The 112,107-nt window shown below is 60.1% G+C and overlaps 8 protein-coding genes across 15 annotated transcripts; 3 read left to right on the top strand and 5 right to left on the bottom strand.

Annotated features, from left to right (window-relative positions):
* The first annotated feature begins 10,990 nt into the window (after positions 1-10,990).
* On the top strand, positions 10,991-22,988 carry ENTPD2 (ectonucleoside triphosphate diphosphohydrolase 2). Its single transcript, XM_061479638.1, has 9 exons — positions 10,991-11,288; positions 18,290-18,407; positions 18,907-19,057; positions 19,685-19,844; positions 19,945-20,172; positions 20,544-20,810; positions 20,996-21,115; positions 21,368-21,502; positions 22,080-22,988. The coding sequence occupies exons 1-9, from the start codon at positions 11,178-11,180 to the stop codon at positions 22,278-22,280; spliced, it is 1,491 nt and encodes a 496-aa protein (XP_061335622.1). The 5' UTR covers positions 10,991-11,177; the 3' UTR covers positions 22,281-22,988.
* A 1,038-nt stretch (positions 22,989-24,026) lies between these two features.
* TMEM141 (transmembrane protein 141) lies at positions 24,027-25,777 on the bottom strand. 2 transcript variants are annotated; one of them, XM_061479626.1, is made up of 5 exons: positions 25,626-25,777; positions 25,455-25,521; positions 25,270-25,353; positions 24,502-24,627; positions 24,027-24,334 (listed from the first exon to the last, which is right to left on the bottom strand). In XM_061479626.1, exons 1-5 carry the CDS (start codon positions 25,677-25,679, stop codon positions 24,258-24,260), a joined length of 408 nt encoding a protein of 135 aa, XP_061335610.1. In that variant the 5' UTR covers positions 25,680-25,777; the 3' UTR covers positions 24,027-24,257. The 2 variants fall into 2 exon arrangements, with proteins under 2 accessions (XP_061335610.1, XP_061335609.1); XM_061479625.1 differs by having other exon boundaries at positions 24,502-24,633; positions 25,626-25,774.
* On the top strand, positions 25,749-28,106 carry PAXX (PAXX non-homologous end joining factor). The gene is given in 7 exon segments (XM_061479661.1): positions 25,749-25,808; positions 25,811-25,970; positions 26,218-26,511; positions 26,688-26,876; positions 27,051-27,122; positions 27,587-27,680; positions 27,790-28,106. Coding segments are annotated over 7 exon segments (909 nt in total). The 3' UTR covers positions 27,830-28,106.
* An 872-nt stretch (positions 28,107-28,978) lies between these two features.
* CLIC3 (chloride intracellular channel 3) lies at positions 28,979-31,861 on the bottom strand. Its single transcript, XM_061479620.1, has 6 exons — positions 31,733-31,861; positions 30,961-31,070; positions 30,092-30,217; positions 29,850-29,956; positions 29,447-29,622; positions 28,979-29,188 (listed from the first exon to the last, which is right to left on the bottom strand). Exons 1-6 carry the CDS (start codon positions 31,841-31,843, stop codon positions 29,027-29,029), a joined length of 792 nt encoding a protein of 263 aa, XP_061335604.1. The 5' UTR covers positions 31,844-31,861; the 3' UTR covers positions 28,979-29,026.
* Positions 31,862-33,943: 2,082 nt separating this feature from the next.
* On the bottom strand, positions 33,944-64,303 carry ABCA2 (ATP binding cassette subfamily A member 2). 6 transcript variants are annotated; one of them, XM_061479716.1, is made up of 49 exons: positions 64,143-64,303; positions 57,857-57,950; positions 55,518-55,629; positions 54,949-55,115; positions 54,596-54,723; positions 54,258-54,362; positions 53,638-53,814; positions 53,342-53,560; positions 52,454-52,782; positions 52,027-52,186; positions 51,694-51,822; positions 51,241-51,408; positions 50,833-50,929; positions 50,265-50,438; positions 50,080-50,182; positions 49,348-49,462; positions 48,811-49,001; positions 48,503-48,653; positions 48,062-48,266; positions 47,354-47,518; positions 46,883-47,066; positions 46,403-46,615; positions 45,918-46,114; positions 45,651-45,833; positions 45,041-45,225; positions 44,819-44,939; positions 44,265-44,555; positions 43,006-43,218; positions 42,732-42,834; positions 42,066-42,388; positions 41,334-41,547; positions 41,069-41,174; positions 40,628-40,739; positions 40,148-40,208; positions 39,734-39,908; positions 39,531-39,646; positions 39,131-39,278; positions 38,648-38,771; positions 37,750-37,882; positions 37,466-37,583; positions 37,177-37,355; positions 36,729-36,870; positions 36,258-36,392; positions 35,942-36,045; positions 35,628-35,720; positions 35,278-35,380; positions 34,987-35,124; positions 34,552-34,758; positions 33,944-34,345 (listed from the first exon to the last, which is right to left on the bottom strand). In XM_061479716.1, exons 1-49 carry the CDS (start codon positions 64,206-64,208, stop codon positions 34,310-34,312), a joined length of 7,512 nt encoding a protein of 2,503 aa, XP_061335700.1. In that variant the 5' UTR covers positions 64,209-64,303; the 3' UTR covers positions 33,944-34,309. The 6 variants fall into 6 exon arrangements, with proteins under 6 accessions (XP_061335700.1, XP_061335699.1, XP_061335702.1 ...); XM_061479715.1 differs by having other exon boundaries at positions 46,883-47,063; positions 53,638-53,817; XM_061479718.1 differs by having other exon boundaries at positions 44,346-44,555; positions 53,638-53,817.
* Positions 64,304-69,548: 5,245 nt separating this feature from the next.
* On the top strand, positions 69,549-70,922 carry FUT7 (fucosyltransferase 7). Its single transcript, XM_061479631.1, has one exon. The coding sequence runs from the start codon at positions 69,638-69,640 to the stop codon at positions 70,679-70,681; it is 1,044 nt and encodes a 347-aa protein (XP_061335615.1). The 5' UTR covers positions 69,549-69,637; the 3' UTR covers positions 70,682-70,922.
* Positions 70,923-73,797: 2,875 nt separating this feature from the next.
* LOC133283175 (POU domain, class 5, transcription factor 3) lies at positions 73,798-77,759 on the bottom strand. Its single transcript, XM_061479695.1, has 5 exons — positions 77,274-77,759; positions 75,769-75,880; positions 75,311-75,441; positions 74,560-74,724; positions 73,798-74,334 (listed from the first exon to the last, which is right to left on the bottom strand). The coding sequence occupies exons 1-5, from the start codon at positions 77,757-77,759 to the stop codon at positions 74,083-74,085; spliced, it is 1,146 nt and encodes a 381-aa protein (XP_061335679.1). The 3' UTR covers positions 73,798-74,082.
* Positions 77,760-83,361: 5,602 nt separating this feature from the next.
* NPDC1 (neural proliferation, differentiation and control 1) lies at positions 83,362-106,081 on the bottom strand. 2 transcript variants are annotated; one of them, XM_061479637.1, is made up of 9 exons: positions 105,933-106,081; positions 92,819-92,959; positions 86,506-86,613; positions 86,184-86,363; positions 85,997-86,063; positions 85,543-85,627; positions 84,768-84,847; positions 84,561-84,657; positions 83,362-83,565 (listed from the first exon to the last, which is right to left on the bottom strand). In XM_061479637.1, exons 1-9 carry the CDS (start codon positions 106,024-106,026, stop codon positions 83,488-83,490), a joined length of 930 nt encoding a protein of 309 aa, XP_061335621.1. In that variant the 5' UTR covers positions 106,027-106,081; the 3' UTR covers positions 83,362-83,487. The 2 variants fall into 2 exon arrangements, with proteins under 2 accessions (XP_061335621.1, XP_061335619.1); XM_061479635.1 differs by having other exon boundaries at positions 92,819-92,962.
* Positions 106,082-112,107: the final 6,026 nt, after the last annotated feature.

Below are 112,107 nucleotides of genomic sequence, written 5' to 3' on the forward strand. Positions count from 1 at the left end.
AGCGTGTACACGGTCACACCGTGTCCGCGCTCACGCCGTGTCCACGGTCACACCGTGTCCGCGCTCACGCCGTGTCCACGGTCACACCGTGTCTGTGCTCCTCACACCGTGTCCACGGTCACACCGTGTCTGTGCTCACGCCGTGTCCACGGTCACACCGTGTCTGTGCTCACAGCGTGTCCACGGTCACACCGTGTCTGTGCTCACGCCGTGTCCACGGTCACACCGTGTCTGTGCTCACAGCATGTACACGGTCACACCGTGTCTGTGCTCACAGCGTGTCCACGGTCACACCGTGTCTGTGCTCACGCCGTGTCCACGGTCACACCGTGTCTGTGCTCACAGCGTGTCCACGGTCACACCGTGTCTGTGCTCACACCGTGTCCACGGTCACACCGTGTCTGTGCTCCCACCCCACCAAACTGTGCCACCCACCCCACACAGCAAGTCCCTGCCCTCCCACTTGTCTCCTACCTCCCCAGCAAGGCAAAGAGAAAGAATCCCCTTCATGGGCAGCACTAGGGCTCAGTATCCACTCCAGTGACCCCACATCCACCCAGACACTCCACGTCCACCCACAGTCCCCTGTGGGATCTCCCCGGTCATGTGGGCAGTGCTGGTGCTGGGAGGGGAACCAGCACCATGAGGCTGGAGAGGCACCGGATCCTGCAGGAGCCTGGGAAAACCAGGCCCAGTATAAAATTAGCCAGAGCTTTTATTGCTGAGATTTTATTTTTAAATGCAATGGAAAATACATTGCTGGAGGGAAAATTCGAGAGGCCGGAGGCAGCCGGTGGGGTAACAGCGTGCCTCTGTCCCATGGTGAGTGTCCTGCTCAGCCCTAGGTGGGATGCAGGGTGGGACCTGCATGCAGAGTGAAGTCAGTGCGGCAGCAAGGGCTGCAAGGAGCTGATCCTGCTCCCTGGGATGCACACAGGATGGTGCGTGAGGAGCAGATGAGCCCCAGGAAGGGTGAGCCCTGCCTGCAGGCATCACTGTGAGAAACTCTGGTGGGAAGGGACCTTCCTAGCTGAGCAGGATGGGAGCCTCCAACCAGAGAAGATACAACTGGGCATCTGGAAACTGAGCACTGTCCAAGAGGCTGGAGAAGGGAAGAGCCACCGGCTCTTCCAACGCACGACGTGAAGGTGGGAGCCAGATTTAACCCAACCTGAAGTAGGCAGTTCTCCACCCAGGGGTGGCAGGAGCACCTTGTGGAGGGATTGTGCTGATGCTGGGGGTTTGCCTGTGCCCAAAGGGTTTTTTTTGACAAGTCCAGGAAGGAGGGATCTACTAACGAGTGTAAGTACAGGGACATTGGGAAATCACATGTGGCTCAGGAAATGAGCTGAAAACAACTGGAGACAGGGAGAGAGCTCAAGGGGAGTATCACACACTTGCTGTCATCTTTGTCACCTCTGGACACTGCTGGGTGGCAGGAGGGGACAGTGGGGACATCATAACTGTGTTACTGGTGGCTGCTCCCAGGCTTATTTGCTCAGAGGTGTGTGCCAGCCAGGAGTGCAGTGAGCACACGCTCTGGCTGGACCCTGAGATGGTTATTTTTTAAACCAGTGAAACTTGCACCTGTAAAGGGTCTAAGCCTGGTTCCTTGGTGAGCTTCTCACCACGAGCTGCCTGGTGACTCCCAGGGGAATCCAGTTACTCCAGACACTGGAAATGTGGCTCCTCACACAGACTACTGAAGCCGTGGGACCTGGCACCCATCTCCTCCCATTCTGCAGTGAGACAGCCTTGGCAGGGGGATGAGAGGAGCCTGAGCTCCATCTGCAGCATCAGACAGGGCTCAGGATCTCCATGTGGGCCCGTGTGCCTCTGGCTGGCACTGGCCGGGATGTGGCAGCTTGGCCCCAGCTGTGGGAGTCCTGCTGTGGTCCAGCACCCGGTAACCAGAACAGAGCTGAAAGGGCTGAGCTCAGGGCTCGTTTCCAAAGGGAGGCACATGTGCAGTGAGAAAGGAGAGCTGAATCATGCAAGGTACATGCAAGCTTTCCTACATGACAAGGTGGGGGATGGATGCAGTGGCAGCCAGGCAGGCTGCTGGCAGCAGTTTGGCTCTCAAAGCACACCTCAGAGGCTGAGCAGGCTCCTGCTGCAGGAATGTGGAGGTGTGGAGTCCTCCCTGGGTTGCAGGAGGATATCTGTTCCACCATGGACCTCCGTGGGCTGCAGGAGCACAGCTTGCCTCACCATCATCTGGGCGACTCACTACAAGAGAGACATTGAGGTGCTGGAGCGGGGCCAGGGAAGGGCAAAGGAGCTGGTGCAGGGCCCGGAGCCCAAGTGTGATGGGGAAGGGCTGAGGGACCTGGAGGGTTCAGATGGAGAAGGCTCAGGGGGGACCTGATGGCTCCCTACAAGTGCCTGACAGGAGGATGGAGCCAGGAGGGGCTGGGCTCTGCTCCCAAGGAGCAAGGGATGGGACAAGAGGAAACGGCCTCAAGCTGCACCAGGGCAGGTTTAGATGGAGCTGAGGAACAATTCCTGCCCCAGAGGGTGCTCAGGCATTGGAACAGGCTGCCCAGGGCAGGGCTGCAGTCACCGTCCCTGCGAGTGTTCACACAGCGTGGAGACGAGGCCTCAGTGCCATGGGTTAGTGGTGTCCTTGGGAGTGCTGGGGTAAGGGTTGGACTGGATGAGCTTAAAGGGCTTTTCCAACCTGGTTCATTCTGATTCTGTAATTCTATGGTCTGCACCACAGGCCACAAGCGGATCTGTTCTGGTGCCGGGAGCACCTCCTGCCCTCCTCCCTCACTGACCTCGGCATCTGCAGAGCTGCTGCTCCCACATGTTCTGGCTCCTCTCTTCAGCTGCTATGCAGTGGTTTTTACCCTTTCTTAAATATGTTATTATAGAAGAGCCACCAACTTAGCTCTTTGGGCAGTGGTGGGTCCATCTTGGAGATGGTTGGACCTGGCTGGGCCCAACATGGGAGCAGCTTCTGGTGTTTTCTTATAGAAGCCACCCATGCAGCCTCCCACTACCAAAACCTGGCCATGTAAACCCAATGCAGTCTCAAGGACAAGATGTCTCCATGGCAGGAGGACAAGGCTGGAGCAGAGGCACACGCTGGGAGCGGGATGTGGACGCTTGTCCACACCAACTTCTGCCCAGTTCCCATCTGGCTGACACGTACTGGGAAGGATCATTTCTGTTCCAACAGCAGCATCCCACATGCCTGGGCTGGATGTGGCTCTCGTGAGGACTCCCCAGCCTGCACAGCTCCTCTGACACCAGCACGGGGTGTGTTTCTGGAGCTGGACCTGGCCGGCTGCTGGCTGTGGAGTGCTCCTCTGGCAAGTCCCGCAGCCCTGGTCTGCCAAACCTCAGACTCGTGCAAAGTCTCATTTTTCTGCAGTGAGCGTTTAACTTGAGCCCTGCCCCGGGACCTTCGAGCTGGAAAAACTCATTCCAGCGAACAATGTCTTCCCTGAGCAGGGTACTGGCTCCCTGCAGCTCCCAGCAGCAGTGTGAGGAGTGATGGTTGCTCTTCTACCCCGCGAATAGCAAAATTCAGCTGAAGCTGGAAAACTTGCACTTAGTAGTTTCATCCAAGCCACCTGCTGAAGCCTGAGAGCAGGACTGAACCCGGAGGTGGGAAAGCATCCTTCCCATGCCCTTCCCTACCATGGCCCCACCCCAGCGGGCACAGAGTGGCACCTGGAAGTGGCACTGCCAGCTTCCCACAGATGAACCTGCCTGTGTGTTTCTTTTCCTTTTGTCCCTGTTACAAAGCACAGACTTAAAAGGGCAGGGTGGTGGCTCTGAGTGGAGCATTATTAGCTCTGAATGCCTCTGAGATTATCCTAGAGCACAGCTATTCTCCATCTCCTTTCCCCTTACGATGACTCCATCACCTCTGCAACCTGCTTCAGCCTCAGTGACTTGGTGCCACCCCAGGTGTGGGCCCTGCTTGCTCTTGCCCTGCAGCCTGTAACATCTGTGTGGGACCATGTTTCTTCAGACTATGTTGCAAACATTAGTGAAGGAGGGGGGCTGGACCCATCCTGAGGCTGGACCCAGGCTGCCGCTCCCAGAGCTGAGAGAACCAGTGCCGTGGGGTTAGGCAGGGGATGTGCCGCAGTCCCTCATTGCTTCATGCTGAAGCAATCTCCTCTCACATTTCTGAGGTTTGCACTAAGCCAGCTGCCCATCCTGGAGTGGCCTGAAAACCCATGGAGATGTCTCTGTTTTGGGGCAGGAATAGAAAACCTGCAGCACCGGGGTGCATTTGAGGGTGTCCATCTGCAGCTGGAGAGATTCCTGTGCGTACTCAGAGCATCCATCTGCTCACGAGTCGTACTGTTTTGTAGTGAGGAAGAAGAGGAAATGAATGAGGCTTTCAGGGGCTTTTTGAGAGTTTCACAGCACGATTTTCTCAACTTGCAGCTGGTGGCATCCCATGATGAGCTCAGAAGCTCCAGTTCTCCCTGAAAGATAAAACTCCAGTTTTGCAGTTGTGTTCAAAACCTGAAAAGTGAAACTCTGAAAATGTCTGCAGCTCACAAACTCTTCCTTTCCTTCTAAATGTCAGGATTTTGGGTTCTTTGACTCCCATGTTTGAGGTTTGAGTCAACTGAGATAAAAACCTAAAGGGATCTGGGGGAGCTAGGGGTGCACTGGGAATTCAGCAGGCAGGCTCATACGAAAGGCCCCAGAGTGGGCAATGCTGGTGAAAAAGGAGGGTTATATATGGAAAAAAAATGGATTTTAAAAAGTGATGACAGCTGATTCATTCCCTGGCCAGGGTATGGATCAGTTCAACAGGCTGATCTCAGTGAGAGATCATGACAGCTCCATGAAGCTCATCCCTGCTCCCAGGCAGCCCTGGGAAGCACTGGGTTTGCTGGAAGGAGATGAGCCCGGATGCTGGAGAGCTGCTGGGAGGCAGATGCCGAGGAAGTGTCTCCAGGAAAGTTCCCAGTGGTGTTTGCCCAGGGCAGGAGCTGTCAGCAGGCACAGGCAGCAGGGCAGGGCAGCACCAAGGGCTGGGAAGCAAAATGGGAAAAGAAGGGCTCCCGTGGCTGAGTCCTGGCCAAAAGGTAGATCCTGCTCCCCTATCCTTGTGCTCCAGAGTGTCCCTTTGCAGCTATCCCTGTAAACGGGTCCTTGTAAACAGCCAGGTGCATCCCAGGCTGCTGCTGGCACCTCGCGCTGTCCTTGCTGCTGTGGTGGTGGGAGATGGTCTGTCCTGCGTGTACCATCATCTGTTCTGTGTGTGCCATCATCTGTTTGTGTGCCATCATCTGTTCTGCGTGTGCCATCATCATCTGTCCTGTGTGTGCCATCATCTGTCCTGTGTGTGCCATCATCTGTCCTGTGTGTGCCATCATCATCTGTCCTGTGTGCCATCATCTGTTCTGTGTGCCGCCATCATCTGTTCTATGTGCCATCATCATCTGTTCTGTGTGTGCCATCATCTGTTCTGCATGTGCCGCCATCATCTGTCCTGTGTGCCATCATCTGTTCTGTGTGTGCCGCCATCATCTGTCCTGTGTGTGCCATCATCCGTTCTGCGTGTGCCGCCATCATCTGTCCTGTGTGTGCCATCATCCGTTCTGCGTGTGCCGCCATCATCTGTCCTGTGTGCCATCATCTGTTCTGTGTGTGCCGCCATCATCTGTCTTGTGTGTGCCATCATCTGTTCTGCGTGTGCCATCATCATCTGTCCTGTATGTGCCCTCATCATTTGTCCTGTCTGTGCCACCATCTCTCCTGGTGTGCCATCATCTGTCCTGTGTATGCCATCATCATCTGTCCCGTGTGTGCTACCATCATCTGTCCCATGTGTGCTACCATTGTCTGTCCCATGTGTGCTACCATCATCTGTCCCGTGTGTGCTACCATCATCTGTCCTGCCTCCTTCACACTGAGGATGGCCAGTGGGCCCCATGTCGCATGCTCCTCAGCCTGTTACCATGAGCCTGGGGAAACAGCTCATCAGGTGCTGCGCCACAGCTCCATGAGCAGAGCTGACAGCACCGGGAGCCTGGCAGCCCGTGCTGCCCCTGGCTGCGGCGGCTGTCCCACGGCTGGATGCCCCCCGCGTCTGCTCTGTCATGTGAGGGCTCCTGGCAGGGCAGCCGGGAGAACCCAGGGGCGCTTTGCCAGAGAAGCCGCCTATTTCCTGGCTGCTTTGGTGCCTGGACAACAGGGAGCAGATCCCTTGCCATGGGAGCCCCTCCTGGGCTGGCATCACAGAGACGCTGCCCTGGGAAACAGGATAGAGAAAACGGTTTAGAAAGTAAGGGAAGAATGGAGACTTATGCTTGGGTTTGATCTTCCTTCCAGGCAAGCATCCTTGCCAGGAGGAGGATTATAGCCTTGGATACACTAGGGTCTTTCCAGTCTTTGTGTTTGCAGGATGAAAAACTCTGGCCTTGAAGCCAAGTCTCAAGTTCACTGGGGAGCTCCCACCTGCAGGGTGTCAAGGCAAAGCTACTGGCTCAGCAGGACTTGCCCCCAGTCATGCTTCCACTTGCTGCACCCCCTTATTTTTCTCCTCTACCAGTGGAAACACTGGTTGGATTTACAGCCTCACTGCCCACAGGCTCAAACCCAAACCGAAACGCCTTGCATACATGTGCTGTGGGCTTGCTCAGTGCTGGGGCCAGTGTGGGCACTCCCAGCTATTCCCAGCAGGCACTTGCTCCCGGCCAGCCCTGAGCTGGCTCCTGTTTATAGGTAACGCTGGAAATGTGGAGATGTGGTAGGAGCACCCCAAGCAAAAGCATCATTCTGGCTCCAGCTGGACGTCTTTGCTGGGCTGAGGGATGCACCCCCTGTAGGACAGGCTACTGGGAGGTTTCCTGGTACCCTGCATGATTTTGGCAGTGAGACACCTGGGAGAGAATCATCACAAGCTGTTTGGGAAGCCCAGACACCGAAGTCCTTTGATTGGACCTGGAGGTCCCTGAGGAAATGACAGCTCTGGTTTAGCGGGTGGCTGGCCTGCACCCTCCCAGACATCCACCTGATTTCTGAGCCGAGTCTCCAAGGCTGGGTCCATCCAGGTCCTGGGCCCAGTGAGAGCTGCGCAGTTCGTCCAGCTTCACTGGGAGCAGGTCACAGCCCTATCCTTGGGCTGGGCATCCTGTGCTGCTCCCAGGCAGGATTGGGATTGGGATTCCACCTCCCACAGGCCACAGCATGTGGACCTGTGAGCAAACGCAACCCAGCCTGTGGCTGAGGAGAGATCCTCTGCCCTTGTCCCCTGGTTCACACGCTGCTCGTGGGGCAGACAGGAGCTGTGCTCCTGCTGGGGACACCTTCACAGCCTCTCCCCATCCTGGACGTGGTGCTGGCTGCACAGGGACCATGCTGTTCTCTCCCTGCCTGCTGCTCCCTGCCCTAGGTGTCCCTGCAGAGTAACCACAGCCCCGTTGCCCTCCTGTGCTCCCTCAGGTGCTGGTCGGGACCACGCTGGGGCTCCTGTCAGAGCTGAGGTCAGTGTTGTGCTGTAGCAGCTCCTGAGTGCATTGTGGGACTGTCTGCACATTGCTCATGGCTGGCCCACACTGGTGGTTCATCCTAGTCCCAAGATTATTGAATGTTCCTGGATGCATCTCCCCTGCACTTGCTTTTGGATGAGGAGCTTGCAGATGGGAGCAGCAAACCCTGTTGATAATCTCTCATGTTGGACCCCCGCCTGTTGCCCGTCTCCAGGCTCATTTTGTTCTTCCTGTTATTTCCCAACCACACATGGAGCTGCAGTGCTGCTCAGCAGTGTTCCAGATGTGCCGCCCACCCGTTGCTCCCAGATGTGCTTGTCCATGCTTAATGAAGACACTGAGAAGCCATAAGCCCCAGCACCAGCAAACCCCAACATCTCCAGGCACCATCTTGCAGGCCCAGCCAGTGAATTCTTTTACTCCAGTATCTCTACTAATCATTCCTTCAGCTTAGGCCACCCTCACGCAGGTGGCACCTTGTCAGATGCTTTCGTTGGAAGTGGATTGGAAAAACCCCTCCCCTTTGTCCAGGAAGTGGTCATCCCATCCTGAAAGTGGTCATCCCATCCAGAAAGTGGTTATCCCAACCGGGAAGTGGCTATTCTGTCCGGGAAGTGGTTATCCCGCACTGCTGGCTGGGTAACACACTCCTCACCTTCTCATTTTTGTTCCCCACCTGCCACTTTGCCCTCAGTGAATGTTTCATTCTGCCTGAGTCCCACAGCAAGGGGACAGGCTGGTATGGGAATGCCGCCAAGACCCATTTTCCCTGCGGAGCCTGCACCTCTGCTCGGAGCTGGGGGAGGAAAGCCCTGTATCCCTCATGCTGCTGAGCTGCAGTCAGTGTCCACATCAGCTGCATGGGATGTGGAAACACCAAGAGCCTGCAGACACCTCAGGCTTGCTGGTGGCGCATCCTCATCCAGCTTTACCTGGGACTAAGCTCTCAGTGTTTACCCAGGTGTGAGGTGAGCAAAAGGCACCAGCACAGCTGAGAGCTGGGGCTCCTGATGTGGTTTCCCCTTTGCCTGTGACATCCATGCTCTCTGCTGGGTTCCCTTTACCATGCCCCATCTCACAGCTACACCTGGCCCCTCGCTGCCATACCCCCTTAACTGAGGTACCCCAGGCATGGGATGTGAGCATGAAAATTGGCATTGAACGGTGGGGAACTGACTGTGCCTCACAGCAAACCCCAGCCCTGCATCTGGCTGATTAAATGGCTATTTCAGGTTACTGTGTCTGGTCATGCTGAGGGTCTCTGTCCCTCCTCTATCAAAGTAGGCCCCTAACATTTCACCATCTGCCTCTGTCCCTGGGGACACTCAAGGCAGGATGAACAGATGGAAAGCAGCCCTGCAGAGGAGGACTTGGGATACAGGAAGATGTCAGATTGGACAGCAAAGAGCGTACATGGGCATGAGGATTGTGGGATGCTCTCTGGTGGTGGTGCCACCAGTAAATGGCAGCACCTCCTGTAAATGGGTGACAATGAGAAACCTCCCCTTCCTGGGGCTGACTCTGGCTGGGCTCAGGGCAACTGTGTCCAGATGCTCCCTGCCTGAACACGCTGTCATGGGGATCTCTGGCTCTACACGGGTCTGCATGGCTGTCATTCCCTTTGCACGGCTGGGAGCATTTCCATCCCAGTACACTGCAGCTCTCGATGCCTCCCTGTTTGTGCTGGAGGTTGAGTCTCTTAGGACACCAGCAGTCAGGCAGGGCTCCCTCAGACTGTGGCTCAACCCTGCCACTCCATGGGGCCAGACAAAGGGCAGCGAATACAACCCCATGAAGAAAAGGAGGAAGAGCCCCTTTTGCACTGGGAAGGGGTGTAAACCCTCTGCTCCATGCCAACCTGGGAACAGTGTGGCCAAACCTGTGCCAGACCAAGATCCATACCCACATCTCCACTCAAATCCCAGGAAGGTCCCACCACACCAAGTAGCCACCTGCCAGAAAGGGACTTGCTCCAAAGTCTCCACAAGCAAAATGAGGATGAGGAGCAAGGGACCATTCCCACTCCCACAGGGCTCCTCCAGCCCCATCTCTGCTCGTTACTAGTCAGAAAAGAGAATTTTTGTTCCTTTTCAGGCTCTGAAGACCTCTTCTCAATGCTCATCTGGCCTAAGAGAGAAACAGGAGGCTTGGCAAATATTAAAAAAAAGGGATTAACTGCAATCCAGAGAGATCTTTCTGCTTCTGTGTTAATCCCTGGTGCGGTTGCACCTGTGAGGGTTACAGAAGCATGCCTCAGAAGGACTGGATGGGTGAGGATGGGGAGAACAGCCAGGACTAGGCAGGTATTTCCCCCTGGAAACTTGAGAAGCACCTTAAAACCAGCAATAATGCAGGAAGGCAGAGAAGATGATGCTCTGCTAAGCCTCTGAGACAAGACTGTGGTCTTCTGTGGTAGCAGCAGCAGCAACAAAGAGAAATTTTTTCACATAAATAAAATATTCATGTCTTGGAGTTGATTGAAGTTGATGTCTTGCAGTTTTGTATTCCAGAGGTTAAATGCTTCATGAACTGAAGTGAGGAGATAGGCACACCTGCGAACGTCATGAAGAGGTGATGGAGCGATGGGCACCTGCAGGATAAGGGTCACTCGCTCTGCCCGTATTGAGCCATTTTCTTCTCCAGACTCTGCTGCCAGATGCTGCTTTGGGGGACAAAACTGAAGCTGCTCCCCACAGGATCTCCAGCAGCAGCAGGGCCTCCGTGGGACCATGGGCATAGGTTGAGCCCCTCGAGTGCCTCTGCACCCAGATACCCTGGCAATGGGCAGGAAGCCCTGAAGAACCCCCAGTGCTGGCACAACACACGCTGCGTGGGGGCAGCATGAGCAACAGAAAGGGCCGCTTGCTTCAAAGAGAACTAAGTGAGCCCGGGCTGTGAGGAGCTGAAGTGTGACCCTGCATCATGGCTGGGCTGGGAGCTATGTCCTCCTTCAGCTTCCTCTCCTTGGTGATATCTCCTTGTTTATTATTTTGCTCACTGTTTTATCCCACTGTGTAAGCAAGCTCAAAACGGCCTTCTCAGAGCCAGGGGCCCAACGTTCCTTGGCTCGCTACTCCATGTGGAAATGCATTACATTATTCACTTGTGACCATATTAAAAACAATCTCAATATACGCCTGGGCTCCTCAGAACTGTCACAAACTCCTTGTAATGATTAAAAGTGGAAAGATGCTCAGAGTTGCTAATCATGGTAGAGGAGGTTTGGAGTTAATCATGGTAGGCGAGACTAGAGTTTTTCTGTGGCTTGGGGTGCTCTCACCTCCCACCAAACCCATTGCTGAGCCCCAAGGTGGGGGTGATGTCTGGGGGGGGGAATGATGGGGCTGATCATGTCTGATCTCCCATTGTGGAGAAGATGGGACCGACCCCGGCGACAGGAGGGATGGTGTGGGGATGAACGCTGAGGTGACGGCGATGCCCGAGGGGCCGGGGCTGAGTCCCGAGTGAAGGACCATGCCCAGGGGGGTGGATGGGGCTGATCCCGGGGGACGATGCCCGGGGCGGGGTTGCGGGACGGAGACGGCCCCGGTGTCGGGGCAGCCGCGGGACCCGCAGCCCGGTGACCCGCCGGGGGGGGGCCGCGGCGGCGGTGACTCAGCCGGGAGAGGCGGGCGAGGAGGAGGAGGAGCAGCAGCAGCAGCAGGAGCCGCCGCAGCCACCGAGGAGCCGCTCACCTGCCCCGCCATGGCCCGCAGGGTAGCCGCCGTCCTGCTGCTGCTCGCCCTCGGCTGCCTCCTGGGCATCCTCCTTCTCTGCCTCGGGTCCGGGGACACGCGGGGCCCGCCGGGCTTCAAGGTGAGCAGGGCCGGTACGGAGGGGGCACCGGGCATGGGAGAGCGCCGCTCCCGGGGACTGGGGCAGCCGCAGCGGGCACCCGATGTGCGGATGCGCGGCACGGGAGCGGCGCCGGCAGCCAGGGGGGTCCCCAGAGCTGACGGGGGGGAACCCAAGCTGCGGTCGGGGGTCGCGGGGGCACCCGACTGCACATCCCCAGCACCTCAGACCTGCGCCTGCAGAGAGGACTGGGGGTGGCGTGTCGGGATGGGCCCCAGCCCCGAGCAGCCTTGTCGGCATCTGCGGGAAGGGCACCCCACACACCCAGCATCGCCCCTGGGCTCCGGCTGCATCGCCTGAGCCAGCGCTGCCAGATGAGACATGTGCTTCCCTGTGAAAACGAGCTGCTCCGTTTTCTTTCTCATTCTAAACTCCGATGCTGAAAGAAGCTCCCAAGCAATCTCTTGCTGGCCAAGTCCCCCAGTTGACTCCTTTGCAGCCCTTGTTTTAAAATGGTGGTAATTTGTTTCAGTGACAGACCAAGCTATTCCGTGGGAAAAAGGCTCTTGTCCTTAAAAATGGTTCATCAAAAAAACCCTTTTTCTCATCCCAAGCAATTTGCTTGGAAACTTTCAGAGCCAGCCCAAATGCCAGATGTGTTGCCTTCACTCCGGGTTTGTCAGATGTAATGAGGATTAGGTTAGGAAAATGAGCTGGCTGCTGTTGGTATAACCAGCAGTGATGAACTCTTCCCCTGTGCCACCTTTCATGGCCATCCATTGCCATGTGCTGGGGCCTCTTGGACTGGTTTCAAAATGGACTTTGTCTCTTTGGATGTGGGGGAATTAGATCCGTCCTCAGAGCCATATGTGCAGCACTTGGTTCAGCCTGGGAAGCTTTTTTTCCTACTGGTTCCAATCTGGAGCTTCAGCCAAATGCATTTCTAAATGCATTTCTCCTCCCAGTTCCAATCTGGAATGCATTTAGCCAGATGCATTCCCAGATATTTAATTTTTGTGCTTTGTGTTTTTTCTCTCTCTGAATGGACACATCCTCCAGACCACAGGCAGCCCCAGGCACTCAGATGGGTCCTGGCCCAACTCAGGGACCTGGGGGCTTGAACTGTTCCTGGATGTGTCAAGCACATATGAAGTCCGGCTCAGGTCGGCACCAGTGTCCTGCAGTGCCTGTTCCCATGGGCCTGACACCGGGCAGGCACCAAGAGGTTTGCTTTTGCACAAAGCTCAGGGCTGCTCTGGGGATGCAAATCTTTGTCAGCCTAACTCAGTGCAAAATATGTTGATGTGATTTCGAGAAGGTTGGTCCAGCTGTGGGGCACATCATCCCTGCCCGCCTGGGCAAGGCACGCTCCTTGCTGTCTTGGTGTATGTTAACAGCAGCTGCTGGATGACAGCACTGTTCACTGCTCAGCTATGGCTCCAGTCTTCCCTTTCCAGTTCCTTTTGCTTGGAATATAGCCTTATAATACCCTGAATTAGTTATCCTGCTGCCAGAGGGATTGATTCCAGGAGCACAGTGTTCCCCTTCCCTTGTGGGTCTGCAGTGGGGCTTAGGGCACTGCTGCCTGATGGCTGAGAGCTGGTGCCTTCTATTGGCAACCCTTGTTTTTCCTTCTTTTGGCATATCTTTTCACTGGCCATTACAAAATGCACTGGGCTCTTTTCTTGCCAGCTGTCCTGGGGGAGCTGCAGCTCTGTGGCAGGAAAGAAACCACCGTAGACCTGAGGCCCTGTGGGTCTCACCACCCTCAAGGGAACTGGGATGTTGTGGGCAGGGCTGGGCCCTCTCTGCATTGTGGGGCAGCTCAGAGAGCCATGGGGGGGGGGGGGGGGGCTGGAAGCTCAGGCACACCCACAGCCACAAGACATGGACATGCAGCCAGGCTGCAGCAAGGTGGGCAGCTCCCAGCGTCCAGCTCCTTCCTGCCTGGGGTGTAGGGTGCTTCTGGCAGAGCCATGGACTTATCAGGAATCCAGAGCCCTACCTGGGACCTCGCTGCCCTGTAGCCTTTGGGGACACAACCTCCCCTGGCGTCCCCTCTGCAGGGGCTTTGGGAATGAGCAGCCAAGTCTGGGGCTGGGATGAGCAATGCTGTGGTGGGGCAGAGCCCACAGGCCTTGGGCTGACTCAGGGACACTGTCCTGATGTGGGGCCATGCCAGGTCCACCTGTGTCCCCCAGCCCTGCAGCATCACCAGGGCCTGGTCAGAGGTCCTGTTGTTGGGAAAATCTCACATCCCTGGGCCAGCAGGAGGTGCTGGGGTTGGGGACTGTCCTGCCGCCTGGGGCCAGGGCCATGAACACGTTTGAGGACCTGGTAAGCCCCAGAGTGCTGGCAGTTGAGCGTGTGGGGTGGATGAGAGGGATGGCGAGAGCCAGGCACTGGTGCCAGGGCATGTCAGGGCATCCTTGTGTCCCTCCAGCCCTCATCTCTAGCCCACTCCCTGGCAGGTGCAGGACACCTCTGATGAAGAGCTGAGGGCAGTGCTTACACTGCAGATCACCCATGAGATGGACTTTCAGCCTGATTCTCCATCCTGGGACCTGTCTGTGCCCCCCATGTGGCTGAGGGCCCACAGCTTGGCCACGGCTTGTGCGACACAGCTGCTTGTTCTGCAGCGCCTGAAGCCATGGCTCCAGTGTCTGGGCACAATGGCTGAGGCAGAGGCAGGGGCTGGGAAGGGGGCTGGGGCAGGGACAGGGGCTGCTGTGGGTGACTCTCCCCTGATTCCCATGTGGTTGCTGGAGACGTGTGCACTCTTGGGTCTAGAGTAGGAGATGGGACTTCTCGTTCATCCCTAGGGAACCTCCAGGTCTCCCTCAGCCTCTCCATGCCCCATGTGTGCACTTGCCTTCCTCCCCTGCCCACCACCCCCAGCACTGCTGGGGAGGGTGATGGCCTGGGGTGTAGAGCCCTGTGCCCTGGGAGGATGTACAGGGGGGTGCCATGAGGCCACAGTGGCTCCTTTCATGCTATGGTAACCATGGAGTACACCATGGAGCATCCCATGGAGCACGCCATGGAGCATGCCATGGAGCACACCATGGAGCATGCCATGGAGCACACCATGGAGCATGCCATGGAGCACACCATGGAGCACGCCATGGAGCACACCATGAAGCACGCCATGGAGCACACCATGGAGCATGCCATGGAGCACTCCACGGAGCACACCATGAAGCACGCCATGGAGCATGCCATGGAGCACAACATGGAGCACACCATGGAGCACTCCACAGAGCACACCATGAAGCACGCCATGGAGCATGCCATGGAGCACACCATGGAGCATGCCATGGAGCACTCCACGGAGCACACCATGAAGCACGCCATGGAGCATGCCATGGAGCACACCATGGAGCACGCCATGGAGCACACCATGAAGCACGCCATGGAGCACACCATGGAGCACGCCATGGAGCATGCCATGGAGCACACCATGGAGCATGCCATGGAGCACCCCACGGAGCACCCCATGGAGCATGCCATGGAGCACTCCACGGAGCACACCATGAAGCACGCCATGGAGCATGCCATGGAGCACACCATGGAGCATGCCATGGAGCACTCCACGGAGCACACCATGAAGCACGCCATGGAGCATGCCATGGAGCACACCATGGAGCACGCCATGGAGCACACCATGGAGCATGCCATGGAGCACTCCACGGAGCACACCATGAAGCACGCCATGGAGCACACCACGGAGCACGCCATGGAGCACGCCATGGAGCATGCCATGGAGCACACCATGGAGTACACTATGGAGTACACTATGGAGCACACCATGGAGCATGCCATGGAGCACACCATGGAGTACACTATGGAGCACACTATGGAGCACACCATGGAGCACGCCATGGAGCACCCTGTGGAGCACACCATGGAGTACACTATGGAGCACACTATGGAGCACACCATGGAGCACACCATGGAGCACGCCATGGAGAACCCTGTGGAGCGTGCCATGGAGCTGGGGCCAGGCTAATGGCAGTCAGGGGTCTGGAGGACCATCCCGTGCCGAGGCCTGGGGCTGCTGCTCCCCACTCGGCAGCGATGGGGTCTGCCTGTGCAGAGGGTCTGAGAGCAGAGACCCCCACCCTGACCCACAGGTGCTGCTGCGAAAGGCACTGGGATGTGCTGCATGGGTCAGCTGGTGCTGATGCCAGCTCCAGCGCTGTCACTGTCACCCCAATACAACCGGGGAGGGCAGATACAGCCCCATGTGCTCGGCTGCAGGGGCTGAGCAGGCAGCACGGCTGCCCCAAGCACACACACCCACACACATGTCTGCACAGCACACACCACCTATGTGCATGTACACATAGGCACAGGCACACTCGTGCATGCAGACACGTCAGCATGCCTGCATGCTTGTGCAGCTCACCCATGCACCCTGCACACACACCTCCACACTGAAATTTGCACACACGTGTATAACATATGATCACAGAATCCCAGACTGGTTTGGGTTGAAGGGACCTTAAAGCTCCTCCAGCTCCAACCCCTGCCATGGCAGGGACCCCTTCCACTAGAGCAGCTTGCTCCAAGCCCCTGTGTCCAACCTGGCCTTGAACACTGCCAGGGATGGGGCAGCCACAGCTTCTCTGGGCACCCTGTGCCAGCGCCTCAGCACCCTAATGGTGCTGAGCCCTGCAAACCTCACAAGTGCATGACATGAGACATGCACATGCCCTATGTCCATGCACACACACATCTCCACACAGGTGTCTACAGGCATGCACACCCCACGCACACATCCATACATCCATGCACATCCATGCACATACATATCCCCAGCGCTGCTCCTCCTGGGCTGTCCCTGTTCCTGGTGTGTGGCACTGTATTCCAGGCACTGCAGGTCATCCTCACTGCCTCCTGCTCCAGTGTTTCTTAACCCCTGCAACCCTGTATGCATCCCCATCTCCAGTTTTGAGTTTTGTCCCCCTCCAAAGCCTGCAGGTCCTGTCCTCCCCCATCATCTTGGGATTAGACACAGCTCCCTGGATCCTGGCCATGCTCAGCCTCATGTCTGGGGCACCTGTCAATGCTTTCCCTTTGGGGACAGTGTTGTTGTCCTGCTGATGCTCACGTCACTCCAGGTGATGTCCGGGGTGGTGCTGTGCCCATGAGGACACTGAAGACATCTGCATGGTGGCTGCAGGGTTTGTGGGCACACGTGTGGCAGAGGTGGGTGGTGGGGTCTGCTGGGGCTGGACCCTTCCTGGGGATGCCAGCACCCACTTGTGAGCAGTGGGACACTAAAGGGGACATGTGAGGAGGATCATGGGGTGGGAGCTAGTGGGGACATGTGAGTGGGTGTCCCTGGGACAGGCAGCTTCACTGGAGCAGCCTCAGTGTCCTCTAGTACTTGTGCTTGGTGGGTGACGCCCATCTGGGGGTGCAGGGGGGTGCTGTGGTGAGGAGGGCCTGGGGTCACACTCAGGGGGTGCCTGGCCCATGGTCCATGTCCCGCTGGGCAGAGGAGGGGGCTGAGACCCCCCAGAGGCTGCTCAGAGCAACTGACCCCAGCACCAGGCCCAGAAATGGCCCAATCTGGGGGCCCTGCTCCGCTCCCCAGTGCTGTGCTTCAGAGAAGCAGCCGGGGGGGGGGGGGGGGGGGGGCAGCTGTAGACCCCCCTTCCTCCTCTCTGCAGGGTTCAGTCACCAGTAGCTGCTCCCCACACAGCAGTCTGGATTCTCTGCTGGCTAGTGCCTTTGGTCCCAGGATGTGTGGGAAGCCTCTGATGGTTAATAGGGGCTGGAGGAGGCTGCAGGGGTTTCACCCATTGGAAATGGTTCCCTGGGGAAGCTGGGGGTGCTGCTGGTGTGGGGCCTTGGCTTCACACAGGAATGGGAGTTGCCTGTAAGCAGGGACCGCAGGCCTCTGCCCTGACAATTTATTTCTGCTGGCCAAAACCCAAACCTGCAGCCACCTAGGCTCTGTGGGAACATGGATGGGGACAGGGACGGGACCAGAAGCACCCACCAGGCAGGGCCAAGGTGGATCCCAGAGTCTGGGTGAGGCAGGCAGCAGGCAGAGCCTTTGTACAAGCCAGGTCTAAGCCTGAAGTGGTTTCACCCCAGAGCTGCTCAGCTGGATCCCACCTCACCCCCTCCTCCCAGGGCAGCAACCCTGAGCACAGGGGGTGCAGGCGGCACAGGGCAGCCCCTCCCTGGGAGCAGGAACCACGGCTTGGCAGGAGGGAGCTGGTTATTTATAGCCAGAGAATGGCCGAGCCATACAAGGGCAGGAGGGACGAGGTGCCGGGCTGACCATCTTTGGAGAGCTGCATCCCAAGGGGACACTCCCAGGTGTCAGGGACCTGCCCGCACAGCTCAGCATGACTGCCCACGACTGCCCACGACTGCCCACGACTGCCCACGACTGCCCATGACTGCCCACGACTGCCCACGACTGCCCACGACTGCCCACGACTGCCCATGGATGGCCATGGGTGCCAGTGGATGTCTCTGGCAGCCCATGGATGACTGTGGATGCCCATGAATGCCCATGGATGCTCATGGATCCCTGTGGGCTGTCCATGGATGTCTGTGTTAGCCATGGGTGTCTGCGGGTGCCCGTGAATGTCTATGGGCATATGTGGGTGCCCATGGATGCCTGTGGCTGCCCGCTGGCCAGGAGTGATGCTGTGGGGTGTTGGGAGCAGACAGCAGGTGCTCAAGAGGGTGAGGGGGTTCCCATGCCCTGAAAGTCAACGTCCCAGTCCTGTGCCAAGTAGCATCCCAAGATGTCCAGTATCCCTGGCTGGGAAGAGCGCCTGTTCCCAGCCCCATCCTGGTAGGGCCCATGCCTGGTGAGGGCAAGGCCATGCCTGCACTGGGCTGAGCAGTGCTTGCGTTTGCCAGGCAATGCTCCTGAAGATGCTGGCCAGGGCACGGGCTGTGGTGGGACATCGAGCCCCGGTGCCTGCTCCCGGGATGATCTGGAGCACCGCGGGGTGCTGCCTCCAGGCCTGACCCACTGCTTCCCCCTGCAGTATGGCATCGTGCTGGACGCCGGGTCCTCCCACACGGCCATGTTCGTCTACAAGTGGCCTGCAGACAAGGAGAACGACACCGGGGTGGTCAGCGAGCACAGCATGTGCGACGTGGAGGGTAAGGGCTGTGCTGATCCCGGGGCCAGGGGCTGGTGGCAGGCTGTGTCCCATCCCCAGCAGGCAGGGCCCCACGATGCGGCCAATGCTCTGCCATGCCCAGCTGCCTCCCCGTGCATCCACCAGCACAGGGAGGTGCCTTAGGAGTCCAGCCCTGTTCCCCAGACCTCTGCCGTCTCCCCCAAGGCTTGCAGTGCACGCCAGTGGCATACACTGAACTGCCAGGAAACATTTCAGCTCCCTGCCTAGCCCAGTGAGGAGCGAAGGATGGTTTTCCACTCTCCATTTAAGCAACCTTTCCCAGGCTGTCTGCCCCGGGGATGCAGCATGGGCAGGGAGATGCACTACTGGACTCTGGATGGCTCCATACCCACAGAAACCTGGAGCACCTGCCTCTGAAGCAGGCTGTGCCTGGGAGGGCCTCAGCCTGGGAGAGGCAAAGCTGCCCATGGAGCATTTTCCCACTGCCCGCAGGGAGCAATGTTGTTTGTTCTCCACAGGTCCCGGCATCTCCAGCTACAGCTCCAGGCCTCCAGCTGCCGGGACAAGCTTGGTGCAATGCCTGAACCAGGCTCTGAGAGATGTGCCCAAGGAGAAGCACGTGGGCACCCCGCTCTACCTGGGTGCCACAGCCGGCATGCGCCTGCTCCAGTGAGTGCCCTGTGCACATCAGCCTTAAACACTGCCCAGGGGCTCTTCCATGACACCCTGCACCTTCTCACCCAGGGGTGGGAGATGGTGAAGAACAGTTCCGAGGGAACCCCTTTGCTAGACAAAGCTCCTCACGCTCCCAGCTGCCCAGCTGTGTGTCCCTCACAGAGATCTTCCTGCCTCTCAGAGCAGGAGATGCTCTGCAGTGCTCAGCTCAGCCAGCCCCCCTGACTGAAAAGGGCTGTAGTGGGACCAACACTGGGATAACCAATCCAGTCTTTGCAGCTAGCTGGGAGGGAAGGCCCCCTGCACCCTTTGCAGCCTCACGGGATGCAGTGAGAATAACTACTCCCCAAAAAACATGGAGAGGAGGGAGTTGTGCCCCCCTTGCCCAGCCACAGGATCTGGCTCGACAGGAGGGAGGACACCCCATCCCTGTCCCTGCCTCCTCCAGCAGAAAGAAGGGGAATTAGCTGGGGCTTTTGAGGACATCCCCATGGGTACCTGGGTGAGGACCCACCTCCCTCTTGCCCCAGTGCCATGGTGAGGCTGGGACCCAAGGGCTGTGTGGGCAGTGGGGTGTGATCGCAGCACCCAGCCCAGCCCTCCACTCTGCCTGCTCCGCAGCATCTCAAGCCAGCAGGCCTCGGACGCCGTCCTCGGTGCTGTGGCGACCACACTGAAGTCGTACCCCTTTGATTTCCGGGGCTCAAAGATCTTGTCTGGGGAGGAAGAAGGGGTCTTCGGCTGGGTCACCGCAAACTACCTCCTGGAGAACTTCATCAAGGTGGGCAGCGAATCATGGCACCCAGCAGTGGTGGCTGCACTGGCTGGGCAGTCCTGTAGCTCATCACATCCTTATGCCCACTCTTGTATTTCTTGCTCAGCGTGGATGGCTTGGAGAATGGATCCAGCCCCAGAAGAAGACCCTGGGGGCGATGGACTTTGGGGGCGCTTCCACACAGATCACCTTTGAAACCAGGGACACCATTGAAGACCCCAGAAACGAGGTGATGCTGAAGCTGTACGGCCAGACGTACAAAGTGTACACTCACAGTTTCCTCTGCTATGGAAGGGACCAGGTCCTCAAGAGGCTGCTCTCAAAGCTCCTCCAGGTACCAGCATATGCTCAGTCAGGATGCCGTCTGTCATCCACATTGTGCCCTCACCCTGGTGTTTATACAAGGGTGGCCCCTAGCCCTGGGTCTAGGACAGCCCCACAGGGCCGGCTGCACCTCCTTCCCACCCATCTCTAGGTTTTTGCCCACAACCCTCTCCCATGGTCCCAGGGCTTCCTCCCACCTTCTCCATAAGGTGTTGCACCCCTCGGCCAGAGCCAAGACATCCTAAGTCATCTCGAGATGCTTGTGGCAACTGCCAGTTCTGCATCCTGCTGCCCAGTCCCCTCTGCGTCTCCCGGTAGGGAACGGAGGCAGCAGTGCCGGAGCTGTCAGGGCTCATCTCACATATGTTGCTTCTCCGGTAGGCTGAGAGATACCAAGCCACTGTTTCACATCCCTGCTGGCCCACGGGCTACCACAAGAGCCTATCGCTGAGCAGTGTCTATGACAGCCCCTGCACAGAGAAGGAGAAGCCAAGCCTTGCCCTTGACACCACCATCACTGTGGTCGGCACTGGGAATGGGAGCCTCTGTGCTCTGCACGTCAACAAGCTCTTCGACTTCACCTCCTGCTCCTTCTCCCGCTGTTCCTTTGATGGCATTTTCCAGCCAGAGGTTTCAGGAAACTTCATTGTAAGTCCTGGCATGGAATGGGATTGTGGGCCAGGTCTCCCCAGCCTCTCAGCATCATGCAGCAGCAAACCCAAACCCCCAGCCCTGCAAGGGCCGTTGCTGGTGCCTACCACACCACAGTGGCTGTTGGTGGCAAGAAGGTTTGCTCCCAGCCTGTCCCCCAGTTGTCTCCCTTCCTCCATCAGGCCTTCTCTGCCTTCTTCTACACGGTGGACTTCATCCAGACAGTGATGGGGAGGCCTGTGCGCTTGCCCAGTGACCTGAAGGACGCTGCTGAGATGATCTGTGCCACCAACTGGAGCGAGGTGGGCTCCCTTGGCATGGTGGGGTGGAGAGGGCTGCTTCATGTGGGGCATCACCCAGGAACTGAGAGCAGCCCTTCAAGGGAGCTGGGTGTCTTGGCACCCATGGAATAGGGGGATAGGTGATAGGATCAGGAGTGCCTCAGGTGGGTATGTGCAGTGCCTTGGCCAGACAGGTGCTTTAGGCCACAGAAACAAAGCCTGAACCCTCCTGGCTTGACCCTTTTTCTTTCTCCCTCCATGCATCCCATCCAGCTGCTCCAGAAAGCCCCCAAGCTGGAGAAAAGGCTGCCAGATTACTGCGCCGTCACCATGTTTGTTTATTTGCTCACCACCAAAGGCTACAACTTCAACAACCATTCCTTCCCCAACATCGCCTTCCAGAAAAAGGTGGGTAATGCCAGAGGACATCCCCATCCCGTGGTATCTGCTTGGAGTCAGGCCAGAAAGTTCTGCAGGAGAGCCCCACACCAAGAAAGAGCTAAGCAGTGTGAGGGAAGATCTCGGGGAGAGGGACAGGATGGGACTCTCAGGGTCTCGGTGAATCTTTTGGGAGGTGAAAGAAACTGAGCTAAGCTGACCGGGCATGGAGTAAGGTCCTCCAGTCCCTCCCTGGCCCTCTAGACAAAAGCCACTGCAAACAACTCTTTGCTCAGGCTTGCTGGGAAGTTATCTCAGAGCAGAATCCTACCTCTGATGCCTTTCTGAGCCACAGGATGGGCAGTGAAGTCAGGACCAGCCTGAGCAGACCAGATCCTGTTCCCATTGGATAAGCCCAGGATAGTCATTGCTTCATCCTTGGGCTGGCTGGACCTATGGGCGAGCGAGGGCTCAGGGTGCTGAATTCCCCCCCCACACACACCCATCTCCTCCATTGGGCTGACACTGAGGTGGTCCTTGGAAGGTCTCTTGAGGCTTGTGGAGATGGGTTGAGTGGGGTGGTGACCACACCATGCTCTTCCAACAGGCAGGAGATACCTCCATCGGCTGGGCCCTGGGCTACATGCTGAACCTCACCAACATGATCCCAGCAGAGAAGCCCTCTTCCCACAAAAGCATGCTGTACAACTACTGGGTCATCCTCATCCTGCTCTTTGTGGTCACCACCCTGACATCTCTGGTGACCGCTGTCTGCCTGCTCCGGCGCAGCAAGTCTGGCACAATCTAATGGCCTTGTCAGGGAGCCTTGTCTGCAGGGCCCTGCACCGTCCTTCCTGCTGGAGTCTCCATGGCCTGAACACTTGGAATGCAGCAAGTGCTCAGAGATGTCATCTTCCCATGCCTGATGTTGCCTGTCCCAGAAGGAAAGCTGCCCCTTCATGCCCTCCCCTTGCTTTCAAGCTGCAGAAAGGGAGGGACAGAAAAGGACTGCTGGCCTGGCAGGACAACAGCTTAAGGGCTTCCCAGTGCTACTCAGGGACGGACCCCAGAGCAGACTCGGGATTTGGACATTCAGACCTGGGGCATCTTTCTGCCACCAGACCTGGGCTGAACTGGGTCAGCAAGTCACAATAGTAGGATTTATTTTCATGTACATGGCATGGGTGGGGAACATTTACACTAGTCCTTATAGCTGACCTCTCTAGCCTGTCCCTGAAGCACAAACCCTGCCTCCTGGGAGCTCTGGGCATCAGCCAGAGCCCATGCTGTCTTTCTGGATGACACACAAATCCCACTGACCTTTCTGAGGGTCAGATCTTCGCCTAGACTTTCACTGGTCTCAGCACATGGGCTTTGGACAGCGGCTTAGCAACAACCAGACATGGGGAGCAGGCAGCTTCCCAGGTCCCACTTCAGTAACTTCATGGTGCCTTCCCCATTCCTGTGGTTCCTAACCCAGATTCGCCTCTGGCCATAGCCAGAGCCTCCTCCATTCCCAGGCTGACAGGCTCACTGTGGGAGCGGGGCTTTGCTCTGCTTTAGGATTTGATCCCTGCAGAACCCCTCCCCAGGCAGCTGGGAGGACGCGCCTTTATTTCCAATTGAGCAAGAACAGGGACATGCAAACAGGCAGGTCTGGGTTTGTCTGGTTGGGTTTTTTTTTATAATCAGAAATAAATCTTTGTAACCACTCCTATGGCTCCGTGGCTCATGATCAGCAACAGGCCGGTCAAGCCTGGCCGTCCCACAGGGGAAGAGCCACTTACGGGGTCTACACGGACACAGCCACAAGTCAGGCTCTGCCTGGAGGTCTCATTCCTTTGCAGCCTGCCCAGTGCTGAGACACCACCATGGCTTCATATGCTTTACCAGCCTGAAGACAGACTGAGGTGGGCTTGAAACCTCACTCCAGACTTGGGACCAAGAGGAGGTGGAAGAGTTTTAATCAGCCTAGAAGGTCCAAAGACATGAGCAGGCAGCACTCAAGCTGACTGTCCTATGCACTCACTACTGTGCTCACTCCACACAAGGAGAACACACAGGGAACCTCTGCTCCCAGAGACTGGTTCTGGTACCCAGGCAGAGCAGCAGAGCAGCCCGCAATTCTGTTCATGTAGTTGTTGGCAGCTCAGAGCCACCACGTATCCAGCTGCCAGCACAGGCCCAGTCCCGACTTGTCAACCCCATCCGGAGCGATCCTCCAGCCCTCTGTGTCCCTCCACACACCCCGGGAGAGGAGCGGCTTCAACAGAGCTACGGTTTCCTGGCACGACCTCTGCTCCAGGGCTCTGCTCCATCAACACCTTTCCCTGCTCCCGCTGCACTGTGGCTCAGCACACCCGCCCCCTGCAGCCACTTTGCTTTTCGCTCTTCTGGCTGCTCCCCATCTCTGCACAGAGCAAATGTGATTCCAGCTCAGATGTTCTGAGCGCTAAAGCCAAGGTCGCCCCCCCGGGCCCCTCATCTCCCCAGCACAGGGGCTCCCTCCCGTGGCGAGGCCCCGGAACCACCACCAGCCTCCGTCCACAAGCGCTTTCAGCTCTCGACTTTTATTGCATCCCGCACACGTGATGTTCAGAGGCCGCCGGGGAGGCAGGCTCTACCCCGTGGTGCCTCTACCACGCTCTCACTGCACGATCAACTCATCTGAGGTGCGGGAAAGCGCCACAGACCCACCAGGCTCGCAGGCAGCACAGGCACAGCAGGCAGGGAGGGCAAGAAGGGCTGAAGCAGCACACAGGCATGGTGCTCTGGGCTCTACCAGCTACTCCACAACGTCCCCATACTTGTTCTTCCTCACCAGGGGTGCTGCACTCCCTCTGTCCTCTGGACTAGGCAGATCTTCTGCAATAGAAAGAACAAGCTCCCATCCTTCAGCTGCAGAGTGCCACTGGGCACATGGGGATTTTGGCAATGACAGTCACCAGCTTAATTATGAGGCAGGAACAGCAGGGAAGAACCAGGCATGACAAGCCCAGGGAAGGCAGCAGGGAGGGATGTGAACATACCTGCAGGCTGAGACACTCTACCAGCCATGGCGAGCTCTTGTGGGAACTTGCCTGTCTCCAGGTAAATCCAGAAGTCAGAGCATTTCTGTGTCTCAGCTCTGGTTACCACATAGCTGGCGAGGGACCCTGCAGCTGAAGAGACCAAGGTGCTCCTGAGAAAGCTAACAGCAAGGGCATCTGCTAAGAGCAGTGGTGAGAATTGAGCTTGCTCAGCCTGGGGAAGAGAAGGCTCCTGAAGGGGAGACCTGAGAGCAGCTCCAGTGCCTAAAGGGGCTGCAGGAAAGCTGGAGAGGGGCTTGGGACAAGGGCCTGTAGGGACAGGCCAAGGGGAATGGCTTTAACCTGCCAGAGGGGAGACTGAGATGAGCTCTTAGGCAGAAGCTCTTCCCTGTGAGGGTGCTGAGGCGCTGGCACAGGGTGCCCAGAGAAGCTGTGGCTGCCCCATCCCTGGCAGTGCTCAAGGCCAGGTTGGACACAGGGGCTTGGAGCAAGCTGCTCTAGTGGAAGGTGTCCCTGCCCGTGGCAGGGGTTGGAGCTGGAGGAGCTTTAACGTCCTTTCCAAACCAAGCTATTCCATAATCCTATGAAAGCACCTACTGGCATGCACTTACTGGTGCAGCTGCCTGTGGGCCATCCCTGATCCCACAGGGCTCCATGGAGGAGGGATTAGCCAGGGGAGAGAACCCCCCACGCTATGGACAAGCAGCTCCTCTGCCTGCAACACGGCACCGTCCCCGCTGCCACCCGCCCCCGGGGCAGGACACTCACCGCCGGCCAGCAGCAAGCTCCACTGGAGGCTGTACGGCACCTTCCTGGTCACCAGCTTCTGCACCGCGAACACGGCCCCGCTGCCTGCCGAAACCCAGGGCTGGGGCGCTCTTACCGGCCACGGCCCCGCCCGGGCCGCTGCCCCCCGCCGCTGCCCGCAGCTCCTGCGGGAGCTGGGCCCTTACCTGCCAGGAAGGTGCCGATGCCCTTCAGGAAGGCGTGGGACTGGCAGGCCGCGTACTGCTGCAGCGCCTGCGGGGACACGCTCAGCGCGGGGCGCGGACACACGCTCCCCCCTTTCCCCGGCTCCCTCAGCCCCGGCTCCCACTCCCCTCCCCGCCGGCCCCGCAGCGCACCGGGTGCTTGGCCGCCACCTCATCCTCCACCCGCCGCACCCCCAGCGTCACCATGGCCGGGCTGGCGGCTGCGCGGCAGCGAGGGCCCGCACGGGCTCGCCCGCCTCTTCCGGCGAGACAGCCATGGCGGAGCCGGCGGGGCCCTTCCACCGGTTGCAGGCCGGGTCGTGCCGGTACCTGTGCTACTGCGGGCCCGGCGGCAGCGTCTAGTGAGTGCGGGAGCGGGGCCGGGGCCGCGCGGAGGCTGGGGAGCCCCGGCGCAACCTGAGCCGCTCTCTCCGCAGCGTGACCGATGCGCTGGAGGTGTGGGCTGGGGAGCTCGGCGCCCCCCCGTCGCTGGGCTGCGTACGTACCGGGGCTGGGGCCGGGGCCGGGGCCGGGAGCCGGGGCTGGGAGCCGGGCTGGGGCTGGGACCGGGAGCCGGGGCCGGGAGCCGGGGCCGGGGCCGGGAGCCGGGGCTGGGGCCGGGGCCGGGGCCGGGAGCCGGGGCCGGGAGCCGGGGCCGGGGCCGGGGCCGGGAGCCGGGACCGGGGCCGGGGCCGGGGCCTGGCCAGGGCCAAGCGGTTTCGGGACCTGCCCTCCTCCCGTGCAGCGGTGCCAGCCGGAGGAGCACTGCGCGAAGCTCAGGTGCGTGCGGCAGAGCGGGGGGACCGGCCCCGGCTCCGGGCCCCGCTGACCCCGGATCGCCCGGGCAGGGAGGCCCTGGGGCGCGGCGCGGCCTCGTTGAGCCCGGGGGAGGCCCGGGGCACGCTACGGCTGCAGGGGGACGCTCCGTGCTCGGCCCTGGATCTCCGGCCGCTGCCCGCCGGGGAGGCGAGGAGCCAGCTGCGGGCGCTGCTGTTCGGCATGGCGGGGCGCATCGAGGGCCTGGAGAGACGCCTCAGCGGTACGTGCGGGCCGACGGAATCGGGGTGAAGGCGCGACGGGGGTGGGCAGCGCCCTGCAGCCTTCAGAGCATCATCCGCCCACCCAGAGCTGCCCCGAGGGATCCAGATGAGCTCTGGGCCTCTCTGGCCTCACCCCAGGTGGTTTCTCCTCCCTGGTCCCACATGGACTGACCAGGAGGCAGTAGAGGTGATGCTGCTGCCTTCTTCCTCGTTGGCTGCCTAGTTCCCAAAGCTGGCCAGGATTTGCATTTCATCACCTCGGGTGGAAGGGCTCCTGTGTGGGACCAGTGTTGTGTCCCTGTGCGGAAACACAACCTTGTTCCCGTGGCCCCATCATCAGGAAGGGGGGATTCACCTTACAGAGGTCTCTGTTCTAGGGGCCTAGGGGGATCTTGGGGCTTTGGCAGCCTGGGTGAGAGTTCTGGGAGGAGAATATTTGGCTGTAGAGGACATGGAACTTGCAGGGAAGGCCTGGGGTGCTGCTTGCTGCATTAGTGTGTATGGTCACAGGCTCTGGCTCTGGTTCTTTCCTCAACAGTGGTGGAGACACTGGCATCTTCCTGCAGCCCTAAGAAGAATACAGCCCAGAACCAGCAGCAGTTCCTGCCAGGTAAGCAGTTGCCAGGGGGCACCTCCCCTGGTCCTGCTGTTTGTCTTCTCTTCCCTAGGAGGCTGTTGTTTCTGTGTCCATGTGCTCTCCAGGACACTTTGAGCCCCCTTGACTGTGGCTTGTTCTGGCACAGAAGAGGCCAGGGGTCAGCATGGTGTCTTGTGGGTGTCTGGGATGTGCTGTGCTCAGGTCAGGTGCCAGGCATCATGAGGCAGGTTGCGTGGCAGCCTCCAGGAGGAGGTCAGGCTTCACTGCTCCTCCAGGCTGGAGGCTGGGGCAGGTCCATGTCTCCCTGCTCCTTTGGGAGAGGAGGCCAGGCTGGGCCCTTCCTTGCTCACCGTGGAGGCTGGGCCTGCCAGGCTGGGCTGCTGGGCACGCACCCTGGGCATAGAGGGATTTGCAGGGCTGCCAGAGCAACTGGCTGACCCTTTGCAATCCGTCCTGCCTGTCCCTCACCGAGGCAGACCCCAAGCCTTGGAAGAACAGGGGTGCTGGCTCTGATTTGCCAGCCAGGAGGAAGATCCCAGGGGAGTCTCTCATTAATCCTGGCTTTAAAAGGTGAGTGCTGGGGCCAAGTGCTAAGGATGGGCTGTGTAGAGGTCCCATGGACTCTGCTCTGTAACTGCATGGGAGCAGGGGGTGTGATGCTCCCTCCATCTCCTTCTAGCAAGAAGGCACCGTCTGGAGTAGACTTTGAGGACTCCTGACCTGTGCTGCCCTACCAGAGCCTGGCCAACTGCGGCTCTGGCAGGTGAAGGTTTCAGTTGCACCTGGGAAGACAGATGGACCAGCAGGACCCAGAGGGCTGGCTTTTTTCCCCCGCAGGTCTTCCCTGCTGGCAGGGGCCACCTCCCCACCTCACGCCATGAATTTGTGGGGTTTTTAACGAATTTTTATATAGCCATATAACTAAAAGATTGCCTGTGCTTAACTTATTGCCAGTAAAGATGTTTAGCCAGCTGGTCTCTGGGGACCAGGACAACATGGGTGGTCCATTCTGCCTTTCCTTTGGTTGGGAATCCTGTGGCCAATTTCAACTGACCTTGGAGGGTCAGGGGCTCAGAGCTCACCTTCCTGACAGCTGTGTGCCAGTGGGCTGGTGGGTGAGTGGTTGGAGCTTTCCCAGGAGAGCTGGGAGAATGGGTCCAGGTCCCGCTATGCACTGGGAATCGGGTGTCAAGTCCTGTGAGGCATGAGAGCTGCTGAGGCTGGTCACTCCTGACACACTTGTCTCACTTGCAAAGCCTTTATTGATTTCCAGAAGCTCTGATACATGGCTTGGACTTGCCCTGTCTCACCCCCATCCCTCTCCCAAATCTGCTCCTGAGAGCTTCCTAATTAAAGGTTCAAGGGGCGCAGTGCCCTCTGCTCCCCTTGCCCAGGGAATAGGGCCCTGCCGTCTCCTCCACCCATGCTGTGTTCCCAGGGCTGTGCCATGGCTGTGCTGGTTCCCCTCACTGGTGCAGCTGCTTGGGAACATCATGCTGCAGGTCACTGACTGGCAGGTGGCATTCTGTACCTCCAAGGGAGGCTGCAGGCATGCCCACTGCCCTCTCTGACCCACAGCCCTCTGCTCTGGGCAGCTTTTCCTCCCCAGCTGCTGGCCTTGTCCTCAGCACTGCCCAGCTTTGGTACAGATGGTGCCAGTGGCTGTGGCCCCCTTGTACCCATTACAATGCTTGAGGAACCGCAGGGCAGGTTGAGGGGGTGCTGGCTGGTCTGGGAGGATGGCACAAGAGGTGAGAACGCATTTGCGGGTGCAGTGCAGTGCAGATAGCTGCCAGCACCTCGGGTAGGGGTGCCAGCTGAGGGAATGTGGGTGCCAGTGCACAGCTCATGCTCACTGCCCTCCCCAGTGCATGCAGGCAGGACCGTGATGGTTACAGCAGGACCAGGGCGAGTGCTCACTGCAGCGACCGCACCACGGAGCGATAGGCTTGTACAATCTCCTCGCTGCTGGGGCAGCTGTATCTGAACTCCTTGGTTTCCCTGGCACTGTTGAGGTACCGCCACACACCCTGCAGGTCCTTGGGGATCCCAAAGCGCCGGTAGTGCTGGCACACGACCTGTGGGCAGGAACGGGGTGAACCTCTGCCCAGCACTGCATGCCTGGGGTGTGCCAAGGAGGGCCCCATGGCCAGGGGCTGGTACTGACAAGCAGGAGGGTGGCAGGGGGCCAGGGCACATCCCTGGGACTACACAGGATGACATGGAAGTGGTATGGGGGTTGGCGAGTGAACAGGGGGTTGCTGCAAGCACCAAGGGGCAGGACTGGGGAGCCAGGGAGAGGAGCAGGTGAACGGTGCTGAGGTGCCAGCACTCACCTGCACGATGTTCAGCTTGGGCAGCAGGTTGCAGTCTGCCAAGGTAAGCTGGTCCCCGTCGAGGAAGCGGCGTCGGGAGGCCCGGAGGAAGGGCTCATGGGCCAGCTCGTGCTCCAGGGGGGCACTCAGGAACTCATCCAAGTTCAGCAGGGCCCGCAGCAGGTTCCGCTGCAGTGCTGCAAAGGGGTGGCAGCATCAGGGCCCCTCAGCTGTGCTGCAACTCCTGCCCCACGCCCAGCCCTACACGTGGACCCAGCCACACCGAGCTGTGGGGAGCGACAGCGCCTGGAGCCCCAGCTGGGGCAGGGGAGGGCTGCAGTGGCTCAGGGTGACCCGATGGGGCTCTAGGGTGGTGCCACCCGAGAGGTTGCATGAGGTGTCTGTCCCCCACCCAGCGGCTCACCCTGGTCCTGGGCAGGCACTGGGTTCTTGATGTAGGTGGAGAACTTGTGGAAGATGTCATTCCCTGCCAGGCTGGACTCCCTGTACTGCGGGACCAGGCTGGGGTACCTGCCGGGACATAGGCACAACTGAGGGTGGCAGCAGGAGCCAGCAGGAGCTCATGTGCTGTCTGCTGCCCCTCCTCAGCCTGTGCTGCCCCTCTCTGGCCCCTGGACCCCTGTCAGGGCAGCAGCTGCTACTGACATGGGTGGGCCCAACTTCTCCTCCAGGAAGTCCTCGATGGTGACAGTATCAGTCTTTGGCTCGCCGTTGTAGAGTAAAACGGGCAGCTGGGCCCCCGGCGCAAAGTCCTTCAGCACGTCCAGTGCCCTGCAGGAGATGGGGACAGATCATAGAACCACAGAATGAACCAGGTTGGAAAAGCCCTTTAAGCTCATCCAGTCCAACCCTTACCCCAGCACTGCCAAGGCCACCACTGCCCCATGGCACTGAGGCCTCGTCTCCACGCTGTGTGAACACTTGCAGGGACGGTGACTGCAGCCCTGCCCTGGGCAGCCTGTTCCAATGCCTGAGCACCCTCTGGGGCAGGAATTGTTCCTCAGCTCCATCTAAACCTGCCCTGGGGCAGCTTGAGGCCGTTTCCTCTTGTCCCATCCCTTGTTCCTTGGGAGCAGAGCCCAGCCCCTCCTGGCTCCATCCTCCTGTCAGGCACTTGTAGGCAGCGATCAGGTTCCCCCTGAGCCTTCTCTTCTCCAGACTAATCTCCCCCCCCCCCCCCCCCCAGGTCCCTCAGCTGTTCCTCATGAGTTCCTAGGGCTCTGCAGGGCACCACATGTGTGTCCTGGGCAAAGGGACAAGGTGGTGCTCCCAGGCTGCATCTCCTCAGCATGTGCCTGTTGCAGCTCAGCCCTTGAAGAAGCCCACATACCTCCCTCAGACAGCGGGGGCGGGTGGATATGCACAACAGTTGCCATAGTCCAACAGTGCCCATCCTTCGCACCTTTCCCAAGGTGCTGGGGGCGTACCATGGCCCATCACTGTGCCAGGGCAAGTCTGTCCACCCTGCCTGTGACCCCAGGGCTGGCAGACCCTTGGGAGGAGGCATCACTCACCTCTTCACATCCACGGTGGTGAGGGTGAAGGGCACCCCTTTGAGCAGCAGCACCATGAAGAGCCGCTGGCAGAAGGGGCAGTGGCCCACACTCTCCCCATCCTCACTTGCCTGTGGGCAGAGGGAGAGCTCAGTGGCCCCTTTGCCCAGCATGGCTACAGGCAGCCAAGCAGCGCTGGCATCGGCTGTACTGGGCAGGGCACCAGCACCTCCCAGCTCCTGGGGCCTTGCTGCCTCACCCCATCAGCCTCCATGGCTGGTGCTGGCCCTGGCCTGCTGGGGGACATGAGGACCCCAGCCCCACAGTGCTGAGGAAGACGGGGCCTGGGGCAGCTGTGGCAGAGGAGAGCCCAGCACGGTGGGGACCGTGCTGGAGAAGGGTGATGGTGATGCCGGTGGCTCCCTTGCTCCCGGGTGTGAGCCCAGGCGGGCCCGTCCTGCCCGGTGCAGCCAGACAAACTGCCCTGGCCGGGTGGAGGCAGGAAGGGCCGGGCAGGTGCAGGGGATGCTGCAGTGGCTGGGGAGTGGGGGGGCTGGTGTGGGGGGTATCCCAGCCCAGCACCCCAGGCTGAGCACCAGAGCCCTCCCTGCCCACAGGCAGCATTATGCTGTGTCCTGGGGAAGAGCCCTGAGCTGCCCGCTGCTGTCCACGGCACTACATGAGCACTGCAGTGGGCAGAGGCAGCACAGCCAAGCCAGCCCAGCGACGCCTGAGGCCCTGCCAGAGGTGCCCACCGGCCTGGGGCACCCCAGGTCCCCCTGACCCCTCTCACCTTAACGAAGAGCTGGATTTGGGGTTTCTCCGCCATGCTGGGTGGTGGCTCCTGGCTGAGTGGTGGCGGTGCCGTGAGCGCCCAAGAGCCGTGCCTGGTCCCAGCCCACATTCCTCCCTAGGGTGCACCTGTTCCCACCCATGCCTGGCCCCACAGCACCCAGGGCCGCCCTGCCATGGGGCCCAGCCCCTGTCCTGCAAGGACAGCTCCTGCCTGTGCCCCCAGCCAGCTCCACCACCCACCCTGGAGATGCCAAGTGCTGGGTGCAGCCCTGTGTGGGGCCCAGCTCCCTTTGCCCATTGCAGGCTCCTGCCCATGCATGTGCACTGTGACCCCCCCCTCCTCAGCCCTTGCCCTCTCCAGCACTCAAGCCTGGTGCTCCTGCCCATCAGTACCCACACACTCTTGCTGGGTCGTTATTTTTTTTATTTAAAACGATCATTATTTTTCACATTTAATCTGTTTCTTTTGCTAGCAATGTACAGGCTCCTCCAAGGCATCCTCACCCCATGCCCCACATGGCACTGGCACTGTGCCTGCAGCTGGTGGCCAAGGACGTGCCAAGGGAGGCAAGACGGAGGCGAGGCCAAACTCAACCAAGCAAATAGTGTTAAGGCAGCAACCCCCCCTCCCCCTGCTCCCACCCCACCGCCACCCTCAGGGTGCCCCCAGTGGGGTTTGTGCCACCATGGCTACCCAGGTTGCATCACCATTGACCACCGAAAGCCATGGGGCATGGGGACAGTGGCACACACAGGGTGGGGGCAGCTCTGCAATGGGAGGGTTTAGGGGATGCTCCACACCCCCAGTGCCAGCACCCACCTGGAACCTGGCAGTGGGGCAGGCACAAAGCCCTGGCCAGAGCATGGCTCTACCTTGGGGTGCCACCAGTGAGGTCAGCTGGGACCCAAAGGTGACACCATCCCTTCTTGCCCTGGTGGCAAAGGGCTGACCCCAGGCTGGCTCATCCCTGGGGTGCCCCAGGGAAGGCAGCGCATGCACAGCACCCCCCCACCCCCACCCCCCCCCGCCAGCCCCTGTCCTGTATGCCGTAAAAAAAATATGGTCTGAAAAATCTGAAAATAGAGCTCATCTCCCCCCAGGTTCCCCTATTGAAAATACTGTATTTTGTATCACAATCTAGAGCAGGTGGCATACAGGACTGGAGGGGACCAGGGGCACAGGGACAATGGAGAGGCTGTCCCTGCCCCAACAGAGTGAGGCCAGCACTGGCACTAGGTGCTGCCCATGGCAGGAGCCAGCCTTGGGCCTCCTGCTGAACCCATGCCAGGAGGCAGAAGGGGCAGCCAGATCCAGGTGCTCCTGGAACAAAGAGGAACTGCTCACAGGTCCCTTGGCTGCTGCAGAACATGGGGCATGCAGGGGTGGGTGGCTGGGGTCTGTGTCATGGGTCTGGCCATCACCCCACCTCTGGGCACAGCTGCGGGTCACTGCAGGCTGGGGGTGCTGCTAGGCATGGTCCCTGGGGTGGGTGACAAGGCAGCAGGACCCTCTGCAGAAAGGAGGGGCACTGACAGCCCTGCTGCCACAGTCCATCGTCCCCCCACCAGCCCAGGCACCGCACCCACACCAAGCTGTGCTGTCTTGTCCTTCTATCCCAAGGCTACCCCACCACTCCCAGCTTCTAAAGCCATCCTTGGGTGCAGCAACCCCTCTCCCAGTCCCACCAGTGCCCCAACAATAAGAAACCAATGCAGGTGTCTACTGCACAGGGCTGAACACTAAGCTATGAGTGGCAAAGGGGAGAAAGAGGGGGGCACAACTTGCCACCACTGTAGCAGTGCCCTGCGCTGGGGTGGCAGGAGGCAGGGTGAGTGGCTCCAGGAGGAGGAACATGGCTGGGGGCAGAGGGGGGAAACAGCTGGTGCCAGCATGTGAAATACCCTGTGAAATACCCCGCCATCCCGCGTGCCCCCTGCCTGGCCCCGGGCCCTGGCCAAGTGCCCAGTGCATGTGTGGCAAGACTGGGCAGGATGCTCCAGTGGGGAAAACCCTGCCTTGGGCAAGCAGGAGATCACTGATGCCACCCCATTCGTGACAGAAATCAACCTGGGGTGAAGCACCAGACCCTGGTACTGGACTGCAAGCTACCCAAGGGCAAGTGCCGAGCCAAGGACGATGGAAACAAAGCAAAAGCCATATCCTTCCTCTGACCTTGCTGGGGCTAGGCCTGGGGTGGTGACGGTGCTGCGGGATGTCCCTGCAGCTGGGGTCCAAGGGGTGGGTGGGTACAAAGACAAGGCACCACTCACAAGGCCTCGTCTTTGCCACACGGCAGGCAGGGCTGGTGGCACTGGTGCTGACACATGTCCTTCTCTTCACAGTCTCCATCCATAGCACGTGCTGGCTGGGTGAGCTGGTGGCCCTGGCACCACACGGTGACACTGCCCCAGAGCTGAAGGGGACCAGCTGGCTGTGCTGGCTCATGGGGGTCAATGCACCATGTCATCCCTGGCACATGCCTCCAGCCACGACAGCTCTGCTCAGCAGGGCAGAGGGGAGAGGCTGAACAGGTCCGGTGGCTTCACAGCTGGGGGACGTGGCTGCACCGGGGTCTCAGCACAGAGTGTCCGTGTTGAAGGAGAGCTGAGCCTGAGGGCACGGAGCAGGCTTAGGAGCTGGCTGGGGACTGCTTGCTCTGCCCAGAACACCCAGTGCTGCTGGGGATCACCTGCCCCCCCTGAGACCTCACTTGGGTCCATCCCTGGCCCCACCCCCAGATGAGGCCTGGTGCCGCAGCACCCATTCCTGGTGCCCAGCGCCCAGGGACACCCACATCTGGGGCAACCTCTCCTCACCCTCTCCTCCTCAAAGCTGATGAGGCCTTCATCATCGGTTTCCAGGTCCTCCTGCTCTTCCACCACGAGGGCCCGCAGCTCAGTGGGGGCAGCCCGAGGGCGCAGCAAGCTCAGCACACGCTCCAGGGGTGACTGCAAGGCGCAGCTTGGGCTCGTCTCCTGCTGCTCCAGGTTGTCACTTTGCTTCTTGGCAAAATTCACAAATACCTGGGGGCAGGGCCAGAAGAGTTAGGGCCACCCCTCACCTATCATCCGTGCCACTGGAGATGGGCCCCAGAGCATCCCACAGGCTGTGGCTACCACATGCTCCCACCTAGCTCCACCTCCCATCCCAAAGGCAGTTTCTGCCAGGCACTTTGGCACAGGCACCCCAGTGGGCATGGCCACCCTCCCTGGTGACACATATCCAGCAGCCTGCGCCATCCCCAGTCTCACATTGTCCAGCGTGGTCTGGCTGACAGAATAGTCTTCAATGCCCAGCACGTCCACCACCTGCTCCATCTTGCTGAAGACCTGCGCCAGTGAGATCTGGTCCGACTTCAGCTGGTACTGGGCCTTGGTGTGGTGCCGCTCCTGTGGGACATGAGGTGACACCTGAGCCCCCTCTCCCTGACCCCTCCTGTCCCCTGCAGGGGTCCCACAGAGGTGTCCCTTGGAGGATGACAGCTGCTTGTGCCCTGAGGCAGGGGCTGGCAGGGGACTGCACCACCATCACAGGGAGCTCACTTTGAGGACAGCCTCAGGGAAGTTGCGGTTGAAGAACCTCACCACCTCCTTGACGTTGAGGCTGGACTTGGTGCGCACGGTGATCATGTAGCCATCACCGAACCTGCACAGGGACAAGGGACCCCGTGAGGACCCACCACCACCTGCACCTCGGTGGGGAAGGACCGCATGGAAGAGGACGATGCTCCCTGGCAGCTACTGCACCCATGAGGACAGTGCCAGGATGCTCCAAGTGAGCTCGTCCCCTGCTCACCCTCAAAGCAGCGCTCGCATACACGCTGACATCTCACCATGGGTGCCACACCACTACCCCTTCCCACAGTGCACGTGAATCCCCACTGGGCTCTTACCGGTTCTTCAGGTGCTGGATGCTGCCAAGACATTTGAGCCGCCCATTCACCATGATGGCCAGGCGGGTGCAGAGCGCCTCGCACTCCTCCATGCTGGGAGACAGAGCAGGCTTCAGCAGGGTGACATGGGGACACACAGTAGGGGACTCCCACACCTTTACCCTGCTGCTGTGGCTCCACCACAAGGGATAGCAGAAGGCAAGAGGGTGTCCCACGTTCCCTCTGCTGCCTGCCCAAGGGTCCAGTGACCTTCCCACCCCACAGCACCCAGGTGCCCAGAGGCACCACAGGCCCAGTCTGAAGCCCCCTGCAACCTGTGAGATGTGAGCACCACGGAGCGCCCAGTTTTGATGACATCCAGGATGAGGTTCCAGAGGAAGCGCCGAGCCTTGGGGTCCATCCCCGTGGTGGGTTCGTCCTGGGGGACAGACAGCATCCTCAAACATGCCAGCCCCTGGTACCCTGCCCTTCCCCCTCTGTCACACCATCCCACACCCCAGGACATGTGGTGGAGCTGGGGGCAAGCAGCTCCCACCCAGGGGCATTTCTCCACCCTGCGTAGTGCCAACCCCAGGGACAGGCGGGTGGGAGGAGGATCCCACAGGCAGGGTGGTGGAGGCCAGGGCGCACCAGGAAGATGAAGGCCGGGTATCCGATCAGTGCGATAGCTGTGGACAGCTTCCTCTTGTTGCCCCCGCTGTAGGTGCTGGCAGGTTTGTCCGCATACTTGGTCAGCTCCAGCTTCTTCAGGGCCCACTTGACCACCTGCAAGCACAGGGGTTGCTGCCATCACCTTGCCAAGGCCACGGGGCTGGCAGAGCTGGCAGCGGTTCCACAGTTGAGCTCCATGGCACAGGACAGCAGCCAAGGGGACCGCAAGCCATGTGCCAGCCAGGGGAGCCCCATGGAGACCCCAGCACAGCCACGAGTGTTGGTAGGGACCTGCAAGTGTGTTTGCCTGCCCCTGGTACCCCATGTGCGTGCACCACCAGGACAGCTCTGCCATGAGGCACCAGCACCGGCTCAGGTCCCTGATGGAGGCTGGTGAGATGCCATCCTCGTGGCACAGCACCAGCCCATGTTGCCCACCCAGGCTCCTACCCGTTCCTCATCCTTCCAGGGAATGCCACGCAGGCGGGTGTAGAGCTCGAGGTGCTCCTGGGCTGTCAGCTCATCAAAGAGTGCATCAAACTGGGGGCAATAGCCCAAGCTCTGCTGGACCTGCAGGAGCTCCTTCAGGATGCTACGGGAAAGAACGAAGGGACCGTGGGGAGAAGAAATTGCTTTTCAGGAGCACCCCATTGCTCATCCCCACTTTCACATGCCTTTATACTGGAGCACCTTCTACCAGGTAACCCACAAGAGGAAGCCTGGGCTCAGAGCTGGTGTCCCTTGCCACCTCCCAGATGATGCTCAGCCCAGCAGGACATGGCTGCAGCTTCCCGAAGAGCCACATGGGCAGACTCACCCTTTTTCAGCCTGGGAGACCCCACCTCATGCCCAGGACAGCAGGCAATGCCCATCTCCCACCCAGCTCATGCTGCCCAACCTGTGCCCATTAATGAAGGCCTCTCCACCAGTGGTGCTCTCATCCCCTGTCAGCATCTTGAAGGTGGTGGTCTTGCCCGCTCCATTGACACCCAGCAGCCCAAAGCACTCCCCGGGCCGCACGCCAACACACAGCCGGTCCACGGCCAGGATGCGCCCGATCTTGCGGGACTTGTACACCTATGGGGCAGGGGATGGGGACTCAGCCCACCCGGAGACACCTGTACCCCAGCCCCAAGGCTCTGAGGTGTCTCCTTGCATCCCTGGCACATCCCCCACCGTGGCTGCACCTTGGTGAGGTTCTCGATCTTCAGCATGTCGTTGTCAGCATCGCCGCGCAGGACACGGTGCCGCTCGTTGGCCACGTCGATGTCGTCCTCAATTGGTTTGGTGGAGACGGGCACCCGCCTGCAGGGGGGCACAAGTGGGGATGAGTGTATGGGGGCTCCCGGCCGGAATCCCCGATCTCAGCTTGCCCCCACAGAAGGGGCAGCCTGGAGCTGAAGGGCCCTGACAGCAAAGCACTTCCCATGGGTGTCCCTCCAGCCTACCCCCAGGGCCCAGCCACACTCACTGGGGTTTCCGGAAGAAGTTGTACTGGCACATGATGGTGATGAAGAAGCCGACAAAGCCTTCGATTGTCATGGCAACGAGCCCCCGCGTCACGATGTCCCATTCGAAGGGTGATTTCATCTTATCGAACTGCCCTGAGTGGGAGGAAGAGAAGAGAGCAGCTGGGGACACCCCACAGTGGGAATAACCCGGCTCCACGTCTTGAGCTGGTCTGTGACAATGACACTGTCCTGCTCTGTCCCCTTCCCCGCTGCAGCTGCCTGGTCACGAGGATTTCCATTCACAGCACATGGGCTGTTGAAATCATCTTCCAACTTTTCAGCCTCAGTAGGATGAATCAGCTCACTGAGAGTTGGGATGGATTTGTCAGATCCCACCCTAAAACTGTCCCTCGTGCTGCCAGCAGCACCTGGATTATATATGGAAGCTGCTTGAGAAGCAGAGAGCAGCAGGAGCTTTTTGAGGCCAAGCTGAAGTGTGAGTAGAAAAGGGCTCATTCTAGCTGGGCAGCACAGCCCTGCAAGCAAGAGACATCTGGAAGGAAAGAGCCTTTGCAGTCCCCATCCCTCATACTGCACAGCCCCACCACAGCCCCACCATGGGGCCACACCACAGCCCGCCCCCACCAGTTTGCAGCAGCAGCATACAGCTCTGCCAGGGCTGCTCTCCCCATAGGGCTGTTATTGATAGCCCAAGGAATCATTTTCATCATCACCAGCACTAGGCCATGCTGACCAACTGCAACTCTCCCAGTCTACTCCACAGCCCCTGGCTTTTCGTTCCTGTGTTCTGGGGCTCAGGACACCACACAGGGCAGGTGCAAGGGATGTGTGGGACCCTCCCCCACACCCAGCACCACATACCCTGTAGCAAAGAAGGGAAAGAACAAGAGGCCTTACCAATCTTGGCATAGTATTCGTTGATGTACTCATTATAGGCCATCTCCATCAAGCCATGACCCAGGTTGTAGTTAGGGAATACAAGGAAGCAACTCTTCAGGTAGCTGTTCACCACCTTCAGATCCTGTGAGGATGGGCAGAGAGGACACTACTATCAGAAATACCCCTGAGGGCTGTGAGAGCATGGCAGGGTCAGGATTCCCACCAAGATATGGTTCCACTTCCCTGGCAGTGTTAAGGCCAGGTAGGATGGGGCTTGGAGCAAGCTGCTCTAGTGGAGCAAGCTGCTCTCCTTTCAGTCCAGAACAGTCTGGGATTCTAGGATTCTACAATACAGCCTGGTCAGGTCCCACAGTGGACTCTGCTGGGAGCAGGAGTTTGGAGCAGAGACCCCCCGAGATGCCTCCCAGCCTGAGCTGTCCCACAACCTGATACCAGCTTCTCCCTTCCTGGTGGCCCCAGGCAGAGCTCTGAATCTCATACCTTGTCATGCTCAAAGAGCTGCAGCAGGAAGGTGGCAACAGTGGCTGTGATGCCGATGAAGAGATTGATGACAATGAGGAAGACGTAGGCAGAACTGGGCACCTCGAACCAGAAGGAGGCAGGGTACATGATGGGCGTGATGGACCAGCTGGGGAGGTGAGCAGCAGGAGCACACATCAGTGTGGCAGGAGAGGGAGAGGGCAGTGCCAACCTCAGGCTCACCCACCTCCCAGCACTGCCCTCCCTAGGCTCTCCCACCCCAGCCCTTGCAGCCCACCAGCTATGGGAGCTGCAGAATGTCAGCAGCACCAAGGCCAGATCCTGCCAATGCAGCCACAGTGCAGATGAGGCACAGCAGGGACCTACCAGTGGATCCTGACCACCCCTCTAAGCAACGTACCCATAGAGCAGGAAGAGTGAGAGGACGGCGGGGAAGTTGGTAGGAGAGGTATATGCTGGGAGGTCAAACACGAACAGGATGATGATGCAGCATGTGGCCGGCACCAGGTAGTTCAGCTGGAGAAGACAGGAACATCTGTGGCTGCTCAGCCACACACAGCCCTGGGGCCTCAGCCATGGGGTGGGACCATGCACCCTGCTCACCATGTCCCACACATAGTTGGCCAACCAGTAGATGACAGGGTCACAGCCACTCACAAACTGCAGATGTTTGGCCTTGGTGGCCTTTTCAGCCACCAGGAACACCACAAAACTGGCTGGCACAAACGACATGGCCACGATGATAAAGATGGCAATCACCACGTCGGTACCTTGCAGGCTGCATGGGGAGCAAGGAGGAGAGCAGAGACCCCATCACCCTCAGCTGCCCAGAGAAGGACCACATGGTCCTGGGGTGGGACAGGGCACGGCACACAGACCCCCACCGCACAGCCACCCGGTCCCCTGCCATGCAGCTTGTAAGGCAGAAACCTCAGCACTGCCCTGCAACCCACGGTGAGGAGCATCTTCCCTCCCACGGAACAGCCGCCCTCCCTCCAACCCACTCCTTGGACCTACAGGTAATCCAGGGACAGGCTGGCACTCGTCTTGTTCATGGGGTGGTTGGTGACCGTGATGCCTGCAAGATGACGCAAGAAGAAACATGGGAATGCGAAGGCTGGCTCAGCACAAAAAGTCTTGCCCCCAGCCTGCCTGGTCCTGGCTTTGAGCAGGAGGACACGTTTTCTCCCTGCAGCTTGGCAGGAGCTGAGCTGTCTGAAGCCTCCAAGCACCTTGAGGCCAAGCCCTCCCTCACCAGCTGGCAGAGAGCATTCAGACAGACACTGCAAGTCCAGGTGCCTCCAGGCAGCACTCTGGGGCATTCTTCCCAGCCCAGACCGGAGAGATTTGCCTAGCCCAGATATAGCCAAGATGTGTGACCTCCCTGCCCCAGCTGGGCACTAGGCTGCTTGGTCCAAGGAGGGAACATTGCACTTTAGAGCCTGGTTGGACAATGCCCTAAAGCTGTTCCTCCCTTATCTGCCTCCCGGTCCTCACCATAGGCAGCAGGGTTGCCTTTGCTCTTGGGCAAGTTGGCTCGCAGGATGGCGTTGTTGAGCGCGTTGAGGTAGGTGGGCATGCTGTGATAGCCCTTGTTGTTGTAGAAAACCTGAAGCAGAGAAGAGTGGTGGGAGGTGGCAAGAGCTGGGCCCACGGCAACTGTGTAGGATGGGACAGCCACAGCGCAGGCTTCCTGTGCTCCTGGCTGTGGGGACAGCAGGTCAATGCTGACCATGCTGGGCCAGACCTGCTGGGGCAGAAGCTGCAGAACACTGTGGGGCAAGAGCCCCATCAGATTCCTCAGTGGAGAGCACAGCTGTAGCGCAGGGTGAGGGGCTCCTGCTGTGCCCACAGCACTGCTGTCCCCTTCTCCTCCCCACCCACCCGTGGCTGCCGCTGCCCTCCCATCCCCAGCCCCATGGCACAGTGTGGTTATACCTGGGCCGTTCTCCGCACAGCAATCTTGCGCACCGTGGCAGGAGCCCTGGCCCCAAAGGAGGCCGGGATGGATTTCTGGACGTTGCCAAAGGTGAGTGCCCCATACCTGTGGGACGAGGCACCATCAAAGAGCCATGGCCACTGTCCCCCACCTCCCAGAGTGGGGCCATGCTCCTGTCAGCACCCCAGGAAGGTGTTCCCCAGCCCCTCGGTCCCCCAGCCCTGTTCCATGGCCCAGGGCAGGCCCTCCCCGCCTCCCTCTTGCCTGTGCAGCCGGAAGCGGTCCGAGGTGTAGAGCAGATACTCAGAGACGTTGCGCCCTGTGATGTCTGCCAGGATGTCCCCTGTCACCACCTTCATCTGTGGCGGGTGGCCCCCCACACCACTGGGACAGGAGAAGCCAGTTCCCTGCATGGAGCATGTGCACTTGATGGGCTCGTGGACAATGTGGGGCAGGGCAGGAGCTGAGGTCACGGTCTCTGAGGAGCAGAGAGGGCAGCTCACAGCCAGGCTCCTGTCTGCCTCATTGCCCAGGACAATGTCGGGCAAGAGGCTAAGCCAAGGGGTCCCAGCCAGGCAGGGAGTGAGGGAGTGCATGCCAGCGAGAGTGCTTTTGTGTCCTGGTGACTGAGAACGACCGAGATGGACATGGGGGAAAACTTCAGAGGGCAGAAACACTTCAGAGAGGGGGCATGAAGTGTGGCTGGAAAAGGCAATGGCACAGCGAGGGTGACACAAGGCTGGCCACAGGGCTCTCAAGGGTGTCACCATCCCAGGGAGTTCTACCAGCACTGCCAGGGCTGAACAGAGAGAGCAGTGCTCCATAGCCAGTACCAGCCCTGAGGCAGAAGTCCAGCCCAGCAATGCAGTGCTCTGCTATGGCCAGGCTCAACTGACAAGGATTCTTAAAGCCGCTTCTGTGGGGGAGATGCACCACCTCCTTGATGGAGTTGAATCCTAGGCCTGGACACACTTGAGCACCAAATGCAGGTGATACCTTTGACGGCAGAAGAGAAAGTCGTGGAGTTCCAGGCACGGAGCAGGTCCTCATCCATCGAGATGGGGTAATCAGAGGGAGCCGGGGATGGAGGCGGCGGCACAAAGTTGGAGAGCGGCAGGCCCTGGGTGAAGGAGTCAATGCACATGGCATCGAAGTACTTGGCTGCCAGCATCTTGGACTCATTGCTATTGAGGTTCTGCATGGGTTGGTCCAGTGTGTTGTTGAAGGGTGTCTTGAGAACACAGGTGGCCCCCACACCAGAGGGCAGGTGGAAAGTGTTCACCAGCTGCTGGGGGCTGGCATCAGGAGACAGCCTGATGCTGCAGGAGAGGAGCAAGAGACATGGGTCTCACCACCTTGGTCATCTTCTCATGGTATCTCAAGGCCTTGGTACTTATGGGCTGAACAGACATGGCTGAAGAGGCACACACAGCCCATGCCCAATATGAAATGAGCTGCTGATCTGTCAGCACCTCACCCAGAGACACCCTGGGGAGGATGTAGGCTGCTTTCTGCATGGGGACATGGAACACCAGGCTCTGCTCCAAGCCTGAGCCAGCTCTGCTGCAGGCTGCTCTCCCTGCTGCCCCCAACAGCAGTCACAGGGATGGAGATAGGGATGGGGCATGAGACACCAGGTCACCTGCAGGCAGCAGCTCTCACCGGTATTCACGCCGCTCCTCGTTGGCATAAGGAATGAAGTTGCCCTTCGGCTGGGTGTAGTTGTGGTACTGCGATGGCGAGAGGATGAGGGGTGGCAAGTCACCTGCAGGGACAAGGACATGAACCTGCTCACACCACTGCCCACAGGCAGAGCAGCAGAGCATGGGCAAGCCTCATCCTTGCTCAGACCCAGCCACTGTCTGCACCAGCCACACTGGGGCAGGCAGAAAAGGCCACCAGCAGTCCCCGTTGTGTGGGGTTGACTCACACGCACCGATTTCAGGCACAGAGAGTGCCACCGTCATGGCCACACAGACGAAGAAGGCGGGCAGGAGGATCTGCGAGAAGAGGGCCTTGGTGTTGCGCTTGGCACAGTGGAAGCGTTTGACGATCAGCCCGTGGAACTGGCGCAGCTTCAGCCAGGAGCCCTCCAGCTTGAAGCTCCCCTGCCCAGCCAGGTCGTGGTCCTCCACCTCCGCCTCTTGCTCTGAGAGGGGAAAAGGACATCAGCCCCCAGCATGGCCACTCCCACACCGGCTGCGTCCTTCAGGGAGCTGAGCTGGGCTCCAAGCTGGGCGCAGCCACCCCATGGGACAGGGCAGCACCCAACACTGACAGCCCCAGCAGCACTGGGACATGAAGTGAGGCAGCTGGCTGGCGGGTTCCTCTTGGCCCAAAATGGGAAATTCAGACAATAGGTTAAAAAAAAACAACCAAAATTGGTGGTTTTGGCAGAACCCCTCCATTTTCCCATCAGCTCTCCCAACTGGCAAGGGGTCAGCACAGTTGGGATGTGGGTGGGTGACCCAGTGAGGCAGTAGGCATGGGGTTGGAGTTCTGCTGTGGCACTGCCTTGGCTCTGCCTCCCACCACCCAAATCACAGCACTCAGAGCAGCCGTGGCCAGGGAAGCAGCAGAGCGTGCCCCTGAATTAACCATGACAAGACCCACTGGGATAACTCAGAAAAGGATTTGCAGACAAAACAGCAGCCTCCTGCTGCCTGCCTGCATCCTCCATCCTCCAGCAACCTCAGCAGCTGGGTAGGGAGAGTCCCAAGCCCAGGTCAGGGTACGGAGAGTGAAGCCAGCGGCTGGAAGATGACTCCATGCCCAAAGGCCAAGAGGAGACAAACCACCTGGGAGCCAGTGCAGGGAGCGAGCACGTTAGTAGGGTGTGTCTGCAAGGTGGCACTCACGGCATTGAGGTGAGGGGCAGAGCTAACGCTGGCTGTGCCTGTGCACACCAGCTCCATGTCTCAGCGCAGGTGCCCCATGCATACCCCACCAGTCTGGGAGTGAGAACTGGTGACAGGACCCGTTTCCAGCCCTCCCACCCAGACTGCAGCTCTCAGGGTGCAATGCTGGTGGATGCACCATCAGATCCCATGCAGAGTCTCGCCACATCCCCCCCCAGACCAGGCACACCCATGTCCCCTGCCCAGCGGCACAGACAGGGGCTGGCACTGCTCTGGCCACCCTCCATGTCCCCGCCTCGCAGACGCCTGACGCTGGCCAGGCCCCGGCGGCACCAACCTTGCAGACTGATGTTATCGGGGTCCTGCCGGTTATCGAACAGGGGTGCGTAATCCCCAAAGAACTCAGAATAAGCCCCACCTTCATCACCCCGCACGGAGCCCACCGAGGAGGCTGAGCGCAGGGACGCCTGTGACTGCGCCAGCTTGGAGCATGTCACCAGGTTGCTGAGCTCCACCTCAGGCTTCTCCAGTACAGCTGCTTCGGCCAGGACCTCCCCGTTGGCCTCAGGCTTCGGGCCCACCTCGGGGGTGGGTGGCTGCAGAGTGTCCTTCTTGGACTCCTTCATGTCTGGAAAGAGGAAGCAGGTTGCCACTGGCCATGCCACCCCTTAAGCGTGGCACAGAGCAGGGATGGACCTGCTCTGCGAACACGTGGAGCAAAAGCTGGCTGCCCTGGGCTGGGATGGACTCCACTGGAGACCTCTCCTCCCCATGGGACAGGAGACTCCCAAGGCAGCCACACACAAGGGGACAGGAGCCATCAAGCACCTGCAAACGCTCATGGCCCCTCACCAGCCCCAGCAGCATCATATGCGTTCCCACTGCTCGTACCCGCGTCACTGTTCTCCAGCGACTGGTCCTCCTCAGACACCTTCAGGAAGACCTCCTCCAATGTGGTGTCCATCAGCCCAAAACTGGTGAGGTCCAGTTCCTCCAGGCTCTGTTCCAAGTGCTGTGGAGGCAAAGAGCTGCGTAAGGAGGGCAGGAGGTGCCCACAGTGCCAGGGCCCCCAACAACTGCCTGTCTGCCCACCCTGCCAGCCCCAGTGGGTACCTGGAAGAGCCTCTCGAAGCACCCCTTCTTGACAGCCTCACTGGGCAGGACGTAGGAGAGCTCAGTGTTGGTGTCCGAGATGAGGAGGCAGGAGGCCACATACTTCTTGATGAACTGGGAGACACGAGGCTCAGAGCAGGGGCTGACGGAGCAGTGGGCCGGCGGGCTGTGCGGCTGGGCTGGCTCTGGGGCAGAGGGGCAGCACCGTTTGGTCACTACACAACTGGCCCCAACATCAGGGCCCAACACATTCACCCTACACCCCAGTGCTGTGGGGGCTCCTCCAGCCTTCATCATTGGGTGCTGTGGTTTCCTGGCAGCCCAGCCTGCCCTGGGGATGGTGCTCTGCACTGCAGCCACACTGGACATCTCCAAGGGCAGCCCATGGGCCAGACAGAACCAAGCAGGGTCTAACCTAGGACCCAGACAGGAGAAATCAAGGCAGAGCAATGCTACCTTATACAGCCCTGCCTCGTCCCCCCCCCACCCTCCATCTGGCCTGAGACTCTGGGAGGGAGCACTTGGGTGTGGACCTTTCGCTCCTCTCCTGGGGTGAAGAAGGACTGGTCCCACCTACGCCTTTAAACAGAGGGTCCCACTGCCCCCAGACCTGTGCCATTCCTGGTGTCTGACTGCTTCTTCACTACTGTCAGCTTGTAGCCATCACCGTATGTGCTCTTAAGGAAGAGCGGAGAGCCACAGCACTTGAGCTTGCCATGGGAGATGATGGCGATACGGTCACCCAGCAGGTCAGCCTCATCCATGTGGTGTGTGGAAAGCAGGATGGTCCTCCCTGACGGTGTCATAGAGCTTCAGTTGAGGGGCCAGGGCCACTGCAGCCAGAGGAGTGATGCTGGGCTCTGGCACCTCCACTCACCTGGCTTGTACTTGAGGATGAGGTCCCAGATGGCTCTGCGTGCATATGGGTCCACACCAGCTGTGGGCTCATCCAAGATAACGGCCCGTGACCCACCCACAAAGGCTATGGCCACTGAGAGCTTCCTCTTCATGCCCCCTGAGAGGGTCTGCACCAGAGAGTGACGTTTGTTGGACAGCTCCAGGTCCTCAATCATCCTGGGGACAGGGGAGAAGCACCAGGGATGCTGGGGGACCGTACTGGTGCCCAATGACGCCTCTTCCCTGCATGGCCCTCAGCTGCTGGGACAGCCCAGCTGCAGCCAGGCTACAACAGCACCTTCTGCTGGCTTCCACAGCCTGATACCCCAGGTTTTGGAAAGCACTTGGTCAAGGTGCTCCAAGAGACAGCTCTGCTACCGGATCATAGAATCACAGATCACCCACCATGGCTTTAGGCAGCAGGAAGGGGACCCACTCATGCAAAAGGAGCTGGAGGGTGCCTACTTGTCCATCTCCTTGCGGATCTCCTCCTCTGCCATGCTCTTGAGTTGCGAGTAGAACCAGAGGTGCTCTTCCACTGTCAGCCTGTCAAACAGCACATTGTGCTGCGGACACATGCCCAGGTTCTTCCGGATCTCATCCATCTCTGTTCGGATATCATGGCCATAGATGGTAGCAGAGCCCGAGGTTGGAGGGAACAAGCCAGTGAGGATGGACCTGGAAGGATGGGAAAAGGCAACAATATGAGGAATCTTGGATTCCTCCGATTTCAATCCTGATCACCTCTAGGAGCATCTGCTGGGCTCAAGCAGAGCAAGTCAGTGCAGGGCCTGCTGCCTGTCCTTCATACTACCCCTACATCCACACCACTGCCTGCACAGCACTACCTGCCCACAGGCCCTGCCAGAACACAACACAGCACCTTCCCACCCACTGCAGCTGGCCAGAAGGATATGGCCCATGTCCACCCTGATGGGCACTCACATGGTGGTGGTTTTCCCTGCGCCGTTGTGTCCCAGGAAGGACACCACCTGGTTCTCATAGAGGTTGAGGCTCAGCTTGTTCAGCGCCAGCTTCTTGTCTGTCTTGTAGACCTTAGTGAGCTTGTCAATGCAGACAACCAAAGGGAGGTGGGTGGGCTCCTCCTCGATGCCGCGTGTCTCCTCTGCTGTGAAAGCGGGATGGTGAGGAGCTGGAGTGGGTCAGGAAGGATGAGCTTGGAGGAGGGATCCCCAGGGGATAAACCTTCATCCCACAGCAGCTGTGCTAGCTCATGGCCCCCTCCCCTCCTCCTCTTGCCAGCTTCCCCTCATCCCATGCCACAAACAGCAGCTCCCAGACAGGCAGCAGTGCCTGGGTAAGGATCCTGCCCTTAGAAGGGCACAGGGGACACACAGGGCTCCATGACCACAGCAGAACCCTGTGCCACCCACTGCAGTCCCTGTCTGCCCTCACCCATCCTCCGGCTCTCCATGGCACAGGCCTGATCCTCCTCCATGATGCTGAGGCGGGTGGTGCGGGACCAGGGCCACGTCCATTCCCAGGTCTCCACTCGCCCGTTGCCCAGCCAGTAGGACTTCTGGAAGGGGAAGTACCAGGGCCGCGGCAAGCCAAACATACCTGCAATCACCCAGTGTGGTCAGGATAGCCCTGCACCCATGTCTGAGAGGCAGGACAGAGGTAAGGGCACGGGCCTGCAGGTTTCCCAGCTCAGGGACATCACTGTGGGGTGGAGGCTACAGGTGCTTTGGCCAATTGGGCTCAGGGCAGTGCTGCTGGGCTGTGCAAGGAAGAAAGGTCTTTTGGGCTTTGGGGTGGGCTTGGCTCACACTTTGGTTTCATCAGAAAGACAAGGAAGTAGGTGAGACCCCTGCCCAAGTCGACAATAAAGGGGACCTGTGCTCCATGTGGACACCTTGCTTTGCTACAGCTGGCCAGTGAACTGAGACATGCCACTGAAGATCTCCAAGGAACCTGCTGGTGTCACCAGGTCAGGGCATATGGGCAGGTGTCCCCAGCAGAACACACGCAGGGCACCCTGAAGGCACACTGTGCTGAATCCCACCATGATAGGGCTGAGCAACACCGGCAACCAGCAGCCTCCCCAGCGAGGAGGCTCCTGTAAGATCAGAGGTGCTCTCATGCCCCACTGTGCACACCTACCTGGGTGCACAGCCTCAATGTACCATGTGAGCACCCCGTACACTACAGCATCCACGATCAGCATCATCATGGACAGGAGGAGGTTGAAGTCATCTCCTTCCACAGGCGACTGACTGAAGGTGTGCCACTGGATGCCCACACCAGCCACCTCATACAGTGCAAAGTACTTGGAGCCCAGCCCAAAGGCTGTGGTGGACATGAGGGACTGCAGAGAGGTGAAGAGAATGAAACATCAGCAGGAATCACAGGGCACTTCCAGAGGGACAGATTGGGGAAATTCCTGTCCAATGCTGCCTCACCCAGCCCCGTGGAGATGGTCCCTGCCCTGGGAGGCACCAAACTTTCTGGAGATGCCTCCAAAGCCCCCTGGGGAGTTGGTTCATTCAGGCAGAGGTTTTTACCCAGGGCAAAGCATGTCCCCAGCAGCTGCAGCCAACTCACCGCGATGCACTTCTCAAAGGCTGTGATCTTGTCGTGCGCCACCTCCTCCCGGATGGCCACATACATGTAGGGCACATAGCTGAGGAAATAGATGATGCCACCGCAGGCGGAGGCCAGCTTGGCCTTGGAGTAGAGCACAGATACCAGGAAGCTGCAGGGAGGACAGCATCACCTTGGGTCCTACCCTACCAGGGCTTTCCCCAAACCATCTGATTTTGGCAGTGTTGAGGTGACAAATCAGCCCCATGGCACAAGGACCCCAGCACTGCCCATGCCTCCTCACCCCACAGAGCGGAGCAGGCACTCACCAGAACATGATAGTGGCCACTGCGTAGATGGCAAGAAAAAGCCAGATGATGAGGACATCGCTGTGCATCAGGACCTTGCCATACTTCAGGATGGCCGTGAGTGCCGTGACTGAGATGGAGAGCTGGACAAAGCCAGTGATGAACCAAGCCACCCAATGCACCGCGTTGTTCAAACCCATCATCTTCATCACCTGCAGGGCCAAAACTGCTCAGTCATGCTGTCCCCTACCCTGTGCACCCGGCTGCCTCACTTACTGGGGCTGGGAGGAATGGGCAGCACTGAGGGGTCCCTGGGGGCTGGGGAGCGGGCAGGACACAGCACCCTGTGCCGGGGTGTCAACGGGATCAGCTCCCTCCAGCACTGAGCAGGGCTCATGCTGGGAACACTTGGAAGGACCAGCTCAGCCCAGTGATGTGAGATCTGAGCCCGCCCCAGCTCACGCACCCCAGAGAATGGGGAAGGTGCCCAGGGACAGCACAGGACGTAGAGCTCAGAGATGGCAGCTTCTCCCCAGGGATCTCTCTCACCATCCCTACCTCTTTCAGGCGATGTTCCTTTTCTGTCACAATGTGTTGGATCATCATGGCCACTGAGTAGACCCAGGAGATCACCATGCACAAGGGCATCATATGCTCAATGACAAAGAGGAAGCTGTTGGGGTAGAGAGGGGAGAGCTGGATGGTGGCACCACAGAGATCTGGGGAGACCCTAGGGCACAGGGCAGAAGAGGGGCTCTCCCACTGCTCGGGGACAACCAGCCCTCCAGTCCAGCAGCTCCTCAGTACCCTGAAAGAGCTTCTCCAATGAGCCCATAGGACAATCTAGTGTCTTGGCTCTCAGGTCCTGGCAGGCATCAGCCCAGCACCCTGCGTACCCTGGTGTAGACAAGACACTACCCACCCTTCTGCCCTGGAAGGTTGGTGCATCTGGGACTTCTCCAGGTGCTTTCTCCACACCACTGTGTTCAATAACCACCAACAGATCCACGTGCTATCCATTTACTCCACTCCTCTTGTTCTCCCAAGACTTTCAGCCTCCAAGACACCCTACAGCCATGAGTTCCTCACTTCACCTACTAACTGGGCAAAAAATCCTTTCCCTGCTTTCCCAGCCTGGTGGTCCAAGGAACAGTGTTTAACTGGTTGCTCATCATTCCCAATGTCACCAACCTCCCACAAGCCCCCAAACTCCTTTTCTCCCAGCTGAGGTATCCTGGCCTGCAAAGGAGAAGAGTGAAGGTCCTGCCCTGCCGCATGGGTGCTACTCACTCGTCCCGGGTGTAACATGGGTACGGGAACATCTGCACATAGTTGCCAGGCTCCACCACGTCGTGGCCAACAAATGTGTTGATGAGGGCACGCTCCATCATGTCTGAGAGGAGGAGCAGAGGCTGAGCTTAGCAGGCAGCGCAGGCAGGGGCTGCAGGCGGCTGTGGCAGGGAACTGGCACTCACCCTGGATCCAGACAAAGCCATAGAGGAAGTAGAAGCGGCCACCAGTATTGGGGCCAGGCCGCCAGTATGCCCGCCGGATCTCGTTGGTCTTCTCCGTGAAGCTGGAGTTCTGCCGGATCTTGTACATGACGTGCGGAGGCAGCGACCCGTCCCTGTTGGTCTGGAAGATGACACCTGCAGTGGGAGAGGCAGGGAGGCCACTGGCACCACGAGACACAGCCACTGCAGTCATAGGCAGGGACATGCAGAGGTTCAGCATGTCCCAAGCAAGGGCATCACAAGGGCTGCCATGGGTTAGGTGGGGTGGGCATGGTCCTGGCTTGGGTTACAAGGGCACGCAGGCAGCAAGCAGTGACAGTGGAAAACCAAGGACAGCAGCAGCATGCTGTGCCCAGCAGGGCTCAGCCAGGGCAGAGGATGGGTACAGTGAGATGCTAGGTCTGCTCATCCACGCAATGCATGCGCCAAGGGAGCACCTCACAGACCCAGTGGCCCCAGCTCACAGCACAGCTGGAAAAGGACATAGCTTCAGGGATGCCTATGAACGGGCTGGTTCCTGGGGACATACTGGCAAAGACTGTGACGTTGTCCTGGTAGGCCTGGTTCAGTGTGTAGTTGACGATGCTCTCCTCATCTGGGAAGCCTTTGAAGATGTCCACACTGACCTAGCAGGAGGGAAAGGCTGGTGAGAACCCACTGCTCCTGACGGTCTAGCAAATGGACCCTTGCAGACAGTGCAGCATGTGCACCTGCAGCCACTCCATGAGCCCCTGAACCAAATGGTGGATGGGCACCTCTGCAACTTACATCTATCCTAAGGCACATGGCACTACTGAAGCCACTGTCTCCTCCAGGACTCGTCCCCCATGGCTTTAAGATAGTCTGAGCAGACCTAACCCTCTTCAGCCCCACAGAGCATGGCTGTGGGCAGTGGGTGCTGCTCTGGCACCCATGTTCCCACAGGGCACAACCTCACCTTGGCCATGAAGTGGACCCAGCCACAGGCAGCATTGTCGATGGTGTCCAGCTGCTGGAGCAGGACACTGGCATTGGGCAAGGAGAAGTTGCCGCTGAGGAAGTTGTGGAGAACATCACTGTCAGAGACGTTCAGGATCTCTGGGTGCTTGTGTAGGTCAGCAGTGAACTGGGACAGAGACACAGAAGGGAGACATAGGGACACACCCTGCCTCTCAGTGCCCTGTCCTTCCTATGGGCACAGGCAGGACCCAACACTCCTGGGAATGGGGGAAGCAGCATCCACCCCAGCATCCACCACGGAATCAGCCTGGTCCTCAAAAGAGCAGGGTGGGCACCCAGGACCACCCAAGAGCTTCACATGAAGAAGCTATGAGGTGCCTTGGGGCAGGACACCCCATTCCCACCCACTTCCCAAGCCCAGGCTGGCTCAGTCCCCACTGCACCTTCCTACCTGCTGGAGCCAGTGGATGCGCCTCTGCAGCCTGCCCTCCTCCAGGTAGGCACGGATCTCAGGGGAGATGTTCAGCCATGCTTTGGCATAGTGTGTGACGTTGCCCACAAAGGCAAAAGTCTCGTTGGCCTGGAAGGGAGGAAGGTCACACAATGGGAGCAGGCAGGAGGTCCCCTGCTTTCTGGGATGACCAGCAGCACGGAGGCAGCTGCACTAAGGGCCAGGGCAGCTGCTTGCTTCTGGCCCCATTGAGCCTGCTTGGGCACATGAGGGGCTGTTGGGAGAGGAAGGACAGGAGAGGAAGGACAGAAGCCCTGGCCTCTGCACCCTCACCTTCAGGATGACCTTATCCACTTCAGTGCCCACAGGCGCATACAGGATTTTGGGGTTGCTGGTCATCAGGTGCACGAGGAGGCCCAGGTTCCGCTGCTCCTTGCTGGTGAAGCCCAGTGAGCTCATGTTGCCCTGCTTCAGCGCCTCAGGCTCGATTGTCCTGTGAAAGTGGCTCAGGCTGCCAACGCCGCTCCCCAGCACCCCTTACTGCAGGCAGCTCCCACCCCTACCTGGGAGGGGACTCCCCACTCAATCCCATGCGAGCGCAGTGGTGCCCAGCACAGGGAGCTTCCCCCGCGCACCGCACAAGGATGCAGTGCAGCATCCTTCTACCATGTGCTCATCAAGGAGTGACTGGGGCCCTCGACCACGCTTCCACACCCCTGTCCCAGTCAGATCCAGCTGCTCCATCCCCCAGGGTTCGTACCGGTTGTTGCCACAGAGGATGGGCTGCAGCCCAGCCCAGAGCTGCACAAATGCCGAAAACTGTCCCTGGGGGTTCTCACCCCCAGCCGGGCTCCCACCAGCACCCTCCTCTGCTGTGGTGTTGCTGGCTGTGGCATTAGCAGTGGCCCAGCCAGTGCTGTTGGCAGTGGGTGGCGGGGCCTTGCTGGCACAGGCTCCCCTGGGCAACAGCTTGGCCAGTGCCGAGAGGATGTTCACATCACGAAGAACCTTTTCCATCTCTACCAGGTCCTCGAGGAGGGCATGGAGGCGGTGCTGGGCAGCCGTGCTGTTCACCTCATCCAGCTTCAGCTGCAAGAAAGAGGTAAGCCATGGCTGGGTGACACGGGGAATACCAAGCAGTAGCATGTCCCACTTCTTAAATCAAGCTGGGGCCCCACACTCAGTGCCGTGCACCCATGGTTATCACACAGCAGGAGTGCACGCAAATGCTGGCATGGTCTTGGTGGGGACAGAAGATCTCAGGCAGGAGAAGTGGCCACAAGGGACATGTCAGACTCAGGTGGGACAAGGAGGGGGACCTCAGAGCCAGCCCTGGGGAGCTGTGCCACCAGGGACACTGCCAGTCCAAAGGAGAGGACCCTGCACGGACATGCTTGGAGAATGCTGGGGACACCCAAGCCCATCCATCGGGCAGCATATGAGCAGGTGCCAGGAGGGGAATATTTGGGGTCCTGCTGTGGGACTGGGCAGTGGGTGCCCATGTGGGGGAAAGGGGTGATCAGGAGGGACTGAGCCATGTAAGAAAGCCACACATCCCTGGTGAGGAGGGAAACCCAGCCCAGGCCATGTCCCTGTCACAACCCACCCTGCAGCTGTCAGGAAGCACATCCCACAGCCCCGCACTCACCCTGCTGACGATCCTGGGGGTGTCCAGCTGGTCCCGCAGCTCAGCTGCGAACTGGGTGAAGCGGTCGCGGCGGGCAGCACGGCTGCCGTTGCAGGCCAGCATGCGGTACGCCTGCAGCACCGGCTGCTGCGCTGGGCCCACGCGCAGGAGGCGCCGCAGCCCTGCAGGGCTCCGCTCACACGTCAGCTGCTCCAGCACCGGCCCCGTGAAGAGGACACCCTGCGGGACATGGAGCCATGCGGGCACTGCGCAGGCTGCAGGGCCCCGGCACAACGCCCGCCCCACGAGCTGCTCACCTCCATCTCTGTGACGAGGGCCTGGGGATTGTTGGAGGCAGTGGGTGCTGGTGTGGCAAGACCCAGGGCCCGGGAGAGCAGGCGCAGCAGTGCTGGGCGGCGTGGGGCTGCGGCAGGGTCCCGCAGCGCCCTGTGCACCAGCCCCTCCCGCAGGCTTCTCCAGCCACCTGGCAGACTCTGCTGCAAGAGGAGTGGCTGGTGGGGGGGGTCCCTGGGGTCCCCCTCCATGTGTCCCCACTAGGCACAAGGGAACGGCCCTACAGCACCCATGTCCACAGTCTCCATGGAGAGAAGAAAGAGGGATATGCAGATGGGGGGAGCATGGATTCTCTGCACCCTAACCAAGGGAGGGAACAATCTCCCTCACTTCCTCCACATTCACCATCCCATTCGCACTGCAATGGGAAACTGAGGCACAGGCACTGATGTGCCTCAAAGCACTGGGGAACCAGTGGCAGCACCAGGACAAGACTCAGCCATCCCTGCAGCTGCTCTGGCCACCTGACAGAGTCCCATCACATCCCCCTTGCTGGGATGGACACCCCCAGATCACCCTGTGGTGGGACATGGAGGATGAGCTCTACCCCACCATATCCCCCATGCATGGCACTGCTCCTCACCTCCAGACGTGTCATCTTCTCACTGGCACCAAACCCATCCCACAGGTCTCGCTCCCAGGTCTCATCGGACACCAAGGGAAAGGAACCAAAAAACAGGCGATAGACCTGCACCAGGGGTGGGAGCAGGGCTGCCAAGCATGCAGGAGCACAGGCACCCACCTGCGCAGCCATGCCCTGGCATGGTGGGGTGGCAGCACAGGACAAGTCCTGCTGGGTGCCCTTGGACTCCCACCCTGCAGGTCTGGTGCTCAGAGTGGTCTGGGTCAGGATATGCTCATCGGCTGGGGCAGTGCAGAGCCCTGCTGGGCAATCCCCGCCTCCCACAGGTTGTCACCCACCTCCCGCAGGTCAACGCTGGAGCCCAGGAGCAGCTCGGCTGTGCTGTTGGGCAGGGACAGGTTCTGTGTCAGGAAGTGGTGCAGCTCGCCCCGGTCCTTGGCTGCCCATGCCAGTGTGAAGTTGGATCCTGTCAAGGAACAAGGAACAGGACAGGGCAGTCAGAGCAGCCCCCCAGCATCAGGGACATAGCACAGTCCCATGGGGGGACACATCACAGCTGGCCCTGCGTGACACACTACGTGCCCTGGGATGAGGCACTGCCCACATGCCATCACATTGCTGGTTGCCTGGTGAATGGGCATCTCCATCCCTGCCTGCACAGGCAGCAAGGGGCAGGCAGGACACAGCCTACCTGCTGGGTTGCTGAAGTGGGTCTCCATGGAGCTGGGCTCACTGCTGCTGAGAGCTTCCAAATGTCTGCGCAGCGACTCCAGCTCCTCCTCCAGCCCCGGGTGCTCTGGGTCAAAGAGGCTACTCTGCTCCACTGCTTCACTGAGGTGCTCCAGCAGCTGTGTCACCCTGCAGGAGCCCAGCACCACTGCAGCTTCAGGGACAGGGACAGAGGGATGGGAACACCTTCCAGAGCCCCTCGGGTGCACAAGGCAGTGGTGCCGCCTGCCACAGGCACTGCTGCCATGGAGTTGCCCTTGCCAAATCCACCGTGCCAGGGCCACGAAGCAGAGCCCACAGGTGTTCCCCAATGGCCACCATCCTCCTCCCAGCACCAGGCACCCAGGAGCCGAGGGGGGAACAGGCTGAGGTGTCCCCTGCAGCCCAAGGACACGGTGCTCTGCACCCAAACACTATGGGGGACACAGACTTGTGGCTCGCCTGTAGTGGGGCAGTGCCAGCGTGGGAGGGGACAGGCTGTGTGCAGGAGCGTGCCGGGGGAGGAGGAGGCGCGGCGAGGGCACGACTCACGTGGAGTTGGAATACTGCAGGAAGCCGAACTCGTCGCGCTGGCCATCGGGGCACAGGGACTGCATGACGGGCAGGATCCCGGCCGAGGTGAGCGGTGCCGCCGTGTAGAAAGCTGGAGCCAGCAAGAGTGCGGAAGAGGCCAGGGAAGGTGCGGCCAGGGCAGGAAGAGAGGTAGGGCAGCAGGGAGGAGGCAGAGGGGAAGCAAGGGGCCACCAGAGAGACAGACACTCAGTTCAAAGAGGAGCTGGGCCCTGCGAGCTCCGCGGGAGGTTGACAGCCAAGGTCACAAGGCTGCAGCATTGCCACAAGGCTGGCCCTGGCTGGTGGCCCTGGGGCTGTGGGCAGCTCTTGCACGGTGGCTCCTGCCCCTGCTCACTCCCCCCTCGTGACAGGTCCCTGCTGCCCCAGGACAATGCTGGTTCTGCTGCTTGCCCCAAGATGGCTGCCAACCTCCCCCGGCCTCTTGGCCCCTCTTGTTAGTAACCTCCGAGGCACCACCAGGTCTCCAGAGGAAGAGAAGGAAGAACACAAGGAACAGAAGAGTTGTCACCCACAGCCCTGAGAGCACCCTACCTCCCCCCATCCGGCTGCTGGAGATGTGTGGACATGGAAACACAGTGGGGAGAGATGGACAAAATGAGGAGCAGCAAGGAGACAGCAAACCTTCCCCCCTTCACTAGTGCCAAGCCATCATCCCTGCTGGGGTCATTCCATGGAGGGTAAGCCCAGGAGGGTCCTGTCCAAAGGGGACCACAGGTTGTCACTGGGCAGTATGGGGTAGGGACCCTGCTCTTGCACCCCGGCCGGTGGCCCCATGGTTAAGAGGCAGGTCAGTGCTGTTAGCACAGCTGTGGCGGTCAGGGGCTGGTGAAGATGGGCTTCTGGCATGAACAGGGCCAGCAGCCTGCTGGGGGGGGAGTGTAGACAGTTGGTGGCCGTGCCACACTTTGGTGACAAAGCCAGCACACGGATGGAATGTTGCTGGCCTCCAGGGTCCCGGTAGTGCCATGTCCCAGCTGCAAGGCACCAGAAAAGGGATGGTGGTGGTGCAAGGGTGGAAGCCAACTCTAGGCTCTTGGGGACCAGCCTGGGGAAGACTTAGGTGCCAGCACCCAGCAGGGTCTGCCCCAGAAGGGAGGCAAGAAAACAGGGTAGGACAAGCCTCCACCTGGCCTGGAGAGCCCTCTGCAGGCAAGGAGACTGGCTACATTGCCACCAGTAGCCTTAGCATGGGAGAACCTGGCACCACCAGCCTGGTGGGGACACCACCATGGGCCACTCCTGGCTGGGCAGCCCCCAGTGCCCAAGCTCATCTTCACCAGCCACAGAGGAAGGCGATGAGATTACGGAGGTGTGCATTAGGCCAGAGTGAGTTGATCCAAACTAGGCTCTTTCTCCCCAGAATACGTGGCTGGCACAGACAGGGAAGGGGGGGAGGCACCCACCCACCCCACCAACTTACAGACTGGCGCATGCAGTAGAGACATGGAGGGCAGGCAGGCAGGGTAGATGGTAGGAAAGAAAAAGAAAACGTGAGCAAAAAGAAAAACCAACCCAAAACCAGCACACAACAGAGCACACGTCAGTGCCTGGCAGGGGCAAGACAGCACCCGCCACTGGGGGCGGGCAGACCCGTGGTCGGCCTGGGCTCTCCCTCGCCGGCTGCGCTGAAACACAGGCTTGGACCAGTGTTTTGTGGGGTCACCACCACAGCAGCTCCCACTGGCCCCACCATGCCACTAGTGCAAGGGCACCCGCCAGGATGGGCATCCCCCAGGGATTCTCGATGCCCCATGGAGCCATGGCAAGTCAACAGCCCACAGGCACCATAAGGCACAGCCCAGCCAGAGCTCCGGGTACACACCTCCAGGAGCACGCAGCTCTGGTCCCAACCTTGTGAGTGCCCCAGCTAGGCAAATGGCTCCATGCAGTACATGCCCCCCGGCACTGAGAGGAGCTGGGAACCCTTCCCAGCACCACCCCACCACTCCTTGAGCACTCAGGGGTACTGCAGCTGTCCCAGCACCATCCGGCTCCAACTTCCCCTTTCCCCCCCTGAACACCCCTGTTGATGGTAGCCCTGGTTGGTGCTGGCACCCCCAAGGTGGCACCCACGGATGGGATGCGTCTGGCTCTCCAACGCCCCTGCATCTCCCCCACCAGCCCTCAGCTGCAGCCCCTGCCCAGCAATGTGTCCCGCAGAAGACCCATCTGGGTCCTTCCAGCTGTTGCATGTCCCCCCCATCCCCAGGCTGTCCCTGGGGGGCTGCAGCAGCTCCTCAGAGATTCAGGGTGGCCCCAAGTATGAGTGCTCTGATCACCACCCTGCTGACACCCACCTTCCTTCACAGGGATGGTTGGCTTCTTCTGCCGCAGCCCCAGGAGGATGAAAAAGAGCACCAGGGGGATGAAGATCTCAAAGGTCAGCACCCACTGGGGAACACAGAATCACAGAATGGTTTGGGTTGGAAGGGACATTAAAGATCATCCAGTTCCAATTCCCCTGGGTTACACAAAGCAGAGGGATCATGATGCTTGAAGACAGGACCCAGCTACCATGAAGGAGCACGGACAGGATGGGATGCCTGCACAGGGCAGCACCATGTCCACATCTTGCAGGTGGCTGCTGTCACTGTCGAAGCTCAGCAAGAGACAAAAGGGTCCCTGGGCACCCCAGGATTTCCTGCTTGCCCCTGCCTGCAACCTGCCTGCTCCATCCTGCCCAGGGGCACCTCAGGACAGGAGAGGGTATCACTGCAGGATACCTACTCCATCAATATGAACAGTGTGCTGGGGCTCAAGCCCAACCCCAGCAGGCCACCATAGCCAGGGCTGCCATGGGGAGGTTACCCCAAGTCCTTATGGCTGGCAAAGAGCAGTAGGCCCTCATGCTGGCAGTGCCCCCACAGTAAGTACTTGCCTGCCATGATGTCCCCCTGCCACCTGTGCCACTGCCAAGTCCCACCCAGGGACTGTGTAGGGGACAGACCCCAACTGCGGCATGACAAGGTTTGGTCTGACCAGACCCTGGCACTGGTTCCAGATGCAGAAGGGGGGCAGTGCTGGGGGTCCAGGCACACCCTCTGGGCCCTCCCAGAAAGCTATGTTTGCACAGGATTTCCTCCAGCAGCATAAGGATAATCACAGCAAATCCCCAGGAATCCCTGACCCTGATCGTGCAGGCAGTCCAGGCTGGGCTCCATGCCCAGAGGCCCTGGAGATGGGCATCAACTGCTGATTTGCACTGGGAGTGCCCAGGCCATGCCACAGTCACATTGCCCTTGCTGCTGAGAGGAGAAACTGAGGCACGGGGTGAGATGAGCTTGCTCCATGGCCAGATCTGATGCCGGGGTGGTGCTGAGACCCTGGAACCTGCTGCCACCACAAGCAGAACAGGCCCTATCTCTGCTGGGCACCAACCACCAGCTCCTGCACCAGCCCAGTCACCAGCAGCGTCCAGGTACCAGAACGATGCAGTGGGCTGGGAAGAGACAGCTTTAACCCCGCAGCAGCTGCCTGGAAGGATGCAGCTGATGGCAGGGTCAGGCCCTCCTGTCCCCAGCAGTGCCACCTCCACACTGCCCTCAGCCAGGGGCTGCAAACACTCTGGCAGAAATTCCCAGCATCCCTGAGGCACCCCCACACTCACTGGCATGTGGCAGTGACACTCCCATGAGCACCAGGGTTGGTAGGGCTATGGGATGGACACGGCTGCACCCACGGGTGTCCCCCATGCTGCCCTCCCCACTTTCAGAGCTGCCAATTTCGGGGGAGGCAAAGACCAGAGGGAGAAAGGCCGGAGGGGATGGGGAGGGTAGATGCCCCAGCAGTAGAGCCAGGGGATCCCCATCTTTCCGGCACCACCAGTCCAAGGCATGGTCCCCAGTGTCGCTGTCCTGGTACAAGGGAGGGAACCAGGGACACTCCGAGCTGCTCTGCCAGCCCCTGGCCCTGCCCCTCGCTGCCTGCACCCACCTCCTGCCTGTTTACCAGGGACACAATCGGGCCTCTGTGCCCAGATGCCTGTGGGACTGTCCCCACAAACCCGCTGGGCCGTACCAGGCTCCCCTGGGGACCGCTGGGTCCTTGGTGGTGACGGGAGGGACCTGCCTCATTTATCTTTGCAACGTGGGTCATTGACCTTTTGCTCATCTCCTGCATCCCCTGTCCCCAACCCTGCCTGCACCACTGCACACCCCAGAGCCAGGGCGCAGTGTCCCCACCACCAGCCTGGGCTGACACAGTGATGGGCACAGGGGCAGAGCGGGGCTCCCCAGCCCACACCCTCTAGGCTGATCCTGCCCCTTTTGGTCACCTGCAGGAGCTTCCCAGGGAGACCATGGCTGCTCCATACCCACAGTGGGGCAGAGCCTCGGGCATGCAGCAGTGGGCAGGGATGCCATCCCAAGGGAGCATCCCACAATGGCACTGCCTGGGGACGAGGGGTCCCCGCCTGCAGGTGCAGGGCACTAGGGGACATTTTGGAATTGTATGAGGAAGCAAGCAGAAGGGAAAAGTCAGCATCCATGCAGCTGAGAGAGCAACAGGACAAGGAGAGGAAAAGGGCCAGTGCCTGCTAGAAGCTGGTTGTGCCCTGCACTGACCAGAGTGCTCTGTCCTCTTCTCTCACACATTCCCTTCCTCATTCCTGTGCCCTCGCTGGGAGCTTATGGAAGAGGGACAGGAGATGGATGGGCACAACCTGCAGTGAGCAAAAGTGTGACCAGAAGAAGAGGTGGCTGCAGCCAGGCCTTGGCTGTCCCCATTGGTGAGGACAGAGGCAGGTCACTCGGGGGAGCCCTGGGAGGTGCCCAGGCTGGTGGTGACCATCAGTAGGTGTCTGTGGTTGGGTCCCCCCACGTGGGGTCGGGGTCAGCTGGGCTGTGTGGGTCTGCCCAGCCAGGCAGGATGGGGCTTGGAGCAACCTGCTGTAGTGGAAGGTGTCCCTGCCTGTGGCAGGGGGGTAGAACTGGATGAGCTTTAAGGTCCCTTCCAACCCAAACCATTCCAGGATTCTATGATTCTACAAAGTTGGAAGAGTAGGAAAATCCCACTGGGATGGGATTTGCCAACACCTCTCCTGAGCTGGGATCCCAGGGAGAGTGAAGCACGGTTGTCCCTGGTGCCAGCCCTGCGGTGCTGTGTCGTGTGGGCACCAGCATGCCAGGGAACACGGTAGCACTTCGGCACAGGCATGTGGCACAGGGACACCCTCCCTGGCACAGGCCTGTCCTGAGCAGTGGCATGATTGTGCTGGCAGTGGCAGCGTGGAGGCCAGTGCCAGCCACCCCAGCCTCTCCCTTCGGGCCAGGAACAAGGCAGAGCACTGCAGCCCTGACAGCTCGTCTACCCTGCTCCCAGCCACGGAGGCCACCAACGGCTCCACAACCAGTGTCCCCACAGCCGTCTGTGAGCGGGTGCTCCTGGGGACACTGCCCAGTGCTGCTGGGCCAGCAGCACCCTGCCAACTCTGCAGCTCCCTCACCCCCGCCAGCTGCAAACAACGAGGGGGCAAAGAGCACCCTGAGCAGGTGGTGCTCAGCCCCATCAGCTCCTGCTTCGGATCCGGCTCCTGCCCCAGCCAGCCCCGGCAGCAGGGCCCTGCCACTGGGTGAGCCCCAGTACTCCAAAGTTCAGCCTTTCTTCCTTTGGAGGTATCAAGGTCCCACGGCTGGGCTCCCACACCAGGGAGGAAGGGACAGATCTGCCAGGAAAACCCCTTTGTGTGGTGGGAGCTTTCCTGGCTCTTGGCCAAGGAGCAGAAGGCACAAACCCTGCACAGGCTGAAGCAGTCACACTGCCTGTCAGTTTTACATCCAACAGGGGTTTAAACCAGCTACCAGAAGTCATTAAGACCACCCTTAGGACACAGGCAGCTGAGCTCAGCCCCTGTGCCAGCACAGCCAAGGCAATGCAAAGGACAGCACAGCCTGCACTGGCCAGGGCTGCCTTGGGCACCTACAGCCCTGGCTTCCCTCCACTGCTCTGCTCAAAGCGCACCCCTCGCCCCAGGGCTCCCGCCTGAAGTCCTGCCCTGGAGAGAATCACATCACAGCTAAACCTCAGAGTGGCTGCCAGAACCACTCAGCCACACGAGACCAAGTCCAACCATCCCTCAGGTTGGGCATGAACCCTTACTGAGGTGTCCAGCCATCAACCTCACCAGGCTACAGGCAAGATCCTCTGGTGACAGAGGGGGTTACTGAACCCTGTGACATGGTGCTGTGAGTCAGAGCACACTTCTCACACCTCTTTCGAAGGCCACCTTGTCCCTGTACCCACCACCGCTGAACCTCTACCGCACCAGCCAAGCCCTCAACAAGTGCCCACAGACAAAGTCTGACCCAAAACCATCACTATGCCTTGCCGCAGTGCTGCTCCCCACAGAGCAAGGGACAGTGAGATTGCAACAGAGATTGCAAGGGACAATGGGCATCCCCCCAGAGTCACCAGCACTCAGGGCAATGCAAAGCACTGGCCCCAGCTCTCCTGAGACCCAGCATCCTCAGCCAAACATGCAGTGCCTGTTCCCCATCCCGTCCAGCAGCATGGGGCTGTGCCAAGAGGCAGCTACCAGCAAGACAAGGCACCCACCATATTCCATCTGTGAGACTGGGAGAACTCAGCAACCCCAGCTCTGACCCCCAGCGTGACTCCCCAGCAGGGGAGGGGGCTCAAGCCGACCCCTTCCCTGCTCCAAGCTCCCAGCCTCTGCCTGCTGCAGCAGGACAAGGAGCTGAGTGAAGCATCCAGCTCTGGATGGGGGCAGAGCAGACCTGTGCTGGGGGAGCAGCCAAGGAGAGCAGAGCACAGGCTGGGCTCTTCCCTGGCCAGCACCAGCAGCTCCACTCTCGGGCTGCTGGGAGAGGGCAGCACTCCCTGGGAGCAGGCAGGATGATGACAGGGAGTGTGAGGTGACAGCAGGATGTGCAGGCAGCAGGAGCACGAGGAAATAGACGCCACACAGGGCACGACTGCCCCAAGGGCTGCACCAAATCCATCCCTGAGCACCAGCAGCACAGGGGCACCTCTTGCTCTGGCACACACATGCCCCATCCACAGCATCACTGGGTGGGTAAGGAGGGGCTAGTCCTTCCCCTGCCACCCTGCCAGCAGCAACCAGGGCACTCAAGTGACGGTCCCCACATGTGGGAGTGACAGGGTCTGGGTATATCCTACAACTGCAACCTCCTGTAATGCTCCCCATAATGCCCACGGGGCTGGGGGGGGGGGTCAGGGAGAAACAGGTCCCCAAAAGATGTGCCCAACCACCAGCCACATTGCCAGGCCCAGGCCAGTGTGTGCCAGGGCAGAGCAATGCCACCACGCAGGCTCACGGGCAGGGTCCATGGCACACTGCCACAGGGCAGCCCCTCAGCGTGGCGGCACGGGGTACAAAGGGGTACAAAGCAAGGATGACTCAGCCAAAGCATGACCCCCATCACCCATCTTGGGGGCACAAGGGCAGTCCACGAGCAGGCACTTGCCTTAGCCCTGCCTGCCCCTGGCCCAAGGTGGCCCTAGGTGCTCTGGCCACCAGGACAGAGCAAGGGCTGGTGCTGGCGAAGGAAAGCAGGATCAGGCCTGCAGGATATTTGGGAGGGGGAAGAGGAGCTGTCTCGCTCTCCACAGTAGCTCACTACCCTCCCCCACCTCTAAAAATAACTGGCTCCTTCAGTGCCCAGCACCCCCATCCCTGCCCAGTGAACCCCCATTCCCATCCCCAGCACCCCCATCCCTGCCCAGTGAACCCCCATTCCCATCCCCAGCACCCCCATCCCTGCCCAGCAGCATCCCTATGCCTGCCCCCCAGTACTCTTGTCCCCGCCTCCAGCATCCCCATCCCTGCCCAGTGCACCCCTATCCCTGCTCCCCAGGACCACATCCCTGCCCCCCAGCAGCCCCATCCCTGCCCAGTGCACCCCTATCCCTGCTTCCCAGGACTACCATCCCTGTCCCCCAGCAGCCCCATCCCTGCCCAGGGCTGCCGGGGTCCCTGGGGCTAGGGTCACCTCTGCCCACTCACTGGCTCTGGCAGGGAATCCCTGCAGAGGCGCAGCCAGGGCCCGGTTGCACCGATTCACCCATGGAACACCCTACACCGATTCCTGCCTGGCAGGTGCCATGCTACAAGGCTGGTCCGCCGCGGGAGGGGCCCAGACCCCCGGACCCCCGCGGTCCTCAGAGCGGGAGCCGCTCCTGCAGCTCTGACCCACATAGGGGAGGGGATCTATTTATAGCCCAGGGGAAGCGAGGGCCCGGGGAGAGCTCCTCTCGTACCCGCAGGGGCGGCCCTGGGGACCGGGGAACAGGGCTCCGTGTGCCCGCGGTATGTGGGACATCGCACGGCACCAACCGCGGCCCCAGGGCAGGAGAGGCCCAACTGTTGCTGCCCCGAGGCTGGGCCCACGCCGGGGCTGCGGGGCCGGGGTAGCTCCGGGGGTTCCGCACAGCGGTGCCCACGGCTCTGGCTCCCGGCAGCGCCCGACAAGCAGAGAGGGCCCGGTCCGCACCGCCCGGGCCGTAAGGGCCGCGGGGACACCCCGCTCCGGGCCCTGCCTCCCGCCCCACCGCAGCAGCCGCTCAGGCCCGCAGCGGAGTCCCGGCCTCCTCCCCCGCGCTCACCGGGCTGCGCCGCTTCAGGGTCACGTTCTTCCAGAGCAGGAGATGGAGCTGGTGCAGGAACCCCATGGCCCGGCCCGGCCCGGCCCGGCCCCGCCGCAGGGGCGGCCCCGCTTGGCTCCGCGCTCACCCGCCGCACACTGCCATCCCCCGCCGGGCCGCCGCCGCCACCGCCACCGCCGCCTTTGTCCGCAGCGCGCTGGGAGGGAGGGAGGGAGCGAGCGGGACAGACCCCGGTGACAGCTCCGGCTCCAGCGCCGGCCCCTGCCCGGCCCGGCCTTGCGCAGCGCCGCCCCTGGCCCGGGCCGCCCGCCCGCCACCGCCCCTTAAAGGCACAGCTGGGTGGCGGGCGCTCCGCCCGGGGCAGGGCCTCGGGGAGCCGTCTCGGCGCAGGACAGGGCACCGCAGGGCATGGCAGGGCACGGCACGGCAGGGCACCGCAGGGCAGGGCATGGCATGGCATGGCACGGCACGGCACGGCACGGCACGGCACCGCACCGTGTCCCTGGAGGGCTGCGGGCACCCGTCGCCGGGCTCCTCCCGGGGACCGCAGCACGGAGCCCCGGGGCTGTGGCCGGTGTGGTCTGGGTCCTCCTGCTGCGGGAGGGCAAACTCTGCCTGCAGGAGCTGCTGCTCCCCAAGCCAGGGGCGCAGAGAGCTCTGTGTTTGTGTCCCTGAGCACTGCATGAAGCTTGGGTGGTGCTGCTGTCCCCACACCCTGCCTGCCCTGCTCTGCCCAGCTGCCCCAGCCCCTGCCCACCCCATCCCAGGGAACGGGGGAGGGTGTCTGCGTGTGTCCTTTGAGGGGACCAACCTGCCTGCAGCAAGTGTACCCCCAGGTGAACCAGGCCAGCTTTCCTTTCTGCCTTCCTTCCAGCCATCTATACTTGCTTCCTTCCTTCCTCCCTTCCCTTCAGCATTCCATTGTTCTCTCCCTCCTTTCTCCATTCCTCTGGTTCTCGCCATTTCTCACCTCTCTCTTTATGCCTCTCCGTCCCAGTGCTGCTCTAAGGGCCCAGAGCAGCTGGAGCTGTGGTGACTCCTTTGGTTGCCCCAGCCTGTGGTGCTGCTGGGGGTGGCTGGTTTGGGGTGGGCTCAGCAGCAGCCACCCAGGCCCTGACAAAAGTTCCCCTTGTCCTGTCACAGCCGTTATTCAAAGAATTTCTGGGTGAAGCTTTGCCCTGGGGCAAGGGAGGCTGAGGGGTGCTCGGGGTGGGGTGCTCAGGGATGCCTGGGGTGCAGGTGGTCCTATGCCCTGCTGTTGGGAGCACTGCAGGTGTGTGGGCAGGGTGCAGGGTGCTTCCCACCTGCCCTGCAACCCGGGACTGCTGCTCTGCCATGACCCAGAGTTTTCCTGGTGTTTCTCCAGCTTTGAAATGCTGGGGAGATCTAGTGTCAAGGTGACCTGGGCCGGGGGGTTCAGCCAAAAGGCTGGCTAGCCGTGCACCCCTCCCCAGCAGTGGCTGTTACTCGGTCCCTGAGGAAGGAGGGATGTGTCCACCCTTGGCTGCTCCCAAGGGATTGCATGTAGGCTGTCCCCAGCCCACACTAGGAGCACCTCAAAAAGCCCTACCCTGCAACAGAGCGGGTCCCCAGCTCAGAGAGGAGTAGAGGAGAGGGTCGTGTGTGGAGCTATGGGTGATGTGGGCTCAAAGCCCTGACCTGGATCTCCTGCCCGGCTCCCTCCTCCTGCCCCTGGGTGGTCTTGAGCTCCCACAGCTCCTCTTCTGCTCTGCATGATCACGAAACCCCATGAGGGGCCAGCAAGAGACAAGACCCAAGCGACTGGATGCTGGGACAGCATAGCTCCAGGACCCAGTCACCCATCTCCTCTATGGACCTAGGGGCATGAAGTCCTGGGGAACTAGTGGCCTATCTCCTCCATGGACAGGCTCTGAGCGTCTCTCAGGGGACCACCTTGGGGGGTAACCAAGCTCCCCTATCTTCGTGGTGTCATCTGCAGACGGCAGCACCCACCTGCACAGTGCTCACACTACCTGATGGTCCTATGGCCTGGCCCCCGGTGCTGGGGGCTTCTGGCAGAGCTGGCCCTGGCTCCCAGCCTTGCTCGGAGCACACAGGCAGTCCCAGGCTCTGGCACCATGCTACCACCTCCCTATGCTGCAGGGGTCCAGGTGTCTGCACCCACTGCCTGCAAGGAACCCCCCCAGGACATTGTCCCTTGTGCCAAGGTGTCCTGGGGCAGCATCCATCAGTGATGGCTACATGTGCCAGGTCAAAGCTCCCTCCTGCTCTGCCACCCATCCAGTGTCCCCCAGGGCATGTCCCTAGTGCTGTCCTCTGTGAAGGGGAATGGCCCTGTCACGTGTGACCCTGGTCCCTGGGGCTGAGCAGGGGTGAAGGGGACAGCAGCATGGATGGTGCTGGCAGGGAATGCCACCTGCAGCCAGCAGGGTTTGGGCAGGCAAGGCTGGGAATGGTGCCCCATGGGCTGTGCAGCACCCAGTATCTGGCTTCTCAATCGTGCAGGGGAAGAAATGCAGAAAGAGGGCGAGAAAGATAACAGGAAACAGGGGACATGCTAGGGAGGAAAAAACACCCAGCCTCAGAGCTGCAGTTGGCCTCTGAGGGCTCCCAGGGTGGCACTGAAACCACAGAGCCCAGCTACACCCTGGTACGGTGCACTGCACTGTGCCCAGCCGCTGCCTGGCCCCTTACCTGCGGCCATCCCAGGATCTGGGACAGTGGCAGGAGCAAGGGACCAGGGGGGATGCGGACCCCAGGGGTGCTGGAGCAGCCCAAGGACCCCCGTGGAGTAGCATGGGCCCTGCTGCCAGCTCCGGTGTGCCAGCTCCAGGGACAATGCTGCATGCCGGGGGTCCCCTCCCCACCTCTGCCTCAGTTTCCCCATCTTTTTTTGCCTGCCAGGGCTTTCCAGAAGATTTGGTGCCCAGACAGCAATGCCAGCACAGAAGACAACCAAGTGTGTGGCCAGAGGAGGACAGGGGCAGGGGCAGGGACAGGGGCAGGGAGAGAGCTGGGGTACGGGTGGCAGCTTTCTGTGAGAATCACACATGCCCACTTCCCCTTCTGGCAGCAAACACCCAGCTGGGGTAGGTGCAGGGGCTTGGCAGCACTGAGGAGCTGCTGTTCCTGCCCATTTCAAGATGAGTCAGAGGGAGCCAGCACCAGGCTGGTGTCCTGGTTTCAACCGGGTGGCACCTTGGCGAGGCTCAAGGCAGGTTTCCCGCACCCATCCCAGCAGAGGAAGGGCTTCCAACACTGTGCGCGCACCAGGGCAAGGTGCTGGCTCCTGCCATGGCCCTGCCGTGACACAGGCGGTGCCGGTGGCTGTGCCAGGCTGTGGCTCCATCCCAGCGGCTCTGCAATGGGCGGCAGCAAATGCTGCAGAAGCGCCGGGTGTCAGTGCAAGACAAATGAGAATCGCTGTTCAGCTACTGCTGGGTGACTTCAGAGAGAGCCGCGTGTGCCAGGGGCATGCAGCCGGAGGGCACCCACCAGCTGTGGGACACCCACCCAGTCACATGATACCTGCCCAGGCATGGGGCACTCACTCGGCCATGGAGCACCCATCCACCTCTGGGGCAGCACCCAGCTGTGGGTCAGCCGGTGCCCATGTGGTGCAGGGGAAGTGCAGGGAGGGGGCTGTGCCAGCTGCAGCATGGCAGGAAGGACCCACTGTGGGGCCAGGACGAGGCAAAACCACAGAAAAGAGGAAGCCCTCAAGTGCCCCAGCCCAGCAGCAGCGGTGCCAGGGCACACGCACACAGGCTTCTCGCACAGCAGCGCGGCGCGGCCCGGTAAGTCTGAGCTCAGCACCAATGCCCATGGCAGGAAGAGGGGCTGAGGAACAGGGCAACCCCAGCACTGCCATGGAGGGTGTCCCCACCGGAGCACCTGCAGACAGGGCCAGGGACTGGTGGGCAGAGGGACCAGAGTGACCAGAAGCACTGGTGCAGTGCAGGGAGCAGGCAAAGCTTTCCCAGCCCTCCTTGCTTGGGATGCCAGGTTTTTCTGGACCCTAACCTTAGCTTGTGTTTTAGCAGAGGGGCAAAGGCAGGGAAGGGGTTTTTCACAAAGTGGCAGTAGCTGGGGTGGGAGAACAGGGCACCACCTCTCAGAAGGCTCAAAAACCATGGAAGAATGGGCACAGCCCTGGCCAGCAGCAGGGCTGGCAGCCCATGTGTTTCCAGAGGTTACCTGGAAAAGGAAACCACCCTGGGTGCCAAATGTTGGAGGTTGTATGTGGGGGCTGAGCCCCATGTCTGGGACTGGCATTCCTGCTGCCTGCGGGGCTCAGGCTGCAAGCTCCCAGGCTGTTGGGCTTCCCTGTGCACTTGCTGGCTGGGGAGAACACCCCAAACCGGGGGGCAGCCCAGCCATCACTGCAGGAGGGTGCTGGAGCAAGAGGGCACTTCTCAGGCAGGACACCCCAGTTGGGGGTTCAGACTTCTCAGTGATTCCAGGTAAACACCATTCCCAGCTTGGTCCCCTATTATTGCCCTTTACTGTGGCCCCATCCTGCTAACTCCCAGGCAACAGGTGGCATTCCAGACTTGACCCAGGCAAGCAGGAAGTGTGGAGTTGGGACCATGGCTCTTTGTCAGTGGGAAAACTGGAGACCAGAGCAAGTACCAAGGACTGAATCCATGGTGTGATGGGGAGCGGTGCCAGGTGTGGGAGACAGAGCTGGCTGCTGCCCATCAGCCCTATACCCCCCCTTCACAGAATCCAAGCCTGGTTTCAGTTGAAGTGACCTTAAAGCTCCTCCAGCTCCAACCCCTGCCACGGGCAGGGACACCTTCCACTAGAGCAGCTTGCTCCAAGCCCCTGTGTCCAACCTGGCCTTGAACACTGCCAGGGATGGGGCAGCCACAGCTTCTCTGGGCACCCTGTGCCAGCGCCTCAGCACCCTCCCAGGGAAGAGCTTCTGCCTAAGAGCTCATCTCAGTCTCCCCTCTGGCAGGTTAAAGCCATTCCCCTTGGCCTGTCCGTACATCCCTTGTCCCAAGCCCCTCTCCAGGTTTCCTGCAGCCCCTTCAGGCACTGGAGCTGCTCTCAGGTCTCCCCTTCAGGAGCCTTCTCTTCTCCAGGCTGACCCAGCCCAGCTCTCTCAGCCTGGCTCCAGAGCAGAGCTGCTCCAGCCCTCGCAGCATCTCCATGGCCTCCTCTGGGCTCGCTCCAACAGCTCCAAGTCCCTCTTGTGCTGCTGCCCCAGAGCTGAATGCAGAGCTCTCCTTGGCAGCACGTCCCTGCTTGCCCTGTAGGTGGAGATGCTGAGGACTGTGGGAGGGTGACATAAAACCCACCATGGAATGACATCGGGGCGGGGGGGGGGGCAACAGGAGATTCAGGGGTGCTGGTGGAGCCCAAGTCAATGCGGAAGCCCTTTCTCCCACCCCTCCAGCCCCAGCACCTCCCCACTGCCCCTTGCAAGCTGAGCTGACAGGCCTTGGTGTCCTTTCCTCTCTCCCAGGTGTCAGCTTGTCACTGGAGGTGACAGCCAGCCTGGCAGTATGCCCCGGGTGTCACTGCTGCCCCGGCTGCTGGGGGCCCGGCCCGCTCTGAAGGCAGTAGCCATTGCAGTGGTGCTTGCAACTACCCTCTGGAGCCTGAGTTGCTTCCTCAGCCCTCCCCAGGTCTCCAGAGAAGCCCCTCAGCGCATGGAGCCACTGCTGGTCCTGGTTTGGGAATGGCCCACAAAGCAGGTCCCCAATGTCAGTGGGGATGTCTGCCGCGAGCTGTATGGCATCACAGGCTGCTGGCTCACCATGGAGCGCCAGCTCCTGCACTGGGCGGATGTCGTGGTGTTCCCCCACACCAGGCTGCAGCCCAGCAGGGACAGCCTGCCCAAGGACAGGCCACCGTGGCAGAGCTGGGTATGGGTGTCCCTGGAGTCCCCCTCCAACACTAAAGCTCTAGCGGGATGGAACCAGACCTTCAACTGGGTGATGACCTACAGACGGGACTCAGACATCTTCATCCCCTATGGCAAACTTGTGCCCAACCGGTCAGCCACTGTGAACATCCCTGCAAAGACCAATTTGGTGTCTTGGGTCATCAGCAACTACCACAGGACTCAGAAAAGAGCTGAAGTCTACAAGAACCTCTCCAGGTACCTCCAGGTGAACATATACGGGAAAGCAAACAAAAAGCCACTTTGCAAGGACTGCCTCTTGCCAACGACATCCAAGTCCAAGTTCTACCTTGCTTTCGAGAACTCCATCCACCAAGACTACATCACCGAGAAGCTCTGGAGGAACGCACTGATGGCCGGCACCGTGCCTGTGGTGCTCGGTCCCCCCCGGGCCAACTACGAGCAGTTTGTCCCTGCAGACTCCTTCATCCACGTGGATGACTTCAGCTCCCTGGAAGAGCTGGCCACCTTCCTGAAGACCATGAACTCCAGCCGCTACCGGCAGTTTTTTGCCTGGCAGAGGCGGTACAGTGTGAAGCTCTACACCGACTGGAGGGAGCGGATCTGCACCATCTGCAGCACCTACCCCAGCCTGCCCCGTGGCCGCATCTATCCTGACCTCGAGAGCTGGTTCAACACCTAGAGCTGGTGTGCTGGGACCATCGGGGCAGAGGATACAGGGGTGGGGTACAGAGGATACACGGAGCAGTCCTAGACCAGGACATGGGGCAGGGATGGATGTGGGAGTCTCTACCTCTCCTCCCAGCCTGGCTGTTGCCACACTGGGACCTTGAGCAACTACTTGTGACTTTATTTCCGGCAAAACTGAGCGACCCCCCCACCTGACCCAACACTGACCCACCTCGCCATGGTGCAGGAAGGATATGATGCTTTGGAAATAAATGAGTGCTGCAAAGGCTCTGCTTGTGTTGTGGGGCAGGGACAGGGGTTGGGGGTTGGGGGTGTGGGGCTCCCAAGCCTTCCCCTGCCATTGCTCTGTGCCCTCCACAGTGAAGCTGCAGTGCCAGAGACCCTGTGGTGACATTCCTGGTTGGGCTGGAGGAGCCAAGGTCAGGTCAGCAGGGAGAACCCGGTACCCCACGGCTGGAGATAGAGAGCGTAGCCTCTGCTCCCCCACTTCCTGGCCCACCCCAGCACACGTTTCCCCCCACAACCCCAACTGCCGAGCTGTGAGTGTCACCGTGCTGGTGAGGACCAGGACACCGGATGCTCTTGGGTGCAATCTCAGCTCGCTCAGTGCAGTCAGAGGGTTGCTGCGGTTTCTCACTCTCCTGCCCCGATGTGGCAGGAAGCCAGAGACACGGTGGAGGCTGGAGCCTAGCAGCAAGCCCAGAGCAAAGCCAGGCCTCTGGACAACGTATGGCACCGGCAGCCTGATCCATGTGCCCTGAGCACTGCCATGGAAGGTCCTGCTCACACTGCACTGCACACACCAGGCACCACACTATCAGCATGGTGCAGAGCTGGACCCGGCGCATACATTGTGGGCACCCTGGCCCATGCACACACCTTGCACCTGGGCACAGGCAATGCCAGGCACCCCGAGGGGACACCTGCACCTAGGATGAGTGCAATGCTGGGGTTGGGCGACAGGACTAGGCAGTGAGACAACAGCTCCATCCATGCCTTGCTCCCGTGCCCCTCAGCTTGGTGCCATCAACCCTTGATACAAAAAATTCTTTTTTCACTTCCTGCCTCTTTCCCTCCCTGCAGCCCTACATCACCTAACCCCACTGCTGCCACCCCTCAAGGTGCTGAGTGCCGCCAGGACCCACTCCCCATGCCCGGGGTGCAGCATACCCCCCCTCCCAGATGCTGTACCTGCCCTGGGCTGGCACATCCCTGTGTGCCCAGCAGGTCAGTGGCCATGCTGTGCACTTCCAGTTTCTGAGGCTTCAAATTTCAGTTTGGTTTTGCCTTCTGGACACGTTGAAAATGCAGCAGGAAGGGTTCAGAGTGCCCAGGGGCAGGACACTGGGATTTGAGGTCCCCTGGCGGGGATCAGAGGTCCTGCCTGGCCGGCCTTATGCTGGAGGAGAAAACCAGATAGTGAAGATGTGAAGGAGCAAACCTCAGAGGTGACATCCTTCCCAGGCATCCTGCTACTGGCTATGCTGCAGCACCAGCACCAAAAGGCAGCAGTGGCCTGTGCTCCTGCCCTGTGTGATGAGTGCACAGGGCACTGGGGAGAGATAGTGGGGACACAGAGTGAGCCAAGGGGATCCCACCACATGGGGCTGGCACCCAGCCTGGTGTGTGCACCTCAGCCTTCACAGGGTCCCCACTCCTGCCTGGGCCATGGCAGCAAGGCTGGGGTCAGACCCAGCGCAAACCCATTTACTGGCAGCCAAACACAGGAAGGGGCTTTTCAGAAGTTTCCTAGAATCATAGACTCAACCAGATTGGAAAAGACCTTCGGTACCATAAAGTCCAACTGCTCCCCAGTACTGCCAAGGCCACCATGTCACTGAGGGCCTCACCTACATGGTTTAACACTTCCAGGGCCCTGGGCAGCCTGTTCCAAAGCCAGTTTCCCTACAGGAGCACAGCCTGGTGCCAAACCAGACTGCAGAGGCCATGGAAGTGAACAGCAAGGTGTCATCTCTCAGATGCTCAATTTTCCTGGCTGGTCTGGCACCTCCAATCTCAAGCAGCTCAGCCCCTGATGCTCGCCTGGGCTAGCACCACTTTGGCACAGCCACCATGGTCACTGCATCACATGCACAGGAGCATCCCTTGTCCACCAGTGTCACACTGGCAGCCCCATGGCAAGGGCAGTCCAGACTTCCTGTACCAGCATCCCTTGTCCACCAGTGTCACACTGGCAGCCCCATGGCAAGGGCAGTCCAGACTTCCTGTACCTCTCTGCCCACCCCATGTCATGGAGTGCTGCAGCTCCCATCACATCCCTGTGAGGTGCACAGTGTCTGCTGGAGCAGCTTGCAATCAGGATATTGCTGCATTCCCTCCCTTCCCGAAAGCAGCCACGGAAAAACAGCAGCTTCAACTGGGTATAGGGTGATGGGGGGAGGTGGGGGCGGGGAACAGAACCCAACAAGCTGCCGCTGTCCTAGTAGTGGGCTGACCTACAGGCAGCAAAAAGCTGTGTGTTGCTGGTGTGACACGGACTCCTCCACCCCATTTGGGTGCTCTGGTCCAGCCTCACCGTGCTGCTCCAGAGCCAACCAGGTTGGCCTGCTGGCAGCATGCAGGAGCAGGGCTGAAGTGAGGCAAGGAAAGGGTTAACTTGCTCTCAGGCCCCAAAGAACCGATATTTATTTCATTGTCAGAGGGAATATAATTAAGAAAACATAGAAATCATCATCAACTACAGCAGGCTCAAAGGCACAGGGGTGCTCGCAGCACAGGACAGTATCAGACCCCCGGGGAAGATGATCCTTGGGGCAGCCACGCTGGGGCAGAGGGACCACACTGGAAAGGGCACAGAGGACCCAGGGTGATGTTGAGCACCCCCAAAGCAAGCCCCAACAGTAGCCCGCCCATGGATGGGTGAAGCCCTGTTGTGCCACTGGGTGAGGGTGGCAAAGCCCCGGGCACAGCGCCCCAGCCCCGCTCTGTGTGACAGGGAGGAGTCAAGCTGGGAAACTAGGAATCACTACAGAGAGTTTGGCTTTTTAACAACTACGACCAAAAAAAATTAAAGAAAAAATTAAAAAAATAAAAAAAAACCACCCTCCCCTCCCCCCCAAATCATCTAAACCCCACTTTTTTCTGGGTCTCACAGGAGCAGCTCAGCTGGGCACAAATGGCTCCACTCAGCACACATGGCTTCAGCAGGGTGCAGTGGGGCAGCTGCCCTCCAGGAGAGGTCAGATGCTGCTGGAAGCAGTAAATTCGCCTAACTGGGAAGAGCTGGGAGCAATCGCAGGGAGTGGGTGACATCCCTGTGCCAGGCTTCCAGCCCTTCCCCTGCCCTGCACTCCCCAGCAAGTGCCCCGGAGCGGGGCCGTGCCTGAGCCTGCTCGGGGAAAAGCTGCCCCATAGAGCCTGCGCAGCCCTAGCTCAGTGGCTGCTGTTGCTCATGGAGAGCCCAGGCTGCAGCGCGGGGGGGAACATCTCAGATTTGTGGAAGGGTGGCATGTAGACAGGAGGGGAGGGTGCCAGGCTGTAGCCCTGGGATGTCACCGGGATGGGCAGGCCGGGGGGCACAAGGGGCTGGTTCATGTCATACATCACCCCCTCCGCCTCGTTGCCGAAGGGCAACAGCAGCCGTTTGCCCTTCTGACGCCGGTTGCAGAACCAGACCCGGACCACCTGCAAGAGAGGGGAGACAGGACAGGGTGAGGGGGGAGAGGGTGACAAGGACACCCTTTTGCGGGTGGCATCTCCACAGCAGAGCCCCAGCCCTGCCACAGCTCCTCCTGGGGCAGAGCTGAGGATGGCCGCTCTCCCACAGCTTCCAGTATTGAACCAGTTGGATGCAAGTGCTTAGGGACCATGGCCATTTGGATACCCGCACTCCAAACTCCTCCAACCTACATCTTTGTCTAGGTTGAGGTCCTCAGCAATCTGGGAGATCTCCTGGGGACTGGGCTTCACACACTTGCGGAAGAAGCTCTCCAGCGTCCCCTTCACGTTGGTTTCAATGCTGGTCCTGCGCTTTCTCTTCCGGGCTTGGGCCAACACTTGCTCCGCATTGCACATCTGAAAATGAGAGAGGAACCACACACTTGGATCACAAGGATCACAAGGCTAGTGATGTCCCCACCAGGATATGGACACACGTGTGGTCTAGGCAGGATGGGGACAGGCTTTGTCCCTATTACTGTCCACTGAGCATCACCCCATTGTGACTGAGGCCATTCCCAGTGTTCCACCACTGCCTGCAGCTGGTATAGAGGAGCACATGGTGCATGTGGTGCACATGTCCATGGTTCACACGGACATGTCTTTCTGCATCCCCCCAAGGGAACAGCAAGCTGCATCTCCAGCCTATCTGTGATTCCAGCAGGACCTGTCTGCTCCAAGATGGGACCACAAGGTTTATGGGGGGTGATGTGGGGTCCCCCCAGCCTGGCACCAGGTGATACCCAGTGGTTCCCCCCACAGCTGGGCTGAAGGAGAAGCCCAGCTGTGCCTGGCAGTGAGATGCTGCTGTGGCACAAAGTACCTGCTGCTCCTTTCCTCTCCCCTCCCAAAAAACTCATGTTATTTCAAGAAAGGGAGAAGCTGCAGCTCGAGGGCTCACGAGTGTGCAGTGCCCTGGCTCCAGCCTGCCCCAGCCCCACACCTCTTGCATGTTGTCCGTGTTCTCTGCCTCGTTGAGCCAACGCTGCAGCAGTGGCTTCAGCTTGCACATGTTCTTGAAGCTGAGCTGGAGCGCTTCGAAGCGGCAGATGGTGGTCTGGCTGAACATCTTCCCTGCGCGGGCAGGCAGGACATCACACACTGCTCCAGCCCCCCCAGAGCCCCCCCTCCAGCATCCCCTGTCCCTTGGGATGGGGAACAAGGCAAGGCACTCTCTGATGCTTCAACACCGAATTAAACCACTGCAACACTCTTCCAGAAGCAGCTGCAGCCATTTAAAATCAGCTCCTTGTTCTCAAACCCTTTTGGGCTTAAGCAAGTACTTAACAGGAGCCCCAGGGCTGATACTTGCCACCTCCTTTGCAGGTTGCTAAGGCATTCAGGTATTTCCCCCCAGCCATCCCCCAGGGCCTCCTTCCTTCCCCCCCAGTGGGTGCTCACCGTAAAGGGTGCCCAGAGCCAGCCCCACATCAGCCTGGGTGAAACCCAGCATGATGCGCTTGTGCTTGAGGTCCTTGGCAAACTGCTCCAGCTCCTCCGAGGTTGGTGCATCCTGGGCAGGGGCAGAGAGAAGCTGAGAGAGGACAACCCTTGCCCATGGGCTGCCGATGTGCGGTGGTCAGCGTGGGACAGGAGGGCTCAGTGGAGCTTTTGGCACCCACCAGCGGCTGCCAGCTCTGGGCAATGGGGTGCTGGGGATGATGGGGTGGGTGGTAGGAGGGTTTTCCTCAATTTCTGAAAGAGGGACTCTGCTCAGGGATCCCAAAATGTCTCCCCCGCCCTGCTGTACGTAGCACCCCCTGCGTACCCTCTGGACACCCCCTCCCCACACACACACGGGTGGCCCAAGGACAGAGAGAGGGTCGGGAGTACTCAGAGCTCTGCTCCACCGCACCTGGGAATGTCCTCTCAGCCCACGACACGTCCCCACGAGCTCGGCGCTGCCGGGGGTGCGCACCCACCGCCCCCCCGACGGGGCAGCCCTGAGCCCGGGACAAGTGAAACGCCACAGGTGAAGCGAGTGATGAAAGGGCCCATGACTCCAGCAGGATCCCAACACTTCCGTGCCACAACCCAGCTCTTTCCCTCAGGAGGGCTGCTTTTCCCTGTGCTTCCCTTCCTCCCTTAGCGCAGCCTTCAACTGCTGCGGGCGCACGTTGGAATCTTTTACCCGATTTCCATATTGGCAGCGCAATTTCGGATCTCCCTCCTGCCACTTAAGCCTCAGGTTTGAATTCCTGCCGGACTTCTCAGCAGGAACCCCGGAGCATCCCCGCCACGGGGCGACCCTCAGCACGGAAAAGCTGCTCCTCGTAGCCTCCATCAAAGCGGGGACTGCTCCCCGGGACGCGACGCCCGCATCGGCAGAGCTCCGACCCCCGCGACAGCCGCGCCCGCGGAGCCCGCCCGGGAGGACGGGCTAAAACTGTGCTACGGCTTCAAAACACTGAAACCAAACCGAAACCCCAACTGCCAGACACGAGAACTACCGCTGCCCCCGACCCAAACCCGGGCTGGCTCTGCCCGTCCCGGTACCCACGAAGCCATGGGAGGAGGGGCCAGGGTCGGGACAGCGTGTACCGGGCGATCAGCCAAGAAAAGCTGCCCGAGTCCCCCAAACCGCCGTTCTCCCCCCAAAACAGCCTCCCCGAAGTGTTCCACCCGCGGAAGACGGAATCGTCGGGCCTACTTGAAAGGGGGTATACCCGACGGAGGGGACGGACGAGCAGGACGGCACCGACGGGGTCCCCGCTAACAGCGACGCCAGATAGCGGCCAAGCGGGTCCCTGCCCCGACGGGGCATCGCGGCAGCGAGGCCGGGCTCTGTCCCTCGCCTCCGCAGCGGCATCGGGGGCAGGAAAATGGGAGCGCGGTACCTGCGAGGGGTGCCGGGGCTGGCCGGGCGGAGGGCAGCCCTTGCCTGTTCCCGTCCCGTCGGGTCTCACCTCGTCGCCGCTGTCGCTGGAGTGTCCGCCCTCGCTGGCGGCACCGCTGGAGCTGCCGCTGCTGCCCAACCCCGACAAGCCACCAGAGCCCGGCTGCAGGGCGGCGGGGCAGAGCTGCGGGCCGGGGAAGGCAGCGGGGCCGGGGAAGGGCGGCCCGGGAAGGGCGGCGGCGGCCCCAGGGGGCGCGGGCCCGGCCCAAGGCGGGGAGGTCCAGGTCGACCCGCAGCAGGCCGCGGTGCGGGGCTCGGGCGAGGGCTGGCTGCAGGGCCGGGCCGGGCGCGCCTCTGCCTTGGCGGGCGGCCCCGCGGGCGGGGGCAGCCAGGCGCGGGCTGGCGGCGGATCGCGGGTGGCTTCGGGCTCGGCGGCGAAAGGGAAGAAGAGCGGCTGAGCGGCCGCCCCGTCGAAGCCGCCGCGGGGGAAGGGCGGGCCGGCTTCGGGCAGGAGGCCGAAGTGGGCGGCCGGCAGCCCCCCGTCCGGGCTGAACATGCTGCCCGCGGGCCTAGGGCTCCATGTGGGGGCTGCCGGCCGCTGCCTCCCTGCTGCGGCGCCACCGGGGCCTCTGAGGGCGGCGGGGCCGTGCTGGGCCGTATGGAAATGGACCCCGGCCCCATTGGCCCCGCACCGGTGGGTCGGGCGTGAACTTGATCCCCCCGGGAGGGGTTGAGGGTGGGGGGCAGGTGCGATGGGAGGCGGGCTGGGTGCTGGGACCCGTCTGTCCCCTTCCCGTCTGGCCGCGGGGCGGGGAGTGCTCCGCTGAGGGGTCTTGTGCCCCTCCGGCTCCGCTCGCCCCGTGTGCGGCGAAGGGCAGAGCTCCCCCAGCCCCGACTCCGGCGTGCTCGGTGGGACTCACATCCCCCAGTGTTGGCGCAGCATCAGCCCCAGCGTCTCCCCACCTGGGAGTTCCCCAGTGTCGCCGGGTCCAGGCACGGGCAGGGAACGGGACTGCTCTGGGCAGCAGCCACGGCCTGGGATGCGGGGGGCGCAGCCTACCCAGAGCCGCAGCAACCCCTTGCCCTGGGGATGCTGGTGCCATCGCGCTGGACGAGGGCATGGCTGTCCCCTCCTGCCCCTCTGCAACACCTGATCCCAGCGGCGGCCTTACACACCGTGGAGAGTCCTGCAGAATGTTTCATGGGCAAAGCGAGGGCTCCCCGGCTCCCTCTCACTCCCACTGACCTCCTTTTGCTCCCCGCCACACACACACATAGAGGAAGGCAATGACTCTGAGGGACCATGTCCTTCCTGGAGGCCTCTGCAAGCAGAGAGGCCCCGAAACTCTGGGTGTGCCACCGGGGAGCTAATTGCAGCCCTGGCTATCAGCCCCATTGCTCCACAAGGAGCACGCTTGATATTTTCTCTATCTTAAGGGCTTTCCTCACACTGCCCTTCACAATGGCGCTATCGGGGCCAGCTGCAGCCATTTCCCCATTCCCTCCCTCCTCAGGGAGCTTCCCTGATCCCGACGCTGCTGCCCCATCAAGCCTCTGCTGGGACCTGCCAGCCCAGTTCCTGCCCGATGGTCCCGGCTACCCCTGGCCACAGCCGGAGCAGAGTGAGCGACCACCCGGCTGCCAGCACAGCTCCCTGTTTATTAACCCGGATTACAGGCAGCCTGCTGCTGTCTGGCACTGGAGATATGCCAGAGAGATAGGCTGGAGGAGCCTCCCCCGCGGCGCTGGGATGGGACAGCTGGGGGACGACTCTTGGTGCTTCTTATGAAGCACTTGCTTTGGCTCCTGGAAGTGCTGGGACCCATAGTGCCAGCAGCCTCCCGCACCACTGCACATGGGGGGAGCAGAACAGCCTCCCTTGTAATGGTCATGAAATCATAGAATGGTTTGTGTTAGAAGAGACCTTGAAGCTCATCCAGTTCCAACACTTTCCATGGGCAGGGACACCTTCCACTAGAGCAGCTTGCTCCAAGCTCTGTCCAACCTGGCCTTGAACACTGCCAGGGATGGGGCAGCTACAGCTCCTGGGGCAGGATGAATTCTGCTTGATGGACCTATAAGGGAGAAAAAGAATAAAAAACCAAGTGGCTGAGCTGGAATCATTAAAGCCCCATCCTGAGTCCCGGTGGCATATGTGCCCAGCTGCTCTGCGGAGGGTGTGTGATGCTAAGCAGCCCCAGCAACAAGAGGATGTAAAAAGCCAGTCAGTGGGGATGTGGGCCATCCTGAAACGATGTGGACAGCCATGAGGGGACATGGACAACACTGACAGGACACGGGTCACCCTGAGCAAGCCCCAGGACTGCGGGACCCACTGGGGGCTCACCCCTGCCCTGCCCCGGTGAGGCTCCGTCTGTGCGGGTGCTGGGCTCAGCCGTGCCCAGGGCAGAGCAGGGCCCTGGGCTGTGCTGCACCGGGCTTCCCGGGATGCCGCGGGCAGAGGAAGTGTCTCTGCGGGACTCCGATGGCAGCCATCAACCCTGCTCCTCCCGGGCTCCCGCTGCGGCCCCGGGTTTCAGAAGATCCTTGGCTGGGCAGTAACTCCCCTTCCCTTTGATTTATTGTTCCCGGGCTGGACCCCCTCCTCCTGCCAACCTGCTCTTTCTCTCCATCCCCCCAGGAAGCCCCCCCCCAGCCCGACAGGCCTCAAACGCATTCCTGCTCCCTTTCATATACAGGCAGAGGGGAAGGGAGACGTTGACTTTGAACCGTCCCCTTTGTAGGAGCAGGGCCTATTGTGGCAGTGATGGTTTTAGCTGGGGGATGTGGAGGGAGTCAGTAGGGGTTCTCAGTGTATTCCCCCCCCCCTTACATTTTAATGGGGCGATTCTGGGGGGCTGTGAGAGGTCCCCGGTTACTGCGTGGGGTCACTGTGCACCAGTGGCTGGGTTTGGCCAAATATTTGGAGCAGAGACTCCAACCTGCTTCAGGAGGATGGATCTCAGGCCCAGCTCTGTGGTCTAATGCAGCCAGGAATAAGTGAGATCCTGCTAGAAAGGAGGAGAAAATGTGTCCAGCTTCCCCAGCTCGGTGATGTGGCAAGCAGGCTGGGGAAGACAGAGCTGCACATCTGTGTGTCCTGTTGCTGTGCACTGTTTTGAGGCTGGTTTGGAGTGGAGATCAGATTTTAAGAGAGTGTATGACTGCAGATGGTGCTTCATTCACTGCCCACCCACTCTCTGTGGTAGATGATGGAGAAGCAGTTGGGGCTGTGCTGGGTGCTCTTGAGCTTCATGCCCGAAGCAATCTCACCTTGATCCTCTGGTCAGAGCCAGCCCCAGTCTTCACCCTGGGTCCATCAAAGGTCTGGGCAGTGTGTTCAGCTTCAGAAGCCACATCTCTTGAAGGAACAAGCTCTTCCATGGCACCACAGTTTACTTGGCTGCAGCTGGTCTGGGTGGACAGGATGGAAAGCTCGTAAGAGGATATTTTGGTTCTGTTCCCTCATAGAGTCACAGAATGGTTTTGATTGGAAGGGACCTTAAAGTTCATTCAATTCTAACCCCTGCCACGGGCAGGGACACTTTCCACTAGAGCAGCTTGCTCCAAGCCCCTGTGGCCAACCTGGCCTTGAACACTGCCAGGGATGGGGCAGCCACAGCTTCTCTGGGCACCCTGTGCCAGCGCCTCACAAGGGAAGAATTAAACGGCCTCTGTGTTACAGAGCCCGGCTGTAGTTTGGGCATTGCCTGCATCACTGCAGTGCCTGAACACCCCGGCTGCTCCTCCTGCTGATGGACAGCTGGGAAACTGAGGCATGGACATGCTGGGGCTGAACACAGACCTTGCACCCAGCCCCGGGCTGTCCTGGGCTGTCTGCAGCACAGACCTGGAGTCTCAGGACCAATGTTTCTTCCATGCCAGGATGCAGTGAGGACACAACTCCCCAAGGGACAAAGGGCTCCTGCTACTGCGGTGCCCTGAGCCGGAGGGTCTTCCTGGGAGGAACCATGTTTGACTGAGGGTTTCCCAAAAAGCCTGGGCATGCTGTGAGAGGCTGCGGGGCGCTGAGAGCAAAGGATGAATTTGGAGAGGAGTGTGCAAGGCTGGGTCTCCACATGGGTGCAAGGCTGGGTGTCCCCATGTGTGAGCCTTGGGGCAGTCCCAGGTGATTTGAGTTGCTATGCTGCCATGGTCCTGATGATAATGGTGACGATGATGGGTGGCTTTGAGCTGAGCATCCCCAAGGGTGCCCAGGTGCTTTGCCGGTGAGTCAGCACCCACCAGCCACCCTGGGGCTGCTGAAACCAGGAGGAGACGAGATTGTATCAGCCTGATGGGGGGCTGGTGTGATCAAAGGACCAGGAGAGTACAATGCGGGGCCATGATAGCCCTTATCTGCTGGCCCCACAGAGGTGCGAAGGGCCATTGGGGTGAGGGGTGATGGGGTGGGTGGGTGCTGGGTGCTGCAGGGCTGGGTGTGGGCTGTGCAGGCACAGCTGGGGGCTCCCACGCAGCCCTTTGCTGGGGAAACCTCTCCTGGCAAACACTGGAGCAAGAAAATCGACTCTGGTTCTTGTCTGGTCTGGGAAAAATCCCTTGGGAAGGGCTTGGGGGCAGAGGCCGGATGGCTGTGTTCACTTTTCCCCAGGGAAGGTTTTGGGATGGGAGACCTACAGCATCCTCCCTGTCTACCCCATCCCTCCCCACTCCTCAGAGCAGCATGACCAGGGGGCTGCCCCCACACCACACACTCGCATGGGTCTCAAACATGGTTGTTTAATAAAATCTCCTGTTAAAAGAACTACATACAACAACAAGGGTGTGGGGAAGCAGCAGCCTATGGGCCGGGAGCAGCGCACAGGTGAAGGTGCTGCGTGGCAATGGGCTCTGCCCGCGGCCCCGGTCCCACAGCACTATCGGTCACCAGCACAGCCCGGCCACCGTGCCCCCCCACCCGTGCTGCCCGTATGTGCAATGGCTCCTGAGCGTGCGAGGGGACACCCCCTGCATGCAACGGGTGACCTGCGGCTGGGACAGTCCACACCGGGGGCTGGACACGGAGCCGCTTCTGTGAAAAGCAACTCAAAGCCATCCTTACACTGACCATGGCCAACGTACCTGGGAGGCTTTGGGGAACAGCACTGGGCTCTGAGCAAGGAGCTCTGGTGAGCCCAGACACACACATGGACAGTGGAGCGGTGCAGGGGTCTCTGGAGCCCAGCGGCTGCCTGGGATAGAACAGCAGACACCACCCCCTGCCATGGAGGGATGCCCAGAGAGCACAGAGCCAGGCTCCGCAGGGCAGAGACCAGCACAGCAAACCCATGTGCCTCAGATACCCCTCGCAGCCAGCAGAGCCCCCGCCAGCCTCGCTCCTTCCTCCCCCATGGCTACACAGGCTTAAAACCAAACCCCTCAACCCCTTCTCTGAGCTTCACACTGAGCATCACAGAGAGCTGAGCTTTTCTCTGAGCACCACCACAGAGGCCCCGAGTGAGAGCCCAGCTGGCACCCAGGGCTGTTGTGAGGGAATCCTCTGCCAGCACAGCCCGGCACTGTTCCCAGGCCACAGGCACCGGGACTGCCTGCACCGCAGAAACCCAAGCACCAGCACCCCTAGAAGGGGATGGAGCCAGCACAGGGGCTGGGGCAGAGCCTCTGCTCCTGGATGGACATTGCAAAGGGCAGCATCTGATGGCGCATTTTGGGGAGGAAAGCCAGTGCCTGCCCCCAGCTCCTGGAGCAGGATCCTGATGCCAGGGGCTGCCTGGGCTGGGGAGGAGCAGACAGACCTGGCACAGGAACCTTTAGCGATGCCACCTGCCCCAGGGAAAGTCTCCATCCCTGTGAGAGGGGCTCTGGGAAGCTGGCAGCACTGACACGTTCCTGCAGAGCTCCACTGACCCCTCTCCTGCTCCCCAGCCCTCTCTCCATCCCTTTCCCAGCTGCTCTTGCATCAGTCCAGCAGCAACCAGGGCAGCAGCCGCTGCCTTGAAGCCAAATGCAAAGAGATAGCGGCGCAGCACCCCCTCCTTCCCCCCCAGTTTCTGTGCCAAGGCAGCTGCCTCCCCGCCATGGGGCTGGCACATCCCCGAGAGCAGCGAGCCAAGGGCAAGGCAGGGACGCGGTCACAGCAGGATCACAGCAGCAAAGAGGACAAGGACGCTGGAAACGGGGGCGATCCCCCCCTCCCATAGCTGTTACTGGGTGTTTATTGGGCAGGCGTCGAACAGTCCGGCAGAGCCCCTTCACCCGGCTGCGGGTGCCCATCGGTGTGGCGCCGGGCACACAGTCTGTAGCGAGCTCGGGTCAGAGGGGCGTTACTGGTGCGACTTGGGGTTGGAGGGGTGTAAGGAGGAGTCGTCAAACAGCGGGTTCCTCACTTCCATTTCTCCGGTCTGCAGCGGCGGAGGGAGTGGGATGGGAAGGAAAAGGCAGGAGGTCAGACACCAGCCAGGGCTGAGCGGCCCCATCCCCAGGGGTTTGAGTTTGAACCCCAGCCCAGGAGGGAAGGTGGGGGTAACTCCTGGGCTGGGATGGGGTGACTCACACCAGGACCCTGCCGTTAACCCTTGAAAGGTGCTGCCTCCCCGCCAGGAGTGGCTGGGGATGCTGGTATGGGGTGATGGTGTGCAAAACCCACGGGCCTGAGTGGGATGGGATCCCACAGCCTGGCTGGGGACCCCAGGACGGGACTCACAGCCTGGCTGGCAGGAATGGGGTTCTGTGCCCAGACTGCCTGCCATCAAGTGTCCTTTAATGGTCCTGTAAAGACCTAATGATGACCCTCAATCTGGGTCCTGATGGCCGGGCTCCGCAGCCATTACCATGTGAAAGGCTCCTTTCGGGTCTCTTTGTGCTCTTTGTACCCAGGGCTGTTAGGAGCTGCCCTTCCCCGGGGTCCCCTGCCAGCCTCCCCTCTCCGTCTCCCCCCCCCCCCGCCCCCCCCCGGCTTTAAGGGGTCATAGGTTCCCCAGTCCAGGCACTGGGAAGGCACCAGAATGAGCCCCATGGTCCCAGTGCCCAGGAGTCCGAGGTGACCATGTCCCTGATCATGGATCTGCCAAGGGCTGTCCCAGCTCCCTGCTCCAGGGTGTATGGGGCAGCACCCCCCAGGGTAAAACCCCATGCCAGGACTCGGAGAGCTCCAGTGGGGGTTGGAACTAGATGATTATAAGGTCCTTTCCAACCCTAACCTGTGATTCTATGACCTAGCCAGGGCACATGGGAGAAGCAGGGGTTGGACCATATCAGGGTTTGATGAAGGACACGTTGAAACAGTTCCTCGTGAGGAGCTGCACATCCCAGGCATGGATCCCAACCCATGGATCCCCAGGTTGGATCCCACCCTGCGTGCACAAGGTCCCCCCCGGCCACCCTGCACCCACCGTACCGGAGCCAGCCCAGGGCACTCGTACACAGTGAAGTCTCCATCCTCATTCTCCTCGTCTGATGATGCAGAGTCTGGCAGCTTGGGCTCCTCTTTATGCCTGGGGTAAAAGGACCAGAGAAGGGGTGAAGCCCAGGGGGATGACTATTGGCACCCCAGTTAATGGCAGGGCATGAACCAGCGGCTGCTGTCTGCTCCTGGGCTGCTTACTTCTCCATGGAGAGCATCTGCTGCTTTTGGTGCTGGTAGTGGTACATCTGGGCACTCTGAGCCAGTGTCTTGTCCCCGGGCTGCAGAGAGAGCAAAGACAGGGCCATGAAGGCTGCGCTGCAGAAGCCCCAGCTCTGCTGGCAGGGAGACCCCAACATATTGGAAGCCCCTCAAGCAGAGCACAGGCCTGGCCTGAACACCAAACATACAATCAACTGGCTTGGAAAAGCCCTTTAAGCTCATCCAGTCCAACCATTCCCAGCACTGCCCAGGCCACCACTAACCCATGGCACTGAGGCCTCGTCTCCACGCTGTGTGAACACTTGCAGGGACGGTGACTGCAGCCCTGCCCTGGGCAGCCTGTTCCAATGCCTGAGCACCCTCTGGGGCAGGAATTGTTCCTCAGCTCCATCTAAACCTGCCCTGGGGCAGCTTGAGGCCGTTTCCTCTTGTCCCATCCCTTGTTCCTTGGGAGCAGAGCCCAGCCCCTCCTGGCTCCATCCTCTTGTCAGGCACTTGTAGGCAGCGATCAGGTCCCCCCTGAGCCTTCTCTTCTCCAGACTGAACCCCCCAGGTCCCTCAGCCCTTCCCCATCACCCCTGTGCTCCAGGCCCTGCACCAGCTCCATTGCCCTTCTCTGGTCCCACTCCAGCACCTCAATGTCTCTCTTGTAGTGTGGGGCCCAGAGCTGAACGCAGGATTCCAGGTGCAGCCTCACCAGTGCCCAGTGCATGGGGGCAATCAGTGCCCCAGTCCTGCTGGGCACATGCCTTACCGAGATCTTGTCGTAGGGCAGGGGGCTGGCCGCTCTCTGTGCTGAGTAGTCCACTTTCTGTGCCAGCCTGACCTCCTTCTGTAGCCTGCTGGGGCAGAGGAGAGCGCTCAGGAGCCACCACAGCCAATGACTCCATATGGGTGCCAGGGACTCCCATGGGCTCAATCCCCCCACCCACACCCCTGTTCCCTGCAATGGCACCCATAACCAGTGGCACCCCAGGCACAGCCATGTCCCTCCCGCTGGGCATGGAGTGAGCACTGCAGTGATGCCTAATCCAGGTGTCACCCGCTCCCAGGAGGCTGTGCCTGGCACAGGGATGTCCCACTGGTGTCGTCCAGCCCTGGCTACTGCAGGGCAGCTATTGCCTCTCCTCCAGCCCACCCCCCCAGCCTGGGAAGCTCAGGAACAAGCTCCCCTGGGCACAAGGGCATACGGGCAGCCCCCAGCTCACCTGCACCAGCACACCCCGGCCACAACCAGTGCTGACAGCCCGGCCAGTGTGCACACCACGATCAGCCCTGAAGGGTGGACGGGACACAAAGGGACGCGTGAGCGCAGCAGCATGGAGCCACCAGCCCACCCTTCCCCATGGCGACAGGAAGCCCCTTCCTGTGAAGGGCCCATCCCCGAGGTCTCACCGAGCACCACATCATCACTGGAAGGGATGGGGGACGCCTCCACCGGGTACTTCTGGATGGTGGCGGTGGTGGAAGTGGCGAGGGTGGTGGCTGCCTTGCTGCTGGCGGGACCCTGCTGCAGCAGCCCCAGCCTCAGCCCACTGGGCACACGCTGTCTGCTGCTGGCAGGGACCAGGGTGGCTGCAGGAGAAAGCAAAGGGTTGAGCAGAGCAGCGCCCAGGCAGCTCTGGAGGGCAAAGCAGCCTGGAGCGCAGGGCCTGGCTGCCATGGGGTCCCCAGCACCACTGCAGAGAGTGGTGGGAGGTGGGGAGCAGACACTTACACCTGAGCTTGCCATCCCTCAGCAGGTGGGAGCGAGGAGCCTCCTGCCTGGCCAGCACGTCTGCCAGGAAATCGATTTCCTTCTCCAAGGTGGAAAGGGACATCCGCCCTGAGCCGGGAGAGAGCAGCATGAGCCGGGCACCCCGGGATGGGCTCCCAGCCCCAGGACACCCAGAACCCTGCCGAGAAGTGGCTCACATCCAGGACAGGCAATGGCGGGTGGCTTGGAGTCCAAGCACACTTGGATGGAGCCCTCCAGCACCACACGGTCCCAAAGCCGAGACCAGGAACCTGCACATGTCCTTGATGTTTTTTGGATGCTTTTCACCCCACAAATGCTGGAGGATGTGGGAGCAACAGCAGCCACAGCTCCCACCCCATGCCAGAGCCAGCAAGTACTGCAGAGCCCTGTAAGAGCAGGAAGCCAGCATCACTGCATAGGGCCTGCCCCATGTCCCTGCTCCTGGGGGATTTACAGGGGGAGGAGGGACATGGGCTGGACCAGGAGAAAGACCAGGAGAGCTGTCCTGCTCTTGTGTGACGGATGGGTCTGGCAGGGTGAATTGCAGCAGGGCTGTTCCAAGAGCAGGCAGGGCACATCTGAACACTGTTTTTTCTAGAATCCCAGAATTCCAGACTGGTTTGTGTTGGAAGGAACCTTAAAGCTCCTCCAGCTCCAACCCCTGCCACGGGCAGGGACACCTTCCACTAGAGCAGCTTGCTCCAAGCCCCTGTGTCCAACCTGGCCTTGAACACTGCCAGGGATGGGGCAGCCACAGCTTCTCTGGGCACCCTGGGCCAGCGCCTCAGCACCCTCCCAGGGAAGAGCTTCTGCCTAAGAGCTCATCTCAGTCTCCCCTCGGGCAGGTTAAAGCCATTCCCCTTGGCCTGTCCCTACATCCCTTGTCCAAAGCCCCTCTCCAGCTTTCCTGCAGCCCCTTCAGGCACTGGAGCTGCTCTCAGGTCTCCCCTTCAGGAGCCTTCTCCTCTCCAGGCTGACCCAGCCCAGCTCTCTCAGCCTGGCTCCAGAGCAGAGCTGCTCCAGCCCTCGCAGCATCTCCATGGCCTCCTCTGGCCTCGCTCCAACAGCTCCACGTCCCTCTTATGCTGCTGCCCCAGAGCTGGATCAGGGCTCCAGGGGGGTCTCTCAGAGCAGACACCCCACATTCTGCATGTTTGGAGGGCTGGAGCCACCCCAGAATACAGCTCGTCCAGGGCTGACGAGGAGCTGGTGGGATCCCTCACTGCAGCTGAGGATCTGGTTTCTGCCTAGTGCGAGGCAGGATGCAGCCCTTTTGGGGAAGGTTGCAGTGAGGACCACCGTGGGGCTGGCTGGGCATTCTATGGCTGGCTGCCTCAGCCCAGTGCAAGGCAGGGCTCCACCAAGCTCTGGGTGCTCCTGTGGCATGGGACATGGGCAGGATCCACATCCCAGCCTGGATGGTGCCCACCTAGAGTGGGACAGTGCAGAGCAGGAGTGGAGCTGCGGTCCCCAGAGCTGCTGAGCACAGCCAAGCTCTGATCTTCCCACTGCGATATTAACAGGATTAAACTCAGCTTCAAAGGCAGGAGACGTCCCTGTTCCCATCCCTGCTCCCTGCGCCACTGCCGCATTCAGGCTGTCCTCAGCGGGAAGCCCCGAGGGGAGATCAAGCCATACAAAGGCGAGGTGATACCGGCAGCTCCGTTCCGGGATGATGCAAGGTTATAACAATTGCAGCTCCTCGGGAATCCCGCCTCACTCCCAGTGTTTGGAAATAAACCCCACTTCCCTCCGGAGCCGGGCACAAAGGCCACTCAGGCACGCTGTGACTCAGAGCCACGCCAGCCAAGAATAGTTTAGAAGGGGGCACTTTGCTTTAAACAAGTCACGAAGAGCCACTGTCTCCTGTCCCTGTGCCCCAAACTGCCCCAGCCCCCAGCCCTGGCAGGAGCTGGAGCACCCCCAGCTCTTTGCACCCTGTTACTTTCACCCCAAAGCAATTTGCAAAGCAGCACCATGGCCACATTGCCAGGTCCGGGCTGTGCCACCAGTGCTGTGCCCAGCAGCTGAGTGTCCTGGTGCCAAGGTGCCAGCATGGCCAGGCTCTCCCGATGGGCAGGGACCTGGCATAGGATGGGGGTGACAGCCCTGTGCCCCGTGGTGACAGCCTGGCTCTAGCTTCCTACAGCACTTGGGGAAAGGCCAGTCCTCATTCCCACAGGAGCTAAGGGATAGCCTTGCCCACGCTCATGTGTCACCATCAGGCCTGGGGACTGGGCACAAGGCTCAGCCCTGCTCTGGCACCCCTTGGCCTTCAACAGCAGATGCTTCAGGAGGATGAATGGCTGGAAAAGGAAAAATAAAGCTGGAAAACCAGCAAGAGCAGCTCCCAGGTCACTGTGAGCCTCCCGCTGTGCCAAGCAGCACAAGGAAAGCCAGGGCAGCCACGCTGTTTACTGTTTCCAGTGCTGCCAGCAGTGCCCTGGCAGTGCTGCTCACCCTCATCAACAGCTTCATCACCAAGTTCCCTTTCAGGGGCTAAATCCCCACACCCCTGTTGTGTTCTGCCAAAGAGACTTCTCCTGGTGATGCCACATCTGCGACCCCCCTGCATCTTCAGGGCAGAAGCTGCTCTGGCACCAATGGCAGCTCCCGCTGGGCACCACGGAGGTGAAACACAGGGTTGAGATGCTGGCCCAGGGCTGCTCCCCAAGGAACAGATCCCAGATCTCTCAAGAGGAGCAGATCAGACTCCCCCAGTTCCACTGCAGTGCATTGGGAATGCTGGTGGGCACAGGGTGCATGCAAAGTGCAGGCTGTGCATCCACAAGGCATGTAGAGGGGCACGCAGGGTGCACACAGGGCTTGCACAGGGCACGGGTGCCCTCTCATGGTAGATCTCACTGCCTGCCTGCACACAGCACCCAGCCCAGGGTCTTCCCCGGGCCTTCCCCCCTCCCCAGGGTCTCCAGGCTGGGGGTCTGAAGAGTTACTGTGATCGGTCTGGGGACAGCAGGGAGCAAGAAGGGACGTGGCTTCTGCCCGGGGCGGGGGAGACCTGATGCCGACAGCCTCCACAGGAGGGCACAAAATTCCTACAAATCCACTGATTTCTACAGTCCGGCCCTAGGACAGCCGATGTCCTCCTAGCTGCTGGCAGCACAGCAGGCAGGAAGGGGGGAATCCCCAGGGACATAAGCCAGGATCTCCTTTTTCTCCTCTTCCCAAAGCGCTTCCCACAGCCTGGGGGCACACAGCGACCAGGACTCACCAGCCCAAACCACACTATGCAAACCCATCACAGCAAATTCAGATCTAGTCCTGGCAGGGTTTGGGGGGCTCAGACCCCTGCACAGGCAGCACCAGCGAGATGCAGGGAACAGGATGCTCCGCGCCATGAGGTCCCGTGCGTCCCGTCTCACCTCTGTGCCAGTGCCGCACTGGGTACGCCAAGACACCCATGCACGCCGTCACCAATGGCAGGAACATGCCGCTCACATGCATTGCTCTTCTGAGACCCCAAACCCGCTGCTTGTCACCCCCAAAACCTGCTCTTGGTGCCTGTCTGTAAGGGTATGATGAGGGAGAAGAGCCCTGGTGCCTGCCCACGCTCCTGCTGGAAGCCACAACCAATCGCAGGGATGACGGTGGCAGGTGCTGGGATCCCGGGATCGGCGTCACTGCCAGTGGCAAACAGCTCAAGGATGCAGAACCCTTTAAAGGGGCTGCCCACGCTGCCCATGCTACCACACAGCGTGGGCAGCCCCTTCAAAGGGTTCTGCATCCTTGAGCCATGGCAGCCCCCCCCCCCTTTGCATTGCACTCCCCCAAACACAGCTATTGCTGCTGACAGACTGAGGTACCTGTAGGATGCAAAAGCACCCATGGGATAAATTAGTGTCTCCCTGCCAAAAGGAGCTGGGCATTCCCCTGTCTGCTAAAATGGAGAATTTGGGAGGGGATCCCAATTTTTTACCCCCCCGACTTTTGTTGCCAAAGCTGGTGGCATTGCTTGGAACAACAGGATGGGGCTGGGAGAGACCCTGGGATGGGCTCCATTCATCTCCCAGTGTCCTCTCAGAAGATGCGACTGCACATCTCCATAACAAAGCTGGAGAGGACACTGCCGTGGTCCCACAGCAGCTGGCGGAGGATGCTACCGCGGTACCACATCTCTGCCAAAGATGGGCGAGATGCTACTGTGGCTGCATCTCCCTGCCCAAGCCAGCACCGAGTGGGGTTGCTATGGAGATGCTGGCGCATGAGCAGCCCTTCCAAGAGGGGAATTTGCTCCCAGAGACTTCACACTAAAAAATAAACCACAAACAACTGCTAAAGCCATTTGGTACCTGGCAATGTGGAGCCTGTGGCAGGGTGCATCAGCCCTGCTCGCTGCCAAATGCCAAGGCTGGACCCCAACCCTGTGCCATCCCCTCTCTCGTCCCTGAGCATCCCCTCATTCCCTGCGCCATTCCCTCTCTCATTCCCTGCGCCATTCCCTCTCTCCTCCCTGTGCTATCCCTTCTCATCCTTGTGCCATCCCCTCTCTCATTCCCTGTGCCATCCTCTCTCTCATCCCTGTGCCATTACCTCTCTCCTCCCTGTGCCATCCCCTCTCTCATCCCTGTGCCATCCCCTCATTCCCTGTGCCATTCCCTCTCCCATCCTTGTGCCATCCTCTTTCATTCTCTGTGCCATCCCTTCTCTCATCCCTGTGCCATCCTCTCTCTCATCCCTGTGTCATCCCCTCTCTCATCCCTGTGCCATTCCCTCTCATTCCCTGTGCCATCCCCTCTCATTCCCTGTGCCATCCCCTCTCTCATCCCTGTGCCATCCCCTCTCATTCCCTGTGCCATCCTCTCTCTCATTCCCTGTGCCATCCCCTCTCATTCCCTGTGCCATCCCCTCTCTCATCCCTGTGCCATCCTCCCTCTCATCCCTGTGCCATCCTCTCTCTCATTCCCTGTGCCATCCCCTCTCTCATCCCTGTGCCATCGCCTCTCTCATCCCTGTGCCATCCTCTCATTCCCTGTGCCATCCCCTCTCATTCCCTGTGCCATCCCCTCTCATCCCTGTGCCATTCCCTCTCTCCTCCCTGTGCCATCCCCTCTCTCATCCCTGTGCCATTCTCTCTCATCCCTGTTCCATCCCCTCTCTCATCCCTGTGCCATCCTCTCTCTCATCCCTGTGCCATCCCCTCATTCCCTCTGCCATCCCCTCTCTCATCCCTGTGCCATCCTCTCTCTCATTCCCTGTGCCATTCCCTCTCATTCCCTGTGCCATCCCCTCTCTCATCCCTGTGCCATCCTCTCTCTCATTCCCTGTGCCATTCCCTCTCATTCCCTGTGCCATCCCCTCTCATTCCCTGTGCCATCCTCTCTCTCATCCCTGTGCCATCCCCTCTCTCATTCCCTGTGCCATTCCCTCTCTCCTCCCTGTGCCATCCCCTCTCTCATCCCTGTGCCATCCCCTCTCTCATCCCTGTGTCATCCCCTCTCTCATCCCTGTGCCATCCCCTCTCTCATCCCTCTGGCTGCTGTGCGACCAAGCTGGGTGCAGGTGCCATGGCTGCACTGGGAGCTCCGCAAGGCTCCGCAGTAGCGGGTGGAAGACCTTTGTGCAAGTGCCACAAGTGACCACAGGCTGCTGCTGCCTGGGGATGCTCTGCCCATCTCTGCCCATTGCCACAGCCCCTCAGCTCCCATGGGAAGCTGGAGCAGGGGAATCACAGCCAGAGCAGCCCCCGGTGCCTCCTGCACAGCCAGGCAGGGCTCCCACCCAGTGCTGCTGGTTCCAACCCTCCCACCACGGATGCTGGGCATCACCAGAGGAGGAGACTGCATCCACAAACCACAGCCCAACATCTCAAACCAATGGGAACCAGGAACTGAAATCCCAAACAGCTCAGCCCCAGGATAGGTGAGGCCACAGGATGTCTGAACAAGTCACAGCTTCGTGCACAGAAGCTGGCTCCCGGCTCCTGCAGGGCAGCCAGGCAGACCCCAGAGTCCCTGGCCTCTGGGCACCGCTGGGTGCTGGCAGGGCCCAGCAGCATGCATGGTCACTGGTGTGGATACAGGACAGACAAGGAGCAGAATCAGGTCCATGTGCTCCCCAACAGCCCCACAACCCCCCACAGTTGGTGCCTGGGGAGGGAGCAGAGCTGCCATGCCCACAGGGACATGGCTGCTGTGGAGAGAAGCCAGAGGATGGGGAGCAGGGACCGGGGGCTTGGGAATCTCCTGCAGCGGCACAGCTGCAGGGCAGTGCTGAGGCAGGGTTGGGGGCAGGTCTGCAGGCAGGGCAGGGCAGAACAGGGGGTGCCACCTACCGCTGGTGGGGAGGTGCTTCTGGATGCATCGCCCATGCTCATCCTCCTGGAAGGAGGCCAGGCAGGGGCCGCAGGCTCCCGAGCCCGGCGGGCAGAACTCCCGGCGCTGCAGAGCACAGTCCAGGCTCCGGGGACACGATGCTGCTGCAGGAACAGGAGACAACAGGTCAGGAGGAGGGTCTGTCCATGGCCCGTGTGGGACCCAGCGCACCAGCCAGCTCCTGCTGCACCCCATGTAAGGGGTGTGGATGTGCTTCACCAGAGGTGCCCCTCAGCCCCCTTTGCCCTCACAAAGCCATAACTGACTGCAATTAAGCACAGGCACCAATAAGCTGGGAGCTGGATCTAGTGACCCTTATGGGCCCCTTCCAACTCGAGATGTTCTATGATTTTATGACCTGTGCAAGGCAGGGATGAGCAAGCAGTGCCCATCCTCCCACACGGGACCCCAGCCTCCACTGTCGCATGGGATGCCCCAAGCCCCAGGGTGCTCCAGGACACCCCAAGCGTGCAGAACTGGCAGTGACAAGTCTCCAGCCCCTGCCTGCACCATGCAGAGCAGGATAGCAGCTGAAATACAGCCAACACAAACTGACATGCGTGTGGTAGCTGTCAAACAACCTCCCCACAAACAAGCCCCCCAACCCCCTGAGCCTTAGCATGGCTGTGACAGGTCTTCACTGGGAGCAGCAGCTTCAGCTTCCATCCCTTTAGCATCATGACAGAAGAAACTGACGGGACCCAAACTCCCCTGGTGACACACCACAGCCCAAACCTCTCTTGATGCATTATTAAGGATCTTGTTTCCATGTCACACCTGGGGACTTCTCTGCTACCTGGGGACAGGCAGGAACCCCCACGCTCTGGCCCCATCTGGACCCAGCACACATTGGCAGCACTGCCATGGCTAGGAGCAGCCCCCATTCTTTACCCCTCCTGGGGTAAAGCAGGACCTCCTGGGGGGACACAAAGTCCCCAGGTCCTATGCAAAGCTGAGTCCTGAGACCGGGTGATGGTGGCAAACCCTGTGCAGAGTTGGAGAGGGGAACCACGACAGTCAGATCAGCGACACATGGGGCCAGCCCAGAGCTATCACCTGAGCACGGGGCTGTGGGGACATTCTGGGTCCTGGCTTTTGATGGCCGCGGGAGCTGCTGGGACAGTGAAGCTGTCAACAGCAAGAGCACAGACATCCCTCACTGCCAGGCTGGTGGCAGTGTGAGCTGGGTACCGCTCAGTGCACCCCTGCCCTGTGCTGGGCACGGCTGGATGGAGCGCAGCTCCCAGCGCTGCTGCTCTCCTCCAGGGGTGGCCATGCCCTCAGCTTTCTCACAGTCAGGAGTGCACCAGGGCTCCCACCGGGAGCAGGGCCAGACCTGGAGATGAGTCACAGCTCCAGCCCCATCCCACGCTCCTGGCACCAGCACCGCCAGCCTTCACCTGCCCACACCAACACCATCTGCCTGTTCCTGTGCCAGAGGGGCAGCTCCAGGGACAGCTCTGGTGCAGCTCTGCACCAAACAGCTCGTGAGCAGGTGCATGTCAACTCTGGGGACTCCCCGAGCATCCCCATCCCCGCAGGCACAGCACAGTGGAGCGTGCCAGCACGGGATGGAGCCACCAGGACTAGACATTAGGCAGAAGCTCTTCCCTGTGAGGGTGCTGAGGCGCTGGCACAGGGTGCCCAGAGAAGCTGTGGCTGCCCCATCCCTGGCAGTGTTCAAGGCCAGGTTGGACACAGGGGCTTGGAGCAAGCTGCTCTAGTGGAAGGTGTCCCTGCCCGTGGCAGGGGTTGGAACTTCATGAGCTTTAAGGTTCCTTCCAACACAACCCATTCCATGGTTCTATGATTCTATGACCATTGAGGCAGCTCTACACCCCCAGCAGGGGTGTAGTTACTGAGCAGGATGCCACCCCAAGCAACACATGAGATGCCACCCACAAGAAATCCTCCTTTGCACAGCCCTACTTCACCATTAAACTACTCACTGGAGGGTGCAACCACTACCAATGACCCCCAGGCTGCACCCAGACGCCTCTCCACTGCACCCCATGGGGCACTGCATTCAGTGCCAGTGTGAATGGCAGTGACAAGGAGTAGAGCTGCCCTTGTTGCACTGGTTCTCCTGCGGGCAGGGTTTTCCCATCAGCTGCACTTGGGGCTGGATGAGCCCACACCAGGTCCAGCAGCCTGGAGAGGATTCCTTGGGGCTGGGTTTGCCTCCCAGAGATGGAGTGGGGCTCAGCCCAGCGGCTGGGGGAGAACTAGAGCTGCATGGGAAAAGAATCAGATGTTCAGACACAGCGATTAGACTGGACCCGAGCGCCTGCCCCGGGCTCGAGCTCAAGGCCACTTTGTTCAACCACCACAAGACAGGCTCCGGGGCAGGAGGAGGCTCTGCACTGCACAGGCCCCATGTGGGGATGTGCCACATCCCTGTGGGGCACGGGGTGGGACAGTGGAGCCCCCAGGCCTCTGTCATGGGCTTGTGGAAGCATGTCCCCCCCAAGGCATCCCTGGTGAGATGAAGCCACGGCAGTATGGGACCCCGGCAGTGCAGCACCCTGCAGGATCCAGGCAGGGCAGCCCCAACCAGAGCCCAGCAATGGTTAAATAAAGGCAGCCTGGCACACAGCAAGGTCGTTATCTCTGTTTGAGGAACGAGCTGTGCTTGCCCAGCTGTCGCAGCCTGGCATTAGCAGTGAGACAGGCAGCATGAAGCTGATGGAGCTCCCCGTGTGCAGTCAGCTGATGGCAGCCATCGCAGCGTGGGGCACCCTGTGGAGTGGGGGTCCCACGGTGGCTTTGCTGCTGTCTGAGCCCACCCCAAAGCGCAGCAGTTGCTCCCTGGTCACGCTGGGTGCTGGTGATGAGCACTGCCACAGGGACACTGCTGACCCCAACCACTGCTATCCCCCAACCTCACTGTCCCTCCCTGCCCCACAGGTGCCCAGGAGGCTGGTGCCACCCTGCCCAGGGCTCCAGCAGGCACATGGTGGGGTCCTGCTCCTATTCTGGCAGGTACCTGACCCTCCCCACCACCCCTTGGCTTCCCCAGCATCCTGGTCATAGGTCCCTGCTCCCACCCCAAGGTGGTGGCACAGCACATGGGTTCCATTTCTACCCTGTGCTATGGCCATGCTGCCTGCCTGTAGAATCATGGAATGGTTTGTGTTGGAAGGGACCTCAAAGCTTTTCCAGTTCTAACCCCTGCCACGGGCAGGGACACCTTCCACTAGAGCAGCTTGCTCCAAGCCCCTGTGTCCAACCTGGCCTTGAACACTGCCAGGGATGGGGCAGCCACAGCTTCTCTGGGCACCCTGTGCCAGCGCCTCAGCACCCTCCCAGGGAAGAGCTTCTGCCTAAGAGCTCATCTCAGTCGCCCCTCTGGCAGGTTAAAGCCATTCCCCTTGGCCTGTCCCTACATGTCCAAACACCAGCACATATTGTGCCAGGGCCAGCTTGCAGGCTGAAGCCTCGCAGTCTTGCCTCTGTTCCTGTGGGGCTACTGCCGAGTCTGAATTTTGGATACCCCTATTTCTGCCATGTCCCCTGCTTGGCACCAGAGCAGCTCAGCACGGCTGCTGTGGGACAGGAGGCTCGGCCTGGCCATAGGTGGATGGGAGATGTGGACACAGTGGGGTGACACAGACCCGCCTGCAGGACAGCGCAACCCGGCTGTCAGGCAAAGCAAGAGGAACGGGCGGTAACGAGTCTGAAGGCAGCGCTGGCCGTGGCTCAGCCAGGACACTGCTGCCCAGCCGTGCAGGGGGATCTGGAGGAGGGGGCTGCTCCATCCCACCGCTGCTGGCACAAACCTCCAGCGAGCCCAGCACCACCAGAGCTGAGCCATTCGCAGGGGCTCTATGCTGGGACAAGCCTCCAGCGCAGGCAGGCAGCAGGCGAAACACGGAACACAGACAGTGGGGAGCAGGAGCCGGGTGAGCAGGAGCGGCCCCTGCGCAGGAGGAAATGGGGGTGTGCGAGCGCGGCGGTGGGAGCTCAGGACAACTTCCCTGCCCCAAGGACCCCCCGGGAGAGGGGCTGGCCTGAGGCAGGGCACGGAGCTGCTGTGGGCACAGCCCGGGGGAAGCAGTTCAACACCCCGCGGTGAGGAGGGAAGACATCAGCTGGGGAACACATCCGGGAGGGCAGCGCCTGCCCCTCCTGCGTGCCTGCGCCGATGGGGAGATAAAGTTAACGTCAGAGGGCAATTCATCAGGGCTGGGGCTTGCGCGGTGCAGCGCCAACGCCCAGAGGACGGACCCGGTGCCAGCAGCATGAGCTGGCAGAGCCCGGTGGGCACAGGACATAGTCCCTCGGGTGGTTTGGCCACTGAGCCAGGGCATGGGGCCACCGCAGGCGGTGGCGGCTGCCGGGTGCCCGGGAAGCAGGGCTGCAGGTCTCTGTTCCCATCTGAGCCTCCATGCGCTGCTACAGGGCTGCAGCCGAGGGCTGACCACGGCCGAGGGCTCAGCCGGTCCCTGACAGGGGCTGCAGCCTGGGCCCCGCAGTGGTGCAGCGACTGCCAGCTCCACACCGAGGTCACTGCTCCTCCAGCCAGGTAATGTCAGACCTGCTTTGGGACCTGCCTGCCCAGCCCCACCGCCTCTGCTGTGAGCTGGCACTGGCTGGGGCTCTCACAGCTCTGCACATCGCTCCTGGCCCTCAATGGCTGGAGACAGCCTCAGGCAGGGCAGGAAAGCAGGCAGGCAGGAGGGCAGGCAGAGGGGCAGGCTGGGGAGCAGATGGATGTGCTGCCCCACACCGCACCCCAGCCTCTGAGGTTTTGCTTCCCTCTGCCCACAGCCTCCCTGAGGCAGGGGCTCCTGCCAAGCAGCAGGCAGAAACAGGGGGGCTGAGACACCCCCCATGCCCCAGCTCCACACACCCCTATGCCCATGGACACAGCCTGGGGCTGGATGCTGGGGTCAGCCAGGGGGCCCTGGCACCCTGCTCTGCTGCCCATATGCAACATGGGCAGAGCTGTGGCACTGTGGTACCAGCTCTGCCACAGCTAGGAGCCCCATGGGAGCCCTGTGTTGCTGCCGCCGCTCACATCATATCACATCACATCACATCACATCATCACATCACATCACCACCGTACTGCTGCCCCCGCAGTGCAGCAGAGGATGGAGACCCCTCCTGCACGGAGGCAGCTCCTGCACACTCCAACCCCGCACATGGGGAGCAGGGGATGCAGCCACATCACACCACTCCTGGGCACGGAGGGATGAAGCATGGCCCCCCCGCAGCAGCAGCACATGCCAGCCCTCGGGAGAGCATTTGGCAGTGCAAAGCACTTGTTTGCTTTGTGCTTGGTCAGGTTCGTCCAGGCAAAGGCAATGTGCCACCGTGCTTCCCGTCCCTGAGCCCACTGGGGCTCAGGTACCAGCTTCCAGCTTTTCCGGTTCAGCTGGGCTTTATCCAGCTGATAAAGCGCAACAGCAGAGACGTCCCCAGCACGGCTGGTGTCACAGTCGAGGGACAGTGCCAGCAGCCCTGCGCCGTGGGAGGGGTATGTGGCTATCTCCACACGGACCCCTTGGCAACATCCTCCCTGTCCGGATGCACCCTGCTCCCACCAAGGGGATGGTCCTGCCAGCAGCATCCCCACCCAGGAGCGATGGAAGTGAGACCACGGGCAGTCACCTGGGTCAATGCCACTGCTGCAGGCAGGGCTGCTGCCTATGGTGTGCACGCAGTGCCGGGAGGAGACAGAGCTAGTGTAGGGGAGGCAGAGGCCTATGGGAGCATCAGGGCTGCACGGCAGAGGAGACAGGAGCTGTGCCAAGGGCAGCTGCCTGCTGCAGCCCTAAGGCCATCACAGTGGGCTCCCAGAGCCTGGTCCCCCTCCAGGTTCAATGCCAAGGGGGAAATGGAGGGACAGAAGAGGCTGAGCCAGGCTGCCCCCGAGGTGGGAGAACATCCAGCTCTTCACAACCCCAAATAGTTCACCTCCCCAACCACTGGTGCTACTGCACAGCCCGTCTACAAGCAGCCCCAGAACCTTAGCTTGCTGCTGTGGTCCTGGGAAGCACGAGGCAACCTCCCCCTGCCAGGCTGAGGGAGCCACATTTTGTGTCATTGCCCCTCAAGCCTCTCAGACGGCTGGAAAAATCCCCGTTCCCTGCCCCAGGACCCAGCTGGCACACCAGGGGAAGATGGGGCTGCAGGAAGGGGAGATGCCACCTGGATGGATGGAAACGGCTCCAGCAAACCACAGCCCCAGACCCGCAGCTGGGACCAGGCAGGGCCAGGATGCAGCAGAGGATGCAGCTCCCTTGCCTGTAGCAGGTGAGGAGGATACCGAGCTGGCAAGACCCCCTTGTCCCCATCCCAGCCATTCCCAGGCACTGCTGTCTCCGGCCCTGGCTCACTGCCCCCTTGAGCTGCTCAGGGCAGCTCCAGGCTGCCTGGGGTGACACGCTGCCTCCCCACCCTGCTGCACCCTGCAGTGCCAGGGCTGCTCCAGCCACAAGTTCTTTGCTTCAGATGTTCAGGATGAGAAGAAATAATAAAAAATAAATAAAACAGGATGCCAGATGCTCTTTGTAATTTCCCTGCCGCTGCCCACCCAAACCTGCCACTGGCTCTGCACCGCCAGTCCCAGCTCTGCTGGGTGTGCACCCACCAGTACCAGGAATTGCATAGTGTCCCCGATGCCACCCCACGCCAAAAACACCTCGTTCTTTCAGTTCAAACCACCCACTCTCAGTCGTGTTAATCAGATTTTGCTCAAGCAAATACCAGCTGGCTGTGTCTCTGCCCAGAACCCACGGGGCAGGGGCAGGGGTTGAGGTTGGGGGTTTTAGTTCTCTTGTCACTGGCTCTGAGGTTCGGCACTGTGTGATGGGCAAAACACGGTGCTCAGGCCATGGCTCAAAGCACCGCCGCAGGCAGGAGAGCAGTGTGCGATGCTGAGTTCACAGTACCATGGCTCCATTGGCAATGGGGATGCCCCAGCATCCCCGCAGTGCTCTGGGGCACTGCAGTGGGCAACGCAGTGTGGTGCCAGGAGGCAGAGGACAGGCAGCGCTGGCACCACTGTTGCACCACACTTGCTCTGTGATGCAGGGGTTTTGCAGCTCTCCTGAGCATGGACTCATCGGATGCCACAAGCAGCCTTGAGTGTCCTTGTCTCCCTGCCAGCACTGACCAATGGGCAGGCCAGCACCCACAGAGCCCTGTCTGCTGCCCGGTGAGCCACAGCCCTGCAGACCCACTGCTGCCCACCTCCAGCTGAGCCCCGAGGCGCTGTCGGGCCAAGAGCCCCTGTGGCCGCACTGGCACAGCTCGGCCATGGCGTCCAACCACGCTCCTGCTGCCCGGCTGGAAACACCCCCCCGGAGCAGCAGCTCCCATGAAGCGCTGCTACGCCCGTGGGGCCAGATGCTCTTTGGCAAAGCCAGAGCCCTCCCACTCCTCACTGCGTCCCACGCTGCCACAGACATTCTGCAGTCCTGAAGATGCACCAACAGGATTTTGCTGATTGAACACTCTTGGGCAGCTCAAAGGTGGCAGCAGCAGCACAGGGAGCTCCACATGGGGTAGAGGGTCCCCATCCTGCCCCCACCATCTGTCCCACAGCCTCGGTGCTTCCAACAGCCCATCAGAATGAGATGGGGGCTTGGGGACACAGACACCCAGCAGGACGTGCTGGTGCTATAGGGACTGATCTTTATGGCTTTCCAGCAGCTTGGAGACCCCCAGGCGGGCAGCCCATGTCCTGGCACACATGCAGGGCAGAGGCAAGCTGAAGGGCTGGGGCTGCATCACTGCACCCCATGCTGCCTGCGCTGACTTGGACACCAGCAACAGACCTGCGGGACATGGGCAGAGAGCCCAGGAAAAGGGGGCCCAAGGGAGGCACAGCCGCTTCCCGGGGTGCTGGGAAAGGGCTGCAGGCGGTGCCAAACAGCCAGACCCAGATTTCTGTTGTTCTTTACCCCTGCAGGAGGCAGCCAGCTCAGGGGAATGCTCTCCTTCTCAGCCAGGAAGCCAAGAATTATGCTGCAGGATGGGTCACATCACTGTGGCTCACTGGGGCCACCCGGCTTAGCGGGTGGCTGGGAAATAATCCCCAACAGATGTGAGAGGATGAGCTCTGAAGACAGAGCTGCTCCTCCTGCATGTGTGAGCTGCAGGATCCCCAACATGCTCCTTTGCGGACCCTAGTCAAGCTTCGCTGGCAGCCATGGGTGCTCTGGGTGCACAGAGAGCAGCACCATCCCCACCTCTATCGCTGTCTCCTTTCTGCAGGAGGGGAACAGGGGGCCAGAACGCAGGGGACCCCAATGCTGCAATGAGCAGAGCCAGCACACCAGCTGACATGTCACCTCTTGTCACCCACCAGAAGGGATAGGTCACAGAATCCCAGAATAGTTTGTGTTGAAGGGACCTTAAAGCTCCTCCAGCTCCAACCCCTGCCACGGGCAGGGACACCTTCCACTAGAGCAGCTTGCTCCAAGCCCCTGTGTCCAACCTGGCCTTGAACACTGCCAGGGATGGGGCAGCCACAGCTTCTCTGGGCACCCTGTGCCAGCGCCTCAGCACCCTCACAGGGAAGAGCTTCTGCCTAAGAGCTCATCTCAGTCTCCCCTCTGGCAGGTTAAAGCCATTCCCCTTGGCCTGTCCCTACAGGCCCTTGTCCCAAGCCCCTCTCCAGCTTTCCTGCAGCCCCTTCAGGCACTGGAGCTGCTCTCAGGTCTCCCCTTCAGGAGCCTTCTCTTCTCCAGGCTGCCCCAGCCCAGCTCTCTCAGCCTGGCTCCAGAGCAGAGCTGCTCCAGCCCTCACAGCATCCTCATGGCCTCCTCTGAACACGCTTGAGCAGGTCCCTCCAACAAAGAGCAAACCTCTCTCCTGCAAAGCTTTGCCACTCTGTCCACACAGAACGGACCCCAGCAACACCCCCCGGGGTGCACTGGTTTGGGCAGGCAGCCCACAGAGTTCCAGTGCTCTGGGATGGGAAGAGGCCGGGACTGGGACCTGCTCCAGCTGCGTTTCCTTCCTCCAATTCAAAGTGCACCCCAGGCACTTCACGGCCAGTTTCTTCCCGTTGCAATTCTCATTAGCTCATGGAACACTATAGGCCTGAGGCTGCCACTTGCTGCTCTGCTCACCCACAGCAGCAGCAGTCAGCAAAACCCAGACACAGGAGGAAGATGTGGCGGCAGCAGCACTGGGGCCATGCCGTGGGGTTTGGGGGGTATTGGGGGGCAGTCATCTGGGGGGGACCCAGTGCACCCATCAGGGATAGACCTGGAGCCCCCCATGGGAATGAAGAACTGGGGCATTGTGTTTATGGGATTAACACAGGCACAGGATTGGTGGCAGCTCCTGTCCCCAGTGCCTTGCACCTGGAGAGAAGCCACCCTGTCACTCCTCCTGTCCCTGGTACCCCCGTCACCCCTCTTGTCCCCAGCAACCCACATCAACCTTCCTGTTCCCTGTGTCCCACTATGCTATCACCCCTCCTGTTCCCAGCATCCCCAGCTCTCTCCTCTCCCAGCACACCGTCCACCACACACCTCCCCATCACCACACACCTCCCCATCACCGCTGCCGCACTCTCACCCCTCTTATCCCCAGTACCCATCACCTCTCCTATCCCAAGTATTCTCATCACCCCTCTAGACCCCAGCACCATCCACCTCCCTGTCCCCAGTGCCCCCATCATGTTGTCACCCCTCCTGTCCCCAGTGTCCCCCCCGGCAGAGCTAAGCCGATTTAATTCTTAATACCCCCACGGCCCAGAAGAGCTGTTTCAGGCAAACATCCCAGACTCATCTTCCCCTTTGCACTGTGGGAGCCCCTGGGAACCGAGGGGTCCCTGGGGAAGGGGGGCAGCCCCAGGGACCCCCCAGGCAGTGCAGCCCAGCTGTGAGGTTAGGCCAGGATCCTGCTCCCTCGGGATCGACTGCAGACCCCAAGTCCACACCTGGAACCGCCAAGGAGAGGGCTGATCCGAAAGGCCTGACCCTGCACCAGCAACTCCCAGGCTCTGGGACCACTGTGTCTCCACCCTGAGCTCCAGCTCTCCCCAGACCAGCACCTGCAGGGCCCAGCTGGGGTGCACACTGGTTTGTGGGTCCCCAGCAAGCTGCAGTGAAAGGAGAGGAGGAATTTTCACTGTCTTTTCCATAGACTCTTCTTCCTTGATGCTGACCGCACTGGGAATTGCGATCATGGAGAGTGGTGGCCTCTGTCCATCCATTTCCACCTGGGCTCCACCATAATGCTCCAAGAAGGGTTTGGAGCTGCTCCAGCTCCAGTGTTCACAGTGATGGCCCCAGGGACAGCCCACTGCACCCTGACCCTGCCATGGCTCCCAGTGACCGCAAAGCACATTAAACAGCAAGAGGTGGACAGTACACCACAAGCAGAGCTGTGAGGACCTCATAGGGGATGGCTCTCCCCTTGCTGTGCCCAGCTCTGGATCCTGCACCACGGCAGGGCTGGGGCAGCCAGTATCAGCAGCAGCATTTGTTGCTCCCACCTGCATCCCTGAGGAGCAGCACCAGGAGGAAAGGCAGCGAGGAGCCGCTGATTCACACGTGGCCAAATGGGTCACTTGGACTGGAAAGGACCACTTGTTTTCTGCTGAGCAGTTTCTCTGGAGTTTCTGATGTCAAGTGCTGGCTGTGGCAGCTGGGCTGAGCTTTTCAGGGCTATTAACAAAAGAGGTTCTTGCCCATCAGTTCATTTTTTAATTTTTTTTTTATACTAATACTAGATGAAATTTGGCAATGAAATTCCTTGGGAAGGGGTGAGAACTGCCACTAATGCTCCAGGAAATGCATCCAGAAAAGGAGGCAAAGCAGTGCCCAAAGCCAGGTATGCTGGATGGAGACGTGGGGAAAACACAACTAAGGAGCACCAGCCCAAACTGACCCACCACAGCACCGCCTCCAGAGCAGCTGCTGCCCTTCCTGCAGCTTGCACCAGGCACGATGAGGATGTACCTGTGCCATGTGCTGCTGTGTCCCAGGAGGCGGCATCTATTGCAGGGGCCTCTGGGCTGCAGAAGGTGGGGGGGAGGAGATGCCAGACTCCGTTTGAAGAAGCTTTGTTGAAGCCACAGAGACAGGAGGATGTGGGTATGATGGTCCAGGACCTTCTCCCCCAGCAATCTCCTCACCAGTTCTACCAGCACAGAAGTGTGGGAGCTGCCCCTGGCCCTGCAGCTCCACCTTGCAGAGAAAACCCAGCTCTGCCCCATCTGCCCAGGAAAGACAATGATAAAATGGGAAGAAGCAGCCAACATTTCATCTGCCCTGCCACGCTCGGGGGGGAAGGCTGCAGGGACAGGACAGTGACTCCCTTCCCTGCTCAGCATCCCAGAGAGGCTCCTCCAGCTGCCCCAGCCATCCCAGGAGACACCAGCCTGGAACTCCCCACTGCCACACGCTGCACAATCTCAACCTCCCAGCAACGGGATGCTGCCATCGGCATTTCCAGACGGTGCAACAACGACATGACTGGAAATAGCACAAAGAAACCATCCCCACCTTCCCTTGAGCTGAAAATCCCAGCCCTGCTTGTGCCGAGAGACCCAGCCAGTGGGGTGGGAATGGTGGGGAAGGGGAAACTCTGCTCCCCCCTTGTGCCAGCCCCAAGCAGCCTCACGAGGGGTCCCTCCGCGGCAGCGCTGCCAAGCCGGTTTATCCCACCTCAACCCCTTAATTCAGAGGCAGCAGAGATTATGCAGCTGCACCAGAGCCACACGGATCTCCTTCCTCCCATAGCAGCCTGCGTCACTGGTACCCCCAGCCAGGCCACCCTGGCCTGGACACATGGGAAGAGGGAGAGCGCAGGAGCATCCCCACCTCTGCCTCCAGCCCCAGCACGGAAAGACCCGGATGATCTGAACCACTGGCAGATTTAAAACAAATATAGCATCGTATTTTGCCTCCTCACCCTCCCTTGGAACACAGTGCGGCTGACTGCGAGCCGGAGCAGGGAGAACAATATGGGAGCCACAAACAATGCTGGGAGCCAGGAGGAGCTCCCCAGCCCTGGGGGCCAGCGAGGCAGAAAGAACCTGCCCGGAGACACGGAGTCCCGCAGGCAGGGACACGGCACCCGCTGCTGGTGCCACCGAGAGCAGTGCAACCCCCGGGGCTCCCCAGGGTTTGTTGGGGTTGTAGGGGGGTGTTTATGGCTCCGCACACCTCAGCAGCAGGCACAGAGTGAGGGGACAGGGCACAAGGCAAGTGCAAGACCCAACGGGAGGCGCAGTGCTCTGACCCAGACTCCAAAACTAAACCCCCAAACAGAACCAGATCTAAATCAAAACAATTCTTAGGGAAACAGTGAGAAAGGAAAGGGGGTGCTGCTGCTGGTGGGGAACCAAAGCCACACGTGTTCTGCCCCAGGGGAGGCAAGAAACACTGCAGTCACCAGTACAGTGCTGAGGGGCAATCCTGCTGCTGCTGTGCTCCCTCAGCCCCGTCCGGTGGGTGAACAGGGTGCCCTGCGTCCGGTGCGACCCCTCCGGGATACCGCAGTTTGTGTTTGTTTTCCTGGTTTTAGGGTTTTTCCCCATACAGGTGCTTCACGAGGGCCCCGGGGCAGGGCCTCTCCCCCAGTTCATGCTCTCTCCCCGCTCCATGACAGGCCCCATGTTTGTGGGCTCCTCCTGACACCCCAAACCGCAGCCGGGGTCACCCCTGCGCCGCTGCCCCAGGGGGACCCTGCCTGCAGCAGCGGGGGGAGGACGGCGGCGCTGCTCGGGCCCGGTACCGGGGGGAAGCGTGGAAGGCGGGGGGGGGGGGGGGGTCAGACACCGGGTGGGCAGTACAGAGGGGACCCAAGAGCAGCTCGCACCCCGCTGCCAGTCGTGGGGGTGCCGAGCGGCCCCGAACCCGCAGCAGCGTCTCCCCCACGCCTGGGCGGTGCGGGGGGCGGCGGAGCGGGGAGGGACCCGGGGGCTGGGAGCCCGAACGCCCGCGGATGCGGATTGCTCGCGGGGCTGCGGGGAACGACAGCACCGGGATCGCGGCGGGAGGGGCAGCGCGGATCCCTCGGGAAGGGAACAGGAGCATCCGCGGTGCGGCGGGGCCGGGGAAGGACACGGGGGTCACGGGGCAGCCCCGCGCCCGCACTCACCGGCACTGGCGCGGCGCGGTCCGCAGGCCCCAAGCGCGGCCAGCAGCAGCAGCAGCAGCGCTCCGCGGCGGGCGGCGCCCCGGGCAGACACCATCGCGCGCCGGGCGGTGCGGGCCGCGGGCGGCGGGAGCGGCGGGAGCGCCGGGGCGGGGCCGGGGCGGGGCCATCCGGCTGGGAACGCCCCTTTGGGGGTGGAGCCGCGGCCCCGCCCCTCCTGCAGCACCGCCGGAGCCTTCGGCGCATCCCGCATCGGTCCAGCCCATCCCGGCCGTCCCTGCGGGCCCGACGGGCTGGATCCCGCTGGCGGGGGATGGACACGTACGGGGTGATGGCATCCAGCGCCAGAGAGGAGGCCGCGGAGATGCTGCGAGGGCTGGAGCAGCTCTGCTCTGGAGCCAGGCTGAGAGAGCTGGGCTGGGGCAGCCTGGAGAAGAGAAGGCTCCTGAAGGGGAGACCTGAGAGCAGCTCCAGTGCCTGAAGGGGCTGCAGGAAAGCTGGAGAGGGGCTTGGGACAAGGGATGTAGGGACAGGCCAAGGGGAATGGCTTTAACCTGCCAGAGGGGAGACTGAGATGAGCTCTTAGGCAGAAGCTCTTCCCTGTGAGGGTGCTGAGGCGCTGGCCCAGGGTGCCCAGAGAAGCTGTGGCTGCCCCATCCCTGGCAGTGTTCAAGGCCAGGTTGGACACAGGGGCTTGGAGCAATCTGCTCTAGTGGAAGGTGTCCCTGCCTGTGGCAGGGGTTGGAACTTCATGAGCTTTAAGGTCCCTTCCAACCCAAACCATTTTCTTATTCTATGATCCCTGTGTTGGCATTAAGGCCCTCAGTGGGGCATAAACTGAGGCTTAACCTGCCCCCAAACCACCCTCCTTTAAACATGAGCTTTTTCCAGCATGCCAGGATGGGACAGTCGCTCTGCACACTCGGCTTGGCAGCATCAGTGTTTTATGTGGGGTTGTCTCTACATGCCAGGTGGGACAGATGACATAAAACTTGAAACCAGCAATGCAGCCTGCACAGAGAGATGAGGAGCATGGGACAGCAGCAATGCTGTTTCTGCCAAGCTCCTGGAGCAGAGCTCAGGGGATGTTGGGACCCTGTTACTGCTCCAGTCCCAACAGGAATGGCACAAACTGGGGAGGAGGGTCTGGGAAATCCCACGTGTGGATCATGTTGCTGCTGGGGCCATGCCCAGGCTATGGCAGGAGTGTTACGTCCCTGTCTGTCCAGCGACTGTGGCTCCTGGCTGCGAGTACTGAGTTTGTCAGATCTCAGCTGCAGCCTTGGGCAGAGCTGTGCACAGCCAAAACATCCGTCCCTCCTCATCACAGCCAAAACATCCATCCCTCCTCATCACAGCCACATGCTTGTGTTCCTCTGGGGTTAGCTCACTTTTGAACCCCCTCTGTACCCCCATCCAGACATGCCCTGGACCAGTCTCATGTCTCTAGGGTTTGTTTTGTAACCCTTGGTTCCTCCGTGGTGCGCGAACATCCCAGCTGACTGCAGGGCAGTGGGTCTCAGTGGAGTTGTGCCTCCAATGCCAATAGCTCCAGGAATGCCCCACAGACGCCCCAGCGATGCTGACCACTGAGTCCAGCCGGGATCTCAGGTTATCATCTTAGCATCCCCGCAAGGGGTTCCCCCCACCCCGAACCAAGGCAGACAGCTTTGCAAAACCCAGGCAGCCGATCTCCAGCCCCGTGCTCTGGGCAGAGACCTGAGACCTTGGCACGACGCCGGATGGGACCTGGTGCCCGGGCTCCCGCTGCCCGACATATGCTGGCTCTGCCTTGCTTATTCTCCGAGGAGGGATTCCCGATGCTGGTGTCCTGCCGCGTGCCTGGGCTTGGTCCCAGCCAACGGCGGGCACAGCAGGGGCCGCTTTCGAGCATCCGCGGGGCCCTGGCTGCCTGTCAGCGGCTCCTGCACTTCCGAGGTTTGCTGGAGCGCTGGCTGGAGCTGCAGCGTGCTGGGAACGCCGGGCTGGGCTTCGGTAGGGGCTGCTCCCTGCCCGCGGCGCCCGCTGCCACCGCGGCTGCACAGGACGGTGCAGGCAGAGGGGAGCGACAGCACAGCCATGGGGACAACGCTCTGAGCCTCGTCATCTGCCTCCAGCAGAACAGACAGCTAACATTCCCTTTCTTCCTTGAATTTCTTGGTTTCTCACTCCCGTCAGCTGTCTGGGATTTTAATTTCAAAGGAAAGACCGTGCGTTTTCTTTGCTCTCTGATTTGCTCCAGCTCTGTACTCGTTAGTGCTTCTCAATTTTAACATGGACCTTTGGGACCAGCAAGTGCTCGAGGTGGTGGTGCTGGAAGAACTGGGGCAAGTGCCCATGATGGGGCCAGTAACCACATCTTTAACCTGCTGCATTTTGCCGTGCAGGAGGGTGGAGGGTTGCTGGGATGAGGCCACTTTAGTGCCCCACAGAAAAGGGACCTTTCTGCCCCAGGAAGTACCACCTGCAAATCCTGAGCCCAGCATATTCTGCAGAGAGAGCTGGGAAGGTACATGGGGCTGGAGTGGGCTCTGGGACAGGGGTCCCTGTGCCTGGGTGATGTTCACAGGGCAGCACCGGTATCTGGAGGGCCTGGTATTGGGACCCCAGGGACTGGGGCATGGAAATCCCTAGCTCCTCCTGATAAACCTTCTGGTAGTACGTGAAACTGCCACCTATGTGGTTTCATCGATGTTCATGCCATGGGTGTGGAGGTTTAATCAAAGTTTGAACATGGTTCTGCTGCTGGGTCAGGTCCCATCTCCTGCCTCGTGCTCCCCTGGTACTTACAGGAGTTTGCATCTTGACCAAGTTGATCGGGTTTCTTTTGGGACCATTACCCTCTGCTCACATCCTGCAGGTCTGGAGAGCAAATAAAGACCACTGAATTCCAGCTAATGGCATTCAAAGCTCCCAGCTTTCCCAACGGGCCTCCTCAAAAAGCAGCTCCAAAGGCCATGTGGTTGCTCCAGCCTGAACAGCTTCTGGGGAAGGCGCAAAGCTGCCCACAGGGCTTGAGCTCAGGCAATTCCAATTGTAATTAGCAATGTCAGGGATGTCTGAGAGGAAGCTGTCAAGGGAATACTCAGATTCCCATCTTCCTTCATCTTCTACCCAAGATCAGACACCTTTCTAGGAGGAACAGAGTCATCACCCAATTAATTGAGCTGAATGCACAGGTAATGGGGGGAACCTCTATTCAGTGCTAGGCAAAAGAAGAAAGAGCAGAAGGCTGTGGAGAGCTCTACCACAGCAGACCCTCTGGTCTGATCCTGAAGTCTCCAGGACGTGGATGCCATTCATGTGCCATGTCCACTGGTGGAGCTGGCTGATCACCATTCGAGATTGGAGGCAAGAGACTAGCTCCTGGCAGCTCTGATCTGTGCACAGCAGCAGCCACCTGTGTCATTTTCTCTGTGTTTTTTTAGGAACTCAAGAGCCAGCTGAGGTGAAGAGCAACAAGCAGAAGAGCCCTGAGCAAAAGCCACCATGAATGGGAAGATTTGCACTGACACTCATCCAGAAATTAAAGTTCTGGTGCTATTTCATAGTGAAATACTGTACTCACAGGCATCCCCCTGTTTTTCTTGAGTTCTTTAACCTAGCTAGAATGGGAAGCTATGGAGATGGTGGACCACTGCCCAGTGAGCTGGAGAGGATGGCTCTGCATCCATTAATATGGAGAGCAATGAGAAATTCAGGGATAGAGCAGGAACCCCCACTACCTCCTCTGCCCAAGCTGCTGACTGCTGGAACAGCATCTCTTCTGCCAGGCAAAGCGGTCTGCCATAAAGAGCTAGCCCGATGCAAGATCTCACTACCCAATGACTCGCTCACCAAAGTGTCCAAGCACACAAATGTGCTGCCAAAATCCAGGGAGCCCAAGGGACCTACAGCACGACCTGGGGTCCTTGCAAAACCAGGCAGGTGGGTTTTGTCTGACCTCTGCTCCCTTGTGGAGACTGTGTGCAGGCAAAGCATCTTCCCCAGCCTCCACCATGCGAAACCCCCCTCCAGCAGCATGACCTCTCCATCAAAACATTCCTTCAGAGGGATTTTTGCCCAGGCCTGAAGCACCAATGGATGCGTCAACTCCAGGAGCAAGAAAATGGCCTTCATGTTCAGCACACCTCTGGGAAGATGAGCTCTGCAGGCACCTCCCAGCTCTTAGCCCTGCGGACATCCTCAGGGCAGCAGATCAAACCCTCCTTCACCCCATCCGTGTGATGGCAGGTGCCAGTGCACAGCTAACATCATGAGCTGGGTTTTTCCCCACCTACAGCCTAATTGCATGTTCCACCTGAGCAACCTCCCAGGGCCTTGGTGAGAGGGAAGGAGAAGTGGGGTGAGAAATCCTCTGTCAGCTTCAACCCACTGAGGCTTTCTGGGGGATCAAAACAAGAGGCTCCGGAGTGATGGAGAGCCCCACAAGAGCTCCTTGGCACCCTGGGCTGCATCCTGCCTGGTCCCAGGGGCTGAATATGTCCCGTGTGAGGAAGTGGTCCCCATTTAATCCCTAAATCGTCCTTTGCTACAGGTAAAGCTTCAGTCCTGCAGACTCTCTTGCTCTCCTGTGGCAGTGTAGAGCAGTGCAGAGCAGTGCTTTCTGAATGGCTTTGATTGCATGCCCTTTATCAGTGAATAGCTTCTGAGCATGCACCCCTGATATATGTATATTTATTCATAAAATCTATACATACACATTATAAAACATACACAGTAATAGACATTTTAAGAAGATTAAATAAACACTTCTAATATAATTTTATTTGACTCTATTTATTAATGGTACCAAAAATACTTTCTTCCTGAACCCTAGCATTCTTTTGCTAGGGCACATGCACCCTGCTTTGGAGACCACTGCAGGTGAGTCTCACAAAAGGGATAGATGTTGCTGGTGATGCTACATGGTGTTGTCTCTCCCATTGGTGTCATGAGTTGCTGAAGGCTAAGCACGGAGCACACTCAGGATTCTGGTGCCTGACCCTTTCCTGCCACAGGGATTCTCCATCCTCTTCCCCTGCCTGTCACCTCCAGAGGTGCATAACAGATACTGAAGTAGCTACAACTGGCAAGAGCAGTCATGAAGTCAGAGGTTTCCCTGTCAGTGGGGAGAGCAGAGGGGTGCAGATAGCTCCTGCTCACCCTGTCCTGGGGCCCTTCCCCCTGGGAAGGGATGTGAAATTCCTGTTGTATTTCCAAAGGAGCTGCTGATTTTGTAGATGCCCTAAAAACCGGGTTCCCCAACTGGTCCTGTCTTGTTCGTGTGCTCTGGGAGGACAAGTTTTAGCCTCCCCTTAGTGGGATAAGGCGTCAGGTTCCTACTGGGAAATCCTTGGCTCTATCAGGGATGGGGCTATTTCTGATCACAGAAATCCATAATTTCTGCTAGGTGGGTGTCTTACGGAGTCTTACTTGTAAAGAAATCCCAACCCAGCATTCGGCCAGGTCTGTTTGCTGTGCCTCGAGGTGTATCCTTGCATGCACTGAGCAGTGGTTACAGCATCTTTTCACCCCATCCATTCACCCCATCCATTTGTGTCATTCCTCCCCCCCCCTTTTTTTTTACAGCCACCAAGTAACACTTCCCTGGCTCCATGTGCTGCTGGGGGCCCCTGAACCCTCTTGAAGGCACATCATGAACCAGATTAATCTCCTTCTCCACTCAAGCTCCTGCCTTATCACCACCATTTTGCACATGGAAGTAGCTCTCCTGGCTTAACTTTGACTCCTGAAACAACAAAGATCAATCCCCTGACAGTGGTTTTCTTACTTATACATAATTTATCGCATTAAGGGAGAGACATCCGGCTCTGCAGTGTCTGCAGGTCCAGCCTAGACGAGATTATTCACCACTTAACAGGAGATACAAGCAGCCAGCATTACTGCTGTGCTCTGCACAGTGATCCACCTTGGAAAGGGCTCGACTGAGGCATAAAAGCTCTTTCCAGAAAGCCTGCCAAAGCCCTGGTGTAGGTAAATGATTAAAAAAATAAGGTTTACCAAGGGCACCATCCCATACAGGGCAGTGTGTGGGCAGCCAGCACAGCTCCTCTATGGGGCAATGACTATTCCTTAGGAAACAAGTTCTCAGAATCAGTTCCTGGGAGAACTCCATGTCCAAGCAATTAGCAATGTTATAACATCCCCTTATGGTCTGTTCAGGTCTCCAGAGGAC

Source organism: Pezoporus flaviventris, unplaced genomic scaffold (genome assembly GCF_033815535.1).
Source record: "Pezoporus flaviventris isolate CSIRO_AGI_PZ_B2104156 unplaced genomic scaffold, CSIRO_AGI_Pfla_v1 ptg000154l, whole genome shotgun sequence".
NCBI classification, from domain to species: Eukaryota; Metazoa; Chordata; class Aves; order Psittaciformes; family Psittacidae; genus Pezoporus; species Pezoporus flaviventris.

What these genes read in the sequence shown, in the direction of transcription:
- ENTPD2 (XM_061479638.1), top strand. Translation starts at nt 11,178, where the DNA reads ATGGCCCGCAGGGTAGCCGCCGTCCTGCTGCTGCTCGCCCTCGGCTGC. An exon ending in AGGTTTCAGGAAACTTCATT is followed by an intron (nt 20,811 to 20,995) that starts GTAAGTCCTGGC and finishes TTCCTCCATCAG; the next exon opens with GCCTTCTCTGCCTTCTTCTA. An exon ending in GTGCCACCAACTGGAGCGAG is followed by an intron (nt 21,116 to 21,367) that starts GTGGGCTCCCTT and finishes CATCCCATCCAG; the next exon opens with CTGCTCCAGAAAGCCCCCAA.
- TMEM141 (XM_061479625.1), bottom strand. Translation starts at nt 25,679, where the DNA reads ATGGTGACGCTGGGGGTGCGGCGGGTGGAGGATGAGGTGGCGGCCAAG. An exon ending in AGGTGGCGGCCAAGCACCCG is followed by an intron (nt 25,522 to 25,625) that starts GTGCGCTGCGGG and finishes GTGTCCCCGCAG; the next exon opens with GCGCTGCAGCAGTACGCGGC. An exon ending in GAGCTTGCTGCTGGCCGGCG is followed by an intron (nt 24,634 to 25,269) that starts GTGAGTGTCCTG and finishes TGGTCTCTTCAG; the next exon opens with CTGCAGGGTCCCTCGCCAGC.
- CLIC3 (XM_061479620.1), bottom strand. Translation starts at nt 31,843, where the DNA reads ATGTGGGCTGGGACCAGGCACGGCTCTTGGGCGCTCACGGCACCGCCA. An exon ending in GAGAAGTTGGGCCCACCCAT is followed by an intron (nt 29,957 to 30,091) that starts GTCAGTAGCAGC and finishes ATGTCCCGGCAG; the next exon opens with GTACCCCAGCCTGGTCCCGC. An exon ending in CCAAGCTGAACATCGTGCAG is followed by an intron (nt 29,189 to 29,446) that starts GTGAGTGCTGGC and finishes TCCTGCCCACAG; the next exon opens with GTCGTGTGCCAGCACTACCG.
- ABCA2 (XM_061479714.1), bottom strand. Translation starts at nt 64,208, where the DNA reads ATGGGGTTCCTGCACCAGCTCCATCTCCTGCTCTGGAAGAACGTGACC. An exon ending in GAGGAGCGGCGTGAATACCG is followed by an intron (nt 42,389 to 42,731) that starts GTGAGAGCTGCT and finishes CCTCTCCTGCAG; the next exon opens with CATCAGGCTGTCTCCTGATG. An exon ending in CGAATACTATGCCAAGATTG is followed by an intron (nt 37,883 to 38,647) that starts GTAAGGCCTCTT and finishes CCTCCCACTCAG; the next exon opens with GGCAGTTCGATAAGATGAAA.
- FUT7 (XM_061479631.1), top strand. Translation starts at nt 69,638, where the DNA reads ATGCCCCGGGTGTCACTGCTGCCCCGGCTGCTGGGGGCCCGGCCCGCT.
- LOC133283175 (XM_061479695.1), bottom strand. Translation starts at nt 77,759, where the DNA reads ATGTTCAGCCCGGACGGGGGGCTGCCGGCCGCCCACTTCGGCCTCCTG. An exon ending in ACACGGACAACATGCAAGAG is followed by an intron (nt 74,725 to 75,310) that starts GTGTGGGGCTGG and finishes TCTCATTTTCAG; the next exon opens with ATGTGCAATGCGGAGCAAGT. An exon ending in ACCTCAACCTAGACAAAGAT is followed by an intron (nt 74,335 to 74,559) that starts GTAGGTTGGAGG and finishes CCTCTCTTGCAG; the next exon opens with GTGGTCCGGGTCTGGTTCTG.
- NPDC1 (XM_061479635.1), bottom strand. Translation starts at nt 106,026, where the DNA reads ATGGTGTCTGCCCGGGGCGCCGCCCGCCGCGGAGCGCTGCTGCTGCTG. An exon ending in GAGGGATGGCAAGCTCAGGT is followed by an intron (nt 86,364 to 86,505) that starts GTAAGTGTCTGC and finishes TTTCTCCTGCAG; the next exon opens with CCACCCTGGTCCCTGCCAGC. An exon ending in CAGATGCTCTCCATGGAGAA is followed by an intron (nt 84,658 to 84,767) that starts GTAAGCAGCCCA and finishes CTTTTACCCCAG; the next exon opens with GCATAAAGAGGAGCCCAAGC.